This window comes from Echeneis naucrates, chromosome 22, assembly GCF_900963305.1.
Source record: "Echeneis naucrates chromosome 22, fEcheNa1.1, whole genome shotgun sequence".
Lineage (NCBI taxonomy): Eukaryota > Metazoa > Chordata > Actinopteri > Carangiformes > Echeneidae > Echeneis > Echeneis naucrates.
The window spans coordinates 7,488,690-7,632,868 of record NC_042532.1 but is presented as its reverse complement, the minus strand read 5'-3'; the positions used below and the strand labels follow the sequence as shown (position 1 = coordinate 7,632,868).

The 144,179-nt window shown below is 41.2% G+C and overlaps 2 protein-coding genes across 2 annotated transcripts; one reads left to right on the top strand and one right to left on the bottom strand.

Moving 5' to 3' along the window:
• The first annotated feature begins 53,700 nt into the window (after positions 1-53,700).
• On the top strand, positions 53,701-138,617 carry ralgapa2 (Ral GTPase activating protein catalytic subunit alpha 2). The gene is made up of 40 exons (XM_029494312.1): positions 53,701-53,951; positions 68,783-68,893; positions 69,240-69,289; positions 77,808-77,865; positions 79,396-79,439; positions 79,846-80,026; positions 80,122-80,237; positions 80,753-80,891; positions 81,336-81,544; positions 81,901-82,140; positions 82,321-82,503; positions 82,738-82,869; positions 83,039-83,187; positions 83,271-83,382; positions 83,796-84,033; positions 84,363-84,542; positions 87,226-87,345; positions 87,956-88,041; positions 88,143-88,233; positions 88,466-88,639; positions 89,243-89,422; positions 90,146-90,354; positions 90,571-90,669; positions 91,159-91,314; positions 94,729-94,857; positions 96,180-96,308; positions 96,415-96,473; positions 96,734-96,842; positions 98,706-98,816; positions 99,062-99,130; positions 99,443-99,580; positions 101,843-102,020; positions 103,581-104,400; positions 105,548-105,619; positions 106,251-106,374; positions 106,491-106,646; positions 109,319-109,477; positions 111,379-111,506; positions 130,134-130,255; positions 135,854-138,617. The coding sequence occupies exons 1-40, from the start codon at positions 53,846-53,848 to the stop codon at positions 136,009-136,011; spliced, it is 6,024 nt and encodes a 2,007-aa protein (XP_029350172.1). The 5' UTR covers positions 53,701-53,845; the 3' UTR covers positions 136,012-138,617.
• Positions 138,618-140,525: 1,908 nt separating this feature from the next.
• On the bottom strand, positions 140,526-143,146 carry insm1b (insulinoma-associated 1b). The gene has a single exon (XM_029494012.1). It carries the CDS (start codon positions 143,024-143,026, stop codon positions 141,572-141,574), a length of 1,455 nt encoding a protein of 484 aa, XP_029349872.1. The 5' UTR covers positions 143,027-143,146; the 3' UTR covers positions 140,526-141,571.
• Between the last annotated feature and the right edge of the window lie 1,033 nt (positions 143,147-144,179).

Sequence of the window (144,179 nt, the reverse complement as noted above, 5' to 3'; positions counted from 1 at the left end):
CAGATTCAAGAAGTGTAAAATCTACAAAATGTAAACAAGGGAACAATCCAGTAAGACTGAGTGGCTCTTCAGGACCATTAACAGAGCACAGAGCCACCTAGTGTTGGCACTTTGCATACAATGGGCTCCTCTGGCGGCTTATCATCCTAGGCTGCCGTCTTTCAATGAACTGAAAAAACATTGAGAAATGTGTAGAAGAATATATTGACTTAGGTGTTCATTCATTCATGACTCATTCTGTGTATGACAGAAAATTCAACCTATGTTAATCACAGCAAAGCTTGGACATTGTGCAAGAAAATATTTTTGGTATTTAAAAAAATAAACAAAGTGATGAAAGTGCGTTGTTGGTGAAAACTGAAAAGTAGTATTTAAAGTTTTGTATATTTTGAAGCATAACAACGAACATTCCAAGTTCAACACACATCCCTGTTTCATTGTGGCATGCTGCCTCACCAGTGTAGTATGGTTTCTTATATCTTGGCTAAGGGTGCCCCCATCTGGCCACCAGTTTTCTGATGTGTTCACAGATTGTGTGAGACTGATTATCTGGTTGATCCTTTGCTTCCTGTGACAGCACTTCTCTTCTTTGCCCTAATTCCTGTTATGAAATCTACTTCTTACACAATGTACATTGCTTTTGAAAACCTACCTTTGCTTATTCTGAATTGACATAGAGGGATATAATTTAGCTTTTAATAGCTTTTAATTAGCAGTTGTGGAAGATTTTTTGAAATATAGTCCCAGAATTTTAAGGATTTATGATTTCTGTGTATCTGTTTTTTACCTACACACACTTTCAGCAACAGTTGTTTTGGGGAAGTCTTGGTGTGTTGGGTGAAATGTGGGCGGTGGTGTGCGGCAGTGGTATAATTTGCATCCTTGCTGGAGGAGTCCATTTTCTTGTGTGTGGTCAGTGGGCGCTGGCTGCTGTTCATCAGTATGGAAGTCTATGAGGTGAGGAAAAATTGTAATGATGGACACTGAGCAGCAGGAATCAGCTGCTCAATAAGCCCCCCTAATTGCTTAGCAACAGTGTTCCAGGGTCTCTCATTTGAGATCAAGAGTTTAGTGGACTGAAGACTCCGCTTTGGAGAAATAGAGCTTGTGCCATTCGATAAGACAGCGGAGAAATAGGTTCTATCTTCTACTTCCTCTGTGCCCTCCCTCCTGTTCATCCACCCCCCCACCCCGTTCCTCTCTCTCCTTCTCTTTCTCTCTTTCTCTCTGTGTCTCTCTGCCACTGAACCACCCCCCACCCGCAAACCCTTTCCTACCAGGATGATTATGTTACCTTTCAACTGCATGATGTATTCAGTTCACTAGATTATTTTCTGTCATCTCAGTTAATTGAATTCTGTCCATCACATATAGATGTTTTCACATTTGCATAAAGGTTAGAGTGGTGAAGAGTGTCAAACTTCAATTTAGACAATGTCACTCAAATAAATATACTGGCCTCTTTCTCTCTCCTCCTCCTCCTCTTTGGGCTCTCTGGAGGTGGGTATTCATGGGTTCTGTCTGAATTTAAATAGATTTGTATGCCTGGGATGTGCTGCCTCTCATATACATGTAAATATGAATATGAAAATGCCTGGATAGCTCTCTGATACAGTTTGTATGACCACACGTGGCTGGGTGTGTGTGAATCTTTTCAGTAATCTGCCTGTTGGCACGTGTTTGATTTTTTGAGTGTGTTTCTGTCCACATGGCCACCCTTATGGCTCGTTTGTGACACAGACAGTATGTAGGCATTGCTGTCCTCTACAGAAGCTCTCAATAAGCACTTCCTCCTACTCCCTTACTCATTGTCAAGTGCCTCTAACATCCAGCCTACAACTGTCGTGTGAAAATGTAGGACCACAGTGGGAGGGGAAAGAGAAGGACCTACACAAGAATAAGGTGTAAATGTATCTCTGCAGGCAGACACACGCGCATAAAAGCACATTGTTAGACGTAGACACATTTGTTTTACACACGCGCCTTCATTGAGATTTTAAAACAGTTTCTCCATGGCAGCCAATCTGTTAAATGGCTGCGGCTGACAGAGGAAAACGGAGCATAATAACATGTCACACAAGGAAACATTGCAAAGGGGTGGGTGGGGGGGGGCAGACTTCTCTGACAGACAAGAAGACCCAGGCCAATTCACATTTAATAAGTGTCCCGGAATATCCAATTATGTTTGCTTTTGAAAATTGATTCATGTGTCTTTAGCAGCAATTTTCATATTAGCCTCTTTCAAATAAGCATCTATTAGGTTTATGTATCACATTGGCGTGTGGCGACAGTGTTCAGCCAGGGCTAAAATAAGTCTATGTCAGTTAGTCAATAAATGGGAGCGCGAAGACGACGGACAGATTAGAGTGCTTATCTCTTTTCATCAGCTCTGAATGCCAGCTGAATTGAAGGTCAATATCTGAGGATTCTCCAGGTGTCTGGAGAGTATGGATTGGCTAGTGCTTGCAGCGCCTCTGTCCGTCTTTGTGGGCAGGCCAGGGCCAATATCAAATGTGTCACCGCCGCATTTGAGCAGTTACCTGGACAAAACCACTATACATTATACTACATTCCTCTTTAGCACTCCTTACCCCCCTCCCCCTTCTTGTCTTCACTCTTTTTTCTTCCCAGTGTCTCTGAATTCTCTTCATTGGTCAAGATATGTCACACTGTGGGCTTTGTTGCACCTTGTGACACATGGTGTGAGTTATTTGTGGAGACTTAGGAAATGTCTGCTGAGATACAAGCAAAGATGGGTTATTATTTATGATAACATGAAAGACAATTGTGTGCAGATATTGACTGGAAGATTTGCAGTCTCCTTTCAGATGCAGTCAGGGGCTCAGCAATGGAGAAAACTACTTTTTTGATTGGAAATTAGTGAACACAAATATTGAGGGAAAGTACAAAAGGTGAAAGTATGCCTCTTTTCAATAGGCCATCTGTTTACAGCCTTTTTCAAGGTTGTTCATTATTGATTACATCTCTATTTCTCCTTCCCGAGATGCAGTCAAAAAACACTGTAGATAAAGAACTATTTAAAACTCAGGCAGCATACAGCTCTATCTTACTTTTTTTCCTCTCTCCTGGTTTGCAATGAATGCAGAGCTTTTCTTGTTGGAAATGGACAGTGAAAGCCTGATAGGCCGTGAACGGGGCAGATGGCTCTCTGCTCTTGCCTCCAGCGCCTGGTGTTTGCGTTTGAGCTTAGCACTCTGTTCAAACTCTAAAATCACACAAAAAAACAGCAGATAAAACAACATCAGCACTTGTGTGGTGCCATACATGAGCGTATGCAGAATGTGTACGTGTGTACGTGTGTGGAGTTGAGGTTGGTTATGAGGCTATGGAGGTGGCGTTTATATATTGAAGGGTCTTGTCCAGTGTGTCAAAGGGCCCTTTCGGCTACTCTCTTCTCAGACAAAGCTTTGGTGAAGGGGCTCACTCCAACAGGACATGGCTGCTGGGGGGGAGAGAGCAGCAGCAGCACTCCAGACCTACTCGCCTGCAGGAGGAGGCTATCTGAGCCACCTAGTCCACTCCTCGGGCTGGCCGATACCCTCCACCGCAACCACCACCACCCACGGGGAAGGCCATATCTGACCTTATCTCAGCATGTGCACGGCTGTCTATCAACACAGATTGGTAGAGCCATGGAAAACAACCTTTCACAGAGAGTGTAGGAAAATCACAAAATGGGCAGCACATAAAAGTGTACACAGCCTAGCCAGAGTTGAAACTGGATACAGGGTGAGAAAATGGTCATTGGTCTCAAAATCAGCACTAACAGTGAATACAATGAACAAAATTGTAGATAGGACATGGATTTATTCCTATACTTTGAATCAAACAGCACAAGAAATTTATATACTTTAGCAGCACTGAATAAAGAGAAAGCGCCTGCTGAGTATTACAAGGAAGTGAAAGCCTGGCTCTATTTGTGTACGCATCTGTAATGTTATTGTGGCCATTTTTATTCATGCAGGCAAAGTTGTGAGCTCACCCTTGGCTTTTATTTACATGGTAGTCTTTCGTCTGCTCGACGGGAGAGCCTAGCAAGCTGTAGATAGGTCCTTTCAGATACTTACAAAGGCTGCTTCAGCTGCTTTTTGTTGCCGTAACTACCTCTTTCTTCCTCACATTCCAAATATCTTTGGTTCAGACCTGGTGGCCTTGATGAACAAGGTTCTATGGAATCAATCAACTGCTTCTCTCAGAAGATCTTAACATGGTTTAATGTTGGCCTTGCCACATTGTCCTTTTGAGATATAAACCTCATCCAACTTACGCCTGAGATCCAAGTTTCTTTTCTGAGGGGTCTTTTTGTGTAGAGTGGATTTCAGAGAGGCCTCAGTGTGGGGAGAAAACAGAACCAGAGTGAGACAAGCAAGGCTGAAGCATATTGTTCTCACTAATAATGAATGACAGCATACCTCAAGTATTTTTTGTGACATGCTCATTCACCACAGTCAAAGAAACATCTTTAATGTATATTCAACTTTGCAAAATAAATGAGTGTGTGAATATAACATTTATTGAATTCCCCCCTCATGATATATTGCGTTTTGACATCAGGACAACCATGATTATTATGTTTTCGCTGTATTTGCTCAGATAATAAATAACACCTGTATTTTTTTTTTTCACTGTTTCTTCACATGCAGCAGGAAGTATTGTTCGTGAAACAGACAGCTATTAATGGTGGACATATGTGCGAAGCACCATAAGCGTCTACAACCTTTCCCAGCTTCAGTAAAACAGCAACATCTGCCTTCAGTTTTTATAGCCCACAACATATGTCCCTTCTTTGGTGACAAAGCTGGCTAAGGCTCTCATGCTGTTCCTGTCCTCTAGTCCAAACATACATCTTTAGATACCTGTCAGCCTTTATTATTCTGTCCTCTGTCGCTGCAGATAAGGGAAGTTAAAGTTTAATGAAATGCAGCCCAGCTACAGAGGCCCGGCTTTTATAATTTGTCACAGGCTGGGTGCTGGGAGCCTACTGCTATGTAAACATGAAGGCAGTGGTCACGTCCATTACCTCTAAATGATGGAACATGGACAAAGTGGCAGAAATGTCACTCTAAACCAGCCATTTTCCTGTTGTTGTTTTGTGCTCTGCTGTGTTACCCCATAAACCAAAATGGAGACATCAAAATTTGAAAAACAGTGATTCTAATAAAGCCTGTAGTAATGCCTCAGTAGCAAATTACCCACAGAAACTCTATCCAAATGCAGTCATTTCCCGTCTGTATTTTCATATAAAATTGATAGCCAGCATGCTCTGAGTAGGCTTGGGTGTAAGAACACTAAGTGGGGTGTGTGCAGAAGCTTCCAGAGCCCTGCAGCAGCGTAACCAGCAATACTATCGTAGCTAACATACTACACATAGGCCCTGGGGTATATATCCCCTGTGTCACACACTAGGGCCACAGCAGTACTTACTCTGTGTGCACCTATATAACCCTAATGACAAATAAAGATAGTCCTGGGATGCCTGCAGATATGCTGGTCAAGGAGCTCTGATGCACTTTCTGTCAGGGGAGTGAAGAGTGTTATAGCTAACTGCTGGAAGTATCAGTATATTAAATGTATTTCTGACTAGCAGCCCCTTTTCTGCAATACTGAAAAAAAAAAAAATGTTATCATTAATTCTTATTAGACGGTGTTATTAGCAGTGCAGTTAATTTGGCAATAGACAATGAGTGGCACAATGTGATAGAAGAGACGAGTAGCATCCCTCTTCACGGTTTGTTCAGCACTAGAAAGAACTCTGGGAAAAAGCTTATTCTGCCACTTCAATTTTGAGCTCCATTTTAGCCTGGACTGCAGTCTAACTGAGAGCAGGGGTCCACACACCGGAGCAGACGCACACACATACGCTGTACACACTTCAGCAGCAGTTGATGTCTTAATACAGACAGGATCTAATTTAGCTGATCCCCTAACATTTATCCTTTAGGTAAACTCTAGCACTCCCCTCTCGGTCTCAGTGGCACCCGTGCCAACAAAACGGCGCAGGAATATTTTAGAGCACCCGCGTCACACCTCAAAGTGCCCTCAGGGACACTCGGTGTCTCCTCTCTGGTTTCTAGTGAAATACTCCACATTTGATGTTATTTCTCGGGCCCTTTGTGAACAGATACAGGAAGTTAACTGAGAGTACACACTCGATGAAAAGAGGGGGGCTTTTATTTATTCTTGGCTGCAGCCATTTTCAGGTGGTGCAGAAATTGATGGGCACCGGTGCACAATAACATACGTGCTCACTTATGGCAAGGCACACCAACAGAGCGGTTGAACAGACATACGCAAACATACTCAGAGATGGTCTGCGAGTGTGTGCGTGTGTGTGTGTATGTGTGTCTGGGTGGGGGATGGGGGTGGGGGGTGCGTAAGGGGCTATAATCAGTAGCTCTGTGACAGGGGAGGGAGGTGGTTGCTGGCGGGAGGGACAGAGGGACAAGAGTGATAACAGATTGAGCGACTCTGATAAACTCTCCTCTAATGGTTCCGCCTGTCCCTCTCCCTCCTTTTTGACGGCACCTATTTAGTGGACTCTTTCTCTGGCGGCGGATTAAAAACCTGGATAAGGAGAAGCAAACACTGGCAGCTTCTCTGAGTAAGCAACAGAGAGAGGGAAGCAGAGGAAGATAGAGAGAATGAGGGAGAGAGATGGGAGGAGGAGAGATATGAGGATAATTAAGGACAGAGGGAGAGAGAGGCAGAGTGGGAAGTGAGTCAGAGAGGATATTGAAGGAGTGGCACTTACCCATAGCCATCCATTGCCCCACCCATCTCCCACCGCCCAGCCAACTGCTTTATTTTGGCCCTTCTTGGACCTTGACAATGCAGTGGTTGCTTACCAAGCACTGGAACTGCTTTTTGAGCCTGAAGTTGATGGTGGGTTCAAGTGGCAGGTTGCAGGAGATGTCAAATAGGGCCTAATTCTGTGTGGTTAACGGCTAGGCCAATGACACACGCAGGACAGTGTAAACATGGATTAGGTTGATGTCTCAATCACAGCATGGCAGACTGACAGACAAGCTGCTGACACTGGCAGCAACATGGGAAATCTGCTTTGAGTTTGTACAGGGCTTTGCATTAACTTGGTCTCTCTCTCTTCACATCACTTTATTTTTTGGTGTTTTAACCTTTGTTGTATAAGAAACATTAACATTCAAGATGATCTTATGTAAAATGCAAGTTATCTCTTTTGCTTTCTTTTTCTTTTTAGTAGTCTTCTAATAACCTTAATTTTGATCTTTAGTATTTATATATATGGTGTATGTTTTAAGTCCAGCCACTCTTCTTGTTTACATCATTTAATTGTGATATCAGTGTTTGTTTGTTTTTTGTAGAATTGGAAAGCCATAAATTTATAGATAACTCACCTGAAATTATGCAATAATTTTGGATAACTTGGGCAAACAGCGCTTGCATCCTATGACTACAGCCATGTTGGTCAGTTGACATTGTGAACTACATTTCCAAAAAGACATTTTAATAAAAGAAATTTTAAATGCATAAATATAAGTGATATGTCTTACAGAGAGAAACGTACAAAAAATCATAATAATGGGGGGTCTGTTCTATTTAAATTCAAAATATGTTCTTTATTCAACAAACAAACTGCGAATCATTGCTTTAATTAACAGACAGCGACTTTTAAATTTACAGCAGTGACCACAATATAACCTCACTGAGCATCAGTAAAAAACTGGATATTTATTACGTGAGCGGCTGGGTTTTATTTAATGTGGATGGGTAAAACTCCATTCAACTGAGAGAAGGCTCAAAATAGAGAGGGATAATGTAACCATGCAAAATGAAAAGCAAATAATTATATCCGGCTTTAAAGCCTCTATTAGTGCAATTCTGTACAGACAAATGGAAAATTGCACACTTAGTAATTTGTCCATTTGATTATGACTGCTGAGTATGTGTGATTAAAATAGTGTAATTATATCTACTGTATTGCATTCACTCTCTGAACAAGGCAGAAATATCTGACAACCGTGTCACTGTATTGACAGTTTGATTGACAGGACACAATACCATATACTGTAAAAAATTAATTGAATGCCCCATTTGCTCAGTTAATCCATGAAAAGGATGTACACAGTGGAGCTGAAAGTTCAAACTGTGCATAGCTTTTAAAGTACAACAGAGGTTAAACTATTAAAAACACAACTATTCTCATCTGTCACAATGTTTGTAGATAAATGCAAAGCATTAAAGCACTACTCAAGGCAGCTGTAAAAAACAGGGTGTCTTTAGTGAAATTCTCACCACAATGTCAAAGAAGAAATAGCCCAAATTGCTATACACTGGCAGCAATTATGATGAGTAGCATCCTAGTTGACAGGGTCATCTTTCTCCACAAGCAAGACAACGTCACGGTCCTGAGGGCCAGTGAGCAGCTTCTCTCAGCCTTATGCTCCAGTGTCAAGTGCTGCAAACAATATGCACTCACAGCAAGCACTGCTCAACTCAAGAGACGACGTGCTCCGATGTTTTGCCTTTGCCAAAACTATTTGTGATTGACAAACGCCCATGTAACTCATCATTGACTTTACCTCACTATCTGGTATCTCCACATATCTCCGAGAGCAAACAAGTGAGCAGTAAATAACTCGCTCACTTGGTCCCCACAGGCCGTCAATCAAATGGACAAGTGTACACTGTGCTGTGTTAGAGAGCTCAGAGCTGAACTAATCCAGTAAATACAACAAAATCTCCGACCTGAGGAAAATCCTGTCTGAAGATCCAGTCTCAAACCACAGGAGGAAAGCTGTGAACACAGAAATCTAATGACTCCAAAGCAGGCATGAAGTGTGAAATCCTAGTCTTTCCAAGGAACAGCTGGGCTTGCATGTGCAGCAGCATTACTGACATTTCTCGCAATGATAGATATTCATATTTATTGATTCACTGAGTGGAGTCATTAGCTAGTTAACAAGTCTCTACTAAAAATATTAGCCATTATAGTGGAAAGCCGTGTTGAAAAGAATGTCACTTGAAATTATAATAGCCAAATGAATTCAATGCATGTTGTTGTCTATTGAAGTCTTCTCAGTGGCTGTCTTGCCATCGTCACACTCATCATACCAGTGCATTACGCTGAACAAAAGAGCTAAACACCAATTATTGAAAGATCCACAAAAACTAGTAAGCTAGCTAAATATTCCCAACTCTAGCCAAATTCCCAATCTGCCTCTATTAATTAAGCCATTTAATCATCCACCACACTAATTGCATAATTAAATCACTGCCTCCTGGGTGCTACTGATGTGCAGTGGCTAATCTGGCGCAAAAAATACTATTCATCAACCATGTGGGCTCGTTGATAATGGTAATGGATGGGTAGGTCCAAAGCATCTCACCAAGGACAACTTGCTTTATAAAAAGCAATGCTGGCAATGGGCAGTTTTTACACCATAGTGATCTGAGCTGACTGACATTAGAGCTGCTGCTGAGGAGATTGCATTGATGGTCAAAGTAAAGCGTGATTTGTACTATCAAAAAGTTATTCAGATTGACACACAATCAATGTTTTCCGTAACAGTAATTAACATACAATACACACTTATATCTTAAATTCTATCCACACTGAATGTGTTGCAGGAAACAGAAAACAGTGTTATTGTCCGATTTTAATTTTAATAAAAAATATATAATTTCAAGTATTTCTTAAATGGTGCAATCTGCCACTATTTGACCAGTTTCAATAAATCACATGACGGTTTTAATAATAGAGTGCCGATTCAAAACAACAAATGAAATTAAATAAAATCTGTCAAAATGATAAAAAATTTGATTTCGCTGTATAAAAGATTTGGGCCCTTATCTAAATCCAGCAACATGCCATAGCCCTCCAATTTAGCACCAGTGTGGTCAGTCGACATGGGTGTGACCAGCACAAACACCTTGTGTGTTGGCATTGTTGGGCCGGCTCGTCTCAGGACAAGACTCTGCAGCTCCAGCCAAGTGTTTAAATTCCTGAGGAGCCTCCAGAAGAAATTACTATGTAATGGCCACACTCTGCAAGAAGAAAGACCCATTATGGCTTTCCACTGACTGTACTTGGCTTTCATTTGTGAGCTAAATGGGTGCATGTGAAGGTGAGAGTTCACTAGCCATTCAAGTATTTGGCTTTAACTGGCTCCAGCACTCTTGCTTTAATTCAAGCAGAAGGACAAGTATGAATAATCGCTCTGGATAAGACTCATGACAACCGGCGGCAAGAACCCCCCTCCCCCCACCTGCTACATCCAACCTCCCACCCTCAAAATGGCTGCTGAAGCTTAATGACAAAATACCATTTACATCATGCCTTTTAATTTGCAATTTGCCAGCTTTTGTTGCTGCTATCTGATTTTGGTTTGTTAGCTGCACACTGTATTATTTTGATGCAAATTTCCTTCCAACTCATCTCAACTGGTTCTAATTTCACATTTGTTTATCAGCGCTAGAGAAAATAGCTACGGAGAAATGGGTAACTCTAATCAATGTAAAATAGAACAGAAAATATCCAATGATTACAAACCCATGAAGGCTGGCAGACTGTGCAGGGAATTGAGGCTGCAGGATGCAATAGCCCCTGTGGTATCATGGAGACGAAGAGACCACACCCAGCTGACACTGTGAGGATGAGTTGTAAAACACTGATGTTCTGAAGAGAAATGTCTGTTACTGGGCCCGCAATGAAGAAGTGACTGCTTTATTTAAATACACAGGAGTGTACAGCCAAAACTGCTAATACGAGGCCCCAAGGGTGTTTGTCTCATGTAATATATGCACAGGCTAATTTATTACACCAGGACTAATTTCCATTGCTTGTGCTTGGAGTTGCCTTGCTAATTATGGAATGTTTTTTTCTTTTAACCATTTTTTTTTTCTCCACGATTCATAATTGCACATCTACATTCAGGGGCAGCATCTTTGCAAATGAGATGAGGCCTTGCCATTTGGCATTCACTGCCCCCCCCCACCCCCCACCCCACACCCAGGTGAGCCCACAGCCCACATAGGGCACAAGCAAGGCTCCGTTTCCTTCCAAAAAACACCCACCCTCCCAATCACCAATGCTTGGATCTTTGATAGGCTCTGCCCCCAGAACTGCTTTGACCATCTCAGAAATATCAGATAGGCTGGTGTGTAATTAGACTTGGGACTTTAATTAGGAAAAGTTAACTGTTAGATGAAAGCTGTCACATCTGTGATACGTACTGCTGGTTCAGTGGATGCATCCCAGGGGGGTCTGCATCAAAAGGCCCTTCCCTGCTGAGCAGTCCCACTCTAGCATGTTCTCATGCGCCAAATCAGGCCCTCTGAGTGGCAGCGGATGTGAGGGGATAGAAAAACAGAGACGAAGAGGAGGAGGAAGAAGAAGGAAAGGCGAATGTAGGAAAGAGAGGAGAGGGTGAGAGAAGAAAGGGAAAATATCGCAGAGCGGCTCGGCTGCATTTTTGTGTGTCTCGTTAAATGTAGAACAAGGCACAGACACAAAGGGATCTGAGGGAAAACAATGTCGCTTAACAAGACATCACTGGCTCATCATTAGTAATTTGTTGTGGGCATAATTTTCCCCTGCCCCTTGCATAATAGGTGCCCTGGGATATTGCCGACGCTTTTGTGTGCCCTCATTTGGCTATTTATTTACTTGGCTCATGTCACAAAGAGATCTGGCCACCTCGAGCGAGCGCCAAGATAACACTGTTATGGCGCCACATCACAGCCCTATTAAGATGGAGCTCCTTTAATTGACTCCCCTAGCTCATTGCCTGACCTGGAGTTTCAGTGATCCCACCCTACCAATAAGAGGCCTTGTCTCACAGGGTGAAGCGTAGAATAGTGCAATGTTTTTGTTCAGCTTGCCTTGGTTGGTTTTGTTTCGAATGGCCTTGATTGAGTGCACTTGTTTCTTTTTATGCATTACATTCTGAGTTAATGTGCTGAAAGAATACTCAGGAGTGATTATTTTGTATTTTGATTGAGATGCTCTCTCAAAACATTGTGTTTTGTGCTCTCTCTCTCTCTCTCTTTACTGGAAAAAATACAACAGCTGCAAACTGCTGTAAGCGGTGTTAAATATGGTGAAACGGCTTGACGGATATCACTGCCATTAATCACAAAAGCGAGGAGAGAGAGAGAGAGAGAGAGAAAGCCTTATAATTTCATTGTGTGCGTTTCCTGTTTACCCATCCTCACAGATGGTACTGCCAGCGCTCCACAGAGGAGCTCTCACACTGTTGTTCCATTGCCCCCACTTTCTGTGGCCCTTTTGTGACAGTAAAGACACTGGGCTGTCATTTACATTCAGCAGACACATACGCTGGGGAAGGATGGATGGTCCGATGGATGGATGACCTGAGTCATGGCAACAACGTGGCTATGTGGAAAAACAAAAAGCAGTTTTTCTGGGAATGGAAAGATATTGATGATGCTAGCTTGGCTAAGCTCTGACAAATTGCAATGAGTATAATGATGAGCGTGTACTGACTTCCTGAGAGTTGTCTCTTTTTCCACTCATCTCTCGTTTTGAATGACAGCATTCACATGAGTGTAACTGTAATACAATTGTGTCTGTTGTTGAGGAAATGAAAATCAAGTATTTGACCTTTGTATCTTACAAGTGGCTTAGTGTTAGCTAAGGGTCTTTAGGCTGATGGTGCAGCAGTGTCCTTTCAGGTTGTCATCGTCTCTTCAATTTTTCATAATTGTTAAGCCTTCATATCTAGGCTAAACAGCTTTAATGTATTCTGTCCATAGCATAACGGGAATTTGCATGAATTTATCAGCCTTAAATCCGGGCTCCCTGTTCTTAGCCTTTTACTGCGTGAAGTGTGCTAAATGTACATACATGCACACAGCAGCCCCATGTCTGCTGCTTTGACATAAAACTGTGCTTTGGCAAGGCCAAATGAAAAGATAGTGAAATCGATTTCCACATTGTATTTCACACCCTTTCATCAGGCCCAGCCTGCATGGCTGGAACGCTTGTGATTTCAAAAGCACTTAACATATGCCAGCCCCTTTGTTCAAGAAGCAAACTACTTCTGAGGAGACATCAATGCAAATAAAACCAACTAGCAGAGCGAAGGGAAACTCGAGCTGAAGAACAACCAAATTACCCGTAGTTAATACGTCTTCATTACAATTTCTCACTCACGCTCTCTCTCTCTCTAGCGTACCAAAGATTCGCCGTGCTAATGATTTTCTGGGTATTAAAGAGGCACCCACTGCTGTCACTCTGGATATGAAACAAGAAAACAGATTATTGTCAAGATCACCCACTGTGAACACCCAAATGATACTTAAAAATAATGATGTTCTTAACCATACTCATTAACAGCACAGTGCAGGAAAGAACAATACTCTCCTCCAGGAAAGCCAAACAGATTTCAAATTAGAGCATAAAGCGGAGAGGCAATCAGTTTGGAAATACACTGAGGATGGAAACAAAGCAGACGGTGTGGTGATATTTTGTTCCCACGCACACTAGGATTTGTGTACACCGGCAGTGCTTTAAAGTTACTCAACATTTGGCCATGGTTATTGGTGTAAACTTTGTTTTGTTTGGAATTTTAATCATAGTTAACACATGAAAAACACCCACTGAACATATAATCCTATACAGTAACTTGCTGCAACAAATGTCAACCATGTACTATTTGCATGATGTGCTTGTAGTTGATGCCAACACATCAAATCGGGTTGATAATTATTGTTCTTCCGCTGTTCTTCACATCAAACGTCTTCTGTATACACCCAGTATATTAATATACTGTACATCTGTTATGTGTTTTTTCTGCTGAAATAATTGGTACCATCCAGAAAGAACAGAGGAGGAGGTGTTGTTTCTCACTTGTATACAGGACGGTGTACAAAAGCATTTTTTTCTAGCCGATTTAATACTACATTAAGGGCTTACAGCTTGACAGGAAGTCATCTCAACAAGTTGCCAATGAATAACTAGGTCCTAATTTCCATTGCATAGGAGAGTGATTCAAATGTTGGCCTATAAACAGACAGTAAAAGGAAGTCCAATGTTCCATAACTCAACCCTTGTCATGGCATACTTTCCTGAATAGGACAACCAGGGACACAGTGGGATTGTTCAGTTCTTGCCAAGCCAAACCGATTCTTTGTCAGCCAGGCATAAATAACATAGTGTTGATTGTTCTGTCAAAGTTAATCTGACAGCTCGGGGAAGCAGTCATTTATCTAATGACAGAGTTTCTATGACAACAATCGATCCTCCTGCAGCCTGGTGTGTATGTGTGTGCACGCGTGCGTGTGCTTGTGTGTGTATGGTGTTAGTGATGAGGCGGGTATGCACCAAACACTTGCCATTTGTGTTGTTGGTTGAACATAGTAACACATTCAGGGGGCAGATATGCTTTGTGGTGATGGTCAGTTTTGTTCATAAAGATATTACTGCTATAATGGCTTCATTCATTTGATCTTGAACTTTATTCAATTTATTTCATCATAATACCGCAGCATGTCAGGTTTTAACCTGTGAATTTTACCTGATATTCTGTGCTATCATTTATTGCACAGCTCTGTTCCTGAGCAACTGAATTCAGGGAAAGTAACACTAATTACTTTGATTCAAACATTTATTTGGCATAACACTGTTGAATATCCTCATTACTGCATTTTCTTAAAGCAGGTGGTTGATTAAGGCTTTCCTGTGAGGTATCAATTAAAAATATAAATATGTATTTTTTGTAAAATTATTTCAGCCCTTCTTTGTTTTTTCCTCTTCAGTCACAGGTGAAGCCAATGCAACAATTTCAAATCACACGTTAGTATAAATAAAGGCTTAATGCTGATATATTTGCAGTTTAGGGACATTAGATACTGCTGGACAGAGAATATGTGGGAATAATTTACATTATACTGTAGCTGTTCCTTAATAGGAGTTAGACATATTTTCACTCTAGCTTAACTCTAATTTTTACACCCTTGTTGCACCAAACAGGTTACTGTTGTGGCTGTCATTTGATGAAGATGTGTCACAACAATGTGTCTTAGTTTGTGGGGAACTGGCAGAGAATAGACTGGAGTGTTTTTGGAAAGGTGTACCTGGATCCCTCTGATATCAAACACATTTGATATAAATTTATCTGCTTTCCACTCTCCCAACCCCCATGACTTATTTTCTTGTCCCCAGAGAAAATTAATGACAGCTTGGGGAAGTACACATGCCTTTATAATAATATACATCCCTCATAATGAAATACAGTGCTATTGTGAGTATCTCGAACATTGTCAAATGTATTTTGGATTATAAAGAGTAGAACTGAAAACCCCTATAGCACTGGTTAATGGCCCAGATATTAAAGCATTTTTTTGACAGAGGTCTGGTGGCAACTACTTAGCTCCGTTAGTACTTTTTATATCCTATTACTCTGAGGAACATTTGAGGTTGTGTCCATTTAAATTCAGAATCTGCACTGCTGTTGCAACTTGCTTCTTTTCTTTATGAAATGAGAAAAGTAAGACTTCCTATCTGTGCCTGCTTTAGCTAATGTCCAAGTGTCCTGATACCTTGACAGAATGTTTCAAATAGGCTACATGCACAAAAAGAAAAAGGGCTGAGGGGCAAAAAAAAAAAAAAAAAAAGACCAAGACAGAACCATGACAAATATCATCCATAACATTAAAAGGGCCCCTATTGTCATTATGGACAGAGAGATTAAATTCATCTCATCAGACGTAAGTATGACAGGTGCCTCAATAGCCCAATGCCAAGCGGCAAGCCAAGAAGATTAGCAGGGCACTGATATCATTATTTCCGCCTATCAGGGATTCAGCAGGGAGGCAATTGTAATTTCTAGGCTTATTAGTCCACACTCGGAGGAGAGAAAGCCCAATGATAAAGCCAACTGTGACAGCCGGGCATTCCAGCAGCAAGTGCTGTCACTGTGACACTGACCAAATGCCAGTGTGCCTCTGTCCCTGTAATCCTGTCTAATGGAGGTTAACACACAATACAAAGACATTCTCATCACTGATCACAACAATCCACACATTTGCATTTTTAAGTTATAAGAGCAGTCACGGAGAATATAAAAAATTAGAGAGGCAGTAACTTGTGGAAATGGAGAGCAGCGAGAAGAGGGGCAGGAATTGATTGGGCACATGTGGAAATGCAAGCGCACACAGACACGCATATGCACAAGTGTATTTTAAAGTTGTGTGGAGGAGTGGAGCAGCAATCTTGAGGGTGGCAGGCAGGCAGATCCTCTTGGCAGTTTGAGACATCTGCCTCTCCTGCCTGGGCAACCTGTGCCAATGCTGGCCCTCAGAGAGAGCCCTGTTCCCAGCACACTAAAGCCCAGAAGTGTTTGTCGAGCCTAATAAATATTGCTCAGCGCTTTCTCTTTATCTCATGAATGTTTGTGCATGTCTGTTGGTGGCTGTAGATATAAACAGGGGATGAACATTAAGCCCTTAAAAAAAGACGGCCGTCATTGACGCCATCGGCCTCCTCCCTAGGTATACAACTTTGGTCAGCTGCCTTGAAGCCAATGAGACACAGAGTGACTAAAAGACTTAAAGCACACAGACATTACTATCTCCTCCCTAACACCTGAGTTCATCCCCCTGTGCGATTTGACTCTGTAAATCCAGACACAGGATTGGGGTGCTGTCATATTTGGGCCAGATGAAGATATCTGCCGTTCTGTTTGGCAACATGTCTCCTCAATTATGCCTAATTTCTAGACCAAATAGCCGCTTATCACTCCCACTTTCTGTGACAGCTTAATAATCTCTAACCTCAGTGTGGGTGTGTGTAAGAGGGAGCTTGGGGTGCGTGACCAGGACCTTAATGTGATTTGTGTATTTAAGTGCCACGGTTTAACAGTTTTATAAGCCAGTCCAGTGATAAGTATCATGTTATTAGGGAGTTACATATTTGACTTTATTTTTCTCAAACGGAGTCACATTGTGACCAATTATTACAATAGTGGCATTAATCAGGGTCTCTTGGGAGGAGGAGGTAGGTGATTTGCATTGCAGCAGCTGACAGTTCTCTGTTAATATCTTTGTATTCAATAGTAGACTCCCTGTGTATGCTCAAGAAAAGGTTATTGGTAGAAAAATAGAAGCCAAGGTTGTTGGAAGGTTGTTAGCACCTTCCTCAAACTGTAAAAATATCATTGTAGTCATGTATGACGACAAATAGTCAATGGGGACTGGTGATTGCTTTTCCTCTCTTGATACATTGCTTCTTTCTCCCTTGTTTCTAGTGTGATTTTGGTGTGTGTGTGTGTAACATAAGGAGGGGGTATGGGAATGGAAGTAGAAGTGGGCGAGAGGGCCCTGATGGCCCTGCAATGAAATCTGCCTGAGCTTGCCTTTACCAGTTGCAATTATCATTAAGCCTCCAATGGAACCGGTCCACTCCAGAGACACCTAAAAGCTGCCGTAGACCCACACATAATATTGTATTAAATGGGACCAAAAAAATCAATACACAATGCAAATGAAAAGCAGGGGAGTAGGATCCACTCAGTATGCATATTTCCTGTCAAGTACACTTTCTGACCTGCTGAACGCCGTTCGTGGCGGAACTCAGTACTTTTGAAAATTACTGATGATCTCTTGTTATGAGCCCCTATCTGCCTGCCTGGCACTATTTGTGATACGCTTGTCTAACCGTGTATGCTGAAAACCCGCTCGCTTCCTCGCTGAATTAAAAGAGTTTGTCCATGAACTGAGGAGAACATGCTGCTTATGTCCTTTTTGTACACAGTAAATGGAAATGTTGATAAATACCCCCTCCCATGAAGCACTTGTTTTGTGGTGGCTGTGTGCGGCACACAACGGCACAAGAGAGCTAATTATGAGAAGGATGAGCTGGGGTGAGGAGCAGGGTGGGCAGCTACTTATTCTGCTGCCTTTCTTTCCATTCTATGGAGATATTATTTCTGGGATGTAAACATTTGTGCTGCATTTTTTTGCTCTTGTTTTTTCTCTTTTTTTTTTTTTTTTGCCTTAGTGTGTGTGTGTGTGTGTGTGTGCCATTGGATGGAGCAGACAGTACATCGAAGAAATACTCCAGCGAGAAGGAAGGAAGCGTCTGAATGCATGTGCTCTGCTAGTGCAAACAGATAAGTGCTTATCATATACCTGTAGCCAGGAGGTCATATCCAATATAGCCAAGCAATTCCTCCAAGCCCACTTCCCCTAGTTGAATTTGCAATCTTAACTGGTAGGGTGGTCCCTTTTATTGTGAACAGGGCACACACTGTGTTGTCAAGGTATTCTCTCAGAGGCCCACATTCACTCAGTCCCACAGAAACTATTTATTCAGGCTCCTTCCCTCCCTCACTCTCTCCACACGCACGGCCACATATCCTATAATCATTTTCAGAAATCAGAGTTTGATATCACACAGATTGTATGTCCCCCAAGATGTAACAATATTATTTTTTTACTGTAGTATCTGTGTTAAAAATCTTTAACCTTTTAGTTAGAATGAAAGCAGAGAAAAATATACACATTTAAATAGTATGTTGTTGAAATAGTTTGATTGTTTCGTAACTGAATGTATGACATGCAAGTCTAAACCGTTCCCCAAGGCTCTCCACACAGTCATGTTTATTTCACTGTGCACTTTCATGAAGGTTTTGTTGATTATATTACCTGTCTGCATACATACAAAGTTAACAAAAGAATTTCCAACGTAAACTGTGATCTCCTGATTTTTTTTATCCAGTTCCTGTAAAGGATTTCAAAAAGTGAATAAAATGAAATAATAGTGTCAGTGTAAAACAGTGCATATACAATTCACTGATGTTTTCACCCAATGTGTAATTTAACTTTTTATTTTCTTGAAGGTTATTTTTACTTAATTATTAAATACATAAATTAACCCACATATTTACTACAAAGCATCAGAAATTTTAGAATTTAAAAATTTCAAGCTGATCAACATTTTTATCTCCATCTCTATCACACAGCCATTTCATCATCAGGGAGTGGAGACGGGTTGTTATCTAATTAGCCCCCAGCTAACACCACACTTGTAAAATGAGACTTTACACAAGAGTGATGTTTGTCACACTCACTGATGTAGTTTTTGTCTTCTCTCTTCCTTTCCTTTTTTTCTTTCTAGCTCTTTTTTTTTTTTTGGACTGCACCTCAGCAGTGGAGAACATTTGTGAATTTGTTTTAGGTCAATGGTTATGATGTGAACTCATTATAGGAAAGGTCAGACCCATACATAAATGTATGCTTGTCTACTGCAAGTGTGGCCCATCTCAGAAAAGGATCTCAGGATACTTAAAGGAGCTCGCCCTTGGAAGAGAGAAGGGCAGACCTCACAGGAGGTTCACAGGAGCTGACTGTTCTGTCTCTAGCAGTCAGCCAATCCAGTGTTTCACTTCACTGATTATGCACACTTCCCAGACTGCACTGGAGATACTCCACAGGGGAAAGGAGCAAAGAAGCAGGGTTCTATATGTTGCTGTGTCTAAATAATGATGTTGAACCAGGAACAGGGGTGCCTGCTATTCCCCTTGGAGTTTAGGTTCATAGCCGGTCGGATCTCTGGTTCAAACTCATGTGCCTAATGACCCATGTCAAAGACTACCTTGCACAGCTCTAATGACATATCATAGCTCATCACTTTGACCCCACACTGACAATTATAATCATATATGGAGCTTTTGCTGTTGGATCAGGCCACTATTATGACAAATGGATGTGGTGATTTGAGACATGCAACTAAGAGAAGGAGCTGGGGAAAGGAACAGAATAGGAGGGCAAGAGAAGGGGAAGATGAGCAAGTGCATAGCACAGCACCAGGGGATGACTGAAGATACCTAGTGAGGGATTGCGGTATCAGTGTTCCTTACACAAAGTTTCATTCTTCATGCATGTTATTGTTCATTCACTCGCTTGCCCCTTTAAGAGTCATATCCTGCTCTGTTTGGCTAAAAAACACTTTCTGCCTGTATGGACCCTGTCACTCTCCTCTTGTTTCTTACAATGGGGGGTTTTAAGCTGCCACACTAGATGTGTAAAAGCCTTCCCTCTCTGATGGGGCTAGGGCAAGGACCACCAGCATACTTGGCCCCTCTGCCCCATGATGCACCCAAAACAAAAGTGTATTGAGAGTCTCCCCGGTTTTTGTTCCTCGACCCAGAGGTACCAGCACCCACAAGGCACAGGACTCTCTTCCTGTGCTGCTCTTTGCTGTACATTTATTACCATTTCCTGCCAATAACATGTCCTTCAAGTTCCAAGATGGATGTTTGCTGAATGAATTAACCTTGTGTATATCTGACAGAGGCTATTGGTGGTCCACCTCTTAGAAGATGAGTTGGCACAAAGGGGCTTTTTGTTTGTGATTTTTCTCTCTTTTCCTTGTGTTCTTCTTGTTGCTCTTTGTTTCCTGCTTCCCCATCTCTTTCTCTAAAGGAGAAGTACCCTTAAGGGCAAGCTTTTCAATTTAGCATCTTTTTATTCCCTCTGCCACACATTTTTTATACTTTCACAATATATCTCCCTCTGGTCCAAGCCTTCAGTTCCTATCCTCAGCCCAGCCTCCCTGCCCCAGCCCTGCCTGTCCTGCAGCAGATTTAGCTTTTGTTGGCTAGTGTTAATAGGATTAAAATGGGTTACTAGCTCAATCACAGAGAGCTTCAAACCATCCCCAAATGTAAGTATCTCATGGGGGTCGGGGGGCATTGTGGCTCTGTCTTTCCCCCCTCTGGCAGCCCTCCTGATCGCAGGAGAGACCCCAGGCCTGATGGGGGTGGCAAAGGTTTGGCCTCCAGGAAAATCCGCAGGATTATGTCAGCACTCATTACAATGTACACAAAGACCACAGGATCAGTAGGAGCACAAACGGAGCAGTTAAGTCAAATAGTGTGGGCCAGGGGATTCTCCTCTTCCACCCTGACAGTGATTAGCCTTTGTGTGCTGCAACTCCCTATATTCAGGCTGCAGCCGCTGGGTTACCAATAGGCAATGTCTAAAGTTAGCACAAGCTTTTATACTGGCTGGAATCTCAATTTTAGGCTGAGTCTTACATTTCAAAGTGGACTTTTCATCCAGATTTTTTACTAAGCAGACAAAAACCGTCTCAGCTACCTATGATAAAATCAACTCAGCCTTGGCAAGGTGGAAATTGTGAGTATACTGCACTGTGCCCAGCACCCATACATAATTAGACAGTGGATGAGAATAGCAGGGGATCTGTTGTGATAATGTGAGGTCACTTCGCTCTTGAACATCCATGATAATGACCATATCGAATGAAGTTGTATCCATTAGGCAAGCTGAAGTGTCCAGTACCACATTCACACAGCCCTGAGACTCACACGTACACACACATGCATATGCCTCATTTGCATAGCGTTTAAACAAAAGTGAAAACATAATTAAATAAATAAAACACAATAAATCGGATTAATATTCTGCTTTTCATTAAAAAACCACAGATGCATCCTGGGTGGAGCATGTGCATGACTACTACAGCGTCACCCTCCAAAGCTGGAAACACATGCGGGCCGGCCAGCAATTGATGTTTTTCGTTCATTTGAAAAGGCACTCAGGAGATGAGTTACACCCCACGTTCCCCACACCACATTTTCATAGGTGACAGTAACACACTCATCCATCCACTGACACGTACATACTCAACAGCAAATAACTATGTACACACACACACACACACAATATCTTATATCACAGGAAAATGTTTGTGTCGATCGGTCTGCATGCAGATTTCACTTGTGATTGCACATGCTAAAAAAAGACGATGTTTTTGTAGTGCATGTATGTGTTTGTCCACTATGGATGCATCACTGCAGTGATGTTACAAAACATGAACAAAAGCTGAGTCTACTAAGAATATGGATTCATTTTACTGACCAACAAATATAATACAATCTTCATATAGCTTACATTATAGACATTGCACAAATGTTGCATTGCCAATATGTCCTGGCCATAAACAAGAACAGGCGACTAAAGGGATTTTGTTTCCATTTGTGCTGCATCAGGTTAGAAAACAATGCACTTGGTCCACACATGGAGTAAAGAGTGATTCCTGTTAAAGTAGCTTCTCAATAAAGATGAGGTCCTTTAAGAATATTACAGCCATATGGGTTTTCCCTCCACACATATCTGTTTATTTATTCACCTAGATTAGATCATAAAATCATGAAATTACTTTTTTTAGCAATTAGTAATTGCTTTTTCAAGAAGAGTATGTGTCCATATATATATATATATATATATATATATATATATATATATATGTATATGTATATATATGTATATATATATATATGTGTGTGTGTATATATATATATATATATATATATACACACACACACACACACACATTGACTCCTATCCTCTCCTGTCAGCGTATTCATAAATGTTGTTGGAATTTTTCTTATTTTAGCAATCCTCCAGATAGCCAGAGCCCATTTCCATAGCTTTAAATAATGTCAATCTGGGCAAACCCTGGATTGAAGCCCCTGAGCCGGAAGGCACAATTTCTCCTTTGCCTACAGACTGATAATTTTCGGAGCTATTGGCAACTTGGGAATTTTGCAGCCTTATCACTTGGGCTCAGCGAAGTTCACTGCCTCTAATCGGTGCAGGGATCACTCATTCAAGGATTGCATGATCATGTATTTTTTTTCCAGGGCAGTGACAGCTGTCTGCACCAGGGCATTAGCAATGCAGATGAACCAGCCTAATAGGTTAATGCGTAACACATGAAAATTAGGTTTAATCCCCAGCGAAATAATCTAACATTTTCAAATTCCTTGATGTGGGAATAGAGACATTGCCTGTGACTCAATTAGCTGCAATGCGGATCAGAGCAAATTTACCTAGAGGATGTGCCCTAGATCCCTAGCACACAGCCGTGTGTATGTGTGCAAGAGGGTGTGTGTGTGTTTGTGTGTGCGCGTTTGACAGTGAGGGATATGGCAGTGTGCCTGTCCTCATAATGCCGCAGGCAAACCCAGGGCGGCAATAACATCATCATGACAGGACCTCCGCCTGCTTATTTATTCCCTTTACTTACCTCACTGCTCAAATAATGTCAATGCACACATGCGCACGGACATACACGCCCTGACACGCTGACACACACACACACACACACACATTTGAAAATGAATAGCCTTAGCCGTGGAACCTGCAGAGAAGTGATAACTGAGACGGTGTGAGCAGCCTCTGTCACAGCAGCAGTGTTTTCAGCCTAATTGGAACTAAGTACCAGGCACATGTGGGAGCAAATATATGTGGCGATTCATATGCATGTGGTCAGGTTGGGGTGTATTTCTTATTCAAATCTAAATTGAATGGGGGTCGGCTGAATCTATTCCAAATGTAGCACTAATGTTGGATTCTATCCTGCATCATACCCCATGATTACTATTAATAAGCTCCTGCCATGTGTACATCGGTGACCATATACAGTGCCCTGTAATGGAAATGGAGCATCAGGATTGTGTGTGTGTGCACACGCATTTGTGTGTGTATGTATGTGCATCATTAGCAGGGGGCAGCTGGCCATTAGAGTGCCAGGGTGGGTGTTGTTTTGCTCTTCTCCTCACTGTTTTCCTGTCTGTGATTCTGTAATGTGTTACTCTGACCACCAGCACTTTGTTAGAGGACAAAAACATTTCCTCATTGCTTCTCACACAAGTGTGTGTGAGTGAGGTCGAGACTGATTTCTCAAAGCAGGTAGCAAGTAATGAAAGACACACTCTAAGCCTTCACGAATTGGCAATCGAGAGAGGCGAGAAGACTTCAGAAATGAGCACTGTTTGGGGATGGGAAGCGTCAAAACGCACCAATTACTATCCCTAGACAGTTACCCCTCCAAAAAAAACCACACACTGACTGAAATCAATGAGGACACAAACTGAACAATCAGCTGCAACTAGCTATCAACAATGAAGTGGAATATGCAAAAATGCCAATTAAATGTGTTAGCATACGCACAGGTTTTTTTTGTATGATATCCCAACATCTGTGGCATTAGCCATGGCTCTCTTTATGTAAAATAGAGACAGGGAAATGAATACGCAATCTACCACTGTGTTTTCATCATTAGTGCGCTCCAACTCACGGCTCTGGTGCCTCCCAAGCCGCCTGAGTGGGGAGCGAGAGGAACATTTGTGTGCCCTCGCTTGCCAAATTAATTCTTGTCTTGACATCTTAATTCTCAGTTCTTGTGTGTGGTCAAATCAGCCTACTATGGAAAAGCAATCAAGCAATTATTCCCAAATTATATTTGCCCAACACACACTGATTGGTTATTCTTTTCTTATTGAGTAAGCTCATTAATTCTGAGCAGCTTGCTTGTTATGCCTCTGCCATTACTCCTTTCCCCTCTCATCCCTTCTCTTTCTCTCTCTCTCTCCGGGTCTCTCTCACCCTCTGCTCTTCATCATGCACACTCACTCCCAGCTCTCACCCCCCCCACCCCACCCCTTTGCACACTCTCCTCTTTCCTTCTCTCTCCAACAGATGCACCCTATCTTGCATCCCCAGCCTGCTGATGTTTTGGAGATGACATACACTACAAAAGCCCAATGATCTGTGGCATTGTCTAGTCGGCCAATTACTATTCCCATCTCTGATTAACTTTGATGTGGAACCTAATGAGATAAGGCAGCTTATCAAGGCAGCAGCTGATAGTGGTCTCATTTATTCTCATGCCTGGCACCCAGGCAAGTGACAAAAACTAATGAGGAGGAGTTTTGTTAGTAAGCTCAGGTATAAGGGAAGTGTGAAATTGTTCATCTGCAGTTCATCAGCTCCCGCATGAAATGGCTTTAGCATTGTCAGTGTGTGGTGCCGAGACACTCAACAGCATAGTGGCTGAGCTGCAGAACAAGAGCCACCAAGTTTCGCTGTTTGTCTCTCTCTCTCCCTGCTCTCCTCCTCTCTCCAGCATCTTTCTCTTAACAGCTCCTTTTCCCTTCTCCAGGCTCTAATGGTGCAGCTAATTGCCCAGATTGTTTAGTTGTGAGGAATGTGTGTGTTTAAAGCTGCTCCCTTTGCCTGATCGGCGAGAGGTGAAACCTTAATTTTCCACTTCTGCGTCCTGTGGTTATTATTTATTATTATTATTATTATTATTTATTTTTTTGTATGTGTGTGAGGCTCACTTTTCCACACAGAGCCTAGAAAAGAAACAGTAAAATAATATGCTCTCCCATTGATTTGATTTAATTGTAGTGCATTTTATGTGTTTAAGGATTTCTTTGCTGTTAAAATAAAAGTATACTTTTGAAATTTAAATTGAAATAAAAAATAAAAAAAAACGCGGCAAAATGGTTAGCGCCTCACAATAAAAGGTCATGGGTTCAGTTCCCGGCCTGCGGTCTCACTGGTTGGAGTTTCCATGTTCCTACCGTGCCCGTGTGGGTTTTCTTCGGGTACTCTGGTTTCCGGGCTCTAAGTTGTCTGTCAGTCTGAGTGTGAGTGGTCGTTGGCCTTGTGATGGACTGCTGACCTGTCCAGAGCGTACCCCACCCAGCGTACCCCACAGTGTGAGCTGGCATTGGCTGCAGCACCGGATGCAACCCAGAAACGGACAAGCGGTAGAAGATGAATGAATGGAAAAAAAAAAAAAAAATGCACTGCACACATAAAATTATAGTTTACAAGGGTGACTTACAATATTATCTATTACTAGCAATAGCAATGAATCAGCTTCCTAGAGGTAAAAATAGTTTTTCTTATTAACATGAAAATGTGCTGGCTTCTCAAGCTTCTGCACCAACGGTAAAGCAGTGTAATAATTACTATTCTTTAAAAGGTTTGTTAATATTTCCTTATCGCCAAGATCACTACATTGTAATAAAAGAGTCCTTTTAAATAATACTTTGTTGTGAAGCAGCAGCACATTCTTGCAATGCAGTCGATGAAGGAGGGGAAAAAAAGAAAACACAGTGAAGGGAATTGAACTGTGAGTTCTCCTGCACGGACTGTGTGTAGAGAGGCAGGAAGTGTGTGCCTTTTGATTTGGAGTATAAAAGTAAATAATATTTGTACATCTAACACATACTCGAAGTGAATGAGCAGCCCCTGAATGTGTTTCTATGAGCAAGTGGAGAGCTCTACAGACTTTAAAGCCAGAGCCCAATTAAGCTTCGCCTCATCGGGAGAGGGAGAGGAGCTGAAAGCTGAATACATAAGATAATGCAGCCTCACTAAAGCAGCCAGCTCTCTCAGTGTAAAATTAGAGAGGGAAGAAAAAATCTTGATAAAGGGAGAAGAAAAAGCAGGGACAGGCAGTAGGGGGAAGAGGAGGAAAAGAAGTTCCTTTGGGCCAATTTCCTTTGAAACTGGTTAACCAAATACAGCTATTCATATTCTGCACAATTAATAGTGTCTCTTTCTTGTTCAGACAGCACATCATAACGGGCAGAGGGGAAGAGAGAGAAGAGGATTTCTTTCTCTCTCCAAATTGTAGCCAATTTAGGGACAAAGCGGTACCCTCTAGTTCCCCAGAATAGGAGTCGCACTCATAAAAGAAGACTGACAGTCGACATCCAAATCTCATTCAAGGACGCAATTTCCAAATGCTAATCATAATCTGCAGATGTTGGCCACTGATACATCCATTTATTTATTTATTTTGGAAGCATGTCTGTGCCCATTTGGACGGCCTGTGAAATTTGAAACAAAGAGGGAAAATCCCTTCTTTTTGAGGCATGTTGAGCAGTGTGTGACACCAGCCACAGCATGGACATCTGCACCATCTTCAGATGGTTGGTGTTAGCAAAGGACACACACAGGAAACACATACACACCCATTTCCTTTTTTACTTCTTTTGCTCTTCCTTTCTCTCTGGGTCGTTTCAGAGTACCTCAGATGTGTCATCAGACACTGGTTTCTATCTGAACCTGAGGGAAAAAAGAAATACTTAACAGAAAGGTATATAAAAAGAAGACACTCTGAATTTTTGACATTCTTTGCACAGCTGCTTCAAAATGAGTAGGATGGAGAGGCAAGGAAAAGCAACTCCAAGACATGTTTTTGTTTATTTGCTGCCTTTTCTCCTTTCCCGCTTTCAGGGAGATGGAGGCTAGCACGAGGCCACAACTCACTCATCCTTGTATAGACAGACTCAGCGCAGGGCCGTGAAAGAAAAATAGGAGTTGCTAAATGAATTCTGGGATCTGTTCTTTTCAGCCAAACTCAAAAGGGATAACCCCTTATTTTCCATTTAGATACCAAATGCAAGGTGAAACTCGGCGTGGTCTTGGCTGTTGGCCGACATTAGATATGCAGCTTCCTTCAATATTTACATAGATACAGTTATAACTTTAGCTGCTAACTTTTAATTAGGTATATTCAAATCATGGCTAGTGCTGTGCTGTCATGTTTGCTGATGTATGCTCCGAGTTTGAAGTGTGTCAGCCCACCATTTTCTGTTTGCTAACTACTGCTAAAAATGCTGCTAAAAAAGTTTTTATTCGTACTTTCAAGTATAAAGTCACATTAGAATTGACATTGTTGTATAAACATGACTACAAATAGTCAGCATACAGTACAAGGTTCAAGCATGTCAACAACATGGTGACACTTGTGAATATACTCATCTAGCCCTCATCTGTCACTGATTATCTAACTCTGCTTTGCCTTAACTGATACTAATACTAATACTAATACTTTGTAGGATCTATATCCATATCGGCTCAATGGGACCTATTGTCGCTGCAACTGGGAGAAGAGTGTGCTGTTGCTATTTGTAATATTTCACAGGGGCTTAGAAGACTGTCTGTGGACAATTCCAAAAACCACTGTTGGCTCCTGGCTCTCTTTGTTGACTTTGTCCTGCCTCTCTCCCAATAAAAAATCCTCCCAGCTGATAGCACGCCAGGTTCTGTTTGAAACACTCATGCTCTCCTCTCAAGCATGCCAGGCCAATCAAAAGGCAGGGGAAGACGAACAGAGCTGTGCAGCTGTCTCCTGAACAAAATGAAGCACTTCCGGGGCCAGTGCACTGAGTGCACCCCAAATAGTCCATTGTACTCTCCCCGAAAAACCTTTAGCATCACACAACACCCAATTGTGGGCTGAACGACACCCCTCCAAGCCCACCCACTACCGGTAAATCTCACATTTACCTTCACTCAAACCAGCCCTGTGTTTTGTTTTGCTTTTTACGCATTCATCCCTTCCCTCTCCTGGTTGGTGAAACTTGGTTGTCTTCTTCTCAGGGAAGAAAGGGCCCTGCTACAAATGGGTGGAATGCCTTTGGTATCCCCACCCACCCTTTCTCCAGTCATCAGTAGACTCCAAGCAAGGAGAACTCTGCATGTCTAGCCTCCAGAACACTCAAGATGCCACAGTAGTCTGATTGGGTGCTGAAAGCAGTTTTGCATTTTAATATTCAGTGTACCACTTCATTAAAATTCTATTCAAGCCTACAATAATGACTGGAGAGGCTCTAACCCTGCAGTTCCCCTGATCAAGGTCAGTAACTAAGAAAATAAAATTTGAATTGCATTCTGCCACACAATTGGATCCTCCAGCCCTGCCATATCCCTGCTTAAGAAAATAAAATTACCCCCTCTCACTCTCCCCCCAACATGATGAACGTATTCACTGTGTTCTCAATAGGGGTACTTTGGATTGAAAAGATTGTGCTTCAAAAGTAAAAATTATTTTGATCTAACAATATGAAAGCCAAATTCATCTTCATAGCAAGCATTTGCAAAGTGCTTCTATCATCACAGTGACCCTTGTAAATTTTGGATCTGTTTGGAGTTTTATGTTTAGGTTCCTCTGTGGCACACACATGCACACACACACACACACACAGGGTGTGTAAAGGCACTCACAAAAGCACCATGAGTTCCGTAGTTCTCCCTAGCAGCTTTGCAACCCATGCCAACTATGCAGTGCACTGTCTGCAAAAGGTCACTCTTACTATTTACATCCCATCACATATGGACGCACACACACACACACAGTTAAGAGAATAAATCTAGCCAACCAGTCGATTATGTGATTGGGTGCTGTGACAAAGGGTGAGCATGTTGCTAACACGTTCCCTGTCAGTAGAGGGGCTATATGTGGGCAGACACAAAGGCTCATTAAAATACATACAGAGCCGGTGCTGCTCCAGTGGGTGGGAAAGATGCTCCATCAAGATGTCATTACAACAACGCTATCTCCACCCACTGGCATGTATCTCCCTCACACTGTCCTCCCCCATGCCTGGACAGCACAATGGCAGGCTCCTTTATAGCCAATGTGGGCCATTCCCCCCATTCCCAGTGAGGTCAGGCCGTAATCCTCCGGGAGTTCTCACATTGTGTTTTAGTGAACTGGGGTCAAACTGTTTGAAATGAGGGGGTTTAGTTAAACATCTATTAGGCATGCCCAGTGTGTTGGGGTACGTTTGATTTATGTGCAAAGCTGTTGTGCTCAGCTGTCCCGATGCTCTGCAGCGCATTGGGCTTCATGTTCCACAAGTCCTGTATGTGTCACAGTGAACAAAAAAAAACCCATGGCATACACCGTCCTCAGTAACACACACTGACCCGTGTTCACCTCAACACATGTGAATCCTTTTCAAAATAGTCCATGTGCCTGTCGTCTTTTTTGCCGCTGAGAGGCGCTGTGACAAGCAAAAAAAAAAGGGGGGGGGGGGGTTGGGGCAGCATGGAATTACAGAATAAAAGTTGAAAGTGTAGCTGTGTTGTCAGCAGTGCCATGTAGGCCAACTGCCCTGTTAGTGAGGCTGACATTCAAAGAGAGTTGCGAAGCTGACAACAATCCCACAACCTCCTGCTGCGAGAAGACATTTCACATGGTGGCCGAGTGCTTTGATACAGCTCTTGTGATCCTTGCTGGCTCGGCTTTGAGAAAAAAAACCACACACACACACACACACACAGAGCACAGAGCCCAGGCCATCACCATTATATACCATTTGAACACAGTGATTTTTATATATTCCAGAATTTTCCATTATTATTGTCATGGTATCACCTCTTTCAGCTGGGAATTAAATGTGTGCTTATATGGAAATTTGGCTTATTTGGCACACTTTGTTTCCATCCTCATACCAATATTTAGTTTCACCTCTTGTGTGCATTGCTGAAATGACTACAAAAATGTATTCCATAGCACCTACACAAGTACATGAAAATACAAAGTATTGCCAGAGAAATGACTACTTCACTGAAAGCCCCCTCTTGTCATAACCAAATAAAGAATAATTAAAATATGGCACTATCCTCATGCTGCCCATTAATAGCAGGCCTGTCTCTATAATAGGGAAATGTGACTGCAAGCAATAAGCAGTAATGCAGGTCAGGGAATATACAACCCACTTTCAAGACTAAAGGCAAACAAGCTCTGCTAATTACTGAAGCACTATGCAGTCATTTTTCAGAGCAAGGGTTACTGAATGGTTGCCTATTACTTCGCTTTCCCTGCACCAAATGCTTAAGATAATGACCACTTACTAATTGGTGCTTATACCTTATATCAGTTTGTGCAGAATATAATTGCAGCTATTATGGTACTAAATAATCATTGGAATTAGCATCTTTTAGCAAAAACCATGCTAAATAGCAGTATGGAACATTTTCCAGGAAGAGGTCTCAGAGTCGATGCACCACCAATTGATTCATCATTAACTAGAGGGTTCGGGGCAGAGGGAATACCTTTCCTGTCATATTGTGGGTGTCAGTGCATCTTCTGCACCAGCTAATGGAGGCACTGATATTGCAACTTCACATCTGTGGGCAGTCTTGTTTCTGTGTGTTATTCGGTAGAATATCAGGAATGTTTGAGTGTACATTTGTGTATGTTTGCCTGAGCAAGTGTGCTTGCCACGCAAGTGCACCGACGAAAGGAGGGAGGTTTATATTCTATGCAGATCACGCTCCCCATGCTTCAGCAGCTCCTCCTTTGTGTTGGCCCTTCCGTCAGCTGTTGACTTCCCAAGTGTCTCATACAGCCGTGTTTCTGTCTGCGCCTCTGTCCACTGCCTTGTCCTGCTCACATTTCTGAAGTCCGCTGACTGCTAATGGCCATGTCCAGACAAAGAGTCCACTCTGTGGCCACTCTGCGGGGCCAGGCCGGGGGCCAAGGGCAGCTAGGAGGGGGGTTAGAGGAGGGGGAGATAAAGGGAGGGCTGGGTTTGGGAAAAGAGAGGGCTGAAACCGGGAAGAGCACCCGGCACTGCCTGCCTCTCTACACTCATGTCACGCTTGTTTGACAACCACTCCTCTGTGCTTGTTTGAACTGTCCTTTCCAATTAGCACTAATAAGTCACTCTGTAAGGATGAGCAAGCATAGTGTGCCCGATCACCCCCAGTTCACATAGGCATAAACAGATTTGTACACAAACTACAAACACACACATTCTCTCTTCCCCCCAAAGCTTAGCAGTCCATGAAAATCCCAGGAGCACAACCCTGCTAATAGACAGAGAAAGCCCAAAACACATCTCATTCCCAGCAAACAAGTGCCAGTAAAGAGGCAAATTAATGACAAGTCGTTTGAAGGGTTTGCCTAAGAATAATTTTACTCTGGCGTCTCACTACCACTGAAGAATTGATTAGATCCTTGCTCAATCAAAGTGTCAGAATCAATAAAGAGTGGCACAGGCATGCTCCAACCCAATTTATTCTCAGCATCACTCTAACATAAGAGTCACAGAGAAACAGAGAGAGGGAGCAAGAGAGAGCATCACTGACAGGTGACAGAGTGAAGGTCCTGCTGAAGCAGAGAGGCAGGTGAGCCACAGTTCTTGTCATTCCACCGCTGATGCTTTATTACATTAGCTCAAATGGCTTCCAGCCTCTACTCTGGGATTCACAGCTGTCAATTTAAATTTTAGTTATCTAGTAAACATTATATGCTCATAAAATGCGAAGCACTGAAGAAATAATTGTTATTTACCTTTGTGATACAAATTTCAGGCGTACTGCAGGGGGAGGACAGCTAAGGAACTCTGCAATAATGACTTCACTTGTGTTGTCTCAAAGTAGAGACTGGAGGACTTAGTCAAGCTCGGCTTGGCTCGGCTGTTTCTTCTTGCCTGCTTGTTTATTGTCATGCAGAAAGCAGAGGAGGTATTAAAGGCAGATTTCGCCCTTATTTTAAAATGTGGTGCTGAAGATTAGAGCGCTTGCCAAACACTGTGGAAACACTTAATTGATTTCCTTTGGACTGTTTACCTCTACTGTAGTCCTCCGAGAGCTCACCACTTGCTCGTGCGCATGCACACACAAACACACACACACACATAGAGTACAACCCTGGCCCCATTGACGCCAACACAGGCCTGCCAAGAGCCTCATTAGTATTCACAGCAGTGGCATTTGCCAGCCTGAGCGTTGCCGTGGTGATGCTGCCCACACAAGTGATGATAAATGGTGCTTTCAGCTTCTTTGCCTTCCATAGAGCAGAGCAGGGAGCTGCTAGCCAGCAGGAGTTTCTGGCTAAGACCCAGCCACAGCCATGGCTAGCAAGGCCTCATCCCCAACACCGGGCAACTGACGCATGACTACACAAGCCCGGGGCTGCTTGAAGGCTTTGGGTGCAGGGGAGTGGTGGGTAAGAGGGGTTTGCTGGTGCATGTGGATATGGAGAAAAGAGATTTAGGTTCTGCTGTGTGTGTGTGTGTGTGTGTGTGTGTGTGTGTGTGTGTGTGTGTGCGCGCGCACGTGCGTGTGTGTGTGCATATGTGTGTGAGAGAGAGAGAGAGAGAGAGGAGAGGGGGAGGAGGGGGCATGTTGGGAAGAAGTGTGTGCTTGAACTTGTTATTGTTGGTTGAAAAATTGATGTCAGCTTCAGTGTTTCTCAAGTGTGTTTTGTTCCCTGTATATTTCAGTTACGTGATAATCAGATCAAAAGTTAGTGAGTTTAAATATCTCTTAAATATGTACTTCAGGCATTCTTTAGTTCTATTTTTGTGAACCTGAAAGTAGATTTTTTTTTTTTTTTAAAGAAAGACTTAACATGACAGGAATACTTGCCTGACTAGTTTTGGGGGAATATTTCAAAATTGTACTAGTTTTAGAATTTTTTTTTCACCAACATATACTGTTAATATTAAGGAAAAAAAGCAGATTTTATTTTTTATTATAAAACTGAAAATTGTGTTTCATGTTAATAAAGCGATCACAATTCTATTTATTTTGAAAAGACAGTTTTAAGATAAAATGGCACTAAACAGAAGTGCTATTTGTATCTCTATATGCATTTACTCATAAGATGTCATAAAAATATATTTAATTATATGAATTATTCAGAAAGTTAGTGAATGAGATGCATTCACATATGTATCATATCAAAATAACATAAAAGTCATAATCAGTTTGAAAAATCTTTGACACACTGAAAAACAACACTCATGACACACTAATGTGAAAATCACTGGTTATTGTGTGAGTAATTGTTTTCTACGCTACTACTGACACTAACAATGACTGTCTGCAGACTGATTCAGTTCTTTTTACTGCAGGTGTCACAGCGAGGGCTGTGTGAGCCTTAATTCAGCGGAGACAAACAGAGGGTTAAGGTATCCAGCTACACTTTCTTTCCCCAGAGCCCACACATACAGATGTGTAAGCAATGAGACCGAGGAGACTGAGCTGAAATCCTCCTGATCCTAGTTAAACAGAGAGACACTGTGTTATTCCCACATTATGGTGCACCGATACATAGCGCATTAAGGGCCTGGCTGATTTGAAATCACACTGTCTTATTAGAAATAGTACAACAACAGGGATGGCCAGCTTATTTTTGCTTGATTCAAATGTCTTTTTCTAGTAGTTGTATAGCAACCGTATTAGATTAATATGAAGTGCATCAGTTTGTGCCTGTGTGTGTGTGTGTGTGTGTATGTGTGTGTGTTTCATTTGTTAAAAATGGCCATAATAATTTAAAGCAAATATGAGTTTACTGTGAAATATATGCAAGAATGTTGTTATCACTGAGGCAAGAGTTTGCGCATGGAATATTTAATGCAATTTGAAAAACTGTAAGGCAGCCTAATTTGTCAGACATTAGATATTCTATTTCATCTTAATTCATTTTATTCTCAGGGCTTCACAGCAGAATCAGTGATTGAACTAATTTCCCCAGAATTAAAGTTAAACACAAGCAACCAAAATATTTCTACCTGAAAATCCTTGCTCTACATTTTACCCTGTTCTTACACAATCCTCCTGCAATATTCCTGAGCACAGCAAAGTTCCTCTCTCCAACTACTTTTTTGATTCTTTTTAATTCACAAACTGGGAAGTGAATATGCCTGATGAAATTACAGTAATTCTTTCACAGACCATGAGCACAGCCATCCTTGGTTGAACTTGGGGATGACCGCCCCTTCAAAAGATGGCCTGACCCTTCCAAAATCAAGCCTGATTACCCATCTCTAGGACACTAAGAAGCGCCCAACTTCAAACGGAGGAGAGACAATCACGGGAGGGTTGGCACATGGGAGGGGGTGCTCAGAAACCTCAGCACTGTGCTGTGGTGGTTTGGACCAGTCTGAACGGTCTCAGCCAGGGGGGCCATAGCTATTAAAAGATAAATGTATTTCTCTGTTCCATTATTCATGATGTGAGGAGGAGGGAAGGGAGCAGGGAGCCAGAGGCTTAGCACAGCAGTGGATCCCTCCTCAGCCTCATCAGGGCCAATGCCCCCACTGCACCCGCTGCACACACACCCTGATGCAAGAGAGGGTGAGTGGGGTGGGGGAGTATAGGCGACAGCTGTGAGGTGAGAGAGGGAGATAGAGAGATAATGCAACAGTATGTATTCCCACAAATACGCATTAAATGACTGAAGAATTTTGTTTTCCTATAAGCACATTTGGGAAAACATTTTAATTATAAAATACAAAATGTGATCAATTGTGAATTTCTCCAGCAGAGTTGCTGAAGTGTTTTTGTGAAGCATCAGACGGTGTTGCTGAATAACCTCTCAGCCGCTGATTAAGTAAAGGGTTTGAGCAAATATTTTGGTCACATATTGGCTTCTATACCAGAGTGAATGGGAAAGGGAGCTTTTGTCCAACTTGTTTCTGATCTGCAAGAAAAGCAGATTAGGATGACCCCAGTGTCACTCATTTGGAGATGAGTCACTGTTGAGAGAAACCAAACACATTGAAGAGAATGTCAAACAGCAGAAACAGATAAGCCTTGTCTACACGCTGCTTTTTCTTACATTCAGTAAACCGATTTTTTTCTTTCATATAATCAGAAATAAACGTGTCAAAATTATGCTTTTTTTTTAAAGGTGGATAATTAGAGCTTTTCTTATCGAAGCAGGCCAAAAGGAAAGCAACCCAAATATGTTTCACATATTTCAGTGTAACAATATTGTTCAGCTTTATACAGTCACAGTCACATTTTAAAGAGATTAAGGGATAAAAACAGTGGTTGCATTGTGTTCAACAAAAATATTTATCTCACATGCCTCATGATGTGAGGAACTACCTGTTCGTGTTTTAATGAAATGCTTTCCAAATTGTTTCATAATTACCTATAATTGAACACACACTGTGCAGTTTTGCTGTTTCTTGCCAATATCTATTTTCTACAGTTGCTAAAACCCTGCTGGCATTGTGTTTGTCTCAACAATGGCAATCACTGTGATTCATTTTCAACCATACTTCCGCACATTATTTTTTGGACGAGATCAGGAACAAAGCTAAACATCTGAATTTTATTTACAAGTACGTGTTAAAAATATAACTCTCACTGGCCACAAACCAGTCATTTGAATTTGAAGTTTTAAATTCATAAATTTAATTTCATCCAGCACACAATCCATTCAACAGACACATTCCCACCAAACAAACCAGATCTCATGTCAATTAAAAAGTGCTTTTCCCTCGGCACAAGTGGTCCCCATTGCTTATATTTACACATTTGAGATACATTAAACTGGCATAAAATGTACACCAGTGTTTGGGAGAAAAGAGAAGATCTATGTCGAAGTGGAGGATGGTCTGAACACATCAGTACTCATGACTCCATGCTAGGATCATTTGTTTTCATATAAGAGGGCACATGGGTGGCAAAAAAGAATATAAGACTAGCAGGAGATGAGGAAAGGGTGGTGTGGGGTGGAAGCTGGGGATGAAATGTGTGTGCCTGTGTATGTGTGTACACTCAAGATAGATGAGTATGTTTTATCTGTCTATGTGCTCTTGTTTATGCGGATCACTGTTCTTGCTTTGCCACTTTACACATTCTGTCTTGAATTAGACACAAGAGACAAAAGGCTTCATATTTGTGCTTGCATGTCAAGGATTACTTGTTCCATTGAATGTGCCCCCCATTATCTGCTTATCACTCTCTGTGCTCTTTAATCTCTTTCTTGTCTCTGCTCAATGGCTTCCTCTCACTGTCTCCCCATCACAAATGTAGCCTTTCTCCCCTTCTATTTTTTAACACTTACAAAACTGAAAAGGCCTGGCCTGGTCTGGGCCACCTGGAAGCACCAGTGAAGCTTTCTCCCAGGCCTGGCTCCCTGCCACTAGCCAGCTGTAGCATTGTGAGTGGCCCATCTCAGTTAATTCCATGCATTGCAATTGTTGCTGTGCACTGTTTACAGCCACCTCCTACTCCGCCTGGGTAGCCTCTCCGATTGTCCTGGGGCCTCCCTTGTTTAATACTGTTTTGCAAGTTATTAAGCCCTGGAAGTCCATTAATCACAGTTCACAGGGTGTGTAAGCCCACACAAGGCAAGCAGAGGTGGGGGATGGGGAGGCACACTCGCTGTCCTCAATGGGCTTAGACGGTGGTCCATTCAGATCCCTAACAAGATCATTACCACTAACTAAATACAAACCTGACCCCACGACCCGCTGGGAAATTACGTAGGAGCTCCCTGGTGCAAGACATTAATATACAACCAACCCCACCCCATCCCTTTCTCCACCCCTCCCATTTTCCTGCAACAGTGTGTAAACGCCCACCCCTAGAGTCTCCCATTGCAACCCCCCCACCCCACCCTACCCTACCCCACCCTTGTCCATTTTCACTTTCTTGCCAATGGACAGAAAACTAAACCTGTCATCAAAAGGGGCCTAATCACTGCTGTGATTGTGGTAAACCAAGCCTGACAGACATTTCACTGAGGCCTCAATGGCCACATCAGTGCCACCTCCCTAGCCAGCCCCCCTTCTTTCTCTAGCTTTCACTCTGTTCCTCGCTCTCTCTTTTTACCAGGCCTCTGGCCAATGAGCAACAAACACCCAGGGGCTTTTCAGATTACTTGACACACTGTGTCCACTTTTGGGAGGGAGACCACCTGGTAAGCTCATTTTAATACAAAACCAGTTCAGTCTCCTCTCCCTTTTTCCCTTCTCCTCTAATTCCGCCTCTCAAGCCAAGCTACCACCATGAATTCTGTCTAATCCAGTGACCCCCACAGAACATTCCTGGTTTTACACTCCTCGGAAGAGGCTGGATTTGGGCGGATTACATGTTTCCAGTTCTGTGTGGAGGCACCTGTGCCTCGAAGTGGAAGGGAAGACCAGTGATGACAGTGAAACATAGAAAGAGAAGAGACAGAGAAAGATCCCATCTTCCTTCTCAACCTTCCACTTTTTGTTTTCACATTTTAAACCACAAGCCGTCACATCCCTGCAACTTTTTTCTGTGTCCACACAGTTGCAGTGTGGTAACTGAGTGGCCCAGGCGGTGGGGTGGAGGTGTTAAGAGGGATGACAGAGCAGGAATGAGGGATGTGGGTGGAAAAAGAAGTTGGTTGGGGGGTTTGTACTGACTTTCTCTTTAGCCCCTCAGCTTATGTTAAGATGTTGTCACTTTCACCAACTCAAGTGTTGCCACTTCAAATGCCGGAGCTTAGCGTTCGCAATGGGCTCTACAGGGGTTGAGGGAGGGAGAGAGGGCAAGAGGGAGGAAGTCTGGGAAGATTTCCATTTTAAACAAGCACAACTTTGTCACACTGTCACCTGACTACCATGGCACCCCCTTTTCAGTGTTTCCCAACTTCCTGTCTCTTTGCTCCTTTCGTGTCTCCTTCTCTTCAGCTGCCTCTCTTCATCTTTCTCAAGAACTCTTTAAGGCAGCGTTTCCGCCGTGAATTCCTCTGCCAATTTGATGAATTGTATCTCACAGCCTTTTGAGGTTTGTGACTAAGGCTTGTGGCTTGTTTCTGTCTTTATTTATTCATTAACATTTTTATTTATTTATTTTTTCTTCAAGTGACGATATCGTGGCGGCTGCTTAAGATGTGCGTGCATTTGTAGATGTGCATATTTTAAATTAGGTGTAATATCCCCCACTTTAATCCATGATAAGATCTCAATTGTTCCATGATGTGAAATGGAGATGCAGCGACAACCAGGGATGAATTAAATCAAAATCTTAATTTACCTGGATATTATCCTCCAGTGAAATATAATCACTGACTGAATAACTGGGCACACCAGCAAATTCTTAATTGACTCTTAATGAGTGTCACAGAGCATATGCTTCGATGTAGATGCAGAGATTAGGAAAAGACAGTTAAGTAAGCATAGGAGAAAAAAATAAAAAAAAATATGAGCATGGCCAGATACAAACTCACACACATAAACATACTCCATACTTCCAAATGACCCACTCTGGAAAACACAACTATAAATACAAAATTGCATGTAAAGTCTCACAGCACAGGCTGGTTGTAGAGTGTCTACCTGGCACTGCATTGATTGTTCCTCAACACTGACCAATTGTAAGCTCATAATGATGATCTCTGGCATGACAAGTGATTTTAACCTGCCTGTGGGCCGCCCCCGCACTGAGTCACAGATCAGCTGCCCGACATAAACAAAAACATTAGAAGAGTGTTCCACATTTAAGAGCATGCTAATTACAGTCATTCCCATCTGAAGTACTTTCTGCTGCAATTTGCTCAGATCACCAAACCTCCAATCCCTCTCATGTAAACAAATAAACTCTCACGCAACAAAGAGATAAAGCAAATAATAAAACAGACACTGGCGCTATCGGAACTCGCTGGGGGCACTGTATTTGAAGTAGGCTTCAAATAGTATCATACTACTCTACAGTGTTGAGTCCTAGTTATGTGCATATCCCCACTGAGGGTTGTTGTTGATGTGCTCAGGAAAACAAATCATTTACTTTGTAATGGCCAAGAGATGAATACAGTGCTAATACAGGGAAGTAAAGAAATTGCTTCTTTTTTGTAAAATTGTTTTACAAATTTACAAAAAGTATTTGTATTTTAACAATTTTCATTCTGTGTATTTAAAGGCTACAGTCCAGTTTCTGTCTACTTCTGCTAATTGAGACAAGCCCAACAGGTGGTAAACTATTTAATTCTGCGTCCACTAGCTTCTTATAATAATGACTCCATTACCAGATTCTGCTCAGCTTCCCTCTATTTGTGTTTGGTATCACCCTCTCACCTTGACCAATAGGCCCCAGGCTTGATCCACTGCAACAGATAGGGGGGTTTGAATGTCCCCACAGCCCTTCACAACCCTCCATAGCCCTCCAGGTGAGTATGTTTCTCCAGCGGTGGAGGAAATGAAGCAAAAATGATGGAGTGTTTGTTTTCTGACATTTTGTCTCTCTGAGGCCTCATCAGGGCTGAGCCCAATAGACGTCAAGTGTTAATTTAGGGCTCCTGCAGAGCGTGAGCCTGTCAGCGGCGAGACTTGGAGGAGGGAGGTGAGCTCTTGCAGAAAATGACCCTTCTGGTCTGATTGTCTTCTGGCCTGCAGTCTGGCACTGAGAAGAAAAACAAAGACACAGGGAGAGAAAGAGAGAGAGGTAGAGTGAGAGTGAGAGGCGACTGAGTGCTAATGTACCTTGCAGCAATTAGAGAGGCTTACCTGACTGTGAACACAGCACGCAAACACACACAGACGCACACAAGAAAAAGGTCCCCACCCCCTTTAAAAAGAACATACTGCACACTAAGGTAAATACATACACACAGCTGATGTCAGCACATGCACTAGCAAAACAACAAGACTGACTGCTTTCGAAGGAACTCAACACAGACACTCACAAATAGGCACACACTTTCACAGTGGCCCATTCCCAATGAATGGCTTCCTGCCACCTTTTAGCCCAGCGATTAATTGGCCTGAGCTCACGATAGTCCAACCCTTTATTCTGTGAAACTTAAACAAAAAAGACATGCCTCTCTAAAGATTACAGCAGCACATTAACCACAGAGTGAACCATGAAATTGCTTTTTCCCCTCCTGCAGTGTTGTGACTCTATAGTGGTCACTGCCAGTCACGGGGAGGGTGCACGAGCATTAGTGTTACATCACTGGTAGACATTAAAATGAGAAGGAGCTTAGCCGACCAATACAGATCAGCTGACCAGCACGGACCAATGGTGAAACAGACACCGGTATAGCAGCAAAAGGAAATAACCACTGTGGAGATAATATGCAACTTTGCAATATTCATCACGAGTCAAGTTTTTTCCAAGAGAGACCATGTACATCAAATTCATTGTGATAGAGAGGGTTTAGAGGGCTGTCACAGTGGAAAGAAAGGTTAATTCCATAATTATTTCAGTGTGAAAAATAAATAATATACCCTTTGTCGTTTCCATCATTTCCTAATTCACTTGGAAATTCATTTTCTTTTCTTTTTTTCACTCCACCTAGCCCAATTCAATCACTTGAGTTCATCTGTCTGTGTTATGCAAATCTGAGCGGCGGAGATTGAACCCATTTGAATACCTGGTTCAACTTGTGAGAGGAGGGGCTGATAGAAAAGATGAATTCTTCCATTTCAATGTGCCTCCCTTTTTCACCTAGTCGCACGGTATCAAGGCTACCTTTTTTCATAGTGCTCTCATTTATTTTAGCCCATTGCACAATGCTGCTCTGGCAGTCAAATGTATGAATAAGAGGAGGGGAGGCACTCTCTTTCTCATGTGCTTTACAGAGAGGCAATGGCTGCATCTAAGATCATGGACACTAGCTGTGGAGACCAGAGAAGATAATTTTGAGAACAGGGTTTATTTGGAGTAGAGGAATGCCCAAATGGCCTCCATATTATTTTTCAGTGATAGAAAACTTCTTTTGTTAGTATATCACTGCTGTGCTAGGCTTAGCAGCTGCAATAAGTTGGTAACATGATGTCCTGTCTAACTGGTCCGGGCTGTGATTGACAGCCAACCCTGAGCTGGAGCAGTCCTAAGCCTGGTGTCTTGGAGACATACAGACATAACACTTATCCCTGGGCAGGCAACCAGGAGCACAGCAGGAGGCTAATAGACTAACCCAGTGGAGCCCCCCTGAAGCTTGATGCATTGTGACAAGGCCTTGTCTACTTCACGCGCATTAAGGATCACATGCCACAATTTCACAGTACAGCAGGGGGACAGACCCCCATCCCAGGACCTGATTGGCCAGTGATGGATGGTGTTGACAGTTACAAGCCGAGTACCAAGTGGAGCAACACCAAGGTCAAGGTTGAAGCTGCCAGTGTGGTCTGGTTAACAATAAAAGGTCTCCATGGTAGGAAAATGCTGTTTATGCTAATCTATGCAGTGCGTTATGTGAGCACAAAGGACTTAACTCATTTGAGGCCTTGGTTTTTGTTAACAACCAGACTGTCTGACCACATTATTTTACATTTGGCAGACAAACTAAATACAATTCCAAACTAAAAATGTTGTGAAAGTTAAAAAAAAAAAAAAAAAAAGAATATAAAAGAGGAAAACCAAAATGCTAAGAAATGGGATTAGAATGAGAAAACCAGCTACTTCCTTTTCCAGATAGCAATGACCGTTGTATTTTGGGCCATCATCCAGAGAAGTGCAGAATAAAACAGTTGTTTCCTCTGCAGTGTACTGCAGGAGTGAATTTTTTCAATATGGTACTTCAGGTTGAAGACATTTCTCCTGTCATTTTCCTCCAGTACTTCAGTGTAATTCTTTTTTTCTCTCCCCTCCATTTTTTCCCCGGCGACTGCAGTATGTGGCAGTCTGAATTGTGTGTTATTACCCAGCAGGAGACAATATCATTACCACATATTTGCTGTCAAGGGTCTGCAAAGAATGGTGCTGTCTTGGGCCTCAGTGATCTAACAACCTCACACAGGGCTCCAGAATTACCCACTCCTGGCTGGGGGAAGTCAAACACTACCAGTTAGAGAGGGGAGTGAACAAAAGAGAGGTACCCCCCTCACATCCCCACCACCATCCCCCCACCCACCCCACCTTCTCTAGCCCTCTCTCGTGAAGATAGAAGGGGACACACCTCCTCTGCGCCAAACGGAGGACGTTATTCTCCTGCGTCTTGATAGAAATATATGTTTGGTTCAAGTGCTGAATGATATGAGACTACAAGGTAGAACTGGACAGGCTGCATGTATGGCAGTATGTCATTTTAGATGAAGAGACAAATTGTAATCTCTGCAGTGTACTATTAGTGTTGGATGACTACATAATTACCAGCACTTGTATCAAGTTTTTTTTGTTTTTTTTGTTGTTGTTGTTGCCTGATGCTGCCTCTGAATTCCACGCACTGTATGCCGAAATCACAGGACAAACTGTGCTCAGTCAATAATAACAGAGTTATGTGTATACAAAAAATGTCAAGTTTCTTTCCTGTTTCCCTCTTAACATATCACATTGTGACAGGGGTTTCAGCAATTGAAAGGGTTCGTGTAGATATGTCATATAATGTCTCAGGAAAATAACTTCACAATGGACAAACAATCCCTTTCATGAAACTACTATTCAGACTTTGTAACAATATCTTCCTCACAAGACAAATAGAATTGCTATCATTTCCGTTGACAGCGTACAACAAACAGACCAACAGTTTATGCATACTGAGTGACAAAGCCATCTATTTTCTTTCCGGAAAAACAGGCAATACACACTCTGGCAATTGAACCACAAATGAGGAGTGAAAAATTCAAACTTCCTCTCCCATCCACCATCATTTATACAAGCCATAGAAATATTTGATTGCTCTTGCATATCTCCTCACGCTTAAGGAGGCAGCCAAGCAATACACAGCCACGTAAACAAAGTCTGGGACTCTATATGAGCCTATCATTTAAGAATCCAAGCGAATCAAGCTTGCAAACAATCAGGAAGGAGAGGAAAAGAAACTGCCAGAGTGTCTTCTTCCAGTGCTTTGAAGGTGTAAACAGAGACCCTTATTTAAGATAAGATGTGGCTGTGCATTCATGATATACCTCTGTGCCAAAGTGAGGCAAGAGTCCTTGAATTTTACAACAATAGGGGCCAGCTCTCAAACAAGAAATATTAATATTCATGAATTTAGGATCCATAATGGTAAATCATGAACATGCAACTCTGAAAGTCCTCGTGGGGGGGTGGAACATTCGAAAGTTGCAAACCTTTTTAGTAACAAAACAATTTTACATCTTACAAAATCCATATTCATGCTACTTACTAAAAAGAATATATGATCTGTTGTACATTTCATGAGTGTTCACTATAGGCAAGGAGGGATAGCTCACCAATTAAATTTGCACAATAGAGTGGCGTGAATGCATAGAAAGACAAAAATAAGTCATATAAGGTTGACTGGTAAATGACCTGCGATTGCATTGAAGAAGGTGGGATTTTCAACTCAGAAGTTACATTCACTTTATACAAAGGACCACATTGTAAGCTTATTATAATTGAGAATTTAATTAATGTTGTGTCCCTGCATTCACTATTATACAAGTGATATCCAAGATCATGTATCAGTCAGATAAGGTATCTGACATGATTAAATTTGAACAGTTACACCTTACAAACAGAGAGCACTCAAAGACATCAGCCGATTGGATGGTGCGATAACGTTTTGAAATTGTTGCCACTAAATTAACCTGATTCTAATAGGATTTTAGGTAGATAACATGGAAAATTACTGTTTTCTTTTCAAGGCAATATACAAAATGGAAGTGGTACAAATTGATTTCCATTTCCTACCTAGATGCCCACCCCCAACCAGACATTTTCATAATTTTAGATGAGGTGATACAGCATTAATATTCCCTATCTTATCTTGTCACATCCTGAAATTGTTGGAGAGGGTATGATTAGTTGAACAATAGCGAGAGAAATACACTCTATGAAGCCTATCCCGGTTTTTATGACAGAGAGTGGAGAGGTGGAGAATGGGCCAGGAAGCAGACATGATGGCAGTCAAATGCCCCAGTTTCTGGATCCTGATTTGACACACCAGGCATTTAGAAGAGACTAGGATTTGACAATACATGCATGCCCACCGGTGTTGGCCATTCACAACCAATTAGCATTTTATTATTGTTTATAGGCCATTTAGGAGGCAGGAAGACAACCCCGAGCCAATGGTGCAAGGAGGGCTCCAAAGCCCAGTGTTTTGGACCGGTTAAATGCACCATTAAGCCTTTTAAAATTAGCTCCACCCGTCAGAGACTAAAAACAAACGTGGCTTTCTGGCTATCAATGGGCACCACTTAGAGGAAACAATGCCCTGTTGAGGCCCACCAGTTTCCTCATCAATGAACATCAAAGATGAATGAGCCCTGGCTGACAGCTTTGTTTTGACTCTGATACCCACAAAGCCCTACTCAATATCATCCTGCTCCTGCTCCTCTGGGCTGCCCTAACAGGTGCGACCCCTCTTCTCAATGCACCGTTTGACAAGACTACGGATAGGCAGGGGTGGTGGGGGGCTTTGGTCCACATCCGCCTTAATCCATCTTACTATAAAAACACTTTGAAAAACAAACATTTGTTTGGCCAAAGTCAAAGCCCTGGAGCCTGGGGCTCATCCATCTGTCTGCCCAGGCTTTCTCCCCTTTATTCCTGCCTGGTTTTGTCAGAGCCTCAGCTCTTCCCTGCTCATTTGGACAGGACTTAAAACAAGACCCGAGAGGATCAGGTTCCCAGCCATTTCCCACAAGAGGAATACATACAGTTACAACAGCCAATTGTTTGGATTATGATAGCAGTGCCTGAAGAATAAGAAAGAATCTAAAAGGAAGGGGCGAAAGAGAAATTTCAGCCGTAAACAAAGAAAAAACGACTGCCTGCATCAAAATATGCAGATCATGGATCAAAGCTGATTACCGTGCAAGTTACTGTTTAGATGGGGAGCATTTTAAGATGTTAATTTCTGAGCTTCTCTTTTTCTGCAGCAAGAACAGTGCATTTTTCTGCCTGTGATAGGCTGCCTCCACTTCATGGGGAGATTATAGCTCCTCCACTCAGGAATACAGAGGCCTTCCGCCTGGCAAGGAGAGGGAGGGAGAGCCAATGTTGAGCATTTTAATCTAGAGTCACAAAGATAAGATGCAATGGCAGATCAGTATGTGCTCTATGGTGGCAGCTCCCTGAGAACTTGTCTCTCTGGCTGTGTACCGAGAAGCCTTTACCCTGCGTGCCCCATGGCTTCATTTCTCCACAGACCAGCTATCTCTAGTGACTGTCTCTCAGGGACATTTCACACCGGGGCATGTTTAACCCCAGACACCACGCAAAACAGACAGTGAATATCTAAATAGGATCACCTATGAAATTTTCCATGATAAATCTCTCCAGGAATCACCCAGTTTGAATATTTGACATTACATCTGTCCTCAGCTACCTCAGGGGGTGAGGCAGGTATGATAAGGGATATTCAGAGGAGTGATTAGATAAAAGAAAGCTAAATTCTTTTTTGATTGAGGGAGATGCATGGCAATGGTATTTGCACTCTGCCATGTCTGTGTGACTGAAGTGAAGTGTATAGGCAGCATTCAGGATGTCATTTTTACTTAATTTTCTCTCCTTCGCATGACTGTAGCATTCCATCCTCCCAGCATCATCAGATGCACTATCAGTGTTGAGGCATCATGAAAAAAAGATAACATGAAAAATTCTTCTGTGTGTTTGAGAATCTTTGCGCTGAAAAGTGAGACACCTTGAACTCCTTTAATTTTCAGCCAGATAAACTGCTTCCACAGCATGCCATTATATTTTAAAGAGACACAAAACTCTCATTCACATGCACTTATACAGACATCGTTAGCATACACAAGTGGGTTATGACTTCTCTCTTTCATGAAGGTTTCCAGCAGCCCACATCTTTCGTGTTTACCCCTGTCCTTCACATTACAGCAGCCCGTCTCTGATGATGCTTTTGACATGGCTGTGTCCTAAACAGAAACAGATCATTAAAGGAGAAAATGTGAGGTACTGTAATGTTTGTTTGTTTTCATCCTGGGCAGCAGTTCAGTTATAGCAAAGGCTCAGAGCCAGACTCTGACAACTGACGATTCACAGCAAAACAAAGGGAAAAAAAGGAAGGAGTGCTGAACCAAATCTGCATTTGTGAGCCTAATATGTGAGCTCGATAAAAAAGAACTGCAACACTTTGGGTAAAGGGTGGATATTGCAAGAGTGTTTTTGTGCATGTGTGTCTGTGTGTGCGTGTATGTATGCGTATGACCAGATGCACACGCGTGTGGTTGTATGCCTGTGTGTTGTGTGACAGCAGACCTCGCTGAGGAGGACTAGCAATCACTCCATTCAGCGTCTGCTGCCATACAGCTCATATTGTCATTCCCCAGTTTAAAGGAACCTTGAGCGGCTTCAAAGATCTTTTCAAAGCCTTAATCCTAATAGGTCGCGGTTTGTTCTGTCACATCAAAAGAGGGAGAGAGGAGGTAGGGGAAATAATGCATCGGGCTGGCAGAGATTCTTAAGGGTGAAAGATTGGCAGAGGATTTGCAGTGCAGGGAGGACTGAAATCTGAAATATCGGACACAGAATGCCTGCTGTAATAGATATGAAATAGGTCTTCTCAACAGCATGAAAGGCTGACATTTCCAGAAAGTTTGTCATGAGAAGGCCCTTTTATTCCCGTTCGTCTATCTGTGTTTGTACTGCCACCTTGTCCATAGCGGAAATTCGCAAGTGTCACTCTACCAGGTTATAGAATAGGATTGGACATTTAAAAAAAAAAAAATCACCCACCTCTTCCCTTTTTTATTGAACGCTTAGAAATTCCAGAGAGACGCCAATTGAGCGAGAGCCATTTTAAAAATCTGCTTTCTGCATGGTACTCAAGTTAAATCCACATTCAGCACTTGTTTCCTAACCCTTTGTGATAGCCAGTGGCATAAAATCTCAGCCTTAAAAAAATGCTTTACATTTTACAGCATTAGAATATTTCATTACATGTGTATATGCATCATAAATACCATGACAAGTAAGCTATTCGTTAGATGCGAAAGCCGGCCTGATAATAACACACTGCTCTTAGTGTGAAATGCTTCAATGACGTGGACGATAAAGTTCAAATCAAGTCTGCCAAAGCATATAGTGGGCGTGAGATGTGCTAGACCATAAGTGTCACTTATGTGTTTACTCCTCACCTCTCTGACACTTTATCAGCTCTGAAGGTGTCTCTCTTGCATTTCACCTGATCGACTCTGCAGACAAAGAGATCCGGCCCGTGTTTCAACAGTGCACAAGTGTCCACCTAATTAGGTGCTCATGGGAAACCGAGCATTGATTTTCTGTCAGTGTGTCTGCCCCCCAAAAAGAAACAAGGCTGTTTGTCTTTTTCTAATGATGCACCATGTGCCATTGATAACGGCGATAAAACAGGCCACGGGTGTAACATAAGCAAACCTGGACACACCATACCCGTGGGAACCCATATATAATGATGCCATTTAATTATATGGTTGGGAAATAGGTAGTCTGTGAGTAGTGGGAAGTAAACAAAGTTTGTCGGGGATGGAAATGGACTGAGTTTTCTGACAAAAATATATCTTTTCAGCTCTGCAAAGGCGTGAAATCCCTCTTGTGCTTGTTATTTCACACTCCTGTGGCTCCAACTTGGGCCAGCAGTGGCACGGTAAACAGACAAACACATGAATTCACGCAAACGATACACACACATACGAATACAGTATACTAAAGGGGGGCAATTTTGGCAGAGAAGTTACTAATGACCTCACATTTTCAGGATCCTCACTGTCACAGAATATGAATTGTAAATTCAGAGTTTTTGCAAGTTATTCCCAAAACAGTACATATCCAGCATAAAACAGAGTGTAATATAGATTTGTAGAATTAGAAAGCCAATGATGCTGTCTGTCCTCCGTTCATTCTCTCTGAGGTGGGAAACCTGGCTTTGCTGAACACCCAGAGAACTGTTATGTATAAATAATGGTTTCAGTATCACGCTGGCCAGTGTGCCAGCCACCTGCTGATCCAACCACACACAGGTAGTGCCAGCCCGGGTGACACAGGGCTGTAGACACAGGCATTCAATCTGCCAGCAAACTAATCAGTGAAAGGGATGAACTCCAAGCTTATCAGAAGGGGTCATGGATGTGGGTGGAGGAGGCAGCAGTGGGAGCGCAGGATGTTTTGCGCAGCCACAGCAGGCTGACATTGCTCCTAGAATGGGAAAATTCACAAATCTCAATGTAGTAGGTTGGAAGAGCACAACCCTAAAGGAGGTGAAGGAAGCTCTGCTGCTTACCACCCACATATTACCTGAACATGTCAGAGCCTGATGCTAACACCTTCATCTTAACTATGATATCATGAATGCTGGGTTCACTTGCCTTGCAATGGATATCTGACAGCAATTGTATTATTGTTTAATGGGCATTTGTGAGTCTAAATACAGGATCATGATAAAGATATAGTGTGTATTACATGACTGTTAGCACTTGATAAGGAAATCTCACCAGAATAGTTAGGAGATGCCTTGAAATACACGTGTGGCATTACAAGCGTCTCTCAAGCTGTTAAAGCAACAATTCAATTTACCATATAAATGTCTGCCTTTGAAATACAAGGCTCCAGACTGAACAGTTTGTCTTTAAATTCAAACATTATTTCAGCTCCTTAACTGATCACCGCTGGAAACCATTCTGTATCAGCATTTAAAGGTACACGACTGTAATTCAGAAGGTAATTTCACATCTTAACAGAATCCAATTAAAAGCATGGACATTTCAATTAAACATCCCCCTGGTTTGTCACTGCAGTGTCACACCACAAGTGAAATTGGAATCAGATTATACAGAGAACCTGAAGAAGTGTTTTTCAGCACAATAAGGATCACGCAATCCAGATAGAGACCCCTGTCATCTATACGGCAGGAAAGAAAATAGCCTTTCTTTGCCAACATTAGTCATTTAATTCTCCCTCCTTATTAATTTCACAGCAGATTACCTGAGAAGATACAAAATGCTGTCAGCAAAGAGTTTTAATTAAGTATGGGGTATGTTGCTGTGAGTACCTCATGTGAAACTGCTGCCTTATAATGCTCTTGTTTTAATTACTTCAGAGTGCCCCCTCATTAACCTTTATGGAGATGTGCTCCAAACTACAGTGTGCATTACTAACACGAGCCTCAGAAATTGCCAATATCCATATACAGAACTTCATATTATTACAAAGGTAAAATGTGAAAAATTCAGCAGTCGGTGAATACAAATTCCCCATTTGCGTGTGAACATTTCTGGAATTTAAAAATAAAAGAAAAGCGCGGTAAAATTAGGCATATTTTGCTTCGAACTTGTTAAATAAGAGATAACCTTGGTGGCCAAGGGCACTATGACGACACCTGATAGGAGCTATAGGCACTTATTTGTGCTTTGTTGAACCTGCTGTTAACAAATTGCATCAAGGTTTATATGATACTTTTAATCCATAGTATAACAATTGGCTTAGGACTTGCTTAATTTAATAAATCCTTTAAACATTTTTGCTCTAAAATTTTCTATCTATCAAAATTACAAATGTACAAAAAAAAAGGTACATCCCAAAGGTGCTGATATTAATTACTATATAAGTGCTAGCCTGTCTGATTCAAACACAGACTGGTTTTCATTTCATTTCTTTGTGACTCATTTATGTCAAGCAGCTGTGGGTGGTCTCGCAACTCGAAAATCAGCAACCCCATGGTCATTTCCCTTTTGAGCCCTTTCATCCTGAAGTTTCTGAATGCTCCAATATAGATTTCAAAAAATGCTTCCAGAGTTGGCGCCTATTCATAATATGCGGGTGGATAACTGTTCCACTGTCCACCCCAATACCTTAACGTGGTTTAACAGGATACATTAGCTTTTAATGGCACTTAATTGTACAAAAAGGAAATCCATAACCACATAAGGAGAAAAGTCAAGTATTTCCAAGCTCTTTATAAGAACAATTTAGAGCAGACAAGTGCTTTTCAAACCTTGGATTGGAATCACTCCGACAGCCTGTCCATGAGAAGCCTGCCCTCCATTTCTAAGGCTACAGTGCCACCATTTGGTCATGATGAAATGTTCACTTCACCGCCAAGGCCTTGCATTTGATAATTCTTGGGCTGTATGAGAAAGAATAAATTATAATTGTTTATACTCCAGAAATCTCATTTTAAATTAAATGATCTCATTCAAAATAATGTCACAGTTGGCTCCATAATAGTCCAATCCAGCAACAAACTATTTTCCAAAATGCAAGGCAAGACTCTATCACACACTATAAAGTTGAATGGTAATCTTAGCCTATGGTATACCATTTAAAAAATGAGCTGAGCCTGAAATACTTCCAGGTGCACAGTTAGAAAGGCAAGAAAGCATTCAGTTATTTTTGAGTATCGTAGGTCCATGCCATCTTAGATAATGAGCAATAACCTGCACTTTAAGAACAGGGAAGGTTTGCCAAGAAGAAATGGTGATTACAATCAATTAAGACTGATGACAAAGTACCAACAATAACCCTGTGTGAGTGTATGTGTATGTGTCTGTCCTTGTGTTTTATTCACACATCCTTCCAAACCACCTTGTTTTGTGTAATCAACATCTGTTGTGACAGGCAACCTCCTCCTTTCTCAGAATGGCCCACTTCAGATAATGAGTGTCATACCAAACTGCAGGGCAAAGGCTGATTTTACTCCTCTTTTTACTTGTCTTCTTTGGCCTCTGCTCTTACTACCCTCTGTTCGCTCTTGTATCATTCAAGACATCTATTATAGAGAACCTTGATAAAGCGAGGCAACTGTTCTCACAGCATCTATAATGTCAGGTCTCAGTAGGCGGGCGTGTTAAAATGAATTTGGTCTTGTCTTTTTTTATTGAGTCAGTGAGATCCCTCACACAAACAAAAAATATGTTTTATTTAATCGCAGATTCCAGGTCATCAAACACATGATACCTCTTTCTTTTCTTTTTTATCTTCCATTTTCTTGGGTTATACCTCGTCTTCCATTTGATTACATTCTTTCTTTTTTTTTTCTCATTTTTCATGTACTGTTATCAACTAATTTGCAGGCCATAAATAGAGCATGCACGTTCTCTGATTCGTGAAAACTAATACACATAAAATTTGTCGTCTCTATTGCTATGTAAGATTGACTCACAAATCACCACACCAATGGTTCAGGCGCCATCTCCTGGTAAATTTGTTCATGCCATACCCAGTGTCACTTGGAGTTTTTGTGACTCCAATAAAAGGTTACCCATATATATTTCCTTATCATAGTAGACATTGTCACATCATACTTACTTAAAAAATGTGTTATGGACAATGTGACATCTCAAAACGATGGACAGAGGTACAAACAAAAAGATTTCCCTCTCTGAACTTGATATGAATTTTATCTCTACAGTTTAAGCTCTGTCTTCAGTAAGACGTGTCTATGGTGAAGAAATAAAATTCCCAGCTTGGCCTCAAAATTAATTGCCTCCAAAATAAGACAGATAGGTTCAGATGAGCAAAAATGGGAGATTGCACGTTCTGTCAATTTATTGGAGTTGATTAATGGATGCATCCAATTTCTTTAGACTTAAGATTCATCATAGAACATAAACACTTTTTCTTTCATTTCTAAGATGAAATTTCTGTCTGCACAACCAAGTAGAACAAATTATTTTGAAAATCCATTAATATCATGAGCACACTAAACTCTCTTTAATTTAGTATAACCCTAAATTACTTTAACTGCCAGAGAGCTCTTCCATTTTAAAAAAATCCTTGTATTCTTAAATCCATTCATTAAAAAAAAAAACAGTTTTAAGTGTCAAGTGGCAGTAGGTTGAATGAACAATGAAGCTGCTGTACCTTTTTTCCCTTTAATTTCACCTTAGCAGGGTGTAAATATCAAAAAATACAGGTCTCTTTAATCAGGATATTAGCGACTCTGATTCGTTCATAACTACATTGTACCAATGGGTGCATTTAGCAACACCAAGAAGAAAGCAGACGCATTATATTTTTATTACAGGCTTTGACTTCAATGTGACAGGGTTTCTCAGCTAGCGTTAACGCCAGTGAGATATGGTGATAGGTGTGAATTTATATTGTATTGTTGCTTTAGCTAGAACTCCACATCTGCATTTAATAAAACTTATAGCAGACACTTTCACCCCATTTATATGTCTCAAACAGGCAAAGTACAAGTGTAATCAAAAAAGTTGACAACTATTCTATGAAAATTGCAAAGTAAATATCAAGTGAGCCTACGTGTACAGAGTAATGCCTAAGCCCTGGGTCGCCCGTATAGAATGATGTTCACCTGTATTTATTACTCTGCAACAAATGCCTACAGTGAAAGGAACCTGTTTATGGTCAACTTTTGTATGAGAAGCTAAATAGTAGTCCACAAATGTAATAATTTATTTCTAGTATATATCACTGCACTGCATATGTCATGTCACATATTACACATACAACATATTATTGAAATGTGTTAAAATGTGCATGAAATTTTCATGATGTGAGGCTATGGTATGTCAATATTTCCAAATCATTTGGGCCCACTTTATTATTTGCCAACATTTCCATCCTGGACCAAGTGAGTGACTTTGCATTTTTAATTTTTCATCAAGCCTTTGAAGAGGAAGGCAACGTCTTCAGTGCAGTGTATTTACAGAAAATATACTGGCAGCCTCTTGTATCTTTGTTTATCATAAAAAAAATCCCTGCAACTCAAATTTGCATCTGTGCTTGTTTTTTTTCTTATTCCACTATGTGTTAATATATACTAAATAAATACATTTTAGTAGTAGATTAATCAGTGATGTAAATGTTTAGTTGAAATTCCAATATATATTGCACATGAACAAATTCACTAGCAAAAAGATGGATTCCCATGTCATATGTGTCGTTTAGGTGTTATAAACAGCAGAGGGAGCCTGGGAGCCATTACAGCAAACAGACCGCAAACCTCTCATCAGACCTCTCCTGTGTGAAAGAAAGTAGACTTGATAAATCCGTTTTAGGCGGATCCTGAGCACTAGTTTCCAATCTAGAGTATACGGGTTTTAGACAGCACTGTGCAGCGAAGGTATGGAAGCTTCAGGAGAGGAAATGCAGAAATTTTGTTTCAAAGCAGAAACTGAAATTAAAGCGGTAAAACAACTCTTAACCTCCTAAGACCATGCATCCTCATAAGACATTCATTTTCGAGTTTCTTCACAACGACACTCAATTTTGCTTAACGTAGACCTGTGCGCTTCATTCGTGGACCCCTTGTGTTTGTCATTTTGTGCACGCCAAAGCGCCACGAAATGATCAGTGTACGATAAAAATGGCCAACGCTCGCATACAAATTAACAGCGAAGCAGGATTCAGGGAAATACAAGGTGGCACGGTTATAAACAAGGAGGCGTAGCACTGAAATGTGACCACTCCTCTCTGTCAGGCTGCGCTTCCGTGTTTACACACCCACAAAAAAAAAAAAAAGCCCAACAAAAAACAGGGCACCAGCGCCGTCCGATGAATGTTTACCCAGCAAGCATAGAGTAGTGGTGCGGAAAGTGACAGTCACACTGGAGGCTCGGTGTATGGTGAAGCACAGGTGATTTTAGCTTTCACGGTTTCAATTCACAGCGGTATGTTCACTCGAAGGGGGCATGGAGACGTCAAGAAATCTACACAGAAAGTTCTGGACCCAAAGAAGGATGTGCTGACCCGGCTCAAACACCTCCGGGCGCTGTTAGGTGAGTGAAATGTCACCGGGCTTTTAGGAAGATGCGTCGCCGACGCTTAGCTAGCCGAGCTAGCTAACTGGCACCAAAGCTAACGTCAAACGAGGCGTCTGGTTAGCCGGCTGGCTGTCACTGTGGGCACTGGTGCGGGCCAGCTGACAGGTTGCACACATTTGCACAATGGCAAAAACAGCCTTGCGCCGCCCTCCGTCTGTGTTCATTGATATTTTCTATATTTTTTTTTTGTGAAGGCAGCAGACAGGTGAGACTGTCAAAAGGCATGGATGCTAGCTAGTGGAAGCTAGCACTCCTTGTTGCTAACTAGCCGGCGGGTGCTAACTGATGCTGCAGAGCAACCTTTGTTGTAATTTAGTCGTTTCCATTCTGGCTGCTTTGAAAAGATTATAGTTTGAGCCCGACGTTGAGCAACACAAACACAAGTCACTGTGTACACACTTAAGGGTGAAGTGAGAATAAGGCTTTCCTCCAGCTTGTTGACTGATGCAGATACCATGAAGTTGATCTACACCAGGAATATCTGATTTGAAAGTTATGTAAAATTAATTTTAATGTGGCGTTCTTGATGTTTTTCATTTGACCAGGAAGTGCAGTATTAGTGACAGTCACAGAGCTGTTGTCTATCTGTTGTTCTTACTCTGTCTCTTCCTTCACAATGACAACAAAAAGAAAATTTGATCCGTTGTGGCCTGATATCTTCTACACATCTGAGTCATGACGAAACCTGTCACCAGTCCCTGTTTTGTCCATTGATCATCATTGACCATGTAGTTGATGCCTTTGTTCCTGTGAGTCTGACTGGCAATAGCACTTTGCAAAACATTGGAAGTTGATAGCGCATGACCAGTTAAATAGTTAATGTCCCCTATTATTTTCTCTAGCCAAAGTAGACATGAGCAATCAGCAATAAGCGAAAAAAGAAAAAACTATTCAGAATGCATTGGGTATTCAATAGATAAACTTCTGTGTATTTTACATGCACATAATTTTTCATTGCACCCTATCACAGTAGACTCTGACCTTCATAGTATTGCTGTATTATTATGGTAGTATTTGGGACAATGATATACAGTGTGTAACACTTCTGCAGCACGTCACAGACAAAATGCGGTCAGTGGGTACTACGTGCAGAAAAGAAGAGGGAATTGTGGGTTAGGCTGGAAAACTGCAATAAATGTACATGATAAGTAGGTCGCATACACACAGGTATTGCTCCATGCCATCTGGTTTATTTCAAGTGGGAAAGAACATTTAGTAATGCAGGTTAATAATAAGGAACAGGTAACAACTTGAACGATGAACAATTGATAAAAAATATGGAGAGGGTTTTTTTTTAGATATGCAAAATATGTTTAATTAGATCATACATAGATTTCTGTGCTGCTAAGGAGATGCTATGAACTACAAATTGTATCAAGTGGTCCAGGCATAAAGAAGATGTTAGTTTGGCACAAACCCCAAGGTCAAAGTATCTATATCTATATATAGATATAGAGATATTTATATATTTTTTGTGACAATGAAACTGCATCGCAGTTGTTTTATCTGCTCCAAGAATGACCCTTTTCGCATGTCAGTCAGCGTCAGCTAGTCTAAATAATTTCATTATTAGTCATCCATATACAGTTCTGCTCAATTTGTACTCCAAAGAAGCTGTAAAAAGAATTAGTAAGTCATACATATGTGTGCTTGTGTGTTTTTAAATAAACAGAAAGTGAAAGCTTTGAACACAAACAAAAAAACAAAGAAAAAATGCCCCTCTAGTAAAAGTGGGCAATTTTGTTTGTAGTAATTAGCATTGCCTTATTGATGGTTATCAAAATATACAAAAACATGGCTTTCGGGTTTGGTAATTTTTTAAAATAAATACCATACCATTGAGTGATTTTGATAACACATAGCTTGTCTTCATTACATCCTGAAAACTGAACTGCAATAATTAAATAATAAAGAAAGAGTTTGACAGTCAAGGTATATCTGCAGAAGTAGGCAATGAGTTGGAGTAAGTGGAAAAGAAGAACCTCCTTGGGAACAAACATTTTTTTTGATATTAAATGTTCCAGCCATTTTTATACTAATGGATGCCTGCTTCAGTCATATGTTTGCAGTTGTATTGATTTCTTGTACAGCAGCACAACTGTGACTCTCAGTATCAGCATTATAGCATTTAGAGACATGTGTAAAACAGTTGTTAATGTGGTTAGATCTTTTCTGCTTTCATAGTACACCTTCAATGTCAAGACTGGTACAAGCAAAGTAGAGGTCAGTACAGAACTCTGCACGTCCTTTGTGTTTTTCTTTCCCTCATGTGCAGTGAAAGATAAGGATAGTCTGTTTGTGTAGCAGCTGATAGTAGAGCCAACATGTTGATGTCCCCGAACGCCCCAGATTTTACCAGGCTTTCAGCAGGAGAAGGATTTCCTCCTGGTGCTGCTGGGTGTGTGGACAGGAAGCAGTGATGAAGGATGGACAGGGACTTGGGAAAACAGCTGGCCACCTTTCATAGCTCACAATGTCCACACTTTTTGTAATTTCAACAGACGTATTTACCCTGGATAAAAAGTCTGCCTGGCAGGCTTAATTCCCTCATGATGATTGTAAAATGTCAGCAGTTCTGACATCAATCATGTGTAACAGCCTGTGAGAGAGGCAAACTTTTTAAAGAATGAGATGGTAAATAGTTTAACCTGCATTTTTTCAGTTCTCAAATGTCCCATCAACTTCTATACAAAAGTGGCAGTATTTAGAGCTTTTGGAAATATAATAAATTATAATGTGAATAATTATAGTTATTTTGACTGTTAATCTTATCTTAGACTTATCCAAATACATTGTCAGTTTGACTGCAAAAAACATATTTAATTTAATAAATATAATTTGAGCATTACATAAATTTAGTTTCACTTTTTTCTCTTGATTTGGACTAGAATTTGTTTAAAAAAGCTTGTTGAATCCAGTCATACTATCAGTGGTATTGTAGTTGAAAGGACAATCTGTGGTCTGGGCTATTTTCAGAGTGGCCTTGTATTGGTTTTCTGCTCACTGAGCAGATCTGTGGGATAGAGCGTGAAAGCTGCTGCATGTTAATTTGCCGGTCATGCCTGGCTGGATCTGGCTGAGGTTGTTAATTACAGGAGCCCAGCAAATCACCTGATCACCCACTGACTCTTTCAGTGGAGGCACAAGCTGCTGTTCCTCTGAGAGTTTCCAGGTTCTAGTTGCTTATGTCCATGCCCAACTCACTCAGCAATCACTGTTATTAACCACTACCCCAGTATGCCACAAAATTAGTCTAAAAGCGATGCTTAAAATGCAAGCACTTATGTAGGAAATCCGTCACTGCTTTGACTGTGCATGGGAATGGACTTTGGGGAATATCTATTGAGACAGATATTTCTCTGTGCATTTGTTCCCTCCTCAGGAAGATCAACTATAGACCAATCATCATATGCAATCATATACTATTATTTGGACTTGAGCATGGGCCCACTGGTTAAAGGACATGTGCCCTGATCAGTTTAATAGAAAAAAGCTAAGCAGGTGTGTTTTTATTCCCTTGGTTCCCACTGGTTTAAACAAGATCAACCTAACCTGATGGTGAACTGTATACGAATAACAGGGAATGTGCCCAAGTGTTGTAAGTAATAATGTTTAGGTAGATTTGGTTGTGGGTGTAAGTGTGTGAGTTTCAAGTCAAAGGTAATATTTTTTTAAGGAAGCGGTCCACTCATCTTTGGAAGAAATGAAATGTAGTGTTATTACACCTTACCTTTTTCATGTACAGGCTCTAAGTGTTACTGGGGTCAGGGTCAACTGAAAGCGTTGCTGGTATAAGAGGAAATCACAAGGTGAAGCACTAGAGGAAACAATGACCACACCATGAGAAGGGCTCTCAAGAAGGTCTTCTGTGTGGCTGAAGTAAAGGTTGAGATCACTCGACTTCTGATTCTCCTCTTTTGTAAAACACTCAGGTTGGACTTGTGAATAACTTTGGCCTTTTATCATCTTTTATCCCATGCCATGCAGGCATGATATCAACACTTAAGGGGTTTTATCCTAGTGTACTTCAATAAAAATGTCATAGACAATGGTCATAAATGGGATTTATGAACTTTGTAGGGTCTTGAAGCATTTAGTTTTTTAATTCCTAAAAGCTATAACACAGTGATATTGAATGTCAGTACACTGTTGTGATTAAGATGAAAAGCCATGAGTGAACGTGCTTCAGTTGCAACAGTTTTCCAGTTTCACAGTTTTCACAATTTTATAGTACCAATCAAGTGACTTGCTGTGCTGGTGAAAGTTGGTTATTGGAGTGTTGTTCCCTTTGCACTATCAAGTCAACCACCCAATCACAAGATCATTTTAAAGTGAAACATTAGACTGGAGAAATAAAGTTGTGTTTTCAGAAATGACAAATCATGGATCTTAAAGACACAGTGAATGAATTAAGCTTGTATTAACTCATTTGCAGAGACTTTTTTACAACTGTTATAAGCAAGGGACATCATGAATAAATTACTAAAACTTTCACATAAATCTGCAGACTTCCTTATCTATGTACAGAGCAAAAAGCGAATCTTAATGATTATTTGAGCAAAATTACCTGCTGTTTAAGTTCAGAAACACAACACCGCCATTAGCAGGTGTCTGGTGGAGGCTTTAATGAAAACAGCCTCCATGATGGTCTTAGCATTTAGTATCTTAGCCCTTTCACTTAGCATGAAATGTGCAGAGCTCATTTTGAATTTGAATTTCTGTGCAGAGTTTGCATGTTCTCCCTGTGTCTGTGTCGGTTTCCTCCCACCGTCCAGAGACATGCATGTATAGGTTAACTGGAGACTCTAAATTGACCGTAGGTGTGAATGCGAGTGTGAGTGGTTGTTTGTCTCTGTCTGTCCCCGTGTGTTGGCCTGCGATGGACTGGCGACCTGTCCAGGGTGTACCTTTCCCTCACCCAATGTGAGCTGGGATTGGCTCCAGCAGCCCCGTGATATGGATAAAGCAGATGAAGATGAGTGAATGAGTGGATGGCTTATCTTGAATCATATAAGTTGTAATAAAAATTGTACATTGAGATTGCATTTAGTTCATTTTGCTTCCAAATTCAACCTGCATCCCTTGTTAAATGTGCCAGTACTGCTCTTTGTTGGAATTGCTAATACTTAAAAACTTAAAATATAGATGTGCGGACTGCTTCAGTCTCTTTTTTTACTACTTAAAACCAGCTTGAAAGAAAAAGAAACCACAACACTACAGGTACATATTTCATCTTCTTTTAGCCACAAAGACTCAGAGGATACTGGAGATAAGTGTCTTCGCTGCATATATAACTGACTGAGATATCAGCCAGCACTTGACAAACAACAGATGTCCAGAGACCAGTATGTTGGGAAGCACATTTAAAGAGTCAGAAGGGTAGCTTTTTTACACTACAGCAGGATTTTCTTGACCTCAGCAGCACCTTAAAAGTGTAGATGTTTATGTCATACTGTTTACATTTTAAGATCATATTCACACATCAGAATTGTTTTCCACAGTGAAATAAAACGCTTTAGTGAACTAATTAGGGATAAAGGGAGGAAATTAACTTCATTATTCAGGACTTCAATTTCTCTCCACTCCTGTTGCTGCTGTTAATGTTTTAATGAGTGCGGCTGCATCTAAAGTTGTGGCAGTGTCAAGATAAGCATTTAGCTGTATAAAGAAGTCATATCATGATGTCCCTTGGTTATTAGCATTGCAAACTATGCCATGATAAAATAGCTTTGCTAAAGCTCAAAGCAATTATCACTGTTCTTGGATCAGCACACCTCATAAAGTCTGATGGGCTCTTACTGAAATTGTGTAAAATGCTGCAGTGCATTCTTATGACAGTAATGGATATTTTTCAAATCGGTAACAATCTTTTTAGATTTAAAAATTTTGGTAATTATGTGATAAGTTACTTTGGTATTTTCTAAAACATCAGAGGTCCAGATAAATCATTTATTCATTAGTCTGCATATAATATACCATCAAAGAACAGACTTGATGAGAGAGGAAACAGGTCATTGACATACAGCAAGTACGTAATGTAAATCATGAACTATTTTTATGCGGTTGAAACCAATACTATCCTTTTTTTACAAAATATTTTCTTTCTTTCTTTTTTCTTTTCTGGCTTACTGGCTTTTCTAAAAATGAGCTGGCTCATCATATATTTTTTTTTATCAAGCTACATGTTGTAACACATGACTTACATGACTTTATCGTAACAGATTTTTAACCTTGAGCATTGACTTGCTTTTCTGTTTTTAGTCTCTGGTATCCCTGTCATGTGTCTCTGGGTTTCCTGAAAGCCCAAATTTCAAATATGATATGTATCACATGGTGCTGAATGAAAAACTTTTTCTTTTAGTAGCTGACCTGGTGGAGCGCTAGAAATAGGCAAACACCAGTCCTCTGTTTTCTATTGTGGATAATATTTTTTTTTCTCTCTCTCTCTCGTTCACAGTTCATGAAAAACCAGTTTGTCTAGTTACACCGTGTGTATGCTCTGTGTTAGCCCATGACTTGTCATTTACCACAACAGCACGTTAACAAGATTTAATCTCAAACTGGATTTTTATTTTATGTTGTCTTTTGGAGTGTCCAAGCACTTACTAATCTGCTATGGATGGCAAGCTTTAAAGAGAAAGGAAAATAAACACTTAACTTAAGCTTACAGTGCCAGCAGATTTCCTAACATTTTGGAATTAGCATGAGATCAGATTTTAAATAAGATTTTAAGTTGCACATATGACTTATAGGTGATTATCTGAAAAGAGAGTTAATATATGCATTCATTTGTTTTTGGTTTTATTTTATGTTTTTATGTTGCATGTTACATGTTGCACTGTTTTGAAGGGTAACACAAATTTGCTGTGTTTCCACTGAGCAGCATGGTTCAGTTCAGTGAAGTACAGTATGCAATTAATAGCATTTCCATTGTCATTGAAGTTGTGAATGGTAGCAAAACAACAGACCTCTGCCATACCATTTTCTGCTAGTGTAATGGGTTTGTATGGTAAGGGTGGAGCTAGAGCCCCTGCAGGCCGTTGATTGGCTGACAGAGACTCATCACTGTCATGCAATTATGTGCCTTTTTTAAATACCCTGTAGGGAAAAAAGCAAAACAAAGGAGTGGGCCATTTTTAAATACCCCGGGAAAAAAAGGAGGGATTATGGCAGTGAGCTATTTGCAGTCTTTTCTCAAACAAAGCTAGACATCTTGTTGAAATGAACAGCAACATGCAGAGCAAAAAATCTAACGAGCGGCACAATGTCCTCCATTGTTATTTGATGTCCTCACACTGGTATGATGCAGTACTGCTCATCTCTTATCCTTACTTGGCATACCAAGTTAGGATACTGTTAGAAGTCGAACCATAAGCCAGTACAGGGTGTAGTGTTCTGGACCATACCGTACTATACCAAACTGAACTGTACCACACAGTGGAGAGACAGTTTAAGAGAGGAGACAATTATAGGTAAAACATAAAAAAGAGACTTATTCTCTTCTTTACCTGAAAAACCACAAATTTTGTCTCTATTACATAACAGACTTTGATAGTAAAATTATTCAGCTACAGGTTTATTTTTTACTATAATCTGTTTGCATTGGTAGCATAACCTTTTAGATTTGTAAATAGAAATTATTTTTAGACAGATTTCCTCACAGTTAAATGTGGCATTTTAAATCTTTGCAGTTTGGAAAGAAAAATTTGCTAGTAAGAGAGATATTGTTATATAATTAAATATAGGAACCTAACTGTTTTTGTTTTTGTCTTCAATTAGAGATGTTTTTCCTGACCTCCATTTGAGCACAAGCTGCAGTAACAGTCAATTTACATTAAAATAAACATCTCTGTTCATAAAGATAAAGGGTGGGATAGAGAATTAAGGGTTACCTGAAGACGAAGATGAAAGTTGCCAGTTTTGCATTTCTTTTGTGTCAGGTTGGCAAAAGGCCATTGTAATGTGTGAGACTGAACTGGGATAATGTTGGACTTTGCCAATTCTACCATGACTGTCTGACGCTGTGCTCCGTGAAGAGTTATTGGCCCAATCTGTTACACAGCCAGAAACGGACTGTGATTTGAGAGACATTCATGCAGTGTTTAGGAAAGTAGCATCCTAATGAAATGATATCTATCAAATGTTTTGTGATTTCAGGAAATGCCCTCTTCACTATGCGTATATTTCTTGGATTTATTCAATTTCAGCTTTGTTTTAATCCCAGTATCATGATCTTTGTCATTATTAACACTAATAATATGACACTTTTCAGTTGTTATGTGTTGTTAGGGTGAGCATTCTATCATACCAGAGGAATTTCAAGCCTGTTGATATTTTAAAGAAAAGCTTTTATTATCCCAGACAGAAATACCCTGTATGAATTGCAGCTCTTGCTCCACTTTGCCCTGTTGCTTTAGCCTAGCAGTGTATTAATCATTCTCTGTGAATCCACTGCTAAGAATGAAGGGCCCATGCCATGGCCAAGTTACTAATATTTGCTTCCTGTGGCTATGATTACTTGCCACTATTGAAATCTTACAGCAAAGTGAAACTATAAGATAAACTAGCCCATATAAAATGAGTTTCTTCTCAATACAGATAGAGAGAAAAAAGACTGCAGCAGCATTTCGCACATTCAACTAACAGCTCTGTCTATTCATGATTAACCTCATTTCACTCTGGTCAAATATCAACCTCCTCACCTCCTCATGGCTGACACATCTGGTTTAATGTTTCTTAACATTATTATTCTCTTCTCTTTAGCAAAAGGTGTTTTATATTTTTTATGGAGTAACAGACAACACATTTGACATGATATGGACTTAAAAAACAAAAGGCTTTTTTTTGTTTAAACTGAATAATGAAATAAAAGTTTATTTCATAATGTAATGGCTTTAGGATAGTGATACAGTTAGGGTTTAGACTGGCTCTTTAAGTTTTGTTTATACTATTCAACTCTGACACAAAAATCAAACCTATTTTTTTTTCACCTACCTCAAGTTCACCTGCCATTATTCATTCATTCAAAGAGTATGTTTCCTTTCGTTGATAGCCATGCCTTTATTCCAGTAGCAGAACGTGTGGATAGTGGATTAATTTTAGATGCCCCACCTGACAAAAAAGAAAGAGTCCTGTTGTTGGAGGTAAATAAGGTAAGGCAGGAGAATGATAGACAGCAAAAAAAAAGTTAACCCCTAATGGAGCTTTATGGACTGAGCCATGGTCAGACTCAGAAATTCAGCTCTGAATCTGTAAAGATGAATTTGTGGCAGCCCAAAGGCCCATTTGATGATTGAGAGAGCTGCATGACTTCAGTGGGGGGGCCAAACAAATATTGAGTGAACCAGCTTTGTCTTCCTTTTTCTGTAAAAGGTAAAACCTATGCTTATAGTCTCTTTGATTTTTCCCATGGTGCTCCATTGTTTGTATACAGCCATTTAGGGGGAAAGCATCATCTGTGTTGCATCCATCAGCCTCCAATTTAGCCATCACCCTTGTATCTACTCTGTGTTGGCAGTCTCCAGGCATCCCTTTGCTGGGGCTTCTAAAGAGTCCTCTGTGTCTGATCTGAGCGTACTGCCAAAGAAACATTTCCATCCTTTTCTCTCTTTTCTGGCAAGAATATAGTGCACCTGCAGTATTTGCTTGCTCAGAGCTAATGCAAATGACTCTGTGTGATCAAAGGACTGATTAGACTGCTTTACGAGTATAACATTGCATGTTAATTATTCTGCTTCAGGTGGTATACATTTGTAAATTTCCCATAGAGTCAAAATATGGGTTGACACAACCTTTAAACCGTAAATATAAGCACTTATTTGATGTGTTGTGTGTTGATGAAGTTTAAACAGGGAGCTACCGCCAGAGCAGCCTGACGTTTGGTTTTGATTGTGTAAATATACCATAGGCTTCAGCTGACAAAGTGACCTTCACCCATTTTCACTAACAAGCCCAGCGTGCAGACTGCAGTGTGCACTCTTTATACGCTTGCAGGGTAATCTCAGTTAACATCAGTTCATTTGGAAAGCAGTCACTGAATATTCAACTAAGCTTAAAGTTATGCTTCTTTAGCCAACAGACTGTGGTGCCCCCATTTTCAGCTATTTACTTTTATGTGGGGTTATTATACTAAGGGCACTCTTTGAGGTTGTATAATATGTTGGGGGCATTCAACAGTTAAATCCATCGTTTCTCCCTTGGCTCCAGGAGTCGCAGTGAGACGCAGGGAGACCTTCAGTGACATGACATCTTAAATATCATAATTCTATGTTTGATCCAGCCAGAGGTTGGAAAATAACGACATCTTTGTACTGAAATCTGACTTGGATATTTTTCCTTAGAGATTTTATTTTAAAAAGTCAGTAAGCTGATAATATTTCTTCCAATATAACATCTGGGGAAGATGTGTTTTTTTTGTTTTTTTTTTCCCCTCAAACATATTACATTTCAGCTCTGACCACATATTATTCATTTTGCAGTTTGTTCATTGACATAGACTTGGAACAGCTGCCCTTCCCTGACACTGAACAGGAAACATATGACAAAGGGGAACAGTGTCGTCCAACCCAAACCTGCCATAGCTGTTTGGTCTGGTAATTCCACTATAGAAAATTACAGGTCTCTGCATCATTAAGTTCTCACTGTCAGCAGTATGTAGACCATGGTTCATACAGATTTTAGTAACTTAACAATAAGGCTGACTTAATGATCCCCTTTCAGAGTAGTTCACTGTGGTTTAGGCAGCTGATGGGCACTAGCTGAGTATTAACTCCATCAAGTAGGAAATAAAAAGACTGGCATAACATTTGGAGGAACAATTGACCCCTGTTGTGTTATTTTACAGAACTTGGCCAGGATTTTTCTTTTCCCGTTTATTAATTCTTCAACACTCTTCTACAAGAAGTCCTATTACCCTTTGAATCAGACTACTAATTTTGGTTCCTTAAACAGCTGAGTGATCAGCTCATTCAGTTGCAGTCACAAGTTTTAAAACACAAGGTTTTTTCCCTCAATAACAGCCCTGTGTTATCCCAGCTCTCAGCTGCTGTGCAAGCAACACTGTTTTCCTGTTTTTGAGACTGCAGATGGTGGGGTGTCAATTGAAGGACACAGTTATCTTGTAAGGTTCAGAGGATACAGTGTCATCCCCTGCACTCCCAGGACTCAGCACAGGTTCTGTCTTTTAGTTGCTACCTGAGAAGTTAGTGAACCCATTGATTGAAGGGTCTCACTGGATGTTAGCAGCCACAATGTACAATTTCATTCCCTCAGCCAAACATTTCCTCTTCACAACAGCACTAGGTCAAAACCTAGTATATGGCGTTGGACCTGCGTCACAGGCTATTTGCATGCTGCTGACAGTCGGCTCATTTCAGCATACTCTTTTTGTATGTTAAGGATAGTGGCTATCCTGTAAAATATTTTATACTTTAAAGTCCATTCGCTGAGAGAAAGTTCGAAGCTCATTTATGGTGATCATAGAGAGTTATGTCAGGGCTGAACCCAAAAAGTAAGCGTTGAAGCGTGAAAAGCGTGAAAAGACCATCTTCTTTTCAGTCTGTTAAGGATACTGTAGTAGGATGACAACATTAAGCAACATACAAACATCATACAGAATTTTCATTCATAGCTTTCATGAATCCTGGGCATTAGGTCTGCTACTAATTTGAATCTCAGAGGCAGACTGTCTCTGTCTGAACTTCACGAGTGGCAGGCCAAACAAAGTCTTGTCAGCCTTCTCTGACACAGTTAGCATCTATCTAAGACTATCACTTATTGTCAGAAGTCCTGTGATATTTTCTTTTAAAAAAAACAAAAGAAAGAAAAAAAATCTGTGCCGTCTGTCATGCTTCAGTGAGCTGTATGAGCAGATACAGATATAGGAATATATATTGGAAGTCTGAAGCATGGAAAGCACAGGATAACAAGCTGAGATGTCTCTGTGATATACAACATGACATATGAAATTGACCCACCCTATAACTTTTCACATGTAATATTCAAGTTAGTTCTGCATAATTATAATAGACTTCTTCTTTGTCCTTTGGCTGTTAGTCTTGCGCACACTGATGCAACATTTACACTGATCAGACCTATGTGATAATAAGAAGAGCTATTTTGTAATTGTTAAATGAGATGTGTTCAAATCTGACTTACATTAACTACGCTACATTATGTTTCATTGACCTGATCTTAAAGTGATAGACTTCAGTAACAGTCTAATTATAGCAGAGGTCTCTCTGTTGCTTGCTTTGTGAGGGACTTTGGTGAGTGTGGAAGCCCTGTCCAAATCGGCTGTAATCCATATCAAACCTGTTTAATCTGAAAAACAGCCCCCCCTCTGGTATTCATCATAAACATGCTTTTGCATTGCCAAAAACAGCACACACTCACACATTATCCTTAGCAACTTAGTAATTTCTTTAATGGATCGTCTCATCTTCTTCCTCCCCACCCCACCCCATTCGCCTGTGCTTTTAAGAAACCCACCCAACATAATAAACAGTGATAAAAACCTAAACACGTGATGGGCCAAGACTGGATTGCCTTCGGAACGCAGCCCTTAAGTCTTGGTCACATTTATGACGGCACATTTTATATAATTTATTTTTATTTTTATTTTTTTGTAATAATTAAAACAATAAAGTCTTTATAATCCTGAAATCACATTTTCAAAGTGACAATTTGTTTTTGCCACGTTTTGATATAAAGTACTTGTTTAAATCTTTAAGAGGTTTTTGCTTGGGTGTAAGCCTCTGGTCCATTCACCACACTTGACTGCACACCTCTTCCAGGATAAAGGCCTATGGGATTTTCAGCTAAGAGGTTGTTTGGTACAGCACATAAGTTTATTATGCCAGCTACATATTTGGAAGACAGTCAAAGTTAGCTGATGCTGACAATTCAAAGTAAAAACCAAAAAACCAAATGCTAACAGCATTTGCTGGAAGCTAAATTTCATCAAGTTTATGTACAAAACACATTTTAGTTGACCATTGAAGTGTTGCATAATTAAATACAAAGTAAGCGCATCCTCAATGTTTCTGGAAAGATAAATGGCTTGATAAAATATTAGCTACAACAGTAGATTTTCTCCACCACATATGCTGACTTGACCTGTATCTGCAGTCTTTAGTGCAGGCTGTTGCCACAGACGAGAATTACTGAATGCACTTTTCACTAGCTGTTTGACTCCAAGTCATTTCCCAAGCAATCATTACTCTTACCATAAAAGTTTTTCATAAGGGCCATTGTGTGTGTGTCTGAGGGTGTTCACCCATATGCATCAGTTTTTATGCTTGAGAGTGAATTTAGCATATATGATTAGCTTTATGCTAGGAGCAAAGAGCAGCTAGTAGTTAGGTGAAGTGTTGTGGGTCAAGTTCAAGCACACAGAAAGGAGAAAATATAGCTGAAAATGTAGAGATCTACAGATTCCTAAGTTGTGGTTTTCCTTTTTTTACATGGAAATAGTATCTGGCTATTTTTTTGTCTCTAAAAGCATCACTTGAGTCATCTCCGCGTTACATTTTAAACCTCTGAACTTTCCCATTGGTCCCACCAGCACCCCCAAAGAATGCCTTTCTGGTTTTTACTCGAAGGCTGAAGACTAAAGGTAGCTATGCCTTTGCCTCGATTTTCTTATTGCACATCTTCATTATCCGTGCTTTAATCTCAGGCCAAGGATAACTCATCTGAGACTTTTTCTCACTCGACATAATTCCAACACTCTGCATGAGGTAGCCTGCTCCTGGGTGTCTTCCAGTTTGCCATGTGGTGGAGGGAGAATCGCAGCAGAAGGTGGACCTTAATTGCTGTTATTGTGCCAGGACTCCTCCTGGCCTATATCTGATTATTCAGTCTAGACCTAGCTCATCAGCATAGTTGTATAAGTGTGGCAAATGAGGTCCATTTAGGAATTTGGGATTTTGTCAGTACTCCTCTTTTTGTGATTGTACACAACTTATTTCTCCCATTAACTATTACAGCTTTATCTCATGTGGCCATTTATGTTCCTTCATCAAGTCTGTCCACCCCATTCATATTTAAAAGACCAAGTACGATTACCCCTGAACTTAAAATACACTTTCAGTGATTTATTTATTTTTATTTATTTATTTATTTTTTTGGTCTGCAAAAAGTTCTGAAAATCCTGGCATTAAGGCACAGTCTTAGAGAAGAGGAGAGAAGAGGGATGCTTTAGAAATATCTGCCCCACCACAAGCATTGTGAAATGATGAGATTTGGTGGCAAAGTAGTTTTCACCACCTCTATAAAGCTTGTCATCATTCCAGCAGTGCTTACAAGTTGGTGAAGTCACATAGTAGGAGGAAATGATGCAAGTTGCCTTGATGTAAAACAGATGAAGTCTACCAAATGGGGAAGAAGTATAAAGTCATTTGTGCAACAGTGATTTGAACAGTGCCACCTTTGAATTAACAGTAAATAGCATTTTGGAGTGAAAGAAAGAAACCCTCACAGGATACTCAGATACAGTTAGCATGAGAAAAAAAATGTTGTGACAGTTGAGAAATACCACAAAATAAGATATTTTCATTGGCTCGATGACAATAAATTGTGTAAAAGAAATTCTGTAAAAAGAATATATTTGTAAATTGACATTGTGACCAAAGTGGCGGGATGATTCATTTGCTCTTTTGGGTAATTGTGTTTTGATTTCGATTCAAAGTATGTCAAGCTTGACTTCAAGACTTAATCAATTTGTTCATGTCGGAAAAGCTTTTCATTCAAAGTGTCATTGTTGGTCTATTGTCTGTTTTCCATAGATATCATCGACAAAAGTGAACTGAAGGCATTCTTCGAGAGTAACTGTTCTCAGATTTATTTTATCTTCTATGAAAATTTCATTACACTGGAAAGCAACTTAAAACAAAAAGGTGAGTACAGACTTTTTTGTACAATGATTTTATTATCATCAATCTTGATTGTGGTTCAATGATTAACCTTGTCCCTCCCCTCCATGGTATATGGCACAGGTTTATTTCCTTCGTCCCATATATACAGAGCCATAAGCATCAACTCGTACAGAAACAATTTCTGGTTAGGTCCCTAAAACCAGTGTAACACTTTGACGGGTAGGGGATTTTTCCCAGTATGCTTTCATGGTCTCATTAGCTCATTTGAAAGAGTATTCCATAGTATTGTTGCATTATTGATGAAGTTAATGTAGTTTGTCTCCAGGTTATGTGTTTAAAAAAACAAAGTGCTTTCCTTGTGTTTCAGGGAACAAATCTCAAAGGGAGGAGCTGGACTCTATCCTCTTTATTTTTGAAGTAAGTCATTTGTCTTTTTCAGTGCTTATGTCCCCATCTGTGATTTCCGTTGATAGCTGCCACAGCCTCAACCTGTTTACTGCTGAACTCTGGGGTGGAACCACAGTTTCCATGGTGCCATGTTGCATACTCTAGTTCCTTCCTGAATTTGTCTGAAATAGACTGGAAATCCACTGTGATGAAACAGTCATCAAACCGTTTTCCAGTCCTCTGCAGGTTCTGGAAGAGTATTAAGTAAATTTTTTGTATTTAAAACCTACCTTGAGGAAGAAAAAATGTCTTGTCACTCTGTGTGTACCACCTTTTTGGCTCTTTAGCTCCTCCCTTTGTTTTTTGAACACTCATATGTTGCATATGCAGGTTAAAGTCCCCTACCTTGTTTTCCCACCTGACTGCAAAGACAGCTCCAGTTTCCAATACAAACATTCACCTCTCCAGTTACACTTGCACAGGGCAGAGCTGTAAGGATAATAGCAAAAAAAGAAAAGAAAAGAAAAAATATAATGGTGGGGGGGCAGTCTGTCCCTCTTTGTACAGTATGTCTTGTCCTAGTTTTTCTGATCACCTGGGACCAGTGTGTGGCTGTGTTCCTTTTTATCCAATATAGAGCTCAAACTTAAATGACACAGAAGAACATTCTTAACTTCAGGCCCCCTGACAAATACATGAATTTGTCACAGTAGAAACAAACATTTTGCAGTGGATTCTTAATTAACTGTTCAAGAGTATCCAGTGCAACTTTTGTTAAATGATTATCAGTTTACCTCTATTTTGGCTGGTTGACACATAGTATACACAGTAGTGTTGTTTGATTGTTTGCTGAGAGAATCATTTAGGTTGGCACTCTTCTGTAGAATTTAAGCTATTATTAATACTTCTGTTGGGGGGGTTTCGCACTAGCTTTTTTGCCATCTCCTCAAATAGAAAGCTTTCTTGTCTGTCTGTTTTCAGTCATCTGACCTGTCTCTAAAGCCTGGATTCAAGCCTGCTACATATTTATGGAGTCATCTTTTCAAAAAGAACTAATATTGAAAGCAGCTTAACCCTCATTTGTCCCCTTTTAGCCCCTGCCTGTGACGATGTGTGCCTTTACCCATGCACTGAGAAGATAAGCTTGCTTTGAGTGGTGTGTACAGGACAGATACAGGGTTGCTTTGATCCTTAGCTCTGCTAAACTGTGTGGACTCTCTTTTATTCCATATTAGATTAGGCATGTTGGATCATATGCAGCCATGAATATCATATCAATGATACATTAGTGCTCACCAACACACATTACTAATATGTATCATATTATCCCAAATGAAGTGTGCAGTAATAGTTTTTCCTCGCTGTGACAGGCACCAAACTTCAAGGCATTTTGTCATAAACCCAGCTTTTCCTGGCAGGATAAAGCTTTTCAGAAGTCAGTGACCACAACTTAAGCTGTAACAGCCTTTGTCCCTAAAGCCTCAGAGGGGTGAATGGACAGCTGCCCAGACAACAGCATTTTTGCGGCTCTGTGTTTTGCAACACACCTTAATGCCATTTGGCAGATGAGCAAAGTTTAACATTGGTGCCCTTCTTATTCTGTGGAAGATTGTCCTTATAAAAATAGGGATTTGGTTTCCTACCTTGACATACCTAAATCTCTTTGTGCATTTAAATCTATCTGACAAATACAGTATATGGCTGCAGCGTGTTTACTTTTAGGAGGCTATGTGGGGATTACTTCACTGTCCTGATGAGGTATGTGACCCCTTTTTCTGTGGGTTGTCTGAGGCGTGTGATTCTCCCATGCCTGCTCTGTAATGGTTTGAGTAATGGATATCTAGAAGGGGTAATCTTTTGTCCCTCCCTCTAAACTCTGCTGAAATACCCCACCCCCATCGTCACCAGCAGCCATCACTGTTCCCTTCCAAGATCTCTTTGTGTCTGCTACCATAGAGGCATCCATGGTAGTATATATGTATACAGTTGCGTTCACAAAAATAATAGCAATGTGTTTAAAAATTTATGTAAAGCTCAAAATCCTTATAATAATTTTTATTTCCAGGCATTGGGAACACTGCACATTATATTCTAAATGTAAACATGAAGAAAAATTTATAAATTTTTTTGATTTCTTTACAGAAAGTGAAGGAAAATTACTATTGGGTTTTTTAAAAAAATAGCAGGGTCTCCATTTTTCTTTACAAACTCAAAAAATTTACTCTATAAAATGAAAAATTCTTAGGATTAAACATTCCTAGGAATCACTAAACTAATATTTAGTTGTATAACCACTGTTTCTAAGAACTGCTTCACATCTGTGTTGCATGGAGTTCACCAACTTCTGGCACGTGTACAGGTATTCCAGCCCAGGATAATTTGACAACATTCTACAATTCCTCTGCATTTCTTGGTTTTGCCTCAGAAATAGCATTTTTTATGTCATCCCAAAAGTTCTTTATGGGATTAAGGTCCAGGTATTAGGCTGGCCACTCCAAAACTTTAATTTTGTTGGTCTAGAACCAAGATGCTACTCGCTTACTGGTTTTTTTGGGGTTATTGTCTTGTTGAAACACCCATTTCAAGGGCATTTCCTCTTCAGCATACGGCAACATGATCTCTTCAAGTATTTTGATATATTCAAACTGATCCATGATCCCTGGTATGTGATAAATAGGCTTGACACCATAGTAAGAGAAACATCCCCATGCCATGATGCACCACCATGCTTCACTGTCTTCAGAGTGTGCTGTGGCTTGAATTCAGTGTTTGGGAGTTGTCTGACAACCTGACTGCATGTACCTTGGACCCAAAAAGAACAATCTTAGTTTCATCAGTCCACAAAATGTTTCTCCATTTCTATTTAGGCCAGTCGATGTGTTCTTTGGCAAATTGTATCCTCTTCAACATGTCCTTTTTTTTTTTTTTTTTTTACAATGGGGCTTTATGGGGGCTTCTTGCCAGTAGATTAGCCTCACATAGGCTTCTTCTAATTGCCACAGTACTCACCGATGAGTCAGACCATCTTTGATTACCCTGGAGCTGATCATTGGCTGAGTCTTTGCAATTCTGGCTGTTCTTCGATCCATTCAAATGGTAGTCTTCCGTTTCTGCTGTCTATCTGGTTTTACTTTAAATTAAAAAATTTTGGGCATTTTGAATGAATGAATGAATGAATGACCTCACAAACTGAACTCCACAGTGCTATTAGTTTGAACATGCCCCTTTCAATTAATTATTCAATTATATAGACTCTGGAGCATGCACATCATGAATGTTGGGTCTGTTGGTTTTCTATGACTCTACTATACCTGCTGGTAAATTTGCCATGTAGTAATATAATTTCTACACCCAAATTATCATTGGTGATAATGGCGATAGTTTACATGCTGATGACATGATGATGCTGTGCATACAACAGCTATTGCCTAGGTATGCAGGCAATGGAAAAGAGATATAACATATGATTATTTTTTTGGCACTTTTTTTCAATTCTTTGTTTGATTATAAGCCCAACAAAACATAGCAGCAGAAGCACAGCTGTCCCACCACAAAGTAAATGTTTTTGAATAACCATCAGTATAGGGGTAGTAGTGTTGTCCTGTGGAAAAACATTCCAATCTTTATTTGAGAGTAATTGACTACTTTTTCCAGAATTGCTTTTTTTTCATGGTTCCTATTTAACATAAAATTGCTTGATTGTTATTTTAAGGAGAACTGAAAATCGCAGTGTTCAGACGTACAATGATGATATATTTTTTATTTATGTTTTCCATGGTTAGTGCTCCTGTATTTACAAAACAGGGTTTTCCGCCATCAAAATCATGTACAAGACAATGTCCATATCAGCTGGACAATGTTTTTCTCCTTCAAGCAGTTCTAGCTCTGTATTTTATTGGAGTCAGGGTCACTTCTGTCTAATAATTTTGATGTTACCATCTGCTGCTATGAAGACAAACTGACACTGAAAGTGAGTTTGTAGTAAGGGCACACATTATGCAGGAGTTGTGTGTAGGTTTTTGTTGGACTGAAACTCGATGCGACAATGTTCTTTTTAGATGTTCATTGTAGAACAGACTTAGCATCGTTGTAAGGATACTCAATTCTCAGACTGCAGGGGTCTCCTGTTTAGTGTGCTGTCTCCTGTGTACTTCTGGATGGCTGTTTTGAGTTTTGATCCTGGTGCCACTGAGGTTGTGGGACAGGTTAAAAGACAGCCCTGGGACCAGTGAAACTCAGAGGCAAGTTTGCTTATATCCACTTTCACTCCAGGATATGACCCCACCATGACCCGTCCTGCCATCTGTTATCCGGACCTGACTAAACATTCTGAATTTCCTTTGCCATCCTCTCTATGAAATCCCCCCATCTTCAATTTAGAATTGACTGGCTAAGTTGCCATTTAATCTCCATCCATCCATCTTCTATCGTCTTTCCGTTTCCGGGTCACGGCCATTTAATCTAGTTTACCTCATTTTTGATAAATAACTGTGTATTTAGCCTTTCTGTCATATTTTTAGAAAGATGTAGAAAATTCTGTTTTGAATGACTTATGTTTACTTAACCAAGCTTGTCATTTGAGATTTAAATCTAGGGCGATCCACAGCAGAACCACCAGACACTAGAACTGAAAAAAGCATACTGCATATAAGATGGTAAAAGCCTACCATTGCTGTTCAGGAAATGCATATCTCAGAAATTTCAGAGGAATTAAGAATATTATTGTCTGTTTGCCTCAGTTAATGGCTCATGGAAGATTGATAGTTGCTGATGTTTATTTAAATGCCACACGCAGTTGCACCATTTAAACAGTGAGTGTGTAAATGGTCAGAAATGAGAAAGTAGGTAATTAATAAAACTGCTACTCTACTATCGTAAACAGCCAAAAGTCCTGTCTCTTGGTGCCTGGCATAATGGCATCATATTCCTCTTGATGCACATCAATTGGAACTGTCCTCTACATTTTAGTGAACATGTCTGAAAAATTACCCCAGATTCATTTAGCTAAGTGATTTTCTTTTGTCCCTCCCCCATTCTCTCTTTAGTCCTAGTTGTGACTGACAGTTCACCAGCAGGGGATTATTGGTTAATGCATTAATGCAAATTTACCAAGTGTAGCATGGACGACACATGGTACAGACTGAGTGAATCAATCTTAATGCCTGAGGCTGCTTCTGTAACCTGTTTATTTGCCTTCAAACCTGAACAGCTGCAGTTCTGCCATACATTTTATAAATAACTATGTTTTGACAAGCAGGAACAGCGATTTTACATATGCATATCTTGTGCAAAAAATATGTATTGTTGACATGGATCACAGTTTATTTATCCAAAACTGTTCATACCTAAACATGAAAATAATGTGCTGAAGGAATCACCCCCTGCTGCCTGGCTTTCACAAAGGGCAGTGAGGAACATTTGGCTCATGGTGAAAGTAACATTGGGAAGCCTGTTTGGCTGCACTCTGCTGCCACCCACTGACCACAATGGAGAAAACATCTTTTTCTATTTGTGTTCTTGAAAGGTAAAGGGTCTTTTCATAATAAAATCCAAAACAAAACTTAAAACATGCTTAAGGATTCAAACTGTATAATTTCTTGAGGTTGTTTATATATATATATATATATATATATATGACATATTCTTCACCGGGCTGCATTCACCCAGGTCTTTAGCTACAAATAATGAGGGCAAGCTAAGAAATTTGGTTAGCATTTAAATAAGCAATCTGGTTTGGTCTCAACTGTTTGGACTTACCTTACGAAGTATTTTATACAAGGCAGGTGTGTAGCTGGTGTTTTTACTCATTGCATGAGGCTACCAAGTGAGTGCAGACCCACTTACTATTTGATTAATTAATTCATTTAGAGTCACCATTTACCCTAAACATGCATGTTTGGACGGTGGAAGGAAAACCATACAGGCATGGGGAGAACATGCCAACTCGGCACAGATAGGACCTAGGCCTGGGAACCGAACCCATGACCTTCTTGTTATAGTGCAACACAGCTAACCATTATGCCACCATGCTGCCCCCACTTATTTTTTATCCTGAATTGTCAGCCACATTGGAGGATTTATTAACTTATGTTTGCTTCACTGTCACTGCAGTCTACATCATGTATTGATATGTAATTGATACACTGGTCATTCTGTGGTTATTGCACATATATTTTATTAGATTAGTACATTGTGTCTCCATTGCTGTTGTCTCTCAGGAGACTATTTCTTAAATAGTACAATCATACCCATCAAAAACTGACAATATGTAAATGACTAGATATCTTCTTAGAGTGCTTAGTGTCTGTTTCTGCCACCTAGAAGCCCTTGTGGACCACCTCTGGGAGAAGTATATTCTGTGGCATGTTCAGGCCCTGTGGCTGGAAACCTAAGTGCGGATCATGTAAATGTGTTAAGGCTGCTGTTGCACGACAATAATGCCCCCATCTTTATGCTGGAGTATGGCTTCAGATTAGAATAACTCCACCAACCTCTAGTCCAGCAGACTCTGCATTCGGCGCATATCACCCAGTAAATTCCTCATTGTTGCGGCTGCCATTCCAGCTCTGCAGGGAGTCTTTCTGAGCTAGCTTCTCCATCACATTCCCACTCTCCCTTCCTGGTGCTCTGTAAGGAGAGAGAAAGATGGTATTATTGTGTCTGCACACACACACACATAGGGAGAGGCTTAAGCAGGCTACCCTGCTGTGTTACTGCCGGGCATAATGTGTTCGCTGCACCGAGGAGACAGAGTGGAGGAGGCCAGTACAGAGCCTTACAGAGATCTAATAATCCCATGTGGGATCAATAGTAAGGTGCAACCACATGCCTGTACACGCATATCATCACATCTGTGGATCAGAGAAGTTGAGAAGTACAGATAGACATCCAGAGCCACTTTAAAGTGATGTCTGTCTTTCAGTCTCTCCAGTGTCACTGATAATGACAGGGATTTCGTTTCAGAGGACAAGAAGGGAAAATTAAAGATGGACAATGACAAACGAAGAAGGCAGTTGTTGGCAAACAAAATCTCTCAAAACATGAGATAACTTCAAGACCTATACAGCTCTCAGTATATTGTGACAAAACATTGGACAACAAAATGTCACCATTTGCATTGCAGAGCACCATTATTGCAGTAAAATAAATTATACGGGAAATATTGTTGGGTCTTTCATTCATAAAAGTGCTTTTATGGCATATCAAGCCAGCATTCAAAGCTTCCAAGAATTTATTTAAATAACTATGACTATAACCCCTATTGTTGTATGAACAAAGCAAAAAGTCCTTGAGGTGTAAACTGAAGTGTCTCGCTGTTAACACGCATCTTAGGCTAGAGAGGTCTTAATTTTTGTAGTTCTGCACATTTTAGTCATGCTGTGTATCTCTCTCTAGTTTAACTGTTTCTCACACTCCAGGGGAATTGAGCTTTTCATCATCTCCACTAGAGCTGGGTGTCTGGTTAAGTGGGTCAGAGCTGCTTACTGTATGTAACAGAGTAAAGAATGGACATGACCTCCACATTGTATATACAAAGTCTCACTGGGTCAGTCATTAGGTTTTGATGAGAAGGGAGTCATTGGGACATCAATGTTCAAAGCAAGCTGACTATTAACTAGCCCACGCGTACACCTTCTCTTTCCTTCCATCTCTCTAGAGGGACCAAGTTAACCTGTCGCTGCATTGAAGAATAATGATGGGCTGCTTCAAAGTTAGGATGGTAATTGAGTTGTACAGCAGCTGTTGTTGAGGTGACATTTCTCAGTGCTAACCTGTGTCACAGGGATCTGGAGACATGCGAGGCCAAGTGGAGGGAAATGTCAAGGAAGCTGCATTCCTCAGGTGTATAGTGAAACTGTGCCACTTACCAAAGCAAAGTCAGCTGTTTCCTACTCATTCTATTACTTGAGTCAAATAAAGTAGACTGGGTTATAACCACTGATGAATTTCAACAGCTCTTGATTTACACTTTATTTTTTGGATTGTTGGATTGTTTGATCCCAAAAATATCACAAAATAGTGAGACCTCCAGTTCCCAGAAGCCATGGTGACATTTTCAGACATGCTTTGTTTAACTACCAGTCCATAACCAAAAGACATTCAGTCTATAACCAAAAGACATTCAGTCTTTTGGTTATGGACCCCCCCCGCCCCCCCCCCCCCAAAAAAAAAAACACAACAACAACAACAACAAAAAAAAGGGATTATTCATGTTTTGAATTTATTATTATGATTTTATTGGAAGAAAAGTTACCCAGTCATCAACCAGAATTGATACTGTGACCTTTTTTTTTTTTTTTTTTTTTTTTTTTTTTTTTTTTTTTTAATGAATAAGTCATGCTTTTAACCTACAAGAAAACAAGAGTCAGGCCCCGAGCTGGTTATGCTTGACTTAAAGATAAATTAATGGGAAAGGGAAATACCAAATAACTCTCAATAACCTAATGCAAATTTTGTGATATTGTCATTACTGAAATGTACTAGACTTAAATAACCAGCAACCAATCATTTACTGGACCTAATCCTTACATTCTCCGTTTTTCATTAGAAAATTCTACAACTTCTGCCTGAGAAAATCTACAACCGATGGCAGTTTCACAGTATAGGTATGTATTGCTAACTTTTCCACAACAATGAAATACTTGGCACTGGCTTGAATTTTAACCTTTGTCTCTTTGTTGTACTGGACAGACAGTTACATGTTCTGTGTGCTTCTTTCTGCCTGACGCTTCTTTCACCTCTAAGATACACATGGTGGTGGGGACAAAAAATGCCCCCACCACCATGCCTCAGCCCTCTGTAATGAACAGAAAATAATTAGTCTTAGAAGGGGATGTAAATGGAAAATGCAAATGAGCTACTCATTTGAAATGCAAATAAGTAATTGAATTATGCTGGCATGATTTCAGTCCCACATAAAAAAAAGGAAAACCTCGCAAGAAGCGATAACCTCAATTATAACAGTTGTTTGTCAGCCGCTGGCAGCTAAACAATCTAGGTCTAGATCAGTCGTACACTGGCCCTCCCCTCAGGCTTGTAATTCCAAATATCAAGACTCATCTCAGGGTGGATGCCCCAGACAATTTCTTTTTTTTTTGTCAGTCATTGGACAACAAATCATCACAGGTTTAAAGCTGCCTCTTGGCCTTTTTCCTGAACTCACCGAATTTCTCTGCTTCTCATCAGTTTGTGTATCACCGGTCAAGATGCTGTGCTGTCACTATGTACTTCTCACTGAAGAATGTGTAGTGGTGGCCGGATAGCTTCTTGGCATACCTGTGTTTTAATTGAATTCCTAAGATAACTTTTTCATTCATTTCTTTTTATAATCAAAGCATTTCACTCCCCCTTAGATAAATTCCTTGTGGTGGGCAGGGTAGGTCAGGAATGGCATTAATGACTTTTAATGTTTTTGTCTTTTTAGCTTAGGATTGCAAGGTCGCAGACATTTGACACAGACCATTGAAAGCTGAAGAAAACCATCAGAGCTTTTATCGTGCTTTATTTGCTTACTTGTAATTCCTTCTTTCCTGAGCCCAAGACCTGTGAAAGGATTACTTTATGCTTTTATGTGAGGAACAGAGAAATGTTATTGATTTAACCCACTGAGAGCAGGATAATAAAAGCACCAGACAAACCCACATTTTTATCTATTAAAAGTTTCTTTATAGTTTTGACGAACTCTGCCAGGTGTTTGTGGCTACCACTTAAATATTAATCAAATCACTTTGTGAAGGAACTTCTTCTTTAAGACATAAACATGCCTCTGGAGTAGGCGTGTTTAACAGTGCAAGCTGTCAAGTGTATGTCCTAACACACACGCACAGACCTCTTCCGTTCAAGATATTTAGCTATCAGAGAAATGTGTCATTTGATTGGAGGAGATCTATATTGATGTCATGAATGCATGTTGCTGCCAAATCATGTTATTTTTCATCAGGGAAATGTGCTGCTGTTCCACTGTGCCCCCTAGTTTGTCAGCACCACCCATCAAGATCAATTTTTGTCAGTGGAGATGGCAAGCAGGTCCCAGATTTCGCTTTTGTGCTGCTTGAGAGCATGTCTCATATGGATGGCTCCTCTGTTTCATATTTGTATTGCAAATGTCTCCTGACAATTGCATTTTTTTCTTCCAGGTTCTATTCTGAAAAAACTACTTCACACTGGAAATTCATTCAAGGTACTATTATTCATTGTCATATGTTATGATGAACCAATCATTATTCAGATAAATGACACACACACACACAAACACATCACTGCTCTTAGCCAAGCCCTGCCCACCCGATCTGTTGTTATTAGGGCTGTAGCAAGAAGGCTGAGAGAAAAGATTTTAAACAACATTGCAGTCTCATCAATGTCATCACTTCAAATAAAGTATTAGAAGACTGTAAAATATGCAACCTTAAATCAACTTGTGTTTCCTGTGCTGACTGTTAAGCACGGCAACATTTTTAGTTTGTAATTAAGTAATTATCCCATCTCTAATAAATGTATCTTGTCATCTCTTATAAATGTAAAGGTAAAACCATAATGTTTAGGAGTTTTTGTATCTATTAATGTGTCCATGTCCTGATGTCCTCTAGACCCGTTGTGAGGGGATCCGTCTCTTCCTGCTGTGGCTACAAGCCCTGAGGGACAACTGTGCTGAGGAGCAGTTCCTTATCTTTGCCTGTCTGGTGCCAGGGTTCCCTGCTGTGCCCTCCTCTAGAGGGCCCTGCACCCTTGACATCATAATTTACAATCCCTTCTCCAACCCCCCTGATGGTGAGGCAGCAATGTAGATGCTTCTTTATGTGTACATTTATAACAAATAACTTCATCATAGTAATCTTAAAACATACTTAACTACTTCTGAGCAGCAAAGGTGGTGCCTGAAGAGATTACGCCACTTGTTCCGGCTGTCGTGGGAGAAAAAGTTGCAGATGACCAGACCTGTTATATCCTCGAAATTCTGCTCAAGTACATGGTCATTCAGGTAACAACTAAGTACACTGGTAAAATACTACCCAACTGTTTGTCACCAGCAGCTTTAATGCTGTAATCATAATTAAATGCCAAATTTGGCCTGATCCCTTCTTAGCATGAGGTATATTTTAGTCAAAGGTTGCAAGTGAGATTGAGCGATAAATGTTGGCACATTTAATCCATATTATTTTTACTATTAAAATTATATCATACCCTGGTTGGGTGGGTTTCCCCCAAACTTCATGGATATGACAGCACTCAAATACACTGGTAATCACGGGAAAAATAACCTGTAAAAGGAAAATATTCCACCTCAATGTATTTTGAAGTGCAGTGCATGTGTTGTCAGGGTTCTGATGTGTGCCAAAGTATTTTGCAATGCCTGTATTGTACAGATAAAATTAGCCCAATCCATTTCTCAACTCTATACTATTTCTTAGACTAACATTCAAAGTATTGTGCTGAACACAATGTCTGTGTGACACTGACCTGTCCTTGTCTGCCTTTGTGCTGTCTGTCTACCAGGCATCAAGTTTAGAATGGAAGAATAAAGAGAACCAGAACACAGGATTCAGGTTTCTCTTCTCTCTCTTCAAGAAGTACTACCTTCCACACTTATTCCCCTCCTTCACCAAGCTCACAAACCTCTACAAGCCTTTATTAGGTAAGCAGGCATATATATTTGCCTTTGTGTTGAAGTGTTTTCAAAAAATCTTTTACTGCAAAATAATCACGTGTTGTACTGTACTTGTAGAGTGCTGTCTGAGATGTAAAATCTGAATTTGATAGTTTGTGAAGTGTTGCACACAGAAACAATAGTATCATGACTGTAACTGATGATTTATGTTGAAGTGAATTCGTATAAGTATTTAATTAATTTAATACATGTTCATACATATTAATACATACAAGTTTCTGGGCTTCATGGTCGAATGAACAGTTTGAATTGAATATTCAGTTGGAAAACTGAATAACATCACAGCCAGACCTTTGGAGCTTAAGTTAAATCTCTCTTGCTCTACTCTTTTTTTTTTTTTTTTTTTTTTTAACATATCCCTTGGCTGCTGTGCTTCATTCTTTATTCACCATTTTCCTCTTCCTCAATCAGACCTCCCCCATCACAGACCAAAACCCCTATATGTGCCAGTGACACGGAACAATGAGAGTACCTTCTGCACCAGGGACCAGTATCTGGCACCCCGTGTGGCCTTCATCACCTGGCTGGTTACCTTCTTCCTGGAGAAGAAGTATGTCAGCAGTGCTGCTGCAGCACAGAGCACCAAGAATGGCACCGAAGTCATTCCCAAACTCATCCAGGTGGGCATGACAGTACCCTGCTGTTGATTTCTGATGCAGCCATTGAGGACAGAGGTGTTAGATTTGTTATCATTGTATTTTTCCTATAAAAATCATAAGCACTTCATTCTGTATGAAGACACCTGGGCAAAACATACACATGCGTATTCATTCACGTGTACTTTATTTTGTCCATCTTACTAATGTCCTTGAAGTGTGCCAGAAGGTTTGGATAAACAGAAGTGCTTCTCCACATAATGCAAAGTAGTTAGATAGCATTACAGATTATATCCTCCCACTCTGATGCGTAACTATTCAACTCAATGTGCAGCTCTATTGGATAGTACAGAATTTACGTGTCTTTCTGTGGGGGTCAGACTGTCACTGCAGGCAGTAGCAGCCAGGAGAAGGATAAGACATCAGATGGGGATACAAATGGACCAGCAGGGGAGCCTGAGAAGAGCCACTCCAATAGCAGCACACTGTCAGATCGACGGCCCAGTGATTCCAGTTTGTGTAGCATTGAGGAGGAACACCGCTATGTCTATGACATGGTGCATGCCATCCTGCTGTCCACTAGGGACAATGTGAATTTTGTCAACGAGGTCTTCCACCAGGTATAGTGGTTTCATCAAGCAACATTATTGCATTTCATAATGTAAAATCTACTGCACTGGAGCTATTGCAGAGTTTTTGTAATAGATCATGGTCATAATGTAGAGTGGATGTGGAGTCTGTGTTGCCCTATGTTGCCATCTGCTGGACTGTTTTTTTAATGTGCTGTTGTCTGTCCTCAGGCTTTCCTGCTGCCATCCTGCGAGGCATCAGCAACCAGGAAGGTGATCAAAGTGTACAGGAAGTGGATCTTACTGGAGAAGCCAAGCTTCATGACAGAGCCTGACACAACTACCCAGGAAGATGAAGTGGATGAAGGCTCTGAACAGATACACACCACAGAGACAAACAACATACATGCACAGGTATAAACAAGGTCACTGAATTCCAATATTGAGATGGGGAGGATCCAGCAGGCTTGCTGGTCTGCTTTATAGATACTTGAAAAACCTTGAAATCATCATATGCTCCTGTCAGAATATAAAAGTTGCTTATCTTAACTAACATGGGAAATCTTTTTCAATATAAAATAGTACAATTCTTAGTATCATGGGTTATATATACAGAAAAATAAATTGGCCTGCTTTGTATTTAATAAGACGGAGAGTCACAGTCACAGACGTACATCCAGCTGGGGCAGGACATACTCATTCAGCAGCGCCATCAGCCGGGGCTTTCTCACTGAAGAACAGAACAGGGACATCAAGGCTGGCATCCAGCCCACATTACAGGTCTGTGTCTAAATTCTAAGCTGTGTTTTCATCCTGAGGCCACACAATAGAATCCTTACAATTATTCTTTTGTTACTGCATTCATTTTGTCTAATATTTCTGTCATCTTCATTTTGTTGTTCTATTGTTTGCTCATCCTCACTGTGTCATCATGTATGACTGCCTGTAGGTGTTCCTGACCAACTCATCCAATGTTTTCCTGTTGGAACCATGCCAAGATGTACCTAAACTCCTGGAAAACCAGGTTGAGGTGTGCAAGGGTGTTCTTAGCATCTACCGACACATGATCATGGATCATACAATGAATACACAGACATGGTTAGTGAAATATTCAATTATGCATGAAAGATTCATGACTCAAAAGTGCAATTTGATCCAATGTTACTGTCTGTGTTCTGCAGGGAGCAGATGTTGCAGGTACTACTGAGGATCACTGAGGCAGTGATGAAAAGGCCACAGGAAAACCAAAGAAAAGACACCTTTGCTGAAAGCTTAGCATCTATACTCTTTAGGGTGGGTCTGCATGTGCTTTGTTTTTCATTAATTGATATAAAGTCAATTTTAATTAAATAACAAAGCGAGTCAGTCTGGATATTCATTATATACTCCATTACTTAAACTTATGTTTACTTATGTACAATTACATTACATTTTAATTACATAATACTGAATAAATGTAAATCTTTGTGATTGTCTTCTTCAAAAAACATTTATTATCATTTATTAACATTTATTATTTATTATCAGGAATCAGCTGTAGCTGTTTTCTGTATGTTTATGCGAACAAAAAGTCAAGACAACATCACACCAAATCAGTCTTAACAGTATGAAATTTCTGTTGACACATCTTACTCAGGGCTGGAATCTCTTGCTATAATCTGTCTGTCAATGCTAATTCATCTGCTATTGTCTCATCCTGCATTCAGACCATCATTGTGGCGTGGGTTCGAGCCAACCTGTGTGTATTTATCTCCCGAGAGCTATGGGACGAGCTGCTGGCTGTACTGTCCTCTCTTACCTGCTGGGAGGAGCTGGTGACAGAGTGGGCCAGCATTATGGACTCGCTGACGGCTGTACTGGCACGCTCTGTTTATGGCCTGGACATGGGCAACCTGCCCCTGGACAAACTCAGTGAACAGAAGGAGAAGAAGCAGAGAGGACGTGGTGAGGGGGAGAAATGGGGGGATTAAAAAAAAAAAACGAAAATGGGTTTGAAATTGACTCATGGTTACTTCTTTCTACATGTAATTTTATGATGAATGACTAAGCAGTCATCCACTGATAACTGCCCCCATGTTTTAAAAGAAGAAAACATAAGGGAAAGCAATACGCATAGATTTTTTTTTAACATGTTGATTGTGTCAAAGCTTTTACACAAGCACACAAGTGCAATCCTAATGATGTGGCTTTCCATTGACAAAGAGAGGAATTCATTGATTTATTAATAAAGAAAATGTTAAGTGTTAAGCAACTTGTCTTTCTCTGAATGTCAGGAGTGATCCAGGACTCCCAGAAGGCAGTGGCAGTGGCACGCACTTTCTCGCTGAGTTGGAGGAACCAAGGGGAGCAGGGTGGGCCAGCGGTTCAAGAGCCTATGAGGATTCGTTCTGCCACAACATCAGGAGCTCCAGGTGTCGAGAAGGCCCGGAACAATGTGCGACAAAAAGCCTCAGGTAAATTCTTTATGTAAAATTGGAAAAGGTTTTGTTGTGTTAGCTGTATATTACTTACTAAGACATCAAAGCAGGAAAAATACAATACAAAAGGGTACATTACATAAGACATATTCATGTATTTAATAATCTGGCTTTGTGTGAGGCAGCAACACAATACTGATAACCCTGTGGAGGAAAATGTCTGATCAATGGGTTTATCAAATGTATTTACTTTATGTAAAACCCTTCAGACAGGGCGATGTGTACCCAAGCCCAGGTGTTGTTGAAAGACTCTACACTACGGGCAGAGAGACCAGCAGATGACCCCCATTGTTTCCTTCATATGTCACTAGCTAATGTCAACATGTTTCCATGTCAGTTCACTTGCAGACATACAGCACAATCCCTTGACGGCATGTCAGAGGCCAGCATTGGACACTCTTTGTCATTATCTCAATTCAGACACTGCAAACACCCCTTATCTAATGGGGATGTGGCAGCCTAATTATAATTTAAGATGGAAAGCAGTATGTAGTAACTGGCTGCAGTGCCTGTCTTACTTGTCTTAATTTTGTCTAGACAGAATCTTAATGTGGTGTATAAAAGACAGAGACAATCCCTTTACTCTTCCTTCCCTTACGCCTCTCCAATTACCACTTCCATACTCAAATGATGAGCTCATTGAGCTCAGAGCAGATGTATTTGTGCCTGAAAGATGGAGTCTCAGAAGGGGTGTGTGTGTCTGTGTGTATGCATTCACGCACTTGCAGATCTGTCAACATGCGCACATGTTTCTTGTGTGCATCTTTGTGCACCGATTCTGTTTACATGTATCCATGTGTAAGCAAAGATGGACATTAAAAACTACGGCTTTAAATTCCCTTTCCTTTCTTTAGCCTAATTGGATTTCTCCCACATTGATCTTCAAAGGCCCGACAGCCCTCCTCCGTACTCCTCAAGAGAAGACCCACACATCAATTGCATGGCAGTTTTTGATAGTTTCATTAAGAGTGTAATTAATGCTCATTAATATGCATAAATAGGAAGCAGTGGTGGGCTGAAGCAAAGACGATATATCTCTCTTTCTAAAAGGCATAATTAAAGTGTGCTGAAAGCAGAGAATAGAACTGGCCTCTTTCATTCCTCTCTTTGAGATTAACCCTGAAGTGCTATCCAGTCACAATGGCAATGCCTTAGCATTGACAACTGTTAGAAGGTGGCTGTACTTAAGCATCCAAACACAAACTAATGTTGTTCTGAGATTCTGTCTCGATAATTAAAGAGGGGAGAAAAGCTGAATGGTTCATTATAGTGCTCAATACACTTCTACAAATGCAGAGATCTAGTTGAATTAGCTGTTTCTCTGTCATTGCTCGAATGGTTTTTTGATCTACCTTGACCAATTTATTTCTAAATTCTAAAATCACAAGATAATGCTTTTGACCCAAAATGTGTTTGCATGGTTAATATGTTCACATTTAAATTTTTCCTTCCTTTGGCACCATAACAAATAATGGCTTTTTAAGGCTAATAATAACATCAGTACTTATTAGTGTAATTATTTTGAATGAGCAATTTTGTTAAGATTCATACAATTGTGACTAAGATACATAGATAGAACTAAAAATCAGCTTGAGCTTCCCGGTTAAAAAAACATTGATGAATTTGTGACATTGGCTGTTATCTGAGGCACTTAGACATTTCCCTATTGCAATTTTAACATATACGGTACAGGTCAGGAATGTAGATTTGATGCAGAAGAAGTTTTATTTTTGCAATAACCTGATGTAACAGTTTGTATCATCTTGACTGATTTATTGGTGTAGCCTTGGAAAGTACAAGGGCCAGTCCAAATTAGAACAGGCTATATGAATTGAAACTTGGCTTAGTTGCCCTGCAGTTGTAATCTTTTGTGATCTTTTGTGTCTCATATTCCAAGTTCGGTAAGCACAGAGACCATTTTGAAGTAAATCTGATTCATCTACTGTCTACCCCCGAAATGTAGTTATGAATGGAAGAACCTTTGCAACATTCAGTGCATTGCTGTTATTGAATACTGTCTTCTTTCCTTTACCTTCTTTCTGTTTCCACTGTCTCTTTCTTCTTCCTCTCCTTTCTCTTCCCTTGATGGAAGCTAAGAGAAGCCAGTCCATCAGCAACTGTGTTCATCTATACGAGGCTTTGCCCACTACTAAAAGTGTTCCTATGCTGCTCCACACTGTGAGCTCTTTCTTGCCTGGTATCTCTTCTGGTAACTCTGCTTGCTCTCACAGACTCTCAGGTAAAGTGTACTCTGAGAGCTGCATGTGTTTGTGTGCTTGTGACCGCTGTCCTCCTTATCTGTCCAACCCATTATATGCACTCTCATGTTCTGCCAGTTTGTCTGTCTCTTGTGATAGTATTTAGAGCAGTTGTTTCTGTTTTAACTTGAGACTGTCTTGTCAGCTGAACATGTTGAAAAAATCTCAGGGGTCTGACCCAAGCCTCTGTAACAAGGGTGTGTGTGTATCACCTCTGCATGTGTGCATGTTGAAATTCCTCCCCATTGTTCTCCTAAATATATCAAATCCTCATTTACACTGTGCCTGCAAATCTTTGAAACAGCCAAAAAAAAAACCCAAAACATCCTGTATCTGGCTTTGTTCCCTTTCTGTTATTATATCCTTTGTCTTATGGCACTGTTCTCTAACTGTCCTGGCAGATGTGGAGGAGTGTCAGCTGTCAGAATGTGGGGGAGAGGAAGATCTGGGAGGAGACAGCCCTCTGCCACGCAGCAGTAGCACCTCTGACATCACTCAGCAACTATCTGATACTTTACCTGGTAAATGCAAACAAAGAATTTTAGTTCCTCACATTTTTCACCTCAAATTTTTCATCTGGGTAATATTTCTATGAAATTGAGCTGAGCTTGATGTAAGGTAACTTGATAAAGTGGGGGAAAAGTTATCTGCCAATTAAGAAAATATGCCTATTATAGTGTTATCAGATATCAGCCCGCCAACACACCAAGCCAGAGTTTTTGTCAAAAGAGAATATAGGAAAACCCACACATTAATTTCAATTCACTCTTAGTTAGCGATCTGTTAAATTACTTTATCTGACAGGGACGGCACTCACTGATGAACAGACAAAATGTTGTTATGTTATTGATTTCAAATCACCCTTGAACGATAATAATAATAACAACTACATCCCAACTGGTTATTATCGTTATTCATAATCGTTGTATAAGTTCTAGTAGCAGCAATATAAATAAATATGACATTATACATAACTATATTATTATATTCATTGCCATTTTTATCTGTAGCCCCAGGCCAGATGTGAAAAATGCCAAAATGTATTCCTGTTTATCATTCTGCACAGAAGATGGTGCAATAGCCATGTTTAGTAGTTATATAATTTACATAGCAATTCTTGTTGTACTTCAGCTCAGAAGAGAGAGTACTCCCCTACATCCTGTGGCTCTGATAGCAGGACATCTGAGTGCAGAAGAGAAAACAATGAGCCGCCAGTGGTGAGAAGAATCATCTTGTACAATACTACTATGTGGTATTAATTAAATAATTTTTGCACATACACATATACCCTCTTTAATGAATATTTTCCTGTGTTTAGATCTTTATACAGCGGAGCAGCAGTTCAGCTGAGACAGAGTGCAACACTGAGGGACACACAAACTACACAAGACCTAAGCTCAGAGAGAAAAGTAAGAGAAGCAAGATTTTATCACTGATTTCAATGATTCATTGCAATCATGTGTAGCAACATTTTGATATATATGTTCCACAATTTTTTTTTTACTTAACATCCATCAGTTAAATCAAACATTTGTATCAAATAATGTACACTCTGGATTAATAGTTTTCCTTACGCAGCCAGTATCCTCCTTGTGTCAACGTGTTTGTCCTTCATCCGCTTAATTCCTCCAACTAACCCAGGTGAGAGTATAAGCAGTGAGACATCCAATGGTTACCTCAATGAAACTGAGGTCACCTGGCAAGCTTTTGATGAGGAAGCTGACACTCAGTCCACACAGTCAGCCCACATGGACGTGACGACTGACCCCCAGAGCCAGGGGAGTCTGCTCCTCAGCCACAATGAGGCTCTTGCAGGTATTGCAATTGATACAAACTCACCCTGATGACATAAAATTTGTATTTTACTTTAGCTATTAATATATCTTAATGTCTATGTATGTCTGTGTGAACAAAAGCTTCAGTCACCATTCAGGTTACACTGGCCTGGAGGACTATAAAATTTTAATAATGACAACAGAGCACTTTTTTTTTTCTTTTTTCTTTTTTTTTTTCATTCTGCATTCAGTGTCAATTAAACAATTTTATTTGTTGAAGACAGACAATTCCCTTTATTAAAGTGCTGAATTGCAAAAATACTCAACAGCCACACCCCAGAGGGATTATTCATTGCCAGGTTAATTGGCCTGGTAAGGAAACTTGGGCTACCTGTACCTACAGTACTTCTTTGGCCAAGCCAATAAGTGTTTTAACCTGCTGACGGCCTGTGGGTGAATTTAATAACCAATCATCACACATTTATTACTGATGGAGAAATGCCCCCTTGCTCATCCAACCTGTGTATGTGGACCCTTGTTTGTGTTGTCCTGCATTGTGATCATCATGAAGCTGTCACTCTTCCTTTGTCTGTGATCCCTTCCGCAAACCCAATTTTACCCCTTTCCCCTTGTACTTTTTCAGGTCCCGAGAGTGCTCTCCCTCCCCACTCCGCACCCCCGTCCTACCACCACCACAACCACTACCACTACCCTCAGAACCCCCCTGCTTCACCAGCACTGCTGGTACACACAGATTGTCCGCGGGACTGCCCCCTGGACGACAACATGCATCAGTCTGTCTTACACATGCCACACCACTTGGGTACTGCTTCCTAGCTGCTACTCATTATATAGATCATAGAGTCCTCATTTCCATTGACTCTTAATGTTCTATATTGTCCTACATTTTTCATTCTAACCTTTTTGTACACAATTTTTCCACAATTTAATCATTCATTTAGCAGTTTGTGGTTGGTTACATAAATAAATAAAAATATGAAATTACATTAGAATTTTTCCTTGGATGTAGAAAGGAACGATAAAAAAATAAATAAATAAATGCATAAAATAACCACAGATCTGCTTCATCTACATTTCTGTCCTTTCCAGGGCTCTGCTGTCCCTCCCACCATTCTTCTATTTCCCACTAGGTGGCACTGTACTCCCACAGATCGTTCTGAGTTTGTTTGGCTTTTGCATGTGACTTTTTCTCCTATTTCCCGAAAGTGTTTCAGTGCTTTGATCGGTTTCAGCCAGTAAACATTTTAGTACTTTTATGCATCTGGGAAAATTCACAGTGACTAAGAATTTTGTCAACAACTGCTCAGACAATAGCAGGTTGGCTCACTACTGTATGCAAAGCAAACAAGCCTCAACATGTAATTGCTTTTTTAAAAGCCATTTTGCATTTGTTGACTGAATCCCATATCATAAATTTACTAAAAAAAAAAACTGGTCTACTTTGTATTAGGTTCTGGAAACTGCAAATATTAGTATTACCATTCATTTATTCTAAAAATCTAATCTAAAATCACCTCAAACATTCTCTCCAACCACACAGACAGCAGTGAGTGTCTGGCTGATGATGTCAGTATCATTGCTGGTGGGACCCTGACTGGTTGGCATGCTGACTCAGCCTTCGTCCTTTGGAGGAGGATACTGGGTATTCTGGGAGATGTCAACAGCATCCGCTGCCCAAAAATCCATGCCAAGGTCTTCTCCTATCTCTATGAGCTCTGGCACAAACTGGCCAAGGTAAGGTGGAGAGGCCCAATCACACACCTATGAAGCCTGCTTTCTTAAATGGAAATCAATCCCTTGCCATCTTTCAAAAAGATTGTTGGCATGCGCAGAAGCCCTCATAAGCTTAACATACTTTTTTTGTGTACTTTTACATACTTAAAACTTTACTGCAAAAAATAAACATGAAGGCTTTTTCCCTGACTTGTTTGTTCAAATGTATGCTCACAGATTCGGGATAACCTTGGGATCAGTGTGGACAACCAGTCTTCTCCTCCCCAGCCTGCCTTCATCCCTCCTCTGCGAATGCTTGCATCTTGGCTCTTCAGGGTATCAATAATGCACAGCCGCACTCAAAACACAGCAATCAAGACTTTAAATAACATCAACATTTTGTAAAATGCAAACAAGAAACAAATTGAGGGTTAGATTGGCAGTCCTAATTTAGTTAAAAAAATTTACACCATGTGAAATTTAATAAACTCACCCTGGCAAATCTATGTAACTGCAATAGCTGCTAGTTGCTTTTGTGAGGTTATCCTCACATGCTTAGAAAGCAATGCTATAATTTTTTACATGAGCAGCTTTAAGATGTAAGAAGGACTAAATTATTACCTTCAGCAGCAAAATAAATAAACTGACAGCCTGTTACATTTGCATAATCTAATTGTCCTGTTTCTCCATGTGCATAAAAAAATGCTATATATTAAAATCACATCAAAACTGCAATTTGCCTCATTCAAAAAGAGCAGTAGTTGTGGCTGTATTTACATTAAAATGATAAGTGTTTAATTCCTCATAATAAAATCTCCTTCTCAGGCCACCATGCGTCCAGCAGAGTACAAAACTGGAAAGCTTCAGGCCTACAAGCTGATCTGTGAAATGATGACAAGGCACCAGGATGTGCTGCCCAACAGTGATTTCTTGGTGCACCTTTTCTACATCCTGCACAAGGGCTTCACCAGCAATGACCAGGTACAACCAGCAGGCAGTGCCTCAGCAAAGTTGCCTGTTCTTCTGTCAAGCACTAGATGGTGCACAGGTCAAAGTTTTGTGGTGCATGCACAGGCCTTTTCTAAACACAGTTAGATTTCATTGCCAGTTTCCCTTCTCCTTTTTTCCCTCACGTGTAATTTTGTTATGACTCGGTGATTCCAATTCATCTGTTGATTTTATTGTTATTTAGGCAAATAGTGTTTACTTGCCACAGAGTGTGAATTCGAAAGAATCACACATTTAGGGATCATATGAGATCCATAAATGGCAGGAAGACATGGGGTCAGATGGGTGCACTGCAATTTAAGAATGTTAAAAGTCTTTTTTGAAAACTATCTGCCAACCAGAGTGAAGAATGCTTTTGTGTTTTTGGCATCTTTCACCTCCTTTAGCTACACATTTCCTTGTATTTTAATCCAGTGATTCCATACAAAGCTAAGTAGAAATTAGTGGATGCACCAAAACAAAGGACGGATAAAAGTGTCTGTGTGTGTGTGTACCCTGCTAGTTGGGTTTCTATTGCACCTTGGCAATGCGACAAGCTTGTTAGAATGTTTTCCATGTCGTTAAATAATGTTTTGAGCCCCTGCCGTGTATACGTGATTAATTAAGGATTGATGTCTGTCGCGCTCCGTTAGACTGACATGTCGGCCAGGGGCCCAGAGTAGGCCTGCCTGCCTGTGTCTGTGCAAGTGTGTAAAGGAGCGGGAGGGGAGCCTGGGGAACGTAGGGTAGAGTAGAGCAATGAGGGGGGCACACACAGAGGGACGAGGCAACATTCTCCAGCTTTTGTTGTGGCTCTGTATAATGCGTCAGGGGGCCAGAGCCACGGTGGCCACTGAAGCATTCTCAAATTGGCCGGAGAAAAGAGTCCTCACGCCACACAATAGAGGACAGCCGCACGCCTGCTTAACATAAGAAAGTGGCTCTTACTATACTCCTCCTTCTGGCTCTATGCACGACCCCCATCTCACCCCAAAAAAAAACAACAAAATAATAAAAGACAAAAAGTTTTTCAAATTTTTCATACATATATGGTCTTTAAAAATTTTTTTACCGACACAATTATTTTTCATCTTAAATATTTACTGTAGAGACTGGTCTGAAGAAAATCCTGATTGTACATGCTTACTTGAATCAATTATATTGTTTATTTTTAGTTCCTAGATATATTTTGTGTCTTATGTACATTTGTATTTTAATATATCCCGAGTTCATGGGATGAGCTTTTTTTTTTTTTTTTTATACTCCTCGGTTATCTAATAATAAAACTGTGTTAAACAGCCATGCCAACAAGAAGGGGAATCCCAGTGTACATTCTCGCCATTATAATCAACTAAGCTTAAAGGAAAATGACAATTCCCTCAGTGTTTTCCTTCCAACTGAGAAGAGTGCCAAGGTCAGGGCTATTGTCCTGATTGTCTGTCATTCTCTGGTCACTGGTCTCTCAAAGGCATGAACATAGCACAATGGTAGTAATCAATCTAATGGGTTCACTCTTTGGACTTCAACAGTCAACACCATATTTTGTGAAGTGTTCACAAACATTGTGTTTTATTGCACCTTTTCATGGTTGGAAAAAAAGCATTTTATTAATCATTCATCTTCAATTAAATTAGTTAAGCTTGTAAGAGCTAATAATTAAAATGCTAGGTACAAGTGGAGAAAGAGTTTTACTTAGTCATTCTGTACCACACTTTAAAAGGTCTTGTTTAATTCATATTCTACCATATTAAAATGTGACAGTTGACCCCAGACCCCTGATTACACCTCTTGCTTTATAATTATCTTGCTGGGTTTTCTGGTTTATCTCCAGCTGTTAGAGATGGTCCCAACAGCTTGTGTCAGGTAAACTACATATTCATAGTAATGGCAGCGGTATTGAATTGCAGTAAAGAATCAATCCCTTGTTCAACTTGAACGCTCACGTTTAGCAAATGAGACTGAAACTTTCCAATGTTGTGCTAAGTGATGCAGTGCTGCAGTGAACCCCGTCACCCCGGAAGCCAACAGGTGGACAATTGCTTTCCTGAAGATGAGGCTAAATGAAAAGACCTGAGGTAGCTCTGTTCAGAGTTACGTTAATGCACCTTTTGTTGGTGCAGGGGCCATTCCTACTGCCAACACGGCACCACTTGCGGAGCTAAATTCCCATTTCTATACACACACCTCAAATAGGGTTCCCTCTACTTACACATACAATAGAAAACACTTTGCATTCTACATTTGTGGCTTCCTCTGAAATGCTCTTTTCAAACAATCAAGCAACAGTTTGTTACATGCTAATTACCTTTGACTGCACTGCACATTATGCTTCAGAGGTCAATTACCAACAAAATGAGGGTAAAATGGGCCCTCAATCCTAAAGCTCTTACACCACTTTTCCACATGCAGTGCATCGTGCTGGTTTGACTTCCTATTTATTGCCTCTGTGTGTGTTTATTCTATTCTTCTTTTGTTCACCTGCATTCCCTATTTACCAAAGCTCAGGTGATTAATGTCACAGATAGATAGGTGGTACTGTGTATGTGGTTGGCAGAGAGAAATTGTGTGCTTGAATGTTTGCAAAGGCTCCCTTGGGTTCAGCTCGAAACAGGCTAATGTTTGAACTGTCCGATTTACACAAGTTTATGGCCAAGAAGGCAGGTGTTTCTAGCCTGGACCTTGCCTTTGCACACAGATATGCACACACATGTCTCTGATAAGAAAGCGAACAATTTCTCTCCCTCACTGAGATGCTGAATTCTCATACCAGCATGTGTGTGTTTTGTTTTTCAAAGTAAATCAACCTCTTGGCTGCAGCATTACTATCTAAATGTAGGATGCAAAACCTGTTAACAGCCTTTTATGCTCTCTGCCAGCATGGTATTACAGTGCAGTGTACACACTTGAGCAGTTTGTGCGAAGCCCTCTGCAGCACAGCATATGTCAATGTTGAAAGAGCACCCATCTGCCACTGAGCCGCCTGTACCTCAGCAAAACAATACGTTGTCTCTGGCTTTAATTACAGGTTTGCCTGTGTGCGTACATATACATGTGACTCACAAAAGTTGAGGTCTTTTGTCCTCCCTCTTATCCTCTCTTAACAATCCATCTGCTGCCTCTCTCGTTCCTCCTTCTTTCTTTCACACTCAGTTTTTTCCCTGTCATGTCCTTTAGTGACATGCACTGTTGAGTGCCTTACTCTCCTCAACACACTTAAAATGCTTAGTTTACCTGTTGGAGGAAAAAGATTTCTCGCTGCTGTGTCTCATGGTGGTCCATTTACAAAATATTACTACTGAATGTAAAAATCCAACCTAACCATAAACATAACAGAGAAGTACAAAACATTAGTCTATGGATAGATATGGAAATTGATTTTATTTGTATGTTTCTATGTATGGGTTTCAGGATGTTTTGAATACTATCATCCGCTCCTGCTCCCCTCGATTCTTCTTCCTTGGCCTGCCAGGCTTCACCATGCTGCTAGGAGATTTCATCACTGCTGCTGCCTGTGTCCTCAGCTCCATTTCCCCAGAGGTATACACACTCTTTATAGTCACATTTTTTATATGAATCAAAGCAAAATCAAGAAAGTTGGGAAATTATGTACGTAGTGAAAAGTTTTGAATAATGTCTCTGAAAATCTTTCAGAATTCATGTTTTCAGATGCAATTGTTGTGGAGCGGAGAATTAAAGAAACTTTGCCAAATAACTGTCACATTCATTCATTCACTTGCAACTGATGGCTCTGTGAATAACAATATGCCCCTGTAATGGTTTTCTTAAATTCTGCAGCTTTTTGACATTGAAATTCTCCAATTGTTTTTAGAAATCTAGTAGCAATTCTAGGAGAAAACAATCTGAGTGACGGAATAACACACATTTTTGAAACTTCTTTCATTTCTTTTGGGTGCCAGACAATCATGAATGCAATTGTGTTGTGACAATTTCTGTTTCTGTAATGTAGAACTTAGCAACTTCAACTTAAAAATACAGAATTTATTTTGTATCAGAATTACCATTCAATAATTCATTATGATTTCCTCGCCATCTTTGGGCGCTAACCAACTTAATTGCACAGTTGAAATATTTAAATCCTAAGAGAACAGCTGCATTAATTACAAATATATTTACAAATTAAAGAAATAATTGTGATTATTCTGATGGTTTAAATAGAAATATGAAATGGGTCATTAAATGAATTAAATGTTGATAAGATTTTAAGTCAGTTAATTGACTGTGGAAAAAACATAATTGCAATTATTAATATCTTTAAACACAACATGGATAGCTGTAGCATGGATAGCAAATGCAAACAGGTAATCGTTGCATCATATGCACAGTCTTTCCACATGTAATCTCAATGCCTTGTGATTCCCAGACTATGCTCCATGGATATTAAGCTTTTAGTAAGTCAGTAAGGGAGCACTCTCAATTTTAAGTCTTAACATCAGCAATATTTTCATACAATGTCACACCTCAGACACATTTATATGTTATTACTTTTTGTTTTGGCTACCAGATAATTTAATATGTTTCCTAACAGATTTATTGTTTGTTTTTCACAGTAACAGCAACACATCAGGTATTATAGTGTATACAATCTGCTTTAGAACTGTGTCCAAAGTACATAAAATTTGTCATTTTGTTGAAGAATGCCTACCATGTGTCAAGAGATTCTGCTGAGCATCAGCGGAATCATGAATAAAGACAAGATTAATTCTGCTGGATCCCTCCAATCCCTTTTCCCCTGATAATATGCTTCCTGTTTCCTAGAAGTTGGGTTATTTTCTTGTAGCTGTGGGGAATTCATGATAGTATGTTTTGTTTTGGTTTTTTTTTTTACACATCTCCACCAGGCTCCAAGGATGGAAGCTCAGACAGTCCTGGGTTCTCTTGTGTGTTTCCCCAACCTTTACCTTCAGATTCCTGTACTGCAGCATGTACCTGACTCTGATGACATTGTTGTAGGCAATCAGGACATCAAGGTAAACAGGCAACATATGCTCATTTATCTAATCTGATCATTTGTTACAAGTTATGGTGGTGATATTTTACATTACGTTTGACAAGAATCTGTTTTCTCTCATTCAGGATTATCTGGTCAACATCCTGTTAGAAGCAGCAACTAAGGAACACTGTGAAGGAGCCAGGTATGATTAGAAATATTTGGAATCCTCATTTCGCCTTAGGTTGCATCGCTGTAATTTCTTTCATTTACTTTGACATAAATTGTATCTTTAAGCAAAATAAATGTTAATAACTAATGGCAACTGAGCATTTGCTAACAGTCTATGTAAAGCTTTTACATCCTATTTAGCTGACATATTTTTTCATTGTAGAAAAGTATTCTGAATCCAGTTTCTGCAATTCAAATTCTTTATTAATTTTGCACTCTGCTCTTGTCATTCAGATGCATTGCTGTGTGCAGTCTGGGTCTGTGGGTGTGTGAGGAGCTAATGCAAAAGAGCATCCACCACCAGGTTAAAGATGCCATCAATGTCTTGGGAGTAACACTAAAGGTCAGTGACTACACAAGACAAGCATGTGCATCACATTATATGTTCACAGTTAAATATAATAATAATAGTAATAATAACAGTAATAAGTTGAATTTACAATAACATTTTTTTTTTTCAAATACCATTTACATAACTGCACTGTGGTGACAATGATGACAGAACAACAACAAATATCCTGAGTAGAATAAATCTGTGTTATTCGCAATCTACCTTTAGATATGATGGTTGATGACATGAAAAGACTGCAGGATAATCTTTGTATATCAAGTCTGTGAGAATAAGACATGTCCAGTGATGTGGCTCATGGGTATATTTTGGAAGAACCCTTTTTTCTCCCAGAGTGAAGAGATGCAGAGAACCAGTGGATGCATTTTTTATTTTTATTTTTTTCCTCGTGGAAAAGGGTTTTCGGCGGTGGTGTAATTTCCAGGCGGCTCGCTCTCAGTAGATGTGGACCAATTTAAGCAGCTACATCTCCCAGCTTCCTGCCTGAGCAACCCCCCTTTCTCTAATGGAGCAGTAATCACTCCCCTGTACAACTTGACACACAGACTCAGCCAGCCCCAAAATAGAGGGTATAGGCTGGGTGGGGGATCTAGGGGGAAGAGTGGCACTGAGAGTCTCTTTTCTAAAAGCAGGTGCTGAACTCTCAGGGCCCCTTTTTGTGTTTGGCCATTTCTGCACTCCCCACATTGTCTGCCCTGTTACATGTTGAGAGGCATTCAGCTGGAAGAAATGGGAAATTCTATTTCTCAACAAAGAATTTCAAATCACTGAAGAAATCAACATTTGAAAGAAAATTGTCAGTAGCTCAATGCTTTTCTCCAATGAGTCTGGAGTAAAAGAGCAATGGTTTGAAGTGGAAATGAAATTATGCTGATCATCAGCACAGTAAGTGAAAATCCAAATTTAAGGGAAATTACTCTGAATTCTGTTCCAGTCAGTCTATGCCTAAACTTTTTCTCCCTATTGCCAACTAGCAGTGTAATCAAGAAATTTTGTGTGTTTTTAAGCCTTGCGCTTATTTACTTAAACAAAGTTGTGTGCGCTTTTTGAAAAATTGCCTATCTCTGTGTTTGTCCTGACTGTAAAGACAGCACTAATGCTGATAAGATATTTTGTAGTTGCCCTTTTAAATGGGTTGTCAGCATTACAAGTACACGTCAGTGAACCTTGTAATTATTGTTTAATTTGTGAGCTTATTCATTCACTCAGTGTTGAGCTATTGGAGTATCTCAAAGTTTTTATATTTAATTTCTGTTTAGATCTTGTGTGGCAGCTCTGACATTGTAAACTTGACTTGTAAACATTTTTAACACTGTAAACAGTATATTTGCTCTCTTTAGAGATGCAGTTACAAAATTTTTGAGCGGCACATGCAGGGTCATGCACGCTGCTCATGCTTTGCTATTGCTCTATAACCTTGTTTAAATCGAAATGGGGGCCAGCAAGCATAACCATGTTCACATGGAAATAAACTGCAAAAGAGTAAAAAAGATTGATTTGCTTATGCCATTGCTATTTGCCTTGCATTTTCTAAGCAATTTTTTTCACTGTATTGGGAAGAACTGCTCTCAATAAAAATCTAATTATTAGCAAAAGAAAATTGAATCATGGCCATTGACCACAAAAAGTTCAATTCTGAATATTTTCACTCAGCCAGAAAGCATAGCAGGCTTTCCAGTGAACTGTTGTGTTGTTTGCAGTTTTTTGCCTCAGGAATGCACATGTAAAATAGGAAAATACTGACTTAATATCTAAAAAATGTTTTTACAATGATGTTGTTGCTGCTCACTGTACAAGAAACCATATCCCCTGCACTGTTATTCAGTTCCTGTCCTGATCTCTTGTTTGTTTGTCCAGTTTGGGAACAAAGCAGTGGCTCAGGTAGCCTGTGACGTATTTCAGTTGCTCATTTCTCACTGGGAACACCTCAAGAGGTTTGAGGCCATGCTGCCGAAGAAAATCATTGAGGTAATGTAGCATACTCACCTGCTGACATGCAGTTGTATTTCTGGTAGCATTAGTGGCTTATGAGGACACATCTGTAAGATGTGAAATTTATGTCAGCTCACAATTCAAAGTGTCTAGAGTATTACTTGCATATACATGCTGTGCATCCTGTAGCATCACAGCCATTTTATCACACAACCCTGACTCAGCTGATGAATAGGAGCATGTCATCCAATTATTTTTCTCCTTGTTTTCTCCCAACACAGATCTTTGTGGCCACAATAGCCTTTTTGTTGCCAAGCGCAGAGCACTCAACGGTGGAAGCTGACAAAAAGGTACATGTTGGAAAGGAGGGGACATGAAATGGTTGAGATCTAAAGCCTCTTGATCTATCATGTTGGAATGGTGCATTTGCAGAGGAATGTTTCGAATGAAGTGCTTTGTTCTCTCTTACATTTTTTCCTCTTTACCTTTCAGTATCTCTGAATTCTCTGTTTCTGCAGTTCTCATCTTTTTGTTGTTTTTTTTAAAACAACTTCCCTTTTTTGCAGTCTTAATATAGATTTTATTTTTTATTTTTTATTTTTTTTTCACTTTGATTAACGTAACTGATTCAGAGACCTTTCATTTCTCTTTCACTTCCTCAGTTGATGGTGTCACTACTGCTTTGCCTGTTGGACTGGTGCATGGCCGTTCCTTTGAGTTTGCTGCTGGAACCCATAACCATGCCTTTGGTGGAAGACCACACATACCATAAGGCACCACTTTTGGACTACGTCTACAGGGTGGGTAGCTTCCCTTCACACCTGATCTTTTTACCCAACTTTTTACCATGGACTGTTTTCCAATATCCTATGAAACGTGCAAAATCTCCACCCCTTACATATTGCATGGACTTGCTACTTTAATTAGACTCACCTCCACCATGACCTTATGATGATACCTCATTGTATGTTTTAGTGGTACAACACCATGGATGGCCACACCATAGCTGATGCCTGCAGTTGGCTTTTATATGCAGGAAATCCATACAACTTCCTTTGTAGTAGCATATATTACAGTTGTTTCAAAAAGTGCAAAATTCTGTATTTATTTCCCCCCTTTTTTTCTCCCCCACCCTTTTTTTTATGGCTTGACCCTTAGGATTAGGGCCAAGCTTTAGTTACAAATGAATGAGATATTATTCATACCCTCCTGTCTGGGCAGATGTGGTCAATGGTAGATCTTTGTAAAGATGTCACCCCTGATAAGAAATGGTCCAATTATTCAAACAGGACCTTTTGTCCACTTGATAAGCTCAGGCTATAAATGCTTGTCCTGGAGATTTGAATGGAATATGTCTTAATATGAGAGCGACTGCAGCTGCTATGAAAGCAAAGACAATTAGGCGTGATTGGTTGTCTATCAGCCCACAAAAGGCATAGGCCTTCTGAATTTCATTGAAAATAATATATCACACAAGGCGTCACAAGGTGTGACAATATTAATGCAATCTCAAAGCCCAAATCTATGCATTTCCACAGACACGTTGGCTGTTAATTATTCTCTATACCAAGCAGAGAGTAGCCCTCCTATAAAAAAGACCAACCTTTTATTGGAAGATTGTGACATTTTCAAGGTGGCTAACTGTCTGTTTATATTCAATTTTTGTATATTCAAAAAAGGAAAAACTTAAAAATAAAATTGATCAATCACCAGCACAATATATGTAATGATAAGGTTGTCGTGATGTGAAAAGTGAGAAAAGTTGTTTCTGTTGATGAGCAGAATGCAGCTAACAACATTGTACTACATTGGTTCACTAGAGATCTGCTGAAGCTTCTCCATCTGCTCTCTGTGCCGGCCTCAACAGCCAGCTGCCGCACCCACGCATGCGCATGTGTGCATCCGTGTGTGTGTGTATGTTCATTTTTTGTTTGCACGTGAGTGTGTGTACATGCATTTGCATGTGTGTGTGTCTATGTGCACACACCTGTTTGTCTCTGTTTGCATTGTTATTATTTGATTAATCTGTGTACATAAGTGTACTCGTATCCATATAGTGCGTGACCATCTAACTACAGTATGCTTGTTTCACTGTGTGCTTCCTCCCATGAACTGTTGCTATGCAAAGTGCAGTCACTTAGTTGTCAAGCACAGCCGTGGGTTTTCACCCTCCCTCTCTGTCTCTCCACTTCTCCACAGAGGAAGCTCTTTGGGGCTTTGGTGTAGCAGCTGTTTGGTTCAGGTCTTTTCAGCATCAACCCTCCAATCCCTCCCCCCGTGCACCCAGTGGTCTGCTCAGTAGAATCATCCACATACTGTCTACATTGCCCTACACAATACTGTTTCAGATGGCAGAGCCAGTCTGCCTCTCTGAGCGTCTCTCAGCCAAGATTGAGCGTATGTGTGCACTGAATGGGATAAGCCTTTGCATGGCTTTACTCAAGTTGCTCTACTGAATGAGAGGCCCCCTAATTTACATACATTAAACATATGCTTTATCCCTTGGAAACAGCACCTTTACCGCTACTAAGATTATACAGTATACAGGTGTGTTTGTATTTGTGTGCATGTATGTGTGTGGCTGAATGTGCAGATTTGTGGTTGGAGCTGAACGCAAGGATAAAGTCTTAATTAAATCAAACAGTGTAAACCTGTCCAACGGCTGTAATCAACTGCCCCAGTGCGTCTTATCTAGCCTTGCCAACGGATGTTCTGCCATCTGTTATGTAGATCGATACACTCACACATCATAGGAGAAATGGATTAGTGGCAATAAATGCCCTTTTTTCTCTCCTTCTCTCCCTCTCTCCATCATTGCCTTATGATTTAAATTTGCCCTTTTTATATGGTTCTGGATCATGTCAGTCTGAGATAGGCCTGCAGAAGTGTCACTGTGCATCGTCTTGCCAGACACAGCCATATGTAATAGCACATTGTCATAACACATCAGGGTTAAAGTTTAGTGATCAAAGTACCTTACATTGCCATAATGTAGGATTTGTAGCCAGGCACACTTTATCTGAGCATATTCATTGAGTCCTGTTTTTCCTGCTGTTCCTCAGGTGCTGCACTGCTGTGTATCTGGCTCCACTCTGCACACCCAACAGAGCCACTACCTCCTCAGCCTGTCAGACTTGTCCCCTGACTATGACCTGATGTTGGGTCAAGTTAAGAGCTTTGAGCCACCGCCCTCCCAGGCAACCACTACAGACTTCAGCAACCTGCTTACCGTAGCTGAAGGTAGGGGTATATCAGTGTGTCATCATTGTATATGGGAGAGCTAAAGGCAAAGCAGATGTCCTTCTTGCTCCCTGGTGTGTGAGTTTGCACTTGGCTGGCAGATGAAATAATGATTATGTTGCATGTGTCCATGTATGTACATACATGTCCATACAGAAAGATTCAACATCTTGCTAAACTTTGCAGCGCTGGTTAGGACGGCTTTCCAGGCAAAAGTAATAAATCTAATTTCTTCATGCCTTCAAGATGCATGTACATACATGCTATATGCATGTGTACTCAGTCAAGAGAGTAAAATCTGGCAGTTATTGGTGACACTTAGCTGTCACCATGGTAGCTTATACCCTGATGACTATCTCCAATTCCTTCCAGCTTCATACTGTACTTTTTACGGCTTACAGGGACATATATTCTCCCCCCTAAAGAAGCCAAAAAAGATTACAGAGAAAAGAGAACTCTAAGTAGAAAATCCATTTGGAGCCTCTCCATTAAATGTCAATATCTTATTAAAAGTATGAAAAGGAAATCAACCATCACAGCGAATGGAATGTTCACATTAGTGCTCAGCCCTAGAGAGAACAGCCATTATGGGGTTTTGATAGAAATGTTATTTTTTCCTTCTTTTTTGTGACCTTGTGATTCCATTAGGCAATATATTCCCCTCTCTGTCTCTCTCAAGTCCTCAACTTCAGAAAAAGTCCTTAGAATCCAAACAGACAGTGCGTATGTCTACTGAAACAATGTGAGATTTTAGAACAGTAGCTTTTACTCGGAAAATTTCACCACATCTCTGCTTTTTTGTGCACAGCTGCACTGAGTCTTAGTAGAAATAACAAAACACTATCAAAAGGGCAAACCAAAGAGTGCCGGCCTAGTTATATTCATGCCCTCACCTCATATTGATCAAGTCACATCAAAGGGCCAGTGCATCTCTAATGCAGCTTGCCCTGCTTTCTAAAGAGCTTTCTCCACTTTGATGGGGGATGATGGTATTGATAGCACTGTCACAATGCAAGAGTACATCTTCTTGTTTTTCCCACATCACTGCAGAATAAAGCATGGCATGCCTTTCACTTGGGAGAAAAAAACCTGTGCATTTACATAAACGCAATTCACTAAGTAGAGTCCTATTCAGCAGCCTGTAAGGACGGTGGTTCTCATTAGCACTCGGCTAGTCTCGGTGCTTGTCCATTGTAAGAAGATTCAATGGGCTTTTCAGAGTTGTCTCTCATGATTAGATGCTACCTACTTAGAGATGTGCTGGCCAAGCTATTGTGAGGAATGAATAAAGTACCCCTGTTTGTAATCGTAAATGAGATTTGGCTTTGTGTAAAAAGAGCTAATAGTGATGATAACATATCTTCACAAAAATATGGGCTTTTCGAAATATGGTTTGCAAAGTTTGCGTTAAACGTGTTAGAAAAGCCACCACATGAAGCTTTATTTTAAACCCATCAGTGACTTTTACCATTCATCGTGTTTTATGCTTTCTTATTTTTGTCTTTATCTGGATATGATCTCAGTGTTTTTTTTATCTTTCTGCCCTCACTCTGCCTGCAGAAAAACGACGTAGAAACATGGAGCTGATACCTCTGACAGCACGGATGGTTATGACACACCTGGTCAACCATCTTGGTCATCATCCCCTAAGCGGTGGCCCTGCCCTTCTCCACAGCCTAGTGAGCGAAAACCACGACAACCCATATGTGGAGTCGTCCGAGCTGTCCTCTGAGGTCTTCAAAAGTCCAAACCTGCAGCTCTTTGTCTTCAATGACAGCACACTAGTGTCCTACTTGCAGATCCCTGCTGAGACACCCATTATGGGGCAGGCCCCTCACCCTTCTTCCCAAGTACGAGTCATTGTCCGGGACATCTCTGGCAAATACTCATGGGATGGTGCTATCCTCTACTGCACCTCTCACGAAGACTCTGCAGCTGTGGGAGGTTTTAATACAGTTGACCGTCCTATTTCTTCCTCCACTGTAACTCAAAGCAGAAACCAGCCTTACTCCCAACACAAAAATCAATGTTCACCCTCCAACTCCCTCTCTGACTGCTGTAAGGAGGAGGAGGTAGATGTTCTGGATAAGTTGTTGGAGGACCTTGGCCACAGCAGCCCTGAATGTCTGCCCCAGCCACAACTCAAACTCAACCAGCCAGCCCCATCCCCTCATGGCATGAACATAGAGCAAGAGAATGCAATCCTGGAGGCGATTCTCCGTCAGACACAACAGGAGGAGGAGCAAGTGAGGAAGTGGGATTCTGATTTGAGCTTTCGGGCTGCCTGCCAGAAGGAACCTTTACACCAAGAACCAAAAGCTCCTTTCTACTTCTGCCGGCTGCTGCTAAATGACCTTGGCATGAACTCTTGGGACCGCAGGTAAACTACCAACTGACATTGGCTGCAGTGTTTGGTTTGATTTGCACAGGAGAAACAAAGAGTAAAATGCATCAAAGTGGTATTTTAAGAAATCATAAAAGGCTCTCTTTCTGTCTGGTTCTTAATCATTCCATCTCAGAGATACACCTTAAATGTAGTCTGTCAGAACAGAAAATAAAACACAATTTAGTTTAGAGTAACCTCTGCAGTCTAATTTCCAGCCCTGACAACGTGGCTGGTACTGTTTTTTTCTCCTGTGAGTGTCTCTGGGCCAGTGTGAATGTGTGTATATCATCAAGTCAAAATGTGGTCCTGGAGAAATGTAGTGTAGATGCCACTTAGGCAGTGGTTTAAACAGACAGGTGACAAATAAAAAAACTGATAAGTGGGGAAACAGGGTGACAATGCTTGTGGCAAAACGGGTATGAAAATTATGAAAGTGAATAATACACTGTGACGCTTGCCGTCAACAGATCTCAACCCAGTTGAACAACAATAGGAAATTTTAGAACATGTCAGACAGTGTGCTCCACCAAAATCAAAAACAAAGATGTTTTTTTGAAGAATATTGGTCATCCCAATTTTAGAGTTCTCACAGTATCAATGTCAAGTAGTACAGATTGAGTTACACCTTACAGGTGTTAGATTGATATTGTCCAATGACTGTTGAGTAATTGTATAATAATAATGCAGTCACTGGTGAACACTCATGAGCTGGGAAATTAACATGTTGCTGAAGATCATCTGTAGTTTGGTTTTGGTTTACTCCGATGTTGGCTTTTGACTCATGTGGAGAAAGAGCAAAGTTAAAAGCACACTGCAGCATCTTAATCTCCTCTCCACAGGGTAAACGTGTCCAGCTGTTTTCCCCAGGCCAGCCTTACAGAGCCACATCTTTGCAGTGCTTCCCTGTAAATTAAAAGCTTACACCTTTTAATGGTGATGGTGCCACAAGCATACAGCTAGTAGGAGATTGCTCTTTGCACCTGTGCCTTTTTTGCCTTATTAATCTGAAGCACAAAAAAACAAAACTTAAGTTGAAAAACTGTGTTGTTGGCTTTGGGTTCTTTTGACAATTCAACACAGTCATTTTTTTACACAGACTTGGGAAATATTTTCTATAATCAAAATGTTCTTTCTCAAACAGGAAAAGTTTCCATCTACTGAAGAAAAATTCAAAGCTCTTAAGAGAACTGAAGAACTTGGATTCCCGACAGTGGTAATACTTTTAAGTTATATCAGATAATTTATTTTATTACACGTCAACAGATAATACAAATATAATTACTTTTAGAGCTCTCTGTTCATCTGCCACTTTTGACCAAGGATAAACCCTAAGTTCTCAAACCTATAAGGACACAAATTGCACAAATCAAATGAACTCTAAATTTCATAGGGCTTATTGAAGCAGAAGCATCATATTTTCCTAATCAGTACTACCTCCTGCTGATCACTGTCCTTGAAGTAGCCCGCTATTACACTTATTTTCCTTTGTCCTTTTTAGTCAAATCAATAAATACTCCACACATTGCTATGACAAAAGCTGATAAAGGAGCATGCTCAGGATTGGACCTTGTTCTTCCAAATGGCCAGACTTGTTTGGGCAAAAACAACCTGTTCTAAAGCATGCAACTTTGACTGAGTAATTGTTTTTGTACTGCCGTGCTGATGTCAGCACGAAACCTAATTATGCTAATATGCACAATTTACAATGAGAGGAAAGTTACAGTGTGTTACAGTAATTGAATTCACATTTCAAAGCCTTTTTTCTATCTGAAGTGGTTGAATAAGTGGGAGACTGCTCTAGGCGCTCTGTTGATACATAACCTGCTATATGTTTTGTTCTGCAGTCGAGAGACACACAAGATTGCTGTGTTCTATATTGGAGAGGGCCAGGAAGACAAGTGCTCCATCTTGTCTAACAGTGCAGGCAGCCAGGCCTATGAAGACTTTGTATCTGGACTGGGATGGGAGGTGCAAACAACCACACCTTCAAGTCATCATAACCCCTATAACCATTAATATTTTCTGAAAATGCACAAAAGGATGTATGGGCACACGCAGCATTAATTTTCATATGTAACTCCCAGGTGGACTTGGCCACGCACTGTGGTTTCATGGGTGGCCTCCAGAGAAATGGCAGCACAGGTCAAACAGCTCCTTACTATGCTACCTCCACTGTGGAAGCCATCTTCCATGTCTCCACACGTATGCCATCTGATTCTGATGACTGCCTCACCAAAAAGGTAAATGGATTTTTGATGATTTTATGAAAATTCTGTTTGTGTGACATTTTGATGATTATTATACTATATCTATTGTACACTTGAAGTACAGATTATGTTGAAATGGCTACACAGTCCTTCCTGCGCATAGCACTATGTTGTTGTAGCCTTCAGCTCTATGTTAGGCTGTGAACAGGAGGTGTGACTCTAGAGTGCGGGCATTGATTAGTGACCCTGGCCAGGCAGGCCTGAGGAGTAGAGAGTCACCAGCACATGAGTGAAGAGAGGGCATGTGCTGCTGTGGTAATGACTGTGATTCTGCTAGCCCCTGCCCCCCTCCCTGTGTGCTGTGACCAGGGCCTGGATTCAGCCATTAGCTCTCCCTGCTAGGGCAGGCGCCGGCCGGATGCCGGCAGGATCCTTTTATCCAATTCCTGCTGCCGCCACAGGAACGATCGATTGGGTTCTGCAGTGGGATTCTGAGCTGTAGTACACCAGTAGCAGTTAGCAGGAAGAAATGAGCCACAAGGCCTCTGCCCGTGCTGCCAATCTTCTCATACAGTAGCCTGCTGAGAAGGGAAATTCATCAGGCTCTCCTCATATCCAACCGCCCTCCAGTCCTCCACAGACTTACCCCCTCTCCATTTCACAAATAACCTCTAACTCATTCCAAAACCATCCTGAACCTTTGCTGCAAGAATTAGCTAGACTGAGTAAAGATTTTCACTGACCAAAGTGAGGCACTGGAGGGGCAAACATGCCCAGAGTGGAGTGTGCTGCCACTCCACTTCCATTCATTTCACTCGAGAACTTCTGTAATTACTCATGCTCACCTTGCACAGACAACCAGCCGCAGACGCAGCCAAAATTGGCTGGTTGCTTGCATACACAGATGCCTCAGAAACAGGTTGGGGAATGAGAGTAGAGAGAGCAGAAATGTAGGGTTGGAAGAATTGGAACAAGCTTTGTCTATAGTAGAATAAGATGCTTCCCTGTCAATTTAAGAATAACACTTTTAGGCCAACAGTCACCCTCTTTACTGCCTGTGACGAAAGGGATGTACTGTCGGGGGCTCTCTCAGGGCAGATTGCCTGTTTGAGGACGATGGTTGGAAAAAAAACAGAGCAACCAAAAAGAAAAGAGGGAAAACCATGAATTCCTCAATTCAATTGTAGGTTTTGGGGCAGTGTAGGCTGCAGCAGTAGCAGCTGGCTTCAGTAATGTGGTTATAAAAGTGACCTGCAAGTTGGGGTCAGTGTGTGTGTGTGTGTGTGTGTGTGTCGTGTGTGTCTGTGTGTTAAAGAAAGAGATAGATGGGTTCTTTAGCTGTCACACTCAACCTCCGACGCTGTTGCTTAACTGGGCTGCTGAAGGTTGTTTATGTAAGGAACTTGTTGGGGGTCCTCTGGTTTGTTGTCTTGATGAATGTGAAGCCCCCCAGCTAGGTTGGAGTTCAAAGAGGGCTAATTGGACAAGAGCCTTTGGGTTGAATCACATTTTATTAAAGAAGTCTCAAACATTTGGATGTCATTAACAAGGACATAAATAGATTGGCGCAGAAGATGATTGACTAGAGCATAAGCATGCTCATTAAACTTGTAATTCAGCTCATCCAAATGCTAATATCTTATCCCAAATTAACACCCCAGTCTCGATTGTGTACCTCAAATGCATATTCAACATTTTCTATGAATTTGTCCTAGTGACTGACCTAGTTGGTACCTGCTGATCCTTGGACAGACAGACTGAACTGGCAAGCTTCAGTAATCAGCATGCCGTGGATTTGTTTAAGATTACCGTATTACCATAATTAAGGGCTTATAACAGAATGTGCTAATTGCATTTTTGGTGGCATGGGCATGTTTTTTAATCGCTCATTAGTCCCACAGTACATTGGCAGATGTTTTCTTCTGAGTAGCGGCTCACTTTTCATTGTCCATGATACATCAGAAAGGAGAAGGCTTGATTTGACTTCACTGGACCAGCAGCTAATAAGTTACCTACACTTGTTGGAGTATATAATGTAGCTGTGGCCATCTACTTTTCTTTGGAAAAGGGAAAGCTGTTTACATGTTTCAAACTAGCATCAGTCAATTTCCTGTCATTTATGTGTATCTTCTTGTCCAGCCCAGTTTCATTTGTGTTTGTGAATAGAGTGGAAATGGGAAGCAATTTTATCTCTGATGGAGAGAGTTAATTGGATTTGAATTATTTGTTTTTAAAATGCTCAATTTGGTGCATTTTATGATTGCAATTTGAATTTGTAATGAAAAAGGCTATAAAAAGAACCCCAGACCACTATTTAAAGCATTGTTTCGAAATGGTTTCTGATTTAGCTGTAAACGTTCACCTTGCTCTTGCACCTGCTGTATTTTGGTTTTATCTTCGGTATGCACCATTTTACAGCAGTGTTTATAATGGAATATATCGTTAAATAATTCTGCTGTATGCAGTGATAAAAGCCAGTTATAGCACATTACTTATGGAGTGTACACTGACTTGCCAACAGGAAATAAAATTTACTATCATTCATCCCTCAGTTGACCCCTTAGCCTGCTAGAGGTCAAGCAGTGGCCATATGCAGAGACCCAGTCAACCTGGACGTCACTGAATTTGTATTCCCGTCATCATACGGGTGAAAATTATCTGCACTTGCCAGATATTTAATTAGACTTATTTTGTTTATTTAACAGCTACGTCACCTGGGAAATGATGAAGTGCACATTGTGTGGTCAGAGCACACCAGGGATTATCGACGTGGCATCATACCAACTGACTTTGGCGACGTTCTTATCATCGTATACCCAATGAAAAATCACATGTATTTCATCCAGATTGTGAAGAAGCCCCAGGTAAAATTCTATTTGGTAATGCAGCAGGTGGGGAGTGTGTATGTCTTCACACATTCTTTTAGTTTGCTGAGTTTTACTTTGTTTTTACTTTGTTTTTTTTTTTCGAAAACCACTCAAGCTATTTTCAGCTCTGGACTAATTCACACTCTGTTCATGAATTACAGCTGTCCCTTGTGCTTTCTTTTGCCTCAGACTTTGCTGAGAGTTTTATAAATTCTTTCTCCTATTGCAGTTCTCCTCCACTGCTCTTACTCCAGCAGTGTATTATTACTCACACTGTGGGCATGTGCTTTCAGAGATGGTTACCGGCCTTTCCTGGCTGGCTTTCATCTTGGATACTCCATTGCACTGCACTCAGTGTGTGGCCTACTAGAAGACTACAAGAAAATTTTGTCATTTGAGAGCTGGCTACAGAGGTTCACCACATCCGCAATACTTTCCATTAAACATACACAACATTATTCTGATGAAAAAACAATTACATAATTAATTATGTATCGTATCTCTCATTGTCAAAGCACTGATAATATATATATATGTCTATAAAATAATGTACGATACAAATATCTCAGTTAAACTTTTATAGGACAGTCAAAGATGTAGCACCAGCCTCAAGGGACCTGCCGTTTTTCTGAAGAAATCGCTGCACTATTTTATGGTTAAGTTTTTTGTTCAACCCTACTGCATTATTTCTTCTCCATTCATTAAACTTTTGTTTTTCTACAATATTCATCACTTTTTTAAATATCATAGTAACTATTTATTTTCATTTCTGCAAGGATTAAAATGAAACCAAGTGTTAAGTGTCATTCCTAAAACCCTGTGAGAAACTATGTGCATTGTGTTCATTTAATGTCTAACAGAAAGTTGTAACAAGGGAAAAGACAAGACATTTTTGAATACGCATCATATTCAAATACTCCAGTGGTTGCATATTGTTCAGAAATTAGTGAATACACACATTTCTGTTTTCAGCTTAGGGTGGGTTTCTGCAGCTATAACACAGTTGTCCGTGTTCTTCATGCAAATCATCAGATCATCAGATTCTTCAAAATTCTCAAGTCTTTCAATTACCAAGAATGCATTTTTTCATATGTCATGTGAAGAAATGCATTAAGACAAGTTACCACTTCTTAAGGAGGTCCAAATATTTGGAACTTTATCAGACAGGTATATCTGATAAATGTAGGGTAAAATTTTTATGCTTAATTTATGAGGTAAAATTATTACAAAATTTATATTTTATGTCATATGTTGCGTATTACTTATGTTAATAAGAAGTATATCAAAGAGGAGTTCTATAGAATGTGATTAAGTTAATTGGTTGGTATAATTACTGGTTAAAATAGATTTATTTTTTAATTTGACTAGTTATTATACTCACTGATCTCCCAAGTTGAAGGCAGCCGGACCTTTTGGAGAGACTTTGACATCTATGTCAACTTCCAGGTCAATGACCATTGAGCTTCAATGATTAAGGGCCCGCTTCCAATATGCATGAACAGACGCGTGTACCCACACACACTCACATACTGCCGCTAAACTGGATATTGGCCCTTTGTATTTGTTCGGTAGCTCAATATGAGGGTATTGTTTAGTATTGATTGTCATTTTAATTTCATTTTCCTAACATTGATTCGCATTAGATATGTTTGGTTGTCATGCAAAGTTGGGTAAAATCCAATTTCAACTTGAACCCAGCCCTAAACAGATGGAGAAACGGTTAAAAAAAAAAAAAGAACAAAAACATTCTTCAGCCCTTTCTTAATTTTAAGTACTTGCTTATAGGCAGGAGATTGACAAACTACTAACTTTGGATTAATATAGACATTTCACTGTCAAACTTTCTTAGTATTTTCCTCATCTTTTTTTTTTTTTTTTTTTTTTTTTGTCTTCCACAGGTTCCTTTCTTTGGGCCTCTGTTCAACGGCGCTATCATCACAGGCACACTGCTGCCAAGCTTGGTGCGGGCCACCTGTATCAATGCCAGCAGAGCTGTCAAATCCCGGCTGACTCTCTACCAGAGCTTGTATCCTTTACTCGTTGTGCCTTCTGCTTCATTTACTGATCAGCCATCCCATACAGGGATGACTGATCAGAGGAATGTAACAATTTTTAAAAGGTCAGCTGATTATTCTACATGCACCTCCGACCTTTAATGGAAACATACATTGAGCAACATTTTTATGATGATTTCATTAGATGCCTAACACCTCCTAGGTTAAATTTTCAGCACCACCAGCAGTCCATTTGGGTAAATTCATTGAGGCATGTGGCACGCTTGTCATGTCAGCCAACGTACACAGCTGTATGCTGACACTGATTTTTATGGCCTGGCTGATTTACATACAGCTATTAGGCCAGGACTGTTTCACAGCCTGGAGCAGCATGCGAGGTTGTGTGAGGCTGTTTTGGGTAGGGGCACAGATAATGTGTCATCATCTATCACTACCATTTTATGGAGCACAAGGAGAGCCAAAATAAGAGCACCATCAACAAATGCACACAAGTGCGTAGAGATAGAAGCACATACACTCACTCTCATCTCTCCACCCACCCATCCAACAGTGTACCGTTAAGAGCCTGACTCCAGCTGTAGTTGTCAGTTGGTTTAAAGGGAGTGTAATCACCAATGGAGCTGAATTAGCATGTGAATGCCAACAGCATTGGGACAGGGGGTGAGATGGTGGGGGGGCAGAGTCAGGATGGGCCCTGGGCGGGACCTGATCTCCCCTAACGTTCCACTCTTCCTCGGACAGCATGTACAGCACCGCCTCACCAGAACCATGCTGCCCGCTGACGGTTGCTATAGAAACCTCCCCCATGGAGATTTTATTTATATAGAAGAGTAGTATCTATTGTGTAAAGTCACTGACTTAAAAAAAAACAAAGAAAAATGAAGGCAAAACATTTTTATGCTTGTAAGCAATTTAAGTACTATAAGAGTTATTGATAACAAGGATTTTACTCTGTAATTACTCTACACCACTTTCTGCATACATTGTTTAGAGTTGACTGTGTGTAAGTATGTGTCTGTATGCATTTCACAGCACATCACATCCCCAAGCCCCCCATCCTTATATCAGGCCTTGTCTGTGTGTCCCTGGGGGCATCCTGAGTGACAGATGTCTGTTACCCGACGCCAAGTGAATTAGCCCAGTCCGCCAGAGGGGGGCCAGCCACAGGCCTGCCTGCCTCTGTGAGCCTCAAGAGGCGCGGTGGTGGTGGTGGTGGTGGGGGGGTTCGGGTGGGATAGCACCAGGCCTGTGCTGGGCCACAAAAGCCTTACCTGGCATTCCTTAGCAGAGGAGCAGACAGCACAAAGGCATGATCTATGAGAGGAGATAAGTACTGCCTCTGGAGTTCTGGCAGTGTTAAGACGCCAGGCTTCATGCACTCCAAGAGAGGAGATGAATGAATGTGCCAGGCGAAGCACTCTGCCAGCAGAAATATCTGCATGTCTGTCTGTCGGCTATTTGTCTGCTTAGCTAGCGGGTATTTTGAGGACAGAGGCAATGGATAAAGTAACAATGACCACAACAGCATATTTGATATTTGTCATGTGAAAGCGATAACCAATTTTGTTGATTTTTAAAAGAACTGAACAGAATGTCATAATTGACACATTGTCCAGCCATGGTATGAACCACGAAGAAAACAGTCTTGAGTGGCACGTGCTGTTACTCTTTTATATGCTGGCATCATGAATTTTGCTGTTGTATTATAACAGTCTTTCGCACTTTTCCCTTTTTCCATTTTTCCCCACTTTTCCCTCCTCATCACCTCATCTTCTCAGGATATGTGGTTCTTTATCCTTCACAGTTTGGAACAATGACATCATCTACACCATGAATGTGTGTATTTATTTTTTTTTTTTTTTTGCAAATATGAACATCCTCATCCTGAGTTTAACCTTTCTCAAAGCCTTAACAATCCAGAGTGTGCTCTCTGCCTGTGAGGCCACTCTCCAAGGTAATTAGTTGAATATTTCTTCAAAGAGAAGCTATATGACCCCTGTGTGTCCAGATAAAAGGCTAGTGTGGCGCTGCAGCCCCCTCTATCACTCCGTTGCAAGGCTTGAGATGAGTCCAGCAGTAAACTGCAAGGCTCACAGGCTCTCTCAGGCAAATAGGATTTTATATTGAAAAATGACCACCAGCAACATTTTCAGAAAATGCACACAGATAAGCTTATAGAGTGGTTCTCTGATAGATCCCCTCCTCTCTGGATTTCTCCCTGCCCCATCCTCTCTCTCTCTCTCTGTCCCTCCCCCTCTCCCTCTCCCTCCTTTCTCTGCATCCCCCTCTATTTCTGGAGGATTTGTGAAATATGTGTCATTGCATTGTTTTTCTTTTACATTGGCTAGAACTCAGTGTCAGTTAGGATTTGCATCACTTTCTCCTGTCAAGACAACCAAGGCTTTATAGCCATCGTATCACAAGCTTCTCAGAGACAACTCATAATTTATCATCTATTATTTATATGCCTGATGGAAAATGCAGCTGGTCTGGTTTTGTATGTTCTAAGTGTATTGCTTCTGACTAGTCCATACTGCATAGCTGCATTTCCAACACATGAGACCACAAAAACTTCTTATTAAACCGCCATTGTTTTTATAGATTTATTGGCAAGTAAGTGAAGCCTAAGTGAATACTGTTTTGTGTCTATATTAATGGAGTTTTTCACTGCGGACATAAAGTGTGTGACATACTGGCTGGAAAGAGACACTGAGTTTGTGTCACTTGAATCCTGTCTTTCAGTAAGTGGCAATGCTGTCCTCTGCCATTTACTGTACGATGAAGATCCTTCATACTGTCACTGTGAAATAATGTCTTCATCCAAAAGCTTGGATTCATTTCTCTGTTCAGCAAGCACTTGAGTTTGATGTGCCATCCATCATTCATTGTGAAGGGGATATTGGTAAGGTTAAAAACTGTCCCTGTGCGTATATGTTGGGAAGATGGCAAGTTTCTGATAGGTGAGACAACACAGAACTGGCCTCGATTTGGAGACACAGCCTCCCTACTGCACAGAATCAATAGCTCTTGTACACTGCCCTTAGTCCCTGTCGTCTGCTCTGACACACACATAAACACAAACACTCACACACATGCTCACAGATCCATCTCCAGGCAGCGATCAATAACCATAATCTGTTTCTGCCCATCGCCAGTCATGCGAGCCAGGCTTTTAGGTGGTTTGTGTGTGTGTATTTGGATATGTGTGTCTGTGTGCAGCAGCAAAGAGAAGAGAGGAAGGCTTGATCCTTTTGGTGGAACCCAGAAAGGTGCTGAAGTGTGTCCCCTCATGCACTCATGTGAACAATCCAGCAGCAGATGATGTACATAATTTGATAGATGTGTACTGGGAAATAGTGGCTAGGATATCCTGTATGCATTGTAGTCCCCCCCTCTCCCCAGACGCCATCATAATTATTACACTCACTGCTTTGACAATGACATATTCCCACACCCCTTCTGAGCAAGTTATTGTACCACTGTCACTGTGTCTTTGTCCAACAGCAGCATGTTCTTTTGTATACTGTAAGATTCCTCACCTAGAAGAGATGAAAGTGCGTCTGCATGCATGATAGGGTGCCATGAAAAGGATCTGCCACGTTAGTGTTGTCTCACATGAATTATTTAACATCGTTGATAGGTCTAATTTGCCAGCTGTTGTGCCATAACTGTCAGCAGTCTCATGGATAACACTCAGCAGTCTATATCACTGTGAAACACAGTGTTTGAGTGGTCACAGTGAGATACCAAGCTTGTCATTATATGTTAGATACTCATATCAGCCTGAGCTGATATGAGTATGACTAGCCAACTTCCTGTTTATGGAAAACAGGGGTGACCAACTAATGTGTCTTTTGAAAATACCCCACATCATTTGAATCTTGCAGTAAATTCTTAGAGAAATCACCTTGTAACACACTGTATGATATTCATTGTCTTTCAGGCCATCTCACTGTTGGCTGTTGGCATTTGTGAAGATAGTTGGCATTTGGAAAGGGCCAGTTATGAGATGTTCCTGTTTGGAGTTGGCCAGGGTTCTTTGGGCATTGGCTTTGAGAGGTTACACAGTATTTTGGGGCTGCAGAGAGAGGAGGGGTTTTTCCCCCACTGAATGTTTTAACCTAATCCCATTATCAGTGTACCGCACTGCCTCCCATCTCTTTCCCCTCTTATCCCTACCTCCTCCCACCCCTCTCTCCAGCTGACCAGCTGTTCCTGCCGGGACTCACGACAATGTCCGATGTGTTCAGATCACTGAGTACCCCCCCAACCCCACCGCCACCCTTCCAACACACAAATACACAGAGCACACACAAATGCACAACTAAAGCAATTGCCTAGCCCATTACTGGAGCCTAGGAAGGCATAGAGGGAGGAGGGTGTTTGTTAAGGGAGAAGGGGGGTAGCTTTGGGGGCAAGCACAGGCCTGTCAAACCAAGAGCCCTGACTCAGGAGGCAGCCCAGCTCGGATGGCATATGGCGTCTAGCTTCATACAACATGCAAAAGTATTCTCTCCCTCCACCCCCACTCATCCATTCCCCCATCACCCTGTCTCCCTCCCCTGCTGCTAATGCAGAATGACTCATAGCATTACTCATTTTTTTTTCTCTGCCCCTCTACCCCTCCCACATCAGTTACTCCTCCTCTTGCCACCCAGCCTGTAACAAAAGGTGTCCACTGCGAGGCACCCACACCCTGAAAGCCCTGGGGGCCCAGCCCAGCCCAGCCTGCACTCTGAGGGCTGAGCTCCATGGAGGCCGCCCCTTTTAAACACAGGTAGAGCAGGCATGGAACCAGACGGCCAACAGCAGGGACCCACAGCCTTGCCTGGGTAGCATATACACACACTGCTGGTGTCAAACTGTTCTGCCTGTTTGTGTGTTTGTTTGCATGTATACAGGAACTGCTTTTATGCTGTCGTGCACCTGGCATCACAAGATGACTTAGCTTCATGTTTGTGCAAGTGCATTTTTATGCTCTCTGTGCATCATGTAAACCCTTTAAACAAAGGCATTGTGTGTTTTTTGCCTTTTTTTGTTGGTTGGTATCAAATTAATGGTCACACTTTATTTCTGTGCAATTCTAAAGTAGTTTTGACTACTTTTCCACTTTTGATAAATTTATAATGGGATTTTTTTACTGTAAATTAAAACATAACAAGCCATGGAGTTTCAGCTAGCACTAACAGAGGCTACATAGGCTAATGTAACCTAAAGAATGTTGTTCTCTGTGTATTTTTAAACTTGAACCCCCACCCTCATGCCCCTCCTCTTCTCTCTCCGTCTGTTATCCATTCATGTCTGACATCTGTCTACTTGTGAACAGCAAAGTGAAAGCCAGCAAGACTGCCAATTTTGTTTGGGATTGCTTTCGCTGCCCCATCTCCAACTCACGCTTAGTGCATCAGGTAGAAATGCATAAACAAGACCAACATTTTTATGCTTTTTTTTTTAGACTTACTTAGTTGACAGTAATATTGGAACATTAGTTTTTTTATTTACTTAGATGTATTTAAATTTGAGTACAACAAAGAACTATTTATATATGCAAATTAAAATTTGGGGCCAAATAAATCTACTTCACTTCATAGTTTACTTTACTTACTTTACTTTAAATGGCAGTGTCATTACTGAAATCAAAAGTTGTTAGTGGTACCATATCACAAAATAAAGTATGCAAAACATGGTAGAGGAATGTTAAATACTAAATTTCAGTATTAATTTTACCTATGATATAATTTTAGACCCAGTAATGATTGAGAATCTAGTTGATTTTTCAAGAATAGCATAAAGTTCACTGATATATCAGTGTTTTCTGTTTGAGTAAATAACCAAAGATGAGCATGTTTTTTCAAAAATTTAACCACCACCCACATCCACTTTAAACATGCTGACTTAACAGAGAACAGTGATCACAACATGTAATGGAATGGCCATCAGCGCTGGATGGGGTGCTAACAGGCATCAAGAATTTCCGTGGAGAGTCACTCCAACAAATGCCCTCACTAAAGATACAAAAAAATCAAATGGCTTTTTTGACGACATTGCTAATTGGTGATTGGTTTCTGTAAGCCAGAATGCCCTGACCCCACTGTCATCACTGGACTAGTCCTGAGTCCACTGCTGTTGAGAAGGCATGTTCAACATGATTGATTGTGTGGTAGTGCTGCTTCTAGCTCCAGTGTAGAAAACTTGTCTGTCTGCTTTAAGTGATTAGAGTCCAGCTAGCCATTCCATCTGTTCCCCCCAGCTCTGTTTAATTAATGAACTTTCTTTCTCCGCCCTGTAGCCAGCCAGAACAACAGTAAAGCAAAAGCTGTTAGTCTTCTCAGGTTATCCAAATGGATGCGTGTTCTTGTCCCCCCCCACTCCCCTCTCGCTCCCCTCCCAATGAGTACGTTCTCATTGATTAGTTATGTTTTGTTTTCCCCTCTTTTGTCTCAGGGTTCTTAAAGGGAGGGTTAATGAGCTTTGCTGGCAAGCTTCGGCACTTGGAATCCAGGGATAAATGGTAATATTTTTTTTCTTCTTTTTTTTTTCTGATAGACTTGGCAGACAAGTGAAGCCTCATGCCACCATGTGTGTTTGTGTGTGTGTGAATGATAATGTGTGTTTGTTTGGATGTGTATGAATGGCTTTGAGGCGGGGTATATTGCATTTCATCCCTGCTGGTCCATTATTCCTCTTCCGAAGCAGGGAATCTGGAACACCCTTTAACAGTTGGCTCTGTCACTATTCATCTTCTAGCCATCCCAGCAAAACTCTTGTCCTGTCCTCTTTTTACCACACTCACCCAGTACACACTCTCTTCCTTTAAGTCCCCTCTTCCTTCCGTGTCTCTTGTTACAAGGCAATGGACAGCTCTTTGTCCAGCCAAAGCTGCCCTCTTTTGTTTGTGCGGTCTTTTTTATCCTTGTGCTAATCGCCATGGTCGTGTGCCTGAGTTGGAGCCCATATTTCACGCTCAGCTCTCCTTTGTTTGACACACCGCCCCTGATAAGAATCCCAATTCTAGGGCCTCTCTGATATTGAAATCCAACAGCGGCGTAGAAAGAGCCTTCAATCATCCATTATCTGTGCTCCAGTGATTACCATTCAATCTCCCAGGGTCCAGGCTCGTCATCACCGGCCCCAGAGCTGAGGCCATCCGCTGAAAGAACCCGCATCCCATAATGCCTGCATCACATTCTGGCATATCCATAGATATTTCTGAGGCCGTCTTGAGAGAGCTCAGTACTCAATGCTGCTGGGAAATGTCAGTGAAATGTCACTCATCATTCTCCACCGGAATCTTAGGTCTCTGATGTAGCCTTAAGTTTTTTGGGACTCTTGTGAGGACACCTTTTGACATTATTGGGTTTCTTTTTCCCTAAATGGCAATTAAATTTTCCATTTTGTTTTCCTGTTCAGAGACTGCAGTTGGTCTTTTTGTTGCTTTTAATGTCACAGTCTTAATTGTTTTTTTTTGTTTTTTTTTAAGGAAGGAATTAGTTGATTATTTATAAGTTGCGCATTAATGCCTCTTTAAATGGTTCAAAGGCAGTGTCTGCTCCTCCGCTGGCCTGTAGCTATTGTTCTCTTTTAGAGGATGTCCTTGTGCCTCACAGCATTTGCATTTTTGCACTAAATGGAATTCTCTGCATTAACAGACAAGGCAAGGCAAACAAAGCAATAACAAAAACAAAACATTTAAGTATGTATTGCTCTGCATTGTCTCGCTCTTCTTACAGAAAGCAGCCTTTGATGTGTTAATAGTGATAGTCTGTGTTTCATTGTCAAGTGGTGGTTATGGCTGAAAGAGGGCACAGAGAAATATTGGCAAAATCTTCTTACGTCTCTCCATTTCAACAGGCAGTAATAAAAATTGAGTTTGACGTCAAACAAAGAAACTACCGTTGGTTGTGGAAACAGACATGGCTCTTTCTAGGAATGGGAGCATATTATTGCAAAAACATATTTGTCTTTATCACACAATACAATATTTGAATTAGAATGCACATTACGATTATCATCATGTCTGGTTTCTTCCCTTCAGCTACTTATTCTTATTGCTGTGGTTGAAATGTAAGTAAAGCTTTGTGCTGTAAACATCTAGTTATTCAACACTCTATGTGGAGTTGCACAACAGTTCTCAGTACCTTTGTTTAATGTAGTGTACACATCTTCATTAGTTATGTATAGCCTCTAATTACTATTGATGAGACTCTACTGATTGGGGTACAAATCTATAGCTTTTGTTATTCTAATGAGTGTTATTTACCCTCAGATCTCCAAGCCAGGGGGCTTTGGAATGGGGCTTTGTGCAAGCAGATATGGCGGGGGCCGCTCTAGCTACACCCACTTGTTTTTGTATCTGCGGACTCTGACAAAATCCTGTTTCCCTCCCCCCACGCCATCACCCGTCTGCTTGGATGTATAGCACTTTCCGCTCCTCCATCTGTTTTTGTCCATCCATGAAAAGGTCCATTATAATCTGCAGGATGCACAGTTGACGTGCCGCAAGCTCCACTTGAGCCAATCAAGGCAGTGTACCAAACTTAGGCCACGATTCCAAGAGGCCCTAACCCCTCCCCCAAGTTCATTTTGATTAGCTGGGCTCTGTGTCCGAGATCTTCAGTTGAACAAGTTTTTATAACATTTCCTCCATCATCCCTTGTCCCTATAAAAGCTTCCAGTTTGAATGGAGCTCAGTGCATGCCCACTGGATGATTGCAGGCTCCTGATTAACCCTGGAGTGACTAGCTAATGTCATTGAAGGAGGGCCACCTGGCTGTGAGACTGTACAGTCAGCTGCCACTGAAGGGCCAGAATAGGAGACGACCAGGTGTTGGGCTCCAGCCCCCCTAATTGTTGCCATGTAATAGCCTGCTTGACTGCACAATATAGCCCAGGGCGAGGATTAGGAAAAAGCTGTTGCCAACACAGAAGTCCATTTTCTTTTTTGCCTACGGTCTTCTGTGTGTGTTTGTGTGTGTGTGTGTGTGTTTTTCTCCATGTGCGTGCTTATATGTGTATAAATATACATAGATCTCCCTTTGCCATCATCGTCATTCATTTCAATTATAGTAGGTAGAAGTTTGGCCCTTCCCCTCTCACAGCTCTTATCCACCCAGCACTTTAATTGCAGACTTGCATCATCTTAAGTTTCACATTTTAAGGGAACAGAAGATTTAGTTTCCAATATATATATATATATATATATAAAACATTTATTTAAGAGTATGAAAAAACAATTGCTTTGCAGGAAAGAATTTTAACATCACATCCTTGGCCCTACAGCAACATATCCATCATCATCGTTAACACCATTTTGATAAATGGAGATGAACTAATCGGCCATACATATCACCTTTTTAGATAAGAGTTCATATTTCATTGTAATTACAAGAGCACTGATTGAAATGTGACTTAAATGCAAATAATGCAGCAAATAAGAAATGACTTGTCCCTCAGTAACTAACCCTCTTTACACCGTGCATTCACCACAGCTGTGATCATATGTAGGCTAGTGCTAATCATTATCATTCCCACTAAATGCCTGGCATTTTGCATAAGGCCAGGCAGCCTAATTGGCCCAATGAACCCTTCATAGAGAGGGCAATGGAGGAACAAAAGACTGTGTGCACCACATCTAGGTGGGGAAGCAGACAGAAATGTTTGGCTGGAACGCATCACGGTTATTGTGTTGTGCATGCCACAAGCTTCATTAAAATTGCAGAAGCCCATGTTCATTTTGTTTTAATATTTAATCAGCACTTGTCTCAACAGTGTTATTGTAGGGTTAAGATCAGAGCCATTTAGCATGACCCAGAGTTGGCACACTCATCTTGCAATTTAAGGGTCAGGCTGGTTTTCTCGATATATCACATAGATTGTAAAACATCACCCTACTTTAATTGTTGCTATGCATTGTGTGGGATACAGATGAACAGAACTGAGCATCTGAGCATGATAATAATTATCATGCTGCAAATTTCATCATGAAAGTTGGAAGAAGGCAGAGGTGAAATGCCTCATAGGTAATCAGATGGATTCTAATCAAAGTCTTGGCCTAGTATGCCCTGCCCTTTTTCATCTTTGACTTTTTATTAAAAGTTCAAATTGAGATCAGATAGATGCTGTTGTTCCCTGTCTTGATTCTGAACAATTCAAATAGGGGGAACTGAAGGAAAATATGACGCCTATTCACCTCAGATAACTCATAAGATGCCCACCTTTGTCCTGACCTAATAATATCTCCAGAAGGCTGAGGCATTCATGTCACTCTGGTCATCATCACTTACAAAGGAGACCCTCAGGGAGAACTCTTACCCAGCCAGTCAAAGAACTGTATCTGTTAATCTTCATCCCTATCAGCCTTTTGTAGCTCATCTTATTATGACTTTCTGTTAATGCACAGTGGAGGCCTGTGTGACTGTCTGGCTATAATGGGCCTGTGTTTGATTAATCATGTCGATCCATTGTGTTTCACATCTAAGGCTGCTGCGTTAGGACTCATCAATGGAGACCAGGGTCCTTTGAAAAGGAGATTGGTTACAGACTCATCTCATCTGAATACACAGGCCCAGTGGGCTTTGATAGCAGTTACGTTGGGATGAACTAACTGTACTGCAGCAAATTATGATGTCACCAGGTATTTTGTGGTTATCCTTCTTTGCTGGTGTGTGAGGATGACTTGTTGCTTAATCATATATTCTGTGAAGCCCCTGACAATCAGTATGTTCTAACAAAGTTTAAAGGGTCAAGATTGACTTTGGTATAGGGGCTGGTCTTATGATTTGTTGTGGAGCAGAAATCAATTTTTAGTGTCCCCCAGAGGAATGGTGGGCTGCCACAGATTTAAGAAAATGGGTGTCTACTTCCTCCAGTCAGCTCATAAATAATCTGGTCATGCCAGCCTGTAGACATCAGATTTTTTTTCTGCAGCTGTGGCAAACCTGTGTGAAATCACTGATAGGCAGTGATGATGTCACAGGTTAGGAGTGATGTCACAGCCATAACTTCCCATCCTGCTGTCTGAATGCCAGATGGACGGTAGAGAGGTGTGGAGGTTGGAGCTTAGAAAGCTCTCAGTGTGGGAAACTCTCCCCTCAGGAGGTGTCATTAACCTGGGCTTACAGTTTGACCCAACTCCTCTGGGGCTCCTGAGCTCCAGTTTCCTGGATCTGTTCCTAATTAGGCTACTTGTTAAAACTCTCACAAACCAGCTACTCCTCTAGAGCATGTGATGTTGTGTATGTCAATGCTCACACAGAAAATGGGCACACAAACACCTCCACTCATCATAATGCATCAGTGACACATTCAGACATTCTCTGTCCTGCCTCAGTGTCTACAGTAAAAAGCTGTTTAATGAGACTCCAAAGTTTGAGTAGCTGCTATATGAAATGGAGTGGAACACACTATACCATCACCCAACAGGCTAGTTTCTGTCAAACCCACTCTCACTTTATCCATATCAATCTGTTTTTCCTTGCCTCTGACATTATTCTTGTAGCCAGCTTTATTGCCACATTCACTGTCTCTGTCCCCATCTTTCTCTCTCCCTGTGTCTCTCTGTCTAAATGTCTCTGTCTTCTGCCCCGTTTTCCCATAATCACCTAACACCTCTGAGGGCCTCTGCTGAGATGAGCTTCACACCTCAGCCCTCGCTGTGACAACAGGTACTGCTGGCACTCACAGCGCAGCCTCTCGCCAATCAACACCTGCCCGACTTCATCCCTCTTTCTTCTTTTCCTCCTTTCCATCCTCCCCCTCCCTCCTTCCCATATCACCTTCTCTGTAGTTTTGTCCCTTGTCCCAGTGTTTCCAACAGTAATTTTCTTGCTGTGTATTTCCTATCTGCCTATCTGACAATTTTCTGCCTCTTATCCAGAATAAGTAGCATTTCATCTATAGATAGTCTTATCCATTTCTCCTATTGGTTTGTCTGGCTTGGCTTTACCACCAATTTGTTTCCAATCCTGACACCTTCCCATAGGATTACCATCTAAGGAGGACACTTACTCACTCACTCACTGATTCACTCATCTTCAACCGCTCATCCGTTTCTGGGTCATGGGGGTGCTTGAGCCAATCCCAGCTCACATCAGGCGAGGGTGGGGTCACCCTGGACAGGTTCCAGTCCATCACAGGGCGAACACACAGAGCCTAAACCTAATGTCTAAACATGATGTCTTTGGAGGATGGGAGGAACTGGAGTACCCGGAGGAAACCCACGCAGGATCAGGGATAACATGCAAACTAAGGGGGACACTTAACGCCTAATTGTGTTCATATAAATGGACAGTATCTTTCATATCAAGCAAAATAACTATAAGTGTACATGCAGTATGAGGAAAATAATGACTGCATCTATTTTTTGGGGTTTCTGTTTTTTGTTTTTTGTTTTTACCCTGCTTGCATTGGCACAGCAGCACAACCAAGCACTCCCCAATCCTGTCCCCTTAACAGGCCAATTATATGACTGCTGGGAGTCAATGGCGCTGTGAGCTACTCCTGAGCTCTTCTCCTCACGAAGGTCAAGCTGACTGGCCCAGGTTAATGGGCAGATGTGGGGCGAAGAGAGGAGTGGGTCAAGCACCTAGAGGCACCCTCCACCTCATCTCCTAACTGTTCCTCTTCACTAGAAGAGCCCCTTTTACCCCCAGCGCTCATACAAACAGGATTAACCTTGGTTGCTTCTGTGGAGGCCCGAGGAGTGGAGGAGTGGTTTCTGCCTGAGGGTTTTTGTTGTTTTTCTCTTTCTTTTTTTTTTCTTTTTTTTTCAAGCCTTGCGTTTTTAAATGTTCTTCTAGTCCTTGAGTTTGAAAACTCCCAGAAAAATCAGTTCCTGTCTTTTTTTCTTCCATGATACTGATCCACCTAGATACAAAAACGTAAATTTTGTATCTAGGTAAAGGTATTTTTTGCCAGCATTCCTTAAGAAATGGTGTTTCTCAAGGAAGTAGCCTGTACACCTCCTGAAGCAGAATAAGGTATAATTTTCTGAGGACATGTCAATTGTTTCCTGGGATTCTCTTGCCTGCAATATCAAAGCACTAACATTCAAAATTGGTCTTGAACATGTACTGCTTCTCACATCCTCTTCATTCCATCTAGTTTTTAGCAGCATTTTGGAAATATTGGGTAGGGCGCTCATTCTCTCTGCACCCCCATGCTCCCATTATTCAACTTCTCTAACCTAGAAGTTGATAGAAGTGGGGCTTAAGAAGTGAAATGTCGGTATGTGGCACCTAAAATCCTTTCTAATTCTTTTTTCTTAATCTGCACTGTCACCCCCCTGTTTTGCCTTATGAAGAGATTAACTGTGTTTATCTCTGTCTGTCTCTCTTCATCTGTGTAGTCACTGAGAGTTGGGGTTATTAACAGCAACTGAACTCATAAATTCTTCAATGGTTTTTGTTATTACAGATAGAGAAGTAATAGTGTTTTGACCAGACCTCTCAAGACACAATGCCATTGGACATTCAGATCAAATTATTGCCATGTCCCACTCTGTTTACAATCCTCCATATGGTAAAATTCAGATGGACTGTCAAAAACTCAGTTCTTGGTTGTCTGCAAAGTGAGACCCACATGACACCTATGGACCTAAACCTCAGTATCAAACAAACATTGCTTTTGTGAGACTTAAATTCTTAAATAATTTTGTTAGTACTTTTCAAGGACCTGTTTCAGTCACAGCTCTATCTCTATCTCAGGTCTGCTTAAAACTAAAAATGTGCTGCCAATGCTGTCGAAGGAACAACAATATGGTTTATCTCGGTTTACCTTACTGTAGCAAGATGTGCACAAGAGAGTTCAACCTACTGGAATTTAACAGAACCAATGCATTGAGCACAGGCATATTCAGAAAGCACCTTCATCAATTTGACACACTTGTGCTGCAGATATTCACAACAGAAGTCTTTTCATTGGACATTGAAAAAGTGATGAGGGGATCTCCCCAGTGGCTCATTAGTAACTACAGTGACCACAAGTCCAAATCTGACCCATAGCTTTTCACTGCAGGCCTCTCTCCTTGACTTCCCTGTCACTATTAAACAAAAAGGAGATTATTAAAAAAATCATAAACAATAAGAAGTCATTAACCTAACCCTGCTGGCACGTACTTCAGTGGATGTATCAAAAGAAATCTAGACATACTTGTCATTTATGGTATTGACTTCAAAAGTCAACAAGTATTGAACTCAGTCAGGTTCCCTACTTTTTAACATCCTCTGGAAACACTTCAGTTGCATATTTGTTGTGCATTTATTTTCACATTAATGAAGACATTTTATGAATTGTTTGCACATATTTTCAGTTGAGTTGCCGTGCACTGAGCTCCCATTTCCATTTTTAGCTAAATCAAGGTTTTTCCTTTTTTAGTTCTAATGCTAAGTCAGTTCAGTTCTGTGGTTAGCTGTTTTGTTTGGCCAGATGAGCACCAGTATGATCGTGACCACATAAATGAAGGAAATATGAGGTGCCAATGAAAAGCATAAAAGAAGTGCTGCCACTCTTGGATGTTCAAAAAAAAAAGCAGGCATAGAGATTATTTTAATATTCAGTGATTACATTTGTGTGTCCGTTAGGGTTCAAGGATACACATACTGTAGTTTTTCTGCTGGTGAGGGAACTAATACAAACATCCCGAGTGTCTTTAAGTAAAGGAGCACCAGCTGAAGGTAAAGATGTTTAAATGTCCCTGTAGCTGTGTGTGTTTGAAAGATGCTTGATGTGTGTCACAGGACAGTGGTGGTGTGAGGCCCCTTTACAGCAGGTGTACTGAGTGGCACAAAAACTGAGGTTTGATGGTCAGGATGCTGCTCTCCAGAGAGACACCAGTTCAGAGGTCACCATAATGCTTCTTTGGGTGCAGGGTGTTGGTGTGTGTGTTGAGCTTGCCTCCCTACTTATGCACAAATGCCTATGTGTGAGGATGCATATGTGTCTGCGTGCACTGGGTGATATTACACACAGCACAAAATGGATCCCAGTGGACAGGCATTTTCAGGACATGTCCCTGTGGACGAAGAGAGATGATGATGAGGCTTGTGGTGGTTGGCCAGCAGGGTTCAGCAGGGATGGAGCAGCCTGCTAATGAAGAGCCATCTGAGGCCTCCATTCACCTTGAACATGGGCCACTGCAGCTGCCCTGACCTTGGCTTTGATCCACAAAGATGCTTGACCCTACCATTCCCCCCAGAGCTACCCACTGCCATCTGGAAGGCATGCATGCATATGTATACATATGTGCGCACACCCTAAGATACATATGCATGTTCATGAATGTTGACCCATGTACACATGCATCTCCACAGGCACACACACATTCTATGTGTCTCTAACCTCAACCTACATGTCTCCAGATATCAGTCAGCAAGCTGATGTTTTATGCTTACACTTGTGAGGGTTTGTTTCTTTTTCCATTACTATTCCATTTATACACATGACAACGGACACCTTCTCTTTAATATGAATGCAGCTGCTCAGAAAGTAAGGATTCCTTGGAAATACCCAGAGTACCCTCCTTCACACTGACTTGCCTTGCCTGTCTGCTCAGTTCAGCTACAAATGACAGTTATGTCACGGGTGACTTGAGTTGCAGTCCATCCGTAGAATTTTCTTTTTTATATTTCTTCCACAGCTTTATGGGAATTTCTTCTAGCACAAAATAGTGGAGCCTCATATACAACAATAGAGGTCATAAGAAAAGCTTTCAAAACATTCTACAGTTTATTGAGTGCAAGTTGTATTTTCTGATTCCCCTTTCCAGAGATAGTTATCACAACATCATGAAGCTTTAATTTATTAGCAGTAGCAGCTGCTTATTTTTTCTCCAAAAGTAAGTTAAGTGTCAACGGGTTCAGTGTCCATGACACAGACATAATCTTTGCATCACTGTTCTGGATATATCACTTTATTAACTTACAACATGGAGGCAGCAGCATCTGTGCATATGCAGGGGAACAAGCTGTGCCCATAGCTTAGCAATTAGAGACAAACAGAAAGATGAGTGAGTGAGAGCGAGAGGGAGAAAGCGACAAGAGGAGGGAAGATTACTCCTCACTGTGCATCAGGTCTGGTTTCTGTGCAGCAATTCTTTTACCCACAGATAGCATCGTACATTTACATGAGGTGATTATGGCTCTCGCTTTCACTCATCTCCAAAATACCTTTTATCAGTCTCCCTCCCTCTCTCCCTGTCGTCCTCCCCTACTGCTTATCACATATTCTTGCTCATCTCTTGATAATTCTACGCTCCCCCCCCCCCCCCCCCTTTTTTTTTTTTTTCATCCTCTGAAGTATTTTTTCTCACCCACTATAATCCATTTGTCTAACTTGGATGGAGGGCAGCGGAAGGAAGTAGTGGAGGAGAGGCGTGTGTCAGAGTCAGAGAGAGCGTCTGCTCCAGCTGGAGTCAATATTTGCTTTAGGAATCTCAATAACAGGCCTCCAGTCATCTGCATGTCTGATAATGGACAGCCATATGGCTCTGTTGACCCACGCTGTGCGGAAGCTCTCTTTTTCTCTTTCTATCTTTCCTTGTCTTTCACTTGTCAGCTTCTCTCTAACGTCTCCCATTTCTTTTCATCTAGTCCATCCTTCTCTTATTTTTGTCTCACACGAATCACCTGCCTGAGCACATTTTGTTCTTTTTTTTTTTTTGTGTGTGTGTTTTGTTTGTTTTGTTTTGTTTTTTTTACAAACATTCGTCCTCTATCTGCCATCCATAAAACCCTGGATATGACCCACCACACAGAGCTGTGACCTAGGTTACCATGGCAGCAGAGCCTGGGATGCCCACTCTTTGTCCAACACTGTTTCAAGCAAGTGACAGAAAACAGTGATGTTGCATGTCTGGTTGTAACTGGAAGATAAATCTAGAGCACACAGGGAAGTGCTTTTATTTACTTTAAGTGACGCTGCTCCGCATGTCTTTACGAGAGATGTTTGTCCTGTAAAGAAAGGTCAATTGGTTTCAGTGGGAATAGATCCTTTGGGTTGTTTAATTACTTATATCATATTTCCTTACTGGAATGGGGAAATGTGGACATTTACTATAATGGACAACTGACAAGTGCTTATGTAAGGTAAAGCATTGGAGCCTTGAGCATCAAAATGGATTTCCTTGACTTTTGTTTCATAGAGCAGAAGTATTTCTGATGGTGGTTTATTGTAAACACAGTTTTACCTTTTTTTGCCCGATATGTTGAAATGATGCGGTTAATTTTTATACTGTGAAAAACACAATCTTATTGCAGCACAAGTTATTATTTCTTTCCTTTCCAAACCCATCCTGCTGCTCATGTTTTCTTTTAGTCATCCTTTATTTTATTCTGCTCTCTGTCCATTTCTCTCTGTTCCTGTTTGCACCTTCACCACCGTACCCTCTGGTGTACCCTGGTTCAGTTACCCGTCACCCCAACTTTGCCACGGCTCCCCTCAAAGCCATTGGTCATGGCGGTGTTGGCCCCTGCTGTGGCGGCATGTGCCCACATCAGGCCCACTTCCAGGCACTGTCTTGTCCTATCTATCTAACCCAGACCAGAGCTTCTAAGCCCAGTCCAGCCTATCTCAGCTCAGCCTGCTTCAGCCTTGGCGTCAGCAACAGCTCAGTGCCACTCCACCCTGGCAGTCATAATGAGATGAAGACGAGGGAAGAGGGGGGGCATCAATATTCCGCAAGTAAAGCTGTGTGTGTTTTAGAGTCAGAGTGCATGTGTTTGTCAAGCAATTTGTAAGGTGTCGTCAATCAAGGAAACATGTCCATAACAGGCAACCGTGAGAATAATCAGGCTAGTTGTCAAATATGCTCACACTCTAAGGGCTTACAACCACTATACCCTCCAACAGACCCTTTTACTCCAATAGTTCTCTTCACCATATTTTATCTCACACTTGTCTCCATTCCACAACAGACTTGGTAAGATATATCTATGATAATGATATAATAGTCATCAGAATGTTTTCCACCCTCGCCCGGCAGCCATTTTGCAGCTTTTTTTTTTTTTTATTTATTTTTCATATTTATTTATTTATCTGAGCATTCCCATTTCAAATCCGGCCATCCATCCTGCATGCTGGCTGCCCAGGCTCCAGTCACTGCTTGTCACTCTGAATTTCAAATGGCTCCAATTTTCCCCCTGATGGCACGGAGAAGTGGCAGGCAGCACATCGGGGAGGGTGGTCCTAGATATGCTGCCTGCAGCAGGGGTTCTATTAGAGAGAAAAGAGGGAGGAGAGAGGGGCAGAAGAGAGGTTTGGAGCATCACGCTAGTAGTGATGTGTTCTTTCTTTCTTTTTTATTATTATTTTGGAGACTGCTTTCTCATTTTGGGCCTGTATGGCATTGCTGATTAGTCCATCTCTGCTTTTGGCTGGGTTTCTGATTTTGAAGCCAACCTGCCCAGTAATGTTCTCACTCAGAAGCTACAGTGTATATCTGCAATTCCCCACTGAAAAAAATCAATTTGTAACCAGTGCTGTGATGTTCTTCGCCAATGAACTGTGCAATATACAAAAACATATCATGATTTTGAAATGTAATTATTTTGTGAGAATTAGCTTTGATTTCATCTAAGATTTCCTATGTTGCCTTTTTTAAATGTCTTCTCCAAATGTTTTGTCACTTAACTTGAGCTAACCAGCTATGAGGAGCGGGCACTCTACCTGGAGGCCATTGTTCAGAACCACAGAGAGGTCATGACCTTTGAAGATTTTGCCTCACAGGTCTTCTCGCCCTCTCCTGGCTACCCAATGAGTGGGACAGGTGAGAAATGAACCCAGCTCCACATCTGTCCTGCTTGTTCTTTCCATTCTTTCCATCTCTTTCTGTCCATCTCACCAGTGCATCACATCTCCACTCTCCCCCCATTCCCTTCTTCATCTCATCTCTTTTCTTGCCTCTTTTTCCATATTAGTCTTTCCTGCATCTCCCCCATAGCACACCTGTTTGTCCCCATCACCTCCTCTTCCATTCTGCTCATTCTCTCCACTCCTCTTACACATCTACACTCACTCATGGATATCAAACGATGGGCCCGGGTTCTTCATTCAATCCAAATTACTTAAAACACTCTGCTCTGTCTTTTTCCTCAAGCCCTTCTCACACTTCTTTGTTCATCTCTTCTTGTTTCAAACTGCATCTTTCTCAGCAGTTGTTTTTTCTGTGAATATAAGCAGCCTTCTTAACGGTGGCTGCAGCGTGTGCGTGCGTGTGTTTCTCTGTTTGTGTTTGTGTGCTTGTGTGACTCCATGAGCTCATTCACCAACACTTAAGAGATCCAATTGGCAAACAGCAGCTCGCGGATGTCAGCACAGCACTCTTATCAGTCTGTGATGAAGAGAATGGAAAACGTGTCTTATCTTGTTCCTCCTACTTGTACCAGCTCTGATCGATCTGCAACAACACTGAAATCAATACAGGATTGCACTTTTCCACTCTATTGGATCCTAATACACGTTCTGTTTTGACAAGGCAAGCACTCGACAATGCTACACTATAATGTCTTCACTTTCAAATGTGTCAGTGATTATATGCGTTGTAGACATTTTAAAGTTTACTCCAATTTTTATCACAAATGTTAACCATCTATATTCACTGACTGTGTTTGTGTGTAGGGTTTAAGATATCAGATAGGTGGTCCGCCACATTACCATATTGTTTGTCCATGTCTCCTGCAGAGGTGTAAAATCTCCCCACAATGATTGGTGTCAACCCCCCTCATCCTTCAAGGTTAAAAAAAGACCCTAATGACACAGAGGAATATAGAGCTAATAAGTGTGCCCAAAGCTTGGTCCGCCATGTAAGTTGGTGCTGGTATTTCAACCATGGCCTCCTTTGTGGCTGTGCTGGATGAGGTCAGAGAGTATAGCCAGGCTTGATAATATTTCACAGCATGGGCTGCATTAGCTTTAGCTAATGTGAGAGGCCTTAACATAATGAAGTCTGTAAGGCAGTTGTGTCAAACCCCACCACCCCACACCTTCCCACACCATTGCAAGATCTGCTTCTGAATGGTAATTCCTATTTCTCTGGGATTCTGTGCATGAAAGTAGCTTGATAGATCACCATGAGGGTGGGTGTGTGTATGTATGTGTCCATTCTTAATCCAGGACTTGCTTGCATCCTGTGACACTGTAATGTGTTTTTGGTTAGTTGTTCTTTTCAAGAATATTGAGCAATTTTTCAAATTACATTCGCTCAGCCATTTTTTAAAGGTTCTTGATCTGTATAAAAACGTATTCTAAAGCCAATACAGGGATTTCTTTGGCTATAATTGTATAATCTGCAGCCTATATGCACCAATTAGAGGAACAATCACAGGAACCAATTATTGAAGACAAACTTGGGAGAAAAATGTTAAACTGCCTCATCAATGGGCCATTTTCAAAAATCAAGGACAATATTTGCTCTAACCCTCTGAATGCAATTTCAAATTACTTAAAGTAGCATATTTATTTAAGTCCATACTTAAACAGATGGGAAATGAGCCACAACATATCTACAATATTTCAGTTTATGGTGAAGCCTAGAATAATAGAAAACAGTCTTTGACTGTTTCAGTAGTTCACACTATGTGTGAACTTCTTGTAGAAGACAAACATACAAATTGTACTTCAAATGTTCGTCTTAGATATAGGTTGTAAAGTTTTTCCTCTTTATAATCAAGTAAATCTAAATTAAATTTATTAGGAAATGTTGGGAATTTAAAAGGTAAACCAAAAAATGTATGTAAAAAAAGAAAAGGGATTCCAGTTTTTCCAGACTTTTTTGTAGTCTAGAAAATGTCAGTAAACTGAATGAGTAATCACTTAAACATTTGATCTGCTTCCACAGTTGTTTTAATGTATGCCTATACATTTTTTAACTAGCCAAAGCATTTTTGCTTGCAGAAACATTTATAATGCATCTGAATAAATCCTTATAATTATAGTCTGTCATACCTGGTTGCCTGTGTGCCATCAGGCATATTGCTTCAGTGTGACAGTGATGGCTGGCTGACACTGCTCCCCATTCTTGCTCTTCTCAAATATGCTGCTGCCCTCACATGCCTTTCTGTGTTTGGTCTGATTGTGTGAGAGTGTGTGAATGGACGTCCCATCCATCTGTCTTGTCTGTCCATCCTGCTCTGGCTTCCATAGCTGCCACTAACATGTCATCCATGCTCCATGACAGCGTGCAGGCGTTGGCCGGGGATGGTTTGGGACATGGAGTACCCCTGGGCCAAACTGGACTGTAAGACTCTGCCTGCTTCCTCCACACTAGGCATGACGCTCAACCACAGCCCATCATCCTCCATCCATTAATTCCTTCATTTAGGTCACTGTGACACCCACCATCACCAAATAACTGGAGGGTGCACTAGATGTAGCTCTCTCATAAGAGATAAGCAGGTCTCAAAATCAAATACAGCTCCTGCATGCTAATTATTAAGCAATCTTGCATTGTTTCATCAGAATTTGTTGTGGGACATCAAACCTCTGCCCTTTCCCATCACACATCCATATCTCTACGTCTAAGGCTAGTTAGTATCCTCCACAACCTCATCCTCCTTAATCCTGAATGCAACCTCATTCTGTCCCTGCAACCTTAGTCAAGCGCTACAGCTTCCTGCATGAGCTGGTCACATGGGCCTAAGACGCCGCCCTCAATGTTCTGCATTGACAGTCTCATATCTTGCACTGCTCTGCTCAGTTTTTAGTGTTTTTGTAGTAGTCTTTATTCCGTACTTTAACTTTTTAAGATGAATAAGTGCACATGAGAAAGCCATTGCTTCTATGGCTCGGCTAAAGCAACTTGGAAGCTCTCACAACCCAACCATCTAAACCGCTCATCTTAACCCTCTCTACTTGGAACAATGCTGGTAAATCTTTCCCAGCCTGCTGTTGCCATGTGAACTACCCCACATTAATGCTTTGGATTTCTTTTGACTTGATCTGTGAATTGGACATATTCGTCTGTTACCACCAGACATTGTGGCTTTGGGTTATTTTCAGAAGCACTTGTTGATTAACTCATCACCCAAGACTGTTTGACTTCTAACCGTTCCACTGAAAGTAGCCACAACACAATACATGCTGCCTCCATGCCAAGCTTTTCAGCAGCGTTGTGTTGTTACTGCACTGTGGTTTGGTGTGTGTCAGTGTGTCCACTATCCTCTCATGTGATGCTCTACTCTTTTTCCCTTTTAGATTAAAAATTTCATAAAGGTCCAAATACTGTTTGTGGCGAAGGTAAGCCCCGAGTCAGACTGGAAGCTGGTTTCTGTCCAGCGGCCTACCTACTGCGCTCGTTCACTCATCCTGGCTGTTTTCTCCCCACGCCTCCTTTTTTCATTCAGTACTAACCAAGCTTTATTTACTAAGTACACTGACAAAGGGAAGGGGACAGAGAAACCAGGCTGTTTATCTGGGGGGTGTCCTGCTGTTTGGGCCAGGCTGGTAATTGAGAGAGATGCGCAGTGGGGACAATTAGCACCTGACTAAGTAGCAGCATGAACAATACGGCTACACTTCTGGCCCTCGCTTCTGCATGTGGCGCGCCTTTATCTCTTCTCCCAGCAAACACTTTTCTCTTTCGTTCCTTTTTTCCCCTTCAATCTCTCCACCCACTCATTTCCTCCTGTTGGAGTGTGCCTGTTTGCCTGAGGCAGACTCTGAGACTAACACCTGCCGCACTGGAAGACATCTTTGTCATCCAAAGCCTTATTTGAACTGCTGCAGAATGAACCAATGGGATTGCAGCCACATTTTAAACTCTGTTTTCCTCTCTCTCTCTCTCTCTCACCCTCTCCTTCTGTCTCTCTCTCACTTCTTTACATCTGAATTTAACCTCACTGTAAGGCAATCGCAATTTGGGCTGAGCAAAGACGGGAAATGCTGGGTTATAATAACAATAATGATGACACATTAGACTTCTGGATCTGGGCTATTTCTTTTTTCTCTGTAACTTACTATAAAAAATAATTCTTACATGAGGCCGTACAAGAAGAACATAATTTAGAAACTGATGCAACCACAGTCATTAACTGCCACAGTGGGAGTGATGACTGTTTAGTGCGGTATGTTTTGATGGCTGCTAAACGAAAAGGGAAGTCTGTTGAGTGGGTGGTGAACTACACCACAGTATTGTCCATGTATATTAGCTATAATAGGTGGAGGGCTTCATCTTCTCCTTCATGTGTCTCTACAGTCAGCAGAGTTTATAAGACAATGTGTCTACTATAGGAATGGGTAGAAGAACATGGGAATGCAAGACTTTTCTTCCCATAAGGTCAGCCTGCATTTTTAGCCTAGCCTGTCCCTTTTTTTATATTCATATGCAGATTTGGGAAAGCATGTTTGAACCCCCCCACTCTTGCCATTCACAAAACACACCCAATGTTTCATCCACAACCCAGCCCTCTTCTCCCTGTGAACCGTGGCCCTGGATGCTGTTGGTGTCCACTGTGCTGCTGAGTGTCTGTTACTCCAGCCATCTGCCATTCCTTTTAGCTGCTGCAACTTGAGATGCCTCAGAAAAATGGCAGGAAATAAAAGGATAGGAAAGAAAATAGGCAACCAGATGCCATCTCAACAAAGCAGAAAAGTTGTTTAAACTCGAGGCATGGGGCAGATGAGGGTGGGGGGAGCTGGGGTTTGTGTGATAGGTGGGGTTGGTCAGGGGCACACAGAAAAAGTCAGGGCAGTGTTCACAATACTTGATTGTCCTCCACAGCATTTCATGCCCACCTCCCTGTTTATTGCTTTTTGTCATCTCGTAATCATGGATGTGAAGTTTTTGAAAGAGGACAATGTTTGACAGTGGGAAGGCTCTACGGGTTCACAACAAGAGCATAATGTATAATTTGATTTTCATTCAAAGCATTGGGCATACTGTGAACCGAATACCCTTTTTTTCCCCATACCTACAAAGGTTATGTATTACCTTTTTTTATATATATATCTTACAAACATCTGGAAACACTCTGTTGGGGAGAAAAGCTGCTTTTCCTTTAACAAGCATGTGAAAAAGGCATGTGATTTCTGAAATATTTCATTTGCTTTCTCACCTCTTTATTCTGATTACTTTAAGGGTGGAACAAACTTCAATTCTGGCCCTTGTCTTATTTACGTTTTAAGTCAGTGAATATTGTGAAATATTCACAGAGATTTATTGTGAAAATCCTGTGAACAAGATACTCTTGATTTGAGAAGCAGCCTAATGCATGGCAAGGCACGCCTGGATATTCTCTACAGCAATCACACAAAGACCAATGAAACTGTGCTTTGTCTCATCAGCTCTGTATCTCTCTATTTGTTGTCTTTTTGTTTGTTTGTTTGTTTGTTTCTTTGTGTCTACAAACTCTCCCTCATTCTCTCTCAGGTTCCTTCACTGGCAGCACGAGCACCGACACCAGCGCTCAAGCAGGAACAATGGATTCTGTTGATCAGGTCTCTCCTACCATGCCCCGTGCCACAAAGAACCGAGTTTCCGGAAAACTCCGCCGATCAGCCAGCGCTATAAGCAAATCTTCAAACTGAGCTCTTCAACCCTCCCCAGCCCTCCCTGAGTGCAGCCTTCAATATTTTTACTCAAAGAACTTCACGCACCCAGTTATGACTGCAAGAGTTATATTTGTTTGTTTGTTTTGGGGATTTTTTGTTTTGTGTGCGGGTTTTTGTTTTTTCTCCTTTGATTTTTTTTTGCCATATAAAGATGTAACTGGAGCAAAATGCTTTTTCTTAATTTAAGTAGCAATCATTGATTTCACTGGTACATTTCCATTCGTTGTCATGTTTTACTACATTAATGGAAAATGGACATGAGCCTAAGCTATTCATGTTCATCCTAGTGGTTTCAACTTAAGAATCAGCAACATAGGAAGACCTGACTTACTGAGAAGTCTTAAAGCAACCACTTTTATTCCAATTGCTAGTGCTGAATTCACGAGAGAAACAAAAGTTCTTACTAAAGTAAGGGAATGGGAGACTGCTTTACCCTGTTTCTGTATCTCATCTATCTCAACACTTCATGTAACAAAGCACTGAATAACACAGCTGTAAATGGCATCATGCAAAAACTGCACAGGACAATGGCATCCATTTATAAATGTGTCTGCCTTTTTACCTCTTCTTACACCTGCTCATCCTTTCTGTGTCAAAGATACCACTTCACAGGTGAAGGGGTGATGTTTTTGGCCTGCTCATACTCGATGGCATCAGGTCGGATCACGTTGGTGGCCCAGCCTCCTACAGTTGAAAAGGAGAAAAAGACTGATGTATGGGGAATACCTCTCTAGAATGATTTGTACTCACGTTACTGCTACACTGACTTCCTGGGCACGGAGTCCTTGTAGTGTGTTTTGTCAGAGGCTTTTTAAATGTTTTGAACACAGAGTGGACAATCAGTGTGGTCTTTCTAACTTAAGTTGAATTTAAATTTGTTTTGGGTTTTTTATCACTCTAATTTCCCCTTTTAAATGAATTCTGATGGATTGTGTCATGATTTGATTTATGCAACTCCACTGGAATGAGAAAAGACTGCGTTTGTAATTGTTTTCTGATGACGTTAACGTAGGCTCATGTCCGGTAATTGAATAAGTTCCTCCTGTCTCTTTCCTCTGCTATTAGTTTTCCTGTGCTGTGAGGCTACGACATCGACATTCCAACGTTCCCAAACAATGTTTTTGCACTCACTGTCAATGATTAACTAGAATGTCTCTTTATTCATGGATGTATATTGCTTTAAATTTTATTTGCTCATGTTGGCTAGATGTATATATATAGAGGACTGTTTGATGAATAATTTTGCTGTGGTGTTTGTTTTATCTATTCATGTGCTGCTTAGAGGAAAAATACCACCAGAGCCTCAGGTTAATCTTAACTCCATGCACTGGGGTGTGTGCATCTGTGTGTGTGTGCGTGTGTGTGTGTGTGTGTGTGTGTGTGTGTGTGTTGCCTGTGTAACGTGTGTCCTCTAAGATCCTGTCCTCCACACCACCTTCGCTGCTGATTATCGCATTCTGGTTTCTCCTCTTCATCAAACAAGAAAAAAAAACCATGGCTGCCCTGCATCTCTTTGTTAGGTATTTAAAAACAAATTTAACCCCTCCCCCATGTCTCTTAACGTGTCTTGTGCGACCCACTAAAACAAAAACAACTACTGATCGATAAGGAGCCATGGAGCCTCTCTGTTATTAGTCTTTATTACAGGTGGCACACTGCTCCGTCTTTATCTGTGAATGGAATCAAGTGACAACCCTCCCCCTCCTCTTTCCCATGATCGTCTCCCCTTGTCGCCTCCTAGCGCCACAGGAGTTGGTGCACGGATGGGTTTAGGATGGCATGCCAGAGCTGAACTCTTATAGTACTCCTAGCAACAACAACAAGGCCTCCAACCTGCCCTGCTCGTGTTGTCATGGTAGCCAGGTGTTTGCAACACACACCCCCATCACACACTCACCCTCTGAGGGCTCCACCCAAGCTGCAATACTATCCCCATCTGTTGCACTATGTTGCCTTACTTTCCCCACGCTCACCGGTCATCTTTTCTTCCATCTCTCTCATCTCGTCTCCTTTCATTTTTCTCTGAGCAGATAATAGAGCAAATGGCAGGAGTGAGAAAGTGGAGAGAGTTAAATCTATGTTTGTTTGTTTGTTTGTTTGTTTTTTTTTACAATGTATAGATGTATAGGCCTGGATCACATATGTTTTTATTTCCCCCAAAACGACTTGAAGGAACCACACAGGATGCTGATCTAAAGATTGTAGATTATAGATGATGTCTGTTGAAGGGGTTTGTACCCCCTTTTTGGTGGCTTAGTCCTGGAGATGTTAGTGTGGACCAATATAAGGATTGTGTGTCTTATATACGTGAAGAAAACAAGCTAGAGTTAGTCCTAGTATGTTGTTTCTTTTCTTCCCATTTTAGAAATCCTTGTACATTGTGTCAAATTTGAGGGCTTCAGCACCCTCTAAATATAAATATATTAATGCCTGTAATATAATCTTTGTATAAGAGAAAGGAAAAAAAGCTTGAAGATTTCACCATTTCTTGTCAACATATCAAAATCGTTTTTAACAACCTGCTATCTTTATTAGAAATGTGAAAATTTAAACATTTCATTAAATCAATTTGAAATTCTGCAGTTTTTTTGTAAATTTTTTTCCACTGTCATCAACGTATTAATTCTGTAACCTCAGTAGTGTCTGTGTGTGTGTGTGTGTCTGGGCTGTTACCATGGGCTTTCTGACCGTGGCCCGGCTGTATTTGCAGCAGCAGCAGGGGTAACCTGACTCTCCTCCCATCTGTCTCCCCTGCTGCTCAGCTCTGCTTAAGGCAGGCCCAGCATAATGGAGCCTCTCCAGGAGGTACAGGTGCAGTGGAGGCAGCACCTACGGGTGCCCTGCCTCGCCTGAGAAATGTAAAGACACAAGAAAAGCACTTGACCATAATTGGAGCCCTAAAACTCTGTATGTGTGTGAAGGGTGAAAAAAAGAAGGCTAATGTTAACTAATTTTCTTCCAGCTTCTTCCAGGACTCTTTGCCTGAAGGACTCCCTCTGTGATAGTTTACAACAGAGCAGACAGGAGCTTGGTGTCCTGGTCATTATTACTAGATTGTATTATTTCATGTGTCACACAGTTTGCTGTGGTCTATTTTCACACTTCAAAATCACTCTATCTTGATGTAGTGTCACTGATGCCTCAAGGGAGGATGACACTCATTTATTTAAAAAAGTTTGTGATTCTTTTTGGCCTTGGACAGGTGCTGTGTGTCAGTGAGAAAAAGCGACTCTGCAGTAGCAGAACAATCAGGATCCTGGAAAGGTGATCCCCCCAATATACTTTTTTCAAAATTACACAAGGCTTGAGGTTTTTAGTGATAATGCTCTTCTGGTCGGTTCCATGTGGGCCGTATTTGTTTATACGCGGTTTAAAGCTGCACAACTAACTGAATCCTTTTCAGGTTCTGGAGGTCAGACATGGAGGCAGCTGAGCCCCGGTGCGTCCTAAATCAGCAGAAGATGGGCAGAAATCGAGCTGCAGGAGTCCTCCAAAGCAGACAGATGTTTTACTGCTCCAGAGGTGAGCTCTGATCCGCCACCTCTTTGTCCTCCTGTCATGTCCTGACATGGTATTAAGGAGGGAATTTATGATTAGGTCCTAAGTGCCTCTCTGTGGCAGCGAAACGGCGTCTATTCAGCCACTGCTGCGATGATTCACTGAGGATCAGTCCGGTAAACAGAATCGAAGGCAAACCCTTTGGTTGATAGGTCTTCTAAGGTTTCTGTTTCCTGTGGAGGAAGACTAAACAGATGCTCAGCAGTTCGCAGTCTGAGCTGATGTCAGGGGGAAATGACAAGTTACACTCTTTTTGAATGATGGCACTGTTGAAACTTGTGAAATTATAGCTACTGTCTGTTATCTCAGAGGCCCGCAAAGCCACTTTGGGAACTGGTTAGAAAACACCTGATCACCTGAAACTGATAGACCAAAACAGCAGCTGATGTTCGAGACTTAGAATATTGCCCTGTGGTGTAATATTGCTTTTAGTGTGTAAAACAACTTTCAGTCTCGACGAGGTCTATTCGGGCAGATTTGATATGTTCAATAATTCAGTTTGTGTCCTGAAGAAAATTCGAGGAAAAAGGCCCTGTCACATTATTTGAAGTAATCCGAGTATAAAAACCTCCCAAACTTTTCTTTATCCTGTATCTTTGAAAATAAGTTGCCATCAGCGAAGAGAATATTACAGGAATACGTTTGTGACGAGCTGAGACCAGCAGGTGTAACAGTTGTGTGTTAAAAAGCTGTCCCTAAGCTCGTTCATTTCAGTCCCACTGAACTCCCTGATGAAATATAAAATGAAATAGCAGATTTTTCGTTAGGAGATAAAGTCCATTAATGTGAAGTGCTGTTTCTTGTGGTGTGTGTGTGTGTGTGTGTGGGTGTGTGTGTGGGTGTGTGTGTGTGTGTGTGAGAGATTGGGGTGGGGGGGGGCTCAGCCCAATTTCAGACCACATGTCCTTTTGAAAATATTTTTATTTCGATCGACAACAACGATATACACATACAATCAAAGCGCTATAAAAGCCAACATTTAAGAAAAATAACTTGTCCTTAAAAAAGATTGCATCTAAGGTAAGAGCTTTACGTTTTTTTTCCTTTTCTTTTTACAAGAGCTGTGGAGATTGAAGATTAAAACCCGACCCACGACAGTTATCACAACTCATAAACCTGACAAAAAGGAATGAAACCAAAATAAAACCAAAACATTTTGGCTATACGACATGTAAACTTCCGGAACGATTCACAGAAAAAATCACAACAAACACAACAATAAGTTACATAAAATAATTAGAATAAATAAATAAATAAAAATATGATGAAAAATATTGCAACAATTTTCAATAATAATTATAAAATATGTGCCAGCATTTAAAATTAAAACAATCTATGTTGACTTTTTTAAGGCAGTTGTACAGCGGGATTTGGATGTTTGTAGGCTATCTCGGACTAGGCTTATTTGTATACTAAAGGCATTTGTGGTTCTACTAAAGAGGGAACGCTTCAGTCACTCTTTTTTTCCCATCAGGACAAAGTTGATAAGTTTGTGTCATTCACAGACAAGCGGAAAGACAGTGATGGAGCAATCACGGTTGGTGAACTGAAAAGGCTTCGATGGGCAGAGGACTTCTGAGAATTTGAAGACATTTCTTAGGTCTAGAAGCTATCATTGAGCACATGTGCTGTCCTAGAAAAATACCCTTTAACAGTCAAACTAACGCTTTGTATTCTTTTTTTCTTTTTTTTTTTGATAAACTAATTTGAGAAAGAAAATCTCAAAATAGGCCTATATGTAATTCAAATATAGAGAGAAGCATTCGACAATCACTGATTGGCAATGGAAAAAGACACCTCATTAAACACCACTTAAACATCAAACCGCCCTGCCTTTCATTGGCCTAAAGTTATGGCAGTGAGCATCACAAACTCTTTATTTTTTATTTATTTATTTACTTTTTTTACCCCCACACCACTCTTTTGTTTCTGCTTTGTTTCTTCTTCCCCCATCAAAGGCACGAGTTTTGTGTTGTCTTTAGCAGGCAGGTCGCACCGGCATTTGGAGCAGGATCACCTGCCTGTTCTCCGAGGGGTGGCACTTGTTTATGTGCCTGGTGAGCCCCGGCGAGCTGTACAGAGTGGCGGGGCAATATTTGCACGGATAAATCTGGGAGGAGTGCATGAGGCGCAGGTGTCGCTCCTGGCCGGCCCTGCTGGTGAAACTCTCCCCGCACACCGGGCACAGTAGGCAGTCCACCGGGCTCAGATTGAGGGGGCTTTGGTTTGAGGCTTCTTCTTCTGAGGAGGAGGAGGGTGGTGGTGGTGCAGTGGAAGAGGAGGAGGACACCGGTGGCTGCTCTGCAGCTCGGTCGCTGGTTTGAAACCCGTGCTCTTCCAGCACTTTCTTTTGCAAGGCCTGGTGTCCCATGATGTGTTTTCTTAGGTATGCCTGTCGCTTAAACCTCTTCCCGCAGAACTGGCAGTCGTATGAGCCATCTTCAGAACCCGACTCGGACAGACCCGGACTCGGGGTGTCTCTGTCACTCATGTCTTTGGCTTCGTCGGAGACTGACTTGACACCTAGCGGTGGCATTTTGGCCATCTCAGGTTTGATGCCCTGGGCGGGTGGCATCGCCGGTGCGCCAGTGGTCCGGGGTTTGTGCCAGCGGCGGTGAGAGGCGAGGTTGGCCGGGCAGCTGAACATCTTATCGCACTCGGGACATCGGTACTCGACCCTAACGATGCGGGAGCACTTGTGCTGAGCCAGGGAGAAGGGATCCGCGTACGCCTCCTTGCACAGCTGACACACAAACTCCCCCAAAGGCTTGTTTCCTCCGGAGGACTGCGCCCTCGGTTTCACCTCCACCGGCCCCTCTTTGATTTTGAGACCGAGCACAGGAGAAGTCGTCACTTCGTCTTCAAAGTTGAGTTTTCTAATGGCTTTGGGTTTCTTGGAGGCGGGTTTAGCTTTGCGCTCTGTACCGTCAGCTGCGGGCCTTTTGGTGCCGACCCGGTTGCTCGGTGCCGGGAGGCTGCTGGTGGTGCCGCTGCGGCTGCTGTTGCTGGTACCGATTTTCAGGTCGACCGGGGCGTACAGGAGATGGTCCAGGCCGGAGAGGGAGGCGGGGGTCGGGAATGACTCGGCAGAAATAGGTGAGCCCAGATTGAAACTTCGCTCAAAATATTCCCTGTCGTGCTCCTTGCTGATGGGCCGGGTGGGGCTGTAGAGGGCTTGGCACACCGCCTCTGGGTTGCCGAACTGTGCCGGCTTCTCCAGTCTTGGCACCGGCGCGTCAGCTGCTGTGAAATCCGGCGATGCGGCGGCACGATCCGGAGGACTGGATGCGACTGACATAGGCGGAGAGGGGTCCGCCTGACTCGGCAAGGCAGCTGGGGTGGGTGGCTCCTGGGGGTCATCTTCATCTGACCGAGTTCTGTAGGAAACATGTGCAGATTTCTTGTTTCGTTTTACCAGGAATCCTTTGGGCATCTTGGCGAGTGACGGCGGAAAGGCACTTCGGGGAGGTGGGTGAAGTCTTGAGTATCCAGGTTTGTTAGAAAATATGGCAACACTTGAGGCTTATGGGACTTTATCTCCCCAGTATATTGATCCTTCTGTTGCTGAAATGTTTTCGTCTCCAAGGCATAGCTCCACTCTTTTTATGCCGGAATGATGCTATTGTTCTCGCCCCCCTGTCTCACCATCTCCGACCAATCGGATGAAAGCAGAAGCCCAGTGGATTTGATTGTGGGAGGGCTCAGAGTGTGGGTTTGGTGGATTTCGTTGGAGGATGTGCAGATAGCTTAGCAGATGTACTGGCGGTTTATTACATTAATGTGTGCGCTCAGCCCATCCCCGACAGAGGCACACGCCGGGACCCTCCTCTTTTTACGGTCTGATGGGCCCCCATACAAATGCACACGTGCCATGGCTTTGTGGCTCTCCTCTGGGGGCCCCAGAGCTGCCAAAAGGAAGTGTCCGTCACTACCACAATCATCACGATTTAGAATTAAGACGGGGAAAGAGACAAGCTTGGTTAAATACAAACCCGAAGGCCTGCTCTGTTCATTTTCTGTGGTGCTGCTGTTCAAGGAGGCGCCTCGCCTCATGGCCGTCGCTGTAAAACGTTCCCTGTGGTGCTGCAGCTTCTCTCCAGATTGTTTTTACCTCCACACGGTCCACAGCTGTTTGTTTTTCTATCGTTGAGATTGTCTCTTTTACGCATGGTCTTTACCCACATTACGCAGACCTAACAGCATATTATATAGCCAAATTTTATAGACCTTTGTTTTATTATGTCTTAGATAAACACCATAGAGGGAGTGTTTCTTTATTTGGGGGCACGTGTGTGTCTCGGTAGTTTAACTCGACATATAAATCAGACATCTCGCTGCATACATAATTAATAAGAAGGCCCTCTGGTCTTTGTGCACAATAGCCACGTCAGCCTGTGCTGGGATGTCCCTGTCTTTTTTTTTTTCTTTTTTTTTTCTTTTTTTTGAAAGGCAAATTGACCTCTGAACTGTGAAACGGGACTCACGGCCAATCTGGCCCGCAGTTAGACGCGTGCTGGGCGGAATCAGCGCTCCAGACAAAGAAGGCCGCGTCCAGGCTTGTGCTTCAGAAATGCTGCACAGACATC

Excerpts from the sequence above, each read along its gene's own strand:
- ralgapa2 (XM_029494312.1), top strand. The coding sequence starts at position 53,846 with ATGTTCACTCGAAGGGGGCATGGAGACGTCAAGAAATCTACACAGAAA. Across the intron at positions 104,401-105,547 it reads ATGAACTCTTGGGACCGCAG|GAAAAGTTTCCATCTACTGA; the intron begins GTAAACTACCAA and ends TTTCTCAAACAG. Across the intron at positions 105,620-106,250 it reads AACTTGGATTCCCGACAGTG|TCGAGAGACACACAAGATTG; the intron begins GTAATACTTTTA and ends TTTGTTCTGCAG.
- insm1b (XM_029494012.1), bottom strand. The coding sequence starts at position 143,026 with ATGCCCAAAGGATTCCTGGTAAAACGAAACAAGAAATCTGCACATGTT.